The sequence below is a fragment of the Aotus nancymaae genome, unplaced genomic scaffold (genome assembly GCF_030222135.1).
Source record: "Aotus nancymaae isolate 86718 unplaced genomic scaffold, 86718_ANA_hifiasm-v0.15.2.pri h1tg000020l, whole genome shotgun sequence".
Lineage (NCBI taxonomy): Eukaryota > Metazoa > Chordata > Mammalia > Primates > Aotidae > Aotus > Aotus nancymaae.
This window is the reverse complement of record NW_026988432.1, coordinates 56397619-56519514: the sequence shown is the minus strand read 5'-3', so window position 1 is coordinate 56519514 and position 121896 is coordinate 56397619. Positions and strand designations below refer to the sequence as shown.

The window sequence follows — 121896 nt, the reverse complement described above, 5'->3', positions numbered from 1 at the left end:
TTTAGATCTTTTTTTCCCTCAGCAATGTTTCATAGTTTTCAGTGTGCAAATCTTGCATATTTTTGTTAAACTTGTGTTATATTTTTAATGCAATTGTTTTAAGAAGTCTTATTTTCTAATTTCAGTTTCCAATTTTTATATTACTAGCACATCAACTATAATTGATTTTAAATTGACCTTGTATCCTGCATACTTGCTAAGCTCAGTATTAGTTCTAGGAGCTTTCTTCATAAGTTGCATAAAGACAGTTTTCAACAAAGATGAATAAGCATGTCACCCAAGAATAAACAGGTTTACTTCCTTTTCAATCTGCCTTTTATTTCTTTTCTTGTTATATTACCCTAGCTAGAACCTGCAGTGCTAGTTAAATAGAAGTGGTGGAAGCAGACATCCTTTCCTTGTTCCAAATCTTAAGGAGAAAGCATTAATCATTCACCATAAAGTCAGCTTGTGGCTGTTTCTAGCTTCAGAGAATTGTTGTAATTTCTTCCTTAAATGTTTGGTGTAGAATTCACCAGTGAAGCCATGGGGCTGGTGCTTTCAGTTTTTGGAAGGCTATTATTTATTCAAATTCTTTAATAGATATAGGCCTATTCTGATTGTCTGTTTCTTCTTGTGTGAGTTTTAGCAGATTGTGTCATTCAGTGAACTGGCTTATTTCATCCAGGGTATCAAATTTGTGGACATAGAGTTCATAGTATTCCTGTATTATTTTAATGTCCATCGGATCTATAGTAATGTTCCTTCTTTCATTTTTGATATTAATAATTTGCGTTCTCTTTTCTTGCCTGGTTAGAGGCTTATTGATTTTATCCATGTTTTCAAAGAACCAGTTTTGAGACAGAGTCTTGCTCTGTTGCCAGGCTGAAGTGCAGTGACGAGATGTCGGCTCCCTGCAACATCCACCTCCCGGGTTCAAGCAATTCTCCTGCCTCAGCCTCCCAAGTAGCTGGGATTACAGGTGCACACCACCATGCCAAGCTCATTTTTGTATTTTTAGTAGAGACAGGGTTTTACCATGTTGGCCAGGGTGGTCTCGATCTCTTGACCTTGTGATCTGCCTGCCTCAGCCTCCCCAAGTGCTCTGGAGCCACTGAGCCCAGCCAGAACCAGCTTTTATTTTCATTGATTTTTCTCTGTTGTTTTCCTGTTTTCAGTTTCACAGATTTCTGCTTTAATTTTTGTTATTTCTTTTCTTCTGCTTTTTTGTTTTTAATTTTGTTTTTTCTGAGTTGGAGTCTCCCTCTGTCGCCCAGGCTGGAGTGCAGTGGTGTGATCTCGGCTCCCTGCAACCTCCACCTTCTGCATTCAAGTAATTCTCCTTCTTCAGCTTCCCTAGTAGCTGAGATTACAGGCACACACCACCATGCCCAACTAATTTTTGTATTTTTAGTAGAGATGGGGTTTCGCCGTGTTGGCCAGGCTGGTCTCGAACTCCTGACCTCAGAAGACCTGTCCGTGTTGCCCTTCCAAAGTGATGGGATTACAGGCATGAGCCAGGGCTCCCGGCCTCATTTACTCTTCAAAGCATTTCCCAAAGGCAGGAACTGTACCGCACACCGCTTTTCATAAAATGATATGAAAAAGCGTGTGTGTGTGTGTGCGCGCGCTCGTGTGTGCATGTGCGCTCGCGCGCAAACTTTTTTTTTGGCGGTGCAGGGTGTGGAGGAAGGGAGTGTCCATAGTTTTCACCATGTTCTCACAGGCATCCTATAGTCCTGAAAATTAAAGAATCCCTGCAACCCAGATGATGGAGCCCAGGTATTGCAGCCAAGACACTGACACCTAACTAGCTGTGTGGCCTTGGGTAAGTCACTTACCTCTTTGAATTCCCATTTTTTTCACCAATTGAATTTAAATGGCATCTACCTTGCAGGGTTGGGCCATAAGAGGTAAGATAGGTATGTTATTTCTTTATTTTGCTCTGTCGCCCTCTTATTGCCCAGGCTGGAGTGCAGTGGCCCCATCTCGGCTCACTGCAACCTCTGCCTCCCGGGTTCAAGCTATTCTCCTGCCTCAGCCTGCCGAGTCGCTGGGATTACAGGCTCGTGCCACCAAGCCTGGCTAATTTTTGTATTTTTAGTAGAGACAGGGTTTCACCATATTGGCCAGGCTGGTCTGGAACTGACCTCAGGTGATCTTCCCGCCTCGACCTCCCAAAGTGCTGGGATTACAGGCATGAGCCACCGCGCCCGGTTGAGGTAAAGTACTTAAAGCACTCTGCATCAGTATGGGTGTAATAAATGATGACCTGCCTCTTAATTTATCAGGTGGCAAACTGAGGCTGTGGGCACTTAAAGACACCTAGCATTTCCTAACGCACTGCTCTCCTGGGTGCGCCGGCGGCAACCTGCGGCCTCCGATCGTGACCTGAGCCACTGGCCGGAATCTGCTGTTGGGCAAATGCACTCGCTCAGACTCGACTTCTCCCTCTAGGGCGCCGCTACGGGGCAGGTCCCTTCCCGACCTCCGATCCAGTCCGAGCAGGGTCCCGCGGAGGCGCCGACGTGGCGCAAGGCCTCCTGCCTGCCCAGGGTCCGAAGCTGCCCTTCGCGAACGCTTGCGGGGGCAGTTTTGTCCAGTGCTGGGCGGGAAACGGCGGAAGGCGGGGCGCACCCCCGGGAGCCCAGAGCGGGGCCTGGAACTCCCGTGGGGCCAAGTTCACCGGTGTGGCCGCGCGGCCAATGAGAACGCTCTGTGCCCGACGGTGCTCCGCCTCGCGGCCCTCCCGCTCTCTCGCCGCGCACTCTGGATCCCGACGCGTCCTGACCGCACGGGTGGCGCGGCTACTGGGCGCAGGGGCCATGGTGCGCGGCAGGATCTCCCGGCTCTCGGTCCGGGATGTGCGCTTCCCCACGTCGCTCGGGGGCCACGGCTCGGACGCCATGGTAAGCGCGGGCTGCGGCCCGAGTCCCTCCCGCTCCGCCGACTGCAGACCCACGGGTCCGAGGAGCTTCCAGACTTTGGACCCATTGCTTCTGTAAAGTGGGAGGCGCGCCTGGGGGAGACACTCGCTTTTCATGTCTTGGAGCAATAGTCTAAGTATCCAGAAACTTTCCACTCTCCAGGGTTTTCTCTTTGCTAGAGTTTAGAATATCCTAGTTTTACGTTTACGACTCACATTTTGCTGGAAATGCAATATTAGAATGCAATAGCAGCAAAATGATTTTGTTGGGTTCCCTTCAATGAAACCTTAGATCACAGCGCTCGCTGGCTTCTTCTGTACCCTGAACGCGAGGTGGTTCACGGTGAGGGAGAATGGAAAGCCCGGGGCTGGGAGTTTTGAGTGGTGACCCGTCTATGAAATGAAAGTGTCATGGTCGGGTTGAGAAACCAAGCGCGTGATAACTGGGTCACATGAGAGGGCGCTCTCATGAAATTACCCGCAAACATGGTTAGAAAGGATTAATGCGAATGTCGGTTAGTCTTAAGAGATGCAATAAAGTAAGGGCAGGGACTTTGACTCCTACCTAAATACCGAAGGTCTTTTTTGCTTACCGAGGATGTTAGAATGTCAGGCTTTCCCTCTCCTCCCCGGTCTAGAGCGGTGTTTCCCAAATTCGGTGGAGGAGTTCTGTGCAGGGTCTTCAGGGCGCCTGTTCCCCACTGGGTCCTCACTGCCCATCTTGGTCCACTGATGAGATTGGCCACGCTAGAAGAGCAGAATTGTATGGGTATGTAGAGAATGTATGAAAATATGCCGGGAAGTGAGGAACAGCAATGTTAGGAAAATGGTTACCAGTAGGGAGGAAAGGAAATGGGGTCATGGAGGGGACCAAGAGGTCTCTAATTCCCACTGGAATGTTTTACTTACTAAATTGTGTTGATGGCAAGCTAGTGTTCATTACATTATCTGTACTCTTTTTGTACCTGAAATGTTTTATGACAATAGACCTCTCATTAAATAAATCTATTATATGCAAAAGAATGCCCTTTTTGAGATTAAGTTCATCCTGCATTTTAAAACTTTTTTTTTCAATAAAAGAACTTAAATTTTGCCCAGATGATTTATTTATTTATTTAATTTTTTTTTTTTTTTTTTTTTTTTTTTGAGACGGAGTTTCGCTCTTGTTACCCAGGCTGGAGTGCAATGGCGCGATCTCGGCTCACCGCAACCTCCGCCTCCTGGGTCCAGGCAATTCTCCTGCCTCAGCCTCCTGAGTAGCTGGGATTACAGGCACGCGCCACCATGCCCAGCTAATTTTTTGTATTAGTAGAGACGGGGTTTCACCATGTTGACCAGGATGGTCTCGATCTCTTGACCTCGTGATCCACCCGCCTCGGCCTCCCAAAGTGCTGGGATTACAGGCGTGAGCCACCACGCCCGGCCTATTTATTTAATTTTTAAGAGACAGGGTTTCACCATGTTGGTCAGGTTGCTCTCGAACTCCCGACCTCAGGTGGTCTGCCTGCCTCAGCCTCCCAAAGTGCTGAGATTACAGGCATGAGCCACCGCTCCCGGCAAAACTTTTTGTTTTATTTTATTTATTTATTTATTTTGAGTCAGGTTGTCTTATCTGTCGCCCAGGCTGGAGTGCAGTAGTGCTATCACGGCTCACAGCAGCCTTGACCTCCCTGGCTCAAGTAGTCCTCCCACCTTAGCCTCCCAAGTAGCTGGGACTACAGGTGTGTGCCATGACACCCAGCTACTTTTTGTATTTTTTGTAGAGAGAGTTTCAGCATATAGCCCAGGCTGTCATCCTCCTTTTAAAAGTCTTCATGTGTCCTTTCTTATATGATGTGGTACATTACTTAAACACCCAGTAGGCAATACTTTATGGAACTCATAATAAATGTTTGAAATTTTACTGGCTTGTGGAATCGAAACATTCGGTCTCATGCAACTGCCTTTGCCTCTCTGAGGCTGTAGCAGCTGTGGGTAAGTCACACAATCTTTCTAAGCCTAGGTTTTCTCATCTGTAAAATGTATATAATAATATTCACTTTAAACATGTAAATAACATACCTATAAAGAGCCTGGCTCATAGAAGGCCCTCAATAAAGTTAGTTATAGGCCAGGCATGTGGGCTCGCACCTGTAATCCTAAGTGGAGGCCTAGGCAGGAGGATCACTTGAGCCCAGGAGTTCGAGGTTACAGTGAGCTATGATTGTGCCACTGCACTCCAGCCTGGGCACTGGATGGCAGAGTGAGATCCTGTTTCTAAAGAAAAAAAAAGGAGGGGTTGGCTGTAATTACTATTCACTATGAGGAAACCGAAGCAGAAGGAACCCCTAATCTAGACTTGACTTTGAATTTGTGAAGTGTTAAGACAGCCTGGTTTGGCTGAATGTGGTGGTTCAAGCCTATAATCCCAGCACTTTGGAAGGCCAAGGCAGGTGGATCGCTTGAGCCCAGGAGTTCAAGACTAGCCTGAGCAACATGAGACCTTATCTCCACAAAAAAATAAAAAAATTATCTGGGTATAGTTGCACGCACCTGTGGTCCCAGACACTCAGGAGGCTGAGGTGGGAGGATCTTTTGGGCCTGGGAGGTCGAGGCTTCAGTGAGCTATGATTGTGCCACTGTACTCCAGCCTGGACGACAGAGCAAGACCCTGTTTCAAAAGCAAGCCTGGTTTGCTGTAGAATAATTTGAGAAATGGAATTTGCCTCTGGGCCTGAGTGGTATCTAACACAGGGTGAGGAGACATTATTTAACACCTATATTGCAAGCTCATAAATACTTAAGCATTTGTCTTGGGGAGAAAGGGCATATGTCATGTGCCAACTCTCAAGTCCCTTCTTACTAGGATGAGCTGCTTTGCAGTTCACCATGGGGATGGCTTCATGTGTTCTGGAGGCATGCTGGACCATCAGCACTTAGCAGCAAAGTGAGCCTCCTTGATCACAAGAAGGATATTTTCAAGATAGAACAATGAAACTGTCCTCAAAATCTGCTAAAGATTCCTCCATTTTTTTTTTTTTTGAGACAGAGTCTCTCTTGTCACTCAGGCTGGAGTGCAGTGGTGCGATCTCAGCTCCCTGCAACCTCTGCCTCTTGGGTGTAAATCTCGTCCCTCAGCCCCTGGAGTAGCTGTGATTACAGGTGCACACCACCATGCTTGGCTAATTTTTGTATTTTTGGTAGTGATGGGATTTCACCATGTTGTCCAGGCTGTTCTTGAATTCCTAAGCTCAGGTGCCTCGACCTCCCAAAGTGCTGGATTACAGGCATAAGCCACCATGCCGGGCTTACTTCCTTCTTAATCTGAAATCTACTTCTGTTCTTTTCTTCTCTGTGAACTGCCCTTGTTATTTCTGTTTCTGCTGTGTTTTCCTCTGTCACCTGCCTCCACTTTTTGCGCTCTCTCCCCGCGTGGCCTCCTGCTTTTCTGACCCCTCCTTCTTCCTCCACCGGCCCCTTCTTCCCTCTCTGAGGCTCAGGCCTCAGTGTCTTCCCCATCTCCCTGCACACTCCCACAAAGACCCTCTCAGTGTTCTGGTTTCCGTGCAGCCCTTTATGCCAGAGTCTCCCAGATCTCATTTCCGGATCTGCCTCCTTAACTCAGGTCTGGATACTTCCTGTTGGGTTTTTCACCTTCATGCTAAATATGGTTTGTCAAAATCATATTAGTCATTGTCCATACCCTGCTGCGCCTCCCTCCTGACCCATCTTGGCTCATTCTGCTGGACACAGGGACTCAAAAGCTTCAAGTCACTTTTGGCTCATCTCGTCCTGTTGACCCTCATCTGAGGCTTCAGTGAAAGGTTTCCTTTTCCAATTGCTTCCTCTTCTTGGAACCCAGAAACTGCCAATGGGTCTTTAATTCTTGGAGTCTCCTCCTCAGACTCATCACTCATCCTTCAGGAACCCAGTGGCTCGGCCAACCCAGGATGGGCACCAACCCTTGAATACACTCTGGTCTCTCCCTCTTCTGACCCCTTTACTTTCTGCATTGCTGCTACCTCACCTTAGATATTCCTCCCTCCCAGACCCTTCACTCCCCTTCCCACTGCTGAGAAGCTCCCCTTCCTTGACTGGCCAGCTCAGATTCTGTCTTTATCATAAAGCCTTCTCCTGCTTCAAGAAGCACCTTCAGGCAGGGCGCAGTGGCTCACGCCTGTAATCCCAGCACTTTGGGAGGCCAAGGTGGGTGGATCACCTGAGGTTGGGAGTTCAAGACCAACCTGACCTACATGGAGAAACCCCATCTCTACTAAAAATACAAAATTAGCTGGGCATGGTGGTGGGTGCCTGTAATTCCAGCTACCCGGGAGGTTGAGGCAGGAGAATCGCTTGAACCTGGAAGGTGGAGGTTTCGGTGAGCCGAGATCACACCATTGCACTCCAGCCTAGGCAACAAGAGCAAAACTCCATCTCAAAAAAAAAAAGAAGCACATTCAGCTGACAGTGCTCTCTTTCCATTGCTCATAGTTTGCATCTCTTCCAGGTCTTAGCATCTTCTCCCTTATATTATTAGAGTTTTTGTAACCATGTCTTTTATTTATTTATTTTAGAGATGGGGTCTTGCTTTGTTGCCTAGGCTAGTCTCGAGCTCCTGGGCTCAAGCAATCCTCCTGTCTTGGCCTCCCAAAGTGTTGGGATTACAGGCATGAGGCCACCATGCCCATCCTATAATCAGGTCTTCTCAAATGTAACCTTCTCAAAGCCATTCATATCTGTAACCCTCCAGGAAGCTGCAGCAGCTCTGAGATATAGTTGGTACTCAGCGATGCATCACACTGATTTCCTGCTACTGGGCTGTGACACCAGACTCAGGGCTCCCATCCATCACTTAGAGCTTCCTCAGCCACAACACCCCCAATACAGGGATTTAAAATCTGCCTTCATAATTTACTTGTTGCCAGGTGCAGTGGCTCTTGCCTGTAATACCAGCACATTGGGAGGCCAAGGCAGGTGGATCACCTGAGGTCAGGAGTTCAAGACCAGCCTGGCCAACATAGCAAAACCCCGTCTCTACTAAAAATACAAAAAAAAAAAAAAAAAAAAAATAGCCAGGCATGGTGGCAGGTGCCTGGAATCCCAGCTACTTGGGAGGCTGAGGCAGCAGAATCGCTTGAATCCAGGAGGAGAAGGTTGCAGTGAGCCGAGATCATGCCACTGCACTCCAGCCTGGAGGACAGAGTGAGATTCAGTCTCAAAAATAATAATAATCATAATAAAACATAATTTTACTTGTGGTGTGACCGTCTGCAAATTACTAAACCTCTTTAAAACTTCTCTAATAGGGTTAAGAGCACCTAGTTTATAATACTGTTATAGGATTAAATTAATCATGTAGAACTCTTAAAATAGTGTGTCTGGCACAATAAATATTATAGAATAATAACAACAGTAATAAATCATCTTAGCCTTACACAAAATTCTTCAACGTTACATCCTACATTCTTTATGAATCCATCCAGATCTTCTCCCTGGCTTTTTGGGGTCTCCATTATCTGCCTCCACAGCACCGATTTGACCTTGTCTTTGTTCACTTCCCAACCAGTGCCCTTCTGGGCCTTCCCTTTCTCTGTCCCACAAAAGCCTCTGGGTTTCATGTTGCTCTCCCTTGCCTGGATGTTTCGGTCTACCTCTTTGCCCCCTCAGAAATTTCTTCAAGTTCTACTTCCTCTTTGCTCTTCCCTGCCTTGAACTTCTGTGCTACTTATAACATACTTCAGCACGCAACCTTGTGCTCTCATATTAGTCCATTCTTGCATTGCTATGAAGAAGTACCTGAAGCTGTGTAATTTATAAAGAAAAGATGTTTAATTGACTCACAGTTTCGCAGGCTGTACAGGAAGCGTGATGCTGGCATCTGCTTAGCTTCTGGGATCCTTCAGGAAGCTTACAATCATGGTGGGAGGCAAAGTGGTAGTGGGCACATCACATGGTGACAGCAGAAGTGGGGGGAGGTGCCACACACTTTTAAACAACCAGAACTCACTATCACCAGGATAATACCAAGGAGATAGTGCTAAACCATTCATGAGAAATCCACCCTCATGATCCAGTCATCTCCCACCAAGCCCTACCTCCAACACTGGGGATTACATTTCAACATGAAATTTGTGCTGAGACACAGATCCAAACTCTGTCAACTCTTAGCTTGTTCTCACCTTGTTCTATGTTGCCTTTTTCTGCCTACTTATACGATAGATCTCTACAGATAGATTTGTTTTTTGGTTTTTAGGTTTTTTTTGTTTTTTGTTTTGAGACGGAGTCTTGCTCTGTCACCCAGGCTAGAGTGCCGTAGTGTGATCTCGCCTCACTGCAGCCACCACCTCCCAGGTTCATGTGATTCTCCTGCTTCAGCCTCCTGAGTAGCTGTGATTACAGGCACCCACCACCACGCCCAGCTAATTTTTGTATTTTTAGTAGAGACAGGGTTTCGCCATGTTGGCCAGGCTGGTCTCAAACTCCTGACCTCAAGTGATGTGCCTGCCTCGGCCTCCCAAAGTGCTGGGATTACAGGCATGAGCCACCGCACCTGGCCAGATTTGTTTTTTTAAAACAAGTTTTGCATGTCCTGTACCAATAAGTGGTGCTGAGTTTCATAACAGTTAATATATACTTGTCAATATATACTTTCTATCAAAATACCATTTGACAGTAGAAAGTTAGAATGACATAGAACAAAACAAAAAATGAGTGAATTCATCTCGAAGCTTTACTTCTTCATTTTCCCCCTTGGTGTCTGAACTTGTGCCAGTATATTTTCAACCCTGCTATAAACTGCTGTAAGCGAGATCAGCCCAATTTTATGCAAGAGCTTTCTGAACCTTTGACTTATTCAATTTGAAGCTGCTTATGAATGTAACTTTGTTCAGAGAGCTGACAGATAACTTCGAGTGAAAGCTCCTTGACTTAAAATTGAGCCCCTGCAAAGCGTGATGGCTCCGGCCTGTAATCCCAGCACTTTTAAGAGGCCTAGGCGGGTGGATCACTAGAGCTCTGGAGTTTGAGACCAGCCTGGGCAACATGGCAAAACTCCACCTCCATTTTTTAATTAAAAAATAAAAATAAATACGTAAAATTAGTCCCAATTTTTGACCTAATTGAAAACGGGTGATTAAAAATGTATGCATTGTGGCCAGGTGTAATGGCTCACACTTGTAATCCCAACACTTTGGAAGGCTGAGGCAGGTGGATCACAAGGTCAGGAGTTCGAGACCAGCCTGGCCAACATGGTGAAACCTCGTCTCTACTAAAAATATAAAAATCAGCTGGCTGTGGTGACACGTGCCTGTAATCCCAACTACCCCGGAGGCTGAGGCAGAAGAATCACTTGAACCCAGGAGGCAGAGGTTGCAGTAAACCAAGATTGCACCACTGCATTCCTGCCTGGGTGACAGAGCAAGACTCCATCTCATGAAAAGAAAAAGTATAAATTGTGCTTGTTGAAACACTTTGGATCTTTCGGGAGGACATTCCTTTTCTCCATTCAGAGCCCTTTGTTTTTTGGGGGGGGTATAGCAACAGGTCCTTCCGTGGGAGCTCTGCATTGTCTGTCCTCATGTGATGTCATTCTCAATGGTTCTTTTTGGTTTCTCACGCTGGCATTGTTTCTGTCGGGAACTTCTCTCCTGCAGCACACGGACCCTGACTACTCAGCTGCCTATGTCGTCATAGAAACTGATGCAGAAGATGGACTCAAGGGGTGTGGAATCACCTTCACTCTGGGAAAAGGCACTGAAGTTGGTGAGTTGAAGATTCTCTCAAGGTTCCAGATGCTTAATTTTCAGATGAGATTCTAAGTTAGATTTTTAGATTCATTAGAATCTTCATTGAGATTCAGTTCTTGACCTTGTTTTTCTCTGTATTTATACTGCTCAAAGTGAGTAAAAACAGTGTTTCATGGTTTGTTATTTATTTCACTGGGAGAAATTTAAAAATGGCAGGATTTGACCTGTCTCCTTGCAATCATCTCTAGCCTGCTAGAAAATACTTGGTTTTTAGTCTGTTTCTCTGTGTCAAATGACAGCTACAAGGATGTTTTTTACCTGCCTTTCACCCAGGGCCACTGTCCAACTTTGGCAACCTGAAGTGGACGAGTAACCAAGGGCAATGAGAGGGAGGAGACGTGAGTTCCCATAGCAAGGCTCATTGTGATGTGCACAGCAAGTCTATTCACTTTTCAAAATATATATAGATATATCTATATATATAGTTTTTTTTTTTCTTTTTCTGAGACGGAGTCTTGCTCTGTCACCCAAGCTGGAGTGCAGTGGCGTGATCTCAGCTCACTGCAACTTCTGCCTCCCGGGTTTGATTCTCCTGCCTCAGCCTCCAAGTAGCTGGGATTACAGGCACATACCACCATACCTGGCTAATTTTTGTATTTTTAGTAGAGACAGGGTTTCACCATGTTGACCAGGCTGATCTCGAACTCCTGACCTCAGGTGATCCACCTGCCTCAGCCTCCCAAAGTGCTGGGATTACAGGTGTGAGCCACTGTGCTTGGCCTTTTCAAAATATTTCACACCAAATTGGTTTTAAGTTCACTATTTTCATGGCAGAAAAGAGCTTTGGCCCCGCCCAATTTTGAGGTCTCCTTTGGGGAAGAACAAATTCTTAAGATGCATACTGAGCCATGTATATGTCATTCTTTTATTTTTATTTTTATTTTCTATTTTCTTAAACAGGAGACACAGAATATAACTTTTCTCAGAGCTGATGTGATCTCAGTGGTGCTCTTGAGTCACCTCATTTTTTGCAGAGAAGAAAACTGGGGCCCAGGCAGCTCCCCAGCAAGTCATGGCAGAACCACCTGACTGCCCAAAGCACTTTCTCTACAGAACTTTAAAATGCAACTCTTTTTGAATACATAATACCTGCACATGGTACAAAATCAAGAAGCACAAAACAGTGACCTCCGCCAGATCAATTTCAATGGATTATTAGGGGCTGAAGCCAAATTATGATAGATTGAAGAGTAAGGGTCTGGAGGGAGGAAGGAAAGAGTTTCTCTAACTTTGGTGGTAGTCTGCTACCTCTCCCATGGATATTTGCACTATCAGTGCTCTCAGTAGTTGTAGAAAAAAAAATCTTCGCCTGTTGAGAGATTTTAAATTGTTAAGCATGTAAAAGAAGTGTGTGAGTTTGTGTGTGTATGTGCGAATGGCAAGGGACTCTTCCTTGAACTTTCAGTGGACGTTGCCCTTGTGGCTGCCGTTTCTGCTCTTCACAGGGCTGGCAGCCAGTCATCCAGCAAGTCAGTCCTTCTGCAGACTTACACGGTGCTGCCATGCATTAGGCATGCCGCCAGGCACTGAAGTAATTTTTAAAAGAGATAGGCTTGGTCCAGTGGTTCACGCCTGTAATCCCAGTACTTTGGGAGGCTGAGGCCGGTAGATCGCTTGAGTCCAGGAGTTTGAGACCAACCTGGTCAACATAGTGAAACCCTGTCTCTACTAAAAATACAGAAATTAACTGGGTGTGGTGATGTGTGCCTGTAATCCCAGCTACTCAGGAGGCTGAGGCATGAGAATTGCTTGAACCTGGGAGGTAGAGTTTGCAGTGAGCCAAGATTGCATGACTGCACTCCAGCCCTGGGCGACAGAGTAAGACTCTGTCTCAAAAAAAAAAAAAAAAAAAAGATAACATAGAATCCCACATACAAGGAGCACACAAACTTATTTGGGAAGTAGACATAAAAGTAACAATCATAGCATAGTCTGAGAATTGCTGTTTTTAAAAAGTACATGCAAGTTACACAGAGAGAAGATATATTAGGTTGTTCTTTTTTTTTTTTTTTTTTCCTTTTTGGAGACAAGAATCCCATTCTGTTGCCCAGCCTGGAGTGCAGTGGTGCAATCTTGGCTCACTGCAACCTCCACCTCCCAGGTTCAAGAGATTCTTGTGCCGCAGCCTCCTAAGTAGCTGGGATTACAGGTGCGCACCACCACGCCCAGCTAATTTTTGTATTTTTAGTAGAGACGAGGTTTCACCATGTTTGGCCAGGCTGGTCTTCAACTCCTGACTTCAGATGATCTGCCCACCTTGGCCTTCCAAAGTGCTAGGATTACAGGTGCAAACCACCATGCCAACCCAGGCTGTTCTTGTGTTGCTATAAAGGAGTACCTGAGACTGGGTGATTTATAAAGAAAAAGAGATTTAATTGGCTCACGGTTCTGCAGGTTTTACAGAAAGCATGGTGCCAGCTACTTAGGTTCTAGGGAGGCTTCAGGACACTTACAATCGTGGTGGAAGGCGAAGGAGGAGCAGGCACATCCTAAGTTGAAAGCAGGAACAAGAGAAAGAGAGTGGGGAGGAGCTATACACTGAAGCCCCAGATCTCACAAGAACTCACTCACTATCTCAAGGACAGTACCAATGGGATGGTGCTAAACCATTCATGAAAAATCCATCCCCATGGTCTAATCACGCCCCCCAGGCCCCACCTCCAATATTGGGATTATATTTCAACATGAGATTTGGGCAGAACATCTAAACCATATCAGTAGGTAACTTCACTCTGTCCAAAAGGCTCAGGGAAGGTTTCAGAGCAGAAGTAATGCTTTGAGGTGAGTCTCTAAGAATAAACAGGAATTGGCCAGGCAGAGAGAGGAGAGTCAGTGCCCCTTTTCCCCACTCAGGAAATGATTTACTGTTAAAGTTTTCCCCAAAGTAGTAACCACTTACTAAGATAGAGCTGTGAGCTGCATTTCTGCTTATTCTGCAATGTTGATTATCCCTTGTTTGTAAGTTGAGTACTTTATGAAGCTGCTGTCTTTCTCTATACTGCAAACCCTACAGCACAGCCCCCAAAGGTTACATAAAACTCAGCGAGCTTATAAGATATGTTAGACAGGCCATTGGACCCACTCTCTGTTAACAGCCAAGACTTTAAACTTTGCTGACTTGCCCAAGTCAGCACACGTGGAGGGGCCCTGAGCACCAAGACAGATAAGAAGCTCTTCTGACTGGGCGCAGTGGCTCACCCTTGTAATTCCAGAACTTTGGGAGGCATAGGCAGGTGGATCACCTGAGGTCAGGAGTTCAAGACCAGCCTGGCCAACATGGTAAAGAAACCTCTTCTCTACTAAAAATACAAAAATTAGCTGGAGATGGTGGTGGGTGCCTATGATCCCAGCTGCTCAGGAGGCTGAGGCAGAATAGTTTGAACCCGAGAGGTGGAAGTTTCAGTGAGCCGAGATCACGCCATTGCACTCCAGCCTGGCGACAGAGTGAGACTCCATTTCAAAAAAAAAAAAAAAAAAGAAGAATCTCTTCTTCTGAGATGGGTGCTGAGCTCACTGTAGGGCCTTCACTCACCCTCCCCACCTCCATTCCTAGCCCGGGCTGTCTTAGTTAATATCTCAGGCAGGGATAAATCAATTTCCATCTCTCCCTTTAAGTAATGGCTGTTTTGTGCTAAGGTTTTTGGCTTCCGCCTTTTTCAGACCACAACATGACAGAACCCATTTTAACTTTAACCTTGCTACATATTTCCAGTGACTCATTGCAGTCTCACAAAATGTGTTACCCGGCACTCATATTAGCTCATCCTGGTTCTTCTGCAGCCTTTATCAGCTTACTTACCTAATCATATATTTATGATTTTAAAAAAAATAGGGTTTCTTTTATTACTGTGAAGAGAGTGCTTGTGTGTGAGAGAGATAGAGAAGGAGGGTTGTTTTTCAAATGTATAGGATACACCAATGTAGTTTTTGGTTCAGTATTTTTTTTAAAGTCATGTCTTTATTAAATTTGCTTAATTAATATTCATTTTTATCCTTCTTTCTGTTTTTAAAGTTTTTATTATTTATTAATTTATTTGAGACATGGTCTTGCTCTGTCGCCCAGACTGAAGTGCAGTGGTGCAATCGCAGCTCATGCAGCCTCGACCTTCCAGGCTCAAATAATTGTCCCACCTCAGCCTGCTGAGTAGCTGGGACCACAGGCACAAGCCACCTTGTCTAGCTAATGTTTTGTTTTCTTTCTTTTCTTTTTTTTTTTTTTTTTTTTTTAAGAAACGGAGCCTTGCTCTGTTGCTGCCCAGGCTGGAGTGCAGTGGTGCAATCTTGGCTCACTGCAACCTCTGCCTCCAGGGTTCAAATGATTCTCCTGCCTCAGCTTCCAAGTAGCTGAGGCTATAGGCATGTGCTACCATGCCTAGCTAATTTTTATATTTTTAGTAGAGACAGGATTTCACTATATGTTGGCTAGGCTGGTCTCGAACTCCTAACCTCAGGTGATTCACCCACCTTGGCCTCCCAAAGTTCTGGGATTACAGGCGTGAGCCACCACACCTGACCTAGGTGTTTTTTTTTTTCTTTAAAAATTTTTTTTTTTTTGAGATGGAGTTTTACTCTTGTTGCCCAGGCTGGAGTACATGGCATGATCTCTGCAACCTCCACCTCCCAGGTTCAAGGAATTCTCCTGCCTCAGCCTCCCAAGTAGCTGGGACTACAGGTGCCTGCCACCATGCTGGGCTAATTTTTGTATTTTTTGTAGAGACAGGGTTTTTTCATTTTGCCCAGATGGGTCTTGAACTCCTGAGCTCAAGCAATCTGCCCACCTTGGCCTCCCAAAGTGATGGTATTACAGCAGGCATGAGCCATGACTATACCTGTCCTTTTTTTTTTCTTTTTTCTGAAACAGAGTCTCACTCTGTCACCCAGGCCAAAGTGCAGTGGTGCGATCTGGACTCACTGCACTCTCTGCCTCCTGGGTTCAAGTGATTCTCCTGCCTCGGCCTCCCGAGTAGCTGGGATTACAGGCACATGCTATCACGCCCGGCTAATTTTTGTATTTTTAGAGACGGGGTTTCATCATGTTGGCCAGGTTGGTCTCAAACTCCTGACCTCAGGTGATCTGCCTGCCTCAGCCTCCCAAAGAGCTGGGATTACAGGCGTGAGCCATCATGCCCAGCCTTTTTTTAAAAAACTTAATTTTTTTAGAGTAGTTTCAGGTTCACAGCAAAACTGAATGGAAGTTTCAAAGATTTCCCACATACCCCTGTCCCCACACAGGCACAGCCTCCCTCATTATTAAATATAAAATTCCGCCCAGAGTGGCCCATTTGTTTCAACTGATGAACCTGCATTGGCACATCATCACCCAAAGTCTGTAGTTTACAGTAGGAGTCACTCACTGTTGTATATTCAGTGGGTTTGGACACATGTATAATAATATGTACAATGTAGACTAAGTTCTTTTTTAATATAGAAAAATAAAAGGACATACAAAGAAAGAATTTTTAAATAGACAAAATTTTAAAAACCCAGCCTTAAGAGTTTGTGACACCATTCCTGCTCAGACACCCACAAGTCACCCACAGACTTTACTCACTGTCCTTCCAGTGCTGGAGACTCCAGAGAATTGAAGTCCCTGGGCAGATAGAGTCACAGGAGAAAACCCCATGGGTTTAGTTGGCAAGAAGCTGCCTTCAAGGGCCCTTTTTTTCTTTTCTAACTGAATTTCCTGCCACAACCCAAATTTCTTTTTTTTTATTTTGAGACGGAGTTTTGCTCTTGTCACCCAGACTGACGTGCCATGGCGTGATCTTGGCATGCTCACTGCAACCTCTGCCTCCTGGGTTCAAGTGATTCTCCTGCCTCAGCCTCCCAAGTAGCTGGGATTACAGGCATGTGCCACCACACCTGCAAATTTTTGTATTTCTAGTAGAGATGGGATTTCACCATGTTGACAAGGCTGGTCTCAAACTCCTGACCTCAGGTGATCTGCCCTCCTCAGCCTTCCGAAGTACTGGGATTACAGGTGTGAGCCACCACACCTGGCCTCACAACCCAAATTTCTATTGAATGCAGCAAATTCTAGTCTCCTGTTGAGCAAGAAAAATCCACACACTGTAGATGAATACATAAGTGATGCTTGTGCATCTCTGAGAGTCATAAAAATGAGATCATCCTTAGCTTTTGTTAATGCATTTGCTATTGTGCCACGAACCAGAGGTGGGCTTCAGCCAGTGATTTATAGCAACAATCAAATCCCTGAGACAGTGGTTTGGTGTCAATAATAACATACCTCACTGTGAGTCACTGACTTACTTCAGATTTTCTTTAATTCAAGAGCATCAACCTTCTAGGGAATGAACATCTGAACCGGAATGATTGTGTACACCATTAACAAAAGCCCTAGAGAGCCTGGCATGGCTGGTTCAGCCCCAAATGCTACATCTGACCGCAAGTATGCAATCATCTGAGAGCTGTTTCACCCTTAGTTAGTAACGTGCTGAAAGCTTGGGGCACCACTTTCTTTCCTTTTTGAGATGGAGTTTTGCTCTTGTTGTCCAGGCTGGAGTGCAATGGCACAGTCTCAGCTCACTGGAACCTCCGCCTCTTGTTTTCAAGCAATTCTTCTTCCTCAGCCTCTCAAGTAGCTGGAATTACAGGCACCCACCACCACGCTCAGCTAATTTTTGTATTTTTAGTAGAGACGGGGTTTTGTCCAGTTGTCCAGGCTGGTCTCGAAGTCCTCACCTCAGGTGATCCACCCGCCTCGGCCTCGCAAAGTGCTGGGATTACAGGCATGAGCCAGCGCACTTGGCCTGGGGCATCACTTTCAAAGTGTCCTTCTCAGGATCTTATTGACAGTAAAACTGTACCTCTGTAACTGTCCTATTAAATGACTGAAAAATTTTGACTATTGAATCCATGGCAGCACCAAACAAGTTTATCAAAACGTTTTGGAATACATTCCCTTCTTTGAAGCTAAATTGATGGCTTGATTCAATTACTGTGGCCATTTACACAACATAGGCTAAATGTTTCCTAGAACTGGCAAAAGATCAAAGGGTTACTTTACTTATTCATCATCTTAAATAACACAAGAAAGCCTTTTATTATTATTATTATTATTATTATTATCATTATTTGAGACAGGGTCCAGCTCTGTCACACAGGCTGGAGTGCCGTGACACAATCTCAGCTCACAGCAACCTCTGCCTCTAGAGCTCAAGTGATCCTCCCACCTCAGCCTCCCAAGTAGCTGGGACCACAGGCGTGCACTGTGCCTGGCTAATTTTTGTATTGTTTGTAGAGATGGTGTCTTGCCATGCTGCCCAGGCTGGTCTCAAACTCCTGAACTCAAGTAATCCGCCCACCTCGGCCTCCCAAAGTGCTGGCACTACAGGAGTGAGTGCCAGGTCCAAAAAAGCCTTTTAAAGTAAAACACCATGGGACATGGTGGCTTTTGCCTGTAATCCCAACACTTTGGGAGGCCAAGGTGAAAGGATCGCTTGAGCCCAGATTTCCAGAACCTCCCCACCCCCTGCCCTGTGCAACATAGCAAAACCTTGTCACTACAAAAAAATTAAAAATTATGGCTGGGCATGGTGATTCACGCCTGTAATCCCAGCACTGTGGGAGGCTAAAGCAGGCGGATCACCTGAGTTCAAGACCAGCCTGGCCAACATGGTAAAATCCTGTCTCTACTAAAAATACAAAAATTAGCCAGGTGTGGTGGCAGGCACCTGCAATCTCAGTTACTCTGGAGGGTGAGGCAGGAGAACTGCTGGAAACCAGGAGGCAGAGGTTGCAGTGAGCTCAGATTGTGCCATTGCACTCCAGCCTGGCAACAGAGCTAAATTCTGCCTCAAAAAAAAAAAAAAAAAAAAAATTTAAAATGAGCTGGATGTGGTGTAGGTCCTACCTACTCAGGAGGCTGAGACAAAAAGATTGCTTGAGGCTAGGCATTCAAGATTACAGTGAAGGACTGGGATCAGTGTCTCATGCCTATAATCCCAACACTTTGGGTGATCGAAGCAGGTGGATCACTTGAGCTCAGGAGTTCGAGACCAGCTTGGGAAGCATGGGGAAACCCCATCTCTACCAAAACTACAAGAAATTAGCCAGGCATGGTAATTAACCAGACATGGGGGCTCGAGCCTGTGGTCCCAGCTACTCGGGAGGCTGAGGTGAGAGGATCACTTGAGCCCAGGAGGCGAAGATTACAGTGAGCCAAGATCACACCACTGCACTCCAGGCTGGGTGACAGAGTGAGACCCTGTCTCAAAAAAATTATAATCATAATTAAAGGCACCAGAAATAAATAATTGATGGTAATACTGACCCAAATTGAAGTTAACCTTCAAATTACTTATAAAAAATGTAGTATATCATAAGAAAGTCAATAGTAAGAAGTTTAATGTTTGTAAAGACAGTGTTTTCAAGTGTTTTCATGTATTTTACATACAAATAGTATGCTAATTGCCAATTCATTTTATTTAATCTTTAATAGTTTAAGTTGTGAATTCAAGGCATTTTCTATACTTATCAATAATGAAAAGGCATTTCTCTTTTTAAAAATTGTATTAAGTCAGCCTTCTTATTCCTTAGGAACATGAACTAGCATGGTTTGCTTTTGAATCTGATTGTCCAAACACTTTACAAAGTGAATAGGAAAATAATTTGGGAACATTATTTAAACTTGTCAATGTATGATTCTGTTTTTCACTTGACAGCCAATCACAATGTACTCTCTACTCAGCAACTTTAGCTCAGTATGTGGATTAACAGCTGTTCTACTTGTGTGATATTTCTTATGACAAGCACAGAAAACATATGTGGGGCCAGGCACAGTTGCTCGTGCCTGTAATCCCAGAACTTTGGGAGGCCAAGGCGAGTGGATCACTTGATCCCAGGAATTTGAGACCAGCCTAGGCAGCATGTCAAAACTGTCTTTACAAAAAATACCGAAATTAACCAGGTGTGGTGGCGTGTGCCTGTGATCACAGGAAGCTGAGGTGGGAGGATCACCTGAGCCTGGGACAAGGTTGCGGTGAGCTGTGATTGTGCCACCGCACTCCAGCCTGGATGAGAGTGAGACCCTGTCAAAAAAGAAGAAAGAAGAGAAAAGAAAAGAAGAGAAACACACATATTCAATGCAGTTTTAAAAAGAATATGCCTTTGAGACTGAGAGTGAGACCCTGTCAAAAAAGAAGAAAGAAAAGAAAAAGAAAAAGGAAAGGAAAAGAAGGCACGTATTTGATGCAATTTTAAAAAGAATATGCCTTTGAGACTGAGTCTCACTCTTGTTGTCCAGGCTGGAGTGCAGTGGCACGATCTCAGCTCACTGCAACCTCCGCCTCCTGGGTTCAAGCGATTCAACTACCTCAGCCTCCTGAGTAGCTAGGATTATAGGCGCACACCACTGCGCCCTGGTACTTTTTATATTTTCAGTAGAGATGAGGTTTTGCCATGTTGACCAAGCTGATCTGGAACTCCCAACCTCAGGCGATTCACCTGCCTCGGCCTCCCAGAGTGCTGGGATTACAGGCATGAGCCACCACACCTGGCCTAGATTTAATTTTTTCATAAAATGTTCACATTTGTGATGTTTACATGCCTTAATTTCTTGACCTAATATAAAAGCATAAACAAGAGTTCAATCCTTTTTAAATAGTTGTCTGTGCTGTGAATGCCCTCGCCCACCATGTGCTCAACAAGGACCTCAAGGACATTGTTGGTGACTTCAGAGGCTTCTATAGGCAGCTCACGAGTGACGGGCAGCTCAGATGGGTAAGGGACCTATTTTGTAAAATGCTCATATAAGTAATATTACCAAGGTCTGAGATGTCCTTTGAGTATAACAAATGTGAAAATAGAGATGGGTTGGTTTATTTATTTGAGATGGAGTCTTACTCTATTGCCCAGTTGGAGTACAGTGGCACAATCTCGGCTCACTGCAACCTCCACCTCCTGGGTTCAAGCGATTCTCCTGCTTCAGCCTCCCAAGTAGCCGAGACTACATGTGTGCACTACCACACCTGGCTAATTTTTGTAATTTTAGTAGAGATGGGGTTTTGCCATGTTGGCCAGGCTGGTCTCGAACTCCTAACCTCAAGCGATCCACCCCCATTGGCTTCCCAAAGTGCTGGGATTACAAGCATGAGCTACCACGTCCAGCCTAGAGATGAGTTTATAATTTTAAAGTAGAACATTTTATTCAGCTAAATTTGGGCTTGAGTCATTTAGATTATCAGTATTTTTGAGGTAAACAACTTGTTTATGTAAGACTGATGATCTAAATGACTCAAACCCGAATTTAGCTGAATAAAATGTTCTACTACGGAGATGAGGTGCTGAGAGTTGGGTCCTGAGAGCTCTCTCTTCTCTAAAGACCTCATCTCCTCCCCACTGATTGGAAAGTGGTCTAGAGGATAAAGTACTGAATAGGCAATCTTTCTATGGAGAAATAACGTGAGTAGTATTAGAGATATAAGAGAAGGTCATTAAAGAGAAAACAGTGAGAAGAGCAAAGTTAAAAAGATGGAGGACTGGCTGGGCGCAGTGGCTCACGCCTGTAATCCCAGCACTTTGGGAGGCCGAGGTGGCTGGATCACCTCAAGAGCAGCCTGACTAACATGGAGAAACCCCATCTGTACTAAAGATACAAAATTAGCTGGGCGTGGTGGTGCATGCCTGTAATCCCAGCTACTTGGGAGGCTGAGGCAGAATAATTGCTTGAACCTGGGAGACAGAGGTTGTGGTGAGCCGAGATTGCGCCATTGTACCTGGGCAACAAGAGTGAAACTCTGTCTCAAAAAAAAAAAAAAGAGAAGGCCATCATACCTTTTATGTGCATAGTTTGGTATTTGAACTAATGAACTATAAATTCAAGGCTTGAAAGAGTGAGGCTCTGGAGAAAGGATTCCAACACAGTAAGATGAATTCAGTTCCCTGACTTTACCTTTGTCCCGTGATACTGGGTTTTGTCTTTTCCTAACTTGGCTCAGTCTCCCATCCATGCACAGAGAAGGGCACAAGAGAATGTACTTTCCATAGTGCCTAGGATTTTGTCTTTTACTTTATACAGAGAATATTAAACTTACCTTGAAAGATGTCACCTTGAGGCCGGGCGCAGTGGCTCACACCTGTAATCCCAGCACTTTGGGAGGCTGAGGCAGGCGGATCACCTGAAGTTGGGAGTTCGAGAGCAGCCTGATCAACATGGTGAAACCCTGTCTCTAAAAAAAAAAAAGAGAAAGAAAGGAAGATGTCACCTTGAAGAAGTTCCCACTGGCTGAATTTGAGCATCAAAATAAATATAATAGCAATGGCTTATAACCCATTGAATAAAATCCATGAGTCCATTCAGATAATGAACAATCAGCTGGGCACAGTAGCTCATTCCTATAATCCCAGCACCTTGGGGCTGAAGCAGGAGGATCATATAAGGTCAGGAGTTCAAGACCAGCCTGGGCAGCATAGTGAGACCCCCATCTGTACTTTTTACAAATAAAAATAATAAAATAAACTTTTTAAAAGAGATAACAACAAGGTCAAGCCCACCATTACAGCTGATTAAAATCTAATAAATATGAAAGGAATGATAACATCAGAAAATAACCCTAACTGTCATAGCTACAGTTAATCGAGGCAAGAATCGTCAATAGATGCTCAAATTTTGGGACAATAATAAACTCCTTACTTGGAAAATGAAATGGTAACTTCCCAGTGGAGACACCAAATGGACACTAAGTTACCCAAGTGGTAAAAGTTAACAACCCTAATAACCCTAATAATAAAACAAAATGACATCATCACTTGTGTAGTGTTTGTGCCAAAAAATGTATAACCTGAATCTAATCATGATGGAGCGCCAAATTGAGGGATGCTGTATGAATCAATTGGTCTATACTGTTTAAAATGCTGATAACATTTACAAAAGAAGAAGGAAAATTGCTCCAGGTAAGAAGAGACTACAGAGACATGACAACTAAATGCAGTATGTGATCCCAGATGGGATACGGATTAGGCTAAAATAAAATACATTATTGGAAAAAAAATGGTGATATTTAATTATGGACTAGCCTTTAGATAACAGTATTCTCTCAGTGTTGTATTCCCTAAGTGTGATCATTGTAATACCGTTATATTTTAGAAGTCCTTGTTTTCAGGAACTATATACTGATGTATTTAGGGTTAAAAGAGCTTTATTATATTTTATAGGCCGGGCACGGTGGCTCATGTCTGTAATCCCAGCACTTTGGGAAGCCAAGGCAGGTGGATCACCTGAGGTCACGAGTTCGAGACCAGCCTGATCAACATGGAGAAACCCTGTCTCTACTAAAAATACAGAATTAACTGGGCATGGTGGTGCATGCCTATAATCCTAGCTACTTGGGAGGCTGATGCAGGAGAATCACATGAACCCCGGAGGCAGAGGTTGCAGTGAGCCGAGATCCCACCATTGCACTCCAACCTGGGCAACAATATTTGCAACTTTATTCAAATGGTTCAGAAAAAAGAAGTACATATATATGTGTGTGAGTGTCTGTGCATATGTGTGTGTGTGTGTGTGTGTGTGTGTAGAGAGAGAGAGAGAGAAGAGAGGAAAAGACAGGTGTTTTTCGTACTGTTCTTACAGCTCTTCAGTAGGTTAGCAACTGTTTTTTTTAAAAAAAAAAACCTTAACATTTAGGTGGGTTTCTATTGCTGCCTTTTAATTCTTGAAATGTGTCCCTGGATGGAAGACCTAAATATCTTTTTCTTTTGTTTTTTTGAGACAGAGTATCGCTCTGTTGCCCAGGCTGGAGTGCACTGGTGCAATCTAGGCTTACTTCAACCTCTGCCTTCTGGGTTCGAGTGATCCTCTCACTTCAGCCTCCTGAGTAGGGACTACAGGCATGCACCACCAAACTAATTTTTCTGTTTTCAGTAGAGATGGGGTTTCACTGTGTTGGCCAGGCTTGCTTCAGTCCCAAAATCGTGGGATTACAGGCGTGAGCCATCACACCCAGACCTCTTTTTCATTTCTAAGAAGTGCTGTTGTGCTTTCTTCCTAACCAGATTGGTCCAGAGAAGGGAGTGGTGCACCTGGCGACAGCAGCCATCCTAAATGCAGTGTGGGATTTGTGGGCCAAGCAGGAGGGAAAGGTAACTCCCCTCACAAATGCTTCAGAGGCTCCCAGGAACCCTAAGACACTGACTTTCCCTAAGCACAAGGGAAAGACAGACACATTGCAGGCCCCCAGAAGGAAATACAGAGAATTGCTTTGGTGTTTTTTCTCCCCTGAGAGGTTTTGGCAGTAGGTAGGGAATGGCAGATGGATGGGATGGTGGAAGGCACAGGCAGCAGTAGAGGGGGGTTGGGGGAACCTGATGGCTGAGAGCCAGTGTTTGCTGCCAATGCATTTACTGTCAGGAAAAAAATGGGGGCACTTTACACATATGTCTTACAAATCCTTTCTTTTTTACTTCAAGCCTGTCTGGAAGTTACTCGTGGACATGGTAAGTAGAATCTTTAATGTTACAATTGTTTCTGAAAATGAAATGAATTTCATGGATGACTTGCCTTTTGATGATCAGGAAATATATTCAGGACTGTCTGTTGATCACTATAGTGATGATAAAGCCAGTAAAATATGACATTTGTTTTCTGATACCTGACGTAACAGATGACTGTGCTTGTGCAGGCAGGGTGGCACGAGGGGCAGCAGAAGGGGTCCTGCTCCCCGACCGTGTACCTGTAACGTGCAGTCCCAGTTCTCTGAGCCTCCATTGCCTGTGACAAGAGGATCATCCTAACTTCTCTAGGAACCTCACAGAATTAAAGATCAGTGAGAAAAGCACCTCATAAACTCTGAAAAGCAAGATGTTATAATGTTATGATGATATCCAGGCTGGGCGTGGTGGCTCACGCCTATGATCCCAGCACTTTGGAAGGCTGGAGGATGGCTCGAGCCCAGGAGTTTCAGGCTGCAGTGAGCTATAATGGCACCACTGCACTCAGGTGACAGAGCAAGACCCTGTCTCAAAAAAAGAAAAGATACTCTCCAGTCACTTTGACACCAGGAATAAGATCAGGCCATTGCAGCCTCTGCTGTACAGTTCCAGCAGGGAAGGAGCTGAACACTGAATTCTAAAGATATGCACTTGGCTGTTTTCTTTCTTCCTGACCTTTTCATAGCAAGGGTGAGCAACTGGATGCTGAGGAGGAAAAAACTGGGCAAGTTAAAGGGGAATGAGCTTCAGACCCATGCAGAGCTGGCTGTGAGTCCGGGTTTCACTGCTCACTAGCTGCATGACCTTGAGCATGTGACTCCCCAACTCTTAGCTGCAGTGACACCTGGGTGGTGGTTAAAAACCTCTGGGTCCGCAAATGAAGCCCCTTGTTATTAGTTGGCAGCAAAATTAAGGAAGAACAAAGAACACCATGGCCTTGAAGAGTGTTGGGCAGGAGACTGCGCCTCCTCTGGAGGAAAGCGAAGACAGGAGGCTGTCACATCATCTCTGACATGGAGCGTGGCCTCGGGGCCATCCACAGGGGAAGGAGGCAGAGCTCTTGAGCCCCTTCTGGACTCACGGTTGGCCTTTTACAGGGGTAGAAGAGATAGCCACCAAAAGGGAATGATTTGCAGGCCACCAGAAATGTGCCTGAGGTCCCACCTGTGGACTGTCCATTTTTGGATCCTGTTCCCTTTCAGTGCCGGTACTCTTTTTTTTTTTCTTGTAGTTTAATTTTCAGTGTCTGGTGATCAGTGTTTTTTGAGATGGAGTTTTCTTCTTCTTGTCCAGGCAGGAGTACAGTGGTGCAATCTCGGCTCACTGCAACCTCCTCCTCCTGGGTTCAAACGATTCTCTTGCCTCAGCCTCCCAAGTAGCTGGGACTGCAAAGCCCCTGCCACCATGCTCAGCTACTTTTTTGTATTGTTAGTAGAGACGAGGTTTCACCATGTTGGTCAGGCTGGTCTCTCTCGAACTCCTTACCTCAGGTGATCCACCCACCTCGGCCTCCCAAAGTGCTGGGATGACAGGCATGAGTCACCCACTCGGCCCAGAACTCTTAAAAGAAGTGGAATCTCAGGGTTGAAAGAGCTTTTAGGATTTTCGACAGTTATGGTAGAGTATTATGGGTCACTATAAGACCTTAGTGGGAATGGAGCTACTGGCTGTTTTCCAACTGACTGTTCCGTCAGGGTGGGGAGAGGCCTCAGCACCAGGCCCTGCCGAGATGTTGGTGGGTGGTCAGCCAGGTGGGCCATTCGCTCCGATTCACACACTCAGTTCCTGTCCGTGAAGCAAACATCCCATTTGGCAGAAGAAACTCCTGAAGGTCACGCTGCTGGTGAGCAGTGGCCCAGTGCGGGGCAGCCTTCTTTCCTCCGCAGTTCACTGCTCCAGGACCATCCTCCGGCCTCGCAGCTCACCATGGACAGCCCTGTGGTGTGGCGCTCATGTGCACAGTGTTGCCAGGCGTTCATCTCTTTGCTGAGCTCCTGCTGAGTGTTTGCCTGGGGCCAGGCCCTCCTTCCAGGAAGCCATGTCAGCTGGAAAGAACAGGGTGGCGGGGGGTGGCGAGGGGTCAGAGCATGAGCGTCTGAGGGCTTCGTCAGGGGACAGCGAGGAGCCTCTAAAGGACTCTACACTTATGAATGACAGAGTCAAACAATTTAACAAAGCCCCAAAGGTCCCTGCCAGGAAAGAATGAGCCCCATGTATCACCATAAGCAACTTCTTAGAAGCTTAACTCGTCCCTGCCATCCCAGCACTTTGGGAGGCCGAGGAGGGAGGATCACTTGAAGCCAGAAGCTCAAGATCAGCCTGGTTAACACAGTGAGACTCCATCTCTACAAAAATAAAAGTAAATTAGCTGGGCATGGTGGCACACACCTGGAGTCCCAGCTACTCAGGAGGCTGAGGCAGGAGGATCACATAAACCCAGGAGACTGAGGCTGCAATGAGCTATGATGGCACCACTGCACTCCAGCCTGGGCAACAGAGTGAGACCTTGTCTCTAAAAAAAGAATAATACATAATTTTTAAAAACGAAATATAACTCAACTTAGAATTGATTCGGGCCTCTTGCCTTCCTGTCACATTGCCAGGATCCCAGGACGCTGGTGTCCTGCATAGATTTCAGGTACATCACCGATGTCCTGACTGAGGAGGATGCCCTAGGTGAGTTCAGAAGCTTTCTGGGATACACCGATGTGCACGCACAGGAGTGGGATGCTTTGTTGCCTAAAAGGGTGAGTGATGCTTTTTGTTTCTTCCAGAAATATTGCAGAAAGGTCAAGTTGGTAAAAAAGAAAGAGGTGGGTTGTAAGAACATTTTCTTCATTGTTTTTGCTAACATTGCCCACTTTTGAGTGCCCCTGTCCTTTTGGGATTCACCCTGTCCTCCCAAATGCCACATGCTGAGCAGCTAGGCCTTCAGATCAACGTTCAAGTCTGCATGGTGAAGTCTCCTGGGTATGACCTCTGACTGCAGGGTTTGCTTCAGCCACTGCTGAAAGGAAGTCTGGCTTAGGGAGGGTCCTTGGGGAGCAGGGCAGTCTGTGAGGGTATCCTGATCACCTGGGTTTGACATCCTAGTAATTTGTGGCTGGGTGTGCGTGAAAGGCAGGGTCAGGAGAACAGCAGGACTCTCCACGGGAAACAGCTTAGCTACAGGCACTTCCAATTCCGAAAGGCCCTGGAAAGTGCAAAATGTTGATGATGCTGTTTTCACAGAGGAGCAAATGCTGGCACAAGGCTACCCTGCTTACACGACATCGTGCGCCTGGCTGGGGTACTCAGATGACACGTTGAAGCAGGTGGGCATTTTAACTTGGCTTTGTAGATGGGCTGAAGGGGGAGAAACCAACCTGTTTTTTCGTCTGTACTCACACCACTACTCTCAATACCTCACTTCTGACACCAGATGTCTATGGTTTTCTCTCTCATGCCAACCAGTTTTCCACTTCTCTGTGGACACAAGCTGGGTGTCCTGCTATTTTACTCAATTCTGACACCACCTACCTGGAGCTAGCCTCAGACCCCACGGGTTAAGTGCTCAGTCTTCCAGAACTGCCCCACGGCAGATGCCAATTGCAAGTCCACGTTGTCACCTGTGCTTCTGACTGGCTTTGCCTCTGATGGGAGGTTCCCACAAACCCCCCTTTGAGTTCAATCATTTGGTGGATTGGCTCACAGAATTCAGGGAAACGCTATGTTTACTCATTTATTATAAAGGATACAACTTAAGAACAGCCAAACTGAAGAGACGCATAGGGCAAAGTGTGAGGAGGGGTACAGAGCTGCTGTGTCCTCTCCAGGTGAGCCACGCTCCCAGCACCGCCATGTGTTCACCAACCTAGAAGCTCTCTGAACCCTGTTTGGGGGTTTTATGGAGGCTTCAGTATTTAGGTATGATTAAGTATTTGGCCATTGGCCATCAATTCAACGTTCAGCCCCCTCCCCTCCCCAGAGATCTAGGATAGGCTAAAGTTTCCAACCCCACAACTATGCCTCTCTGGTTTTTCTGTCCCCAGCCCCATCATGAAGCTACATAGGGGACCTCAGCAGGGCTATCTCCTTCACATACAGAAGACACTCCTATCACTCAGGAGATGCCAAGGGTTTTAGGGGCTGTGTGCTAGGAAATAGGGGGGCAGAAACGGGGACAGAGACCAAATATATATTCCTTCTTATATCACATGGGCTTTATATTCCAGCCTCTCTGGGAGAAATTTAATACTTCCTTGTTCACTTTTCTAAATCATTTGACCGGGTGTGGTGGCTCATGCCTGTAATCCCAGCACTTTGGGAGGCTGAGGCGAGTGGATCATCTGAGGTCAAAAGTTCAAAACCAGCCAAGCCAACATGGTGAAACCCTATCTCTACTAAAAATATGAAACAAAAAAATTAACTGGGCATGGTGACGTGAACCTGTAGTCCCGCTACTCAGGAGGCTGAAGCAGGAGAATTGCTTGAACCCATTGCCACTATACTCCAGCCTGGATGACAAAGTGAGACTCCATTTCAAAAAAAAAAAAAATCATTTTGGATACAAGGCCTCATTCTGAAAGTACACAAGCAAATGCAAAGCCATTCACCTTGTGGACCCAGGGACTCTGTGACTTACGGAGTCACCTTGGGCTCTGGAAGGTGACAGTCTAGGGTGTGCTTCCCAGGCAGCTCAGCAGCAGACCCACTGTGAGATGGAGAAATAATGCCTGTTTCCTGGGGTGGTTTTGAGGATTCACATACATGCTGTAAGTTGTGTCACGCTCAAGGCACCATGCTGGCACACGGCATGCAGTCGGCACATGGTGGATTTATTACTGTTTCTCTTTACACTGTGCCCACTTTGAGAGAGGAGAGAGGGAGGCTGGCTTCTGCATGTTACTCTTAAATCCACTCATTTTATGGATGCCACAGAATATCCTAGCTTTTTTTTTTTGAGACTGAGTTTCGCTCTTGTTACCCAGGCTAGAGTGCAATGGCGCAATCTTGGCTCACCACAACCTCCTTCTCCTGGATTCAAGCAATTCTCCTGCCTCAGCCTCCTGAGTAGCTGGGACTACAGTCATGCACCCCCATGACCAGCTAATTTTTGTATTTTTAGTAGAGATGGGGTTTCACCATATTGACCGGGATTGTCTCGATCTCTTGACCTTGTGATCCACCCACCTTGGCCTCCCAAAGTGCTGGGATTATAAGCATGAGCCACCGTACCCGGCCTATCCTAGCTTTAAAAAGAGAGATCAATGCTATATTCCCCTTCCAGGAAGGTTGTGACCATTGAAAAAATGGTTTCCATAGAGATGAGGAAAGAAAGTCACCCTACAAGTAAAAAGTGATCTCTGTCAGCTAAGCTGTTTCTGCTGTTAATTTCAACAACACATGAGTGTTGCTCTGGTCTATGCTATGACCATAATGCTTGTGAAGCGGATCAGTAATGACTGATGTCTGGTCAGATTGAGGGACCCTCTCCAGTGTGTGACCCTGTACTCCTTTCCCACAGCTCTGCACCCAGGCACTGAAGGATGGCTGGACCCGGTAAGTATTTGTGATGATGGACCCGACTTTCCCAGTTGGCGGCAGGAGGGACCCAGGCAGTGGAGAGGAGCCAAGGAGTAAAAGGCACCCACAGGCTCATAGGGATGTGTAAGAGAAGTTTCCCCTTAGGCCAGGCTCTTTCTCTAAAGGCAGGATGTGAGTCCTCATTTGAATTCTAGGACATCAGAGTTGAAAGAGGCCTGGGAGATTGTTGATTTCAGGCCCTAACCCAGAAAAGAAATCCATTCTTTACCATCAGTAGCAGCGTTGATTCAGCTTTTGCATGAACATCTCCAGAGGCAGCGAGCTTAACTTGGTGAGGCGCTTTTCATTCTTTGAGGGCTTTAAGTATTAGGTGGGGTTATTTTGTTTGTTTGTTTTGAGATGAGTTTCACTTTGGTCACCCAGGCTGGAGTGCAATGGCACAATCTCACTGCAACCTCCACCTCTTGGGTTCAAGCCATTCTCCTGCCTCAGCCTCCTGAGTCACTGGGATTACAGGCACCCTCCACCATGCTTGGCTAATTTTTGTATTTTTAGTAGAGACAGGGTTTTGTCATATTGATCAGGCTGGTCTCAAACTCCTAACCTCAGGTGATCTGCCCACCTCAGCCTCCCAAAGTGCTGGGATTTCAGGTTTGAGCCACCGCACCCAGCCAGGTGGGTCTTTAATGTCAGGAACCCGGCCGGGCATGGTGGCTCACACGTGTAATCCCAGCACTTTAGGAGGCCGAGGCGGGTGGATCACCTGAGGTCAGGAGTTCAAGATCAGCCTGACATCAATATGGTGAAACCCCGTCTCTAAAAAAAAAAAAAAAAATGTCAGGAACTCTTTGCTTCCATGTAATTTCCAGCCACAGGTCCCAGTTCCCAAGAGCCAGGCTGTTCTTCCATTTGAGTGACAGCCCTCCTCTACCTCCAGGCCACCTCCTTTCCACACTGCTCATCTGCACTTCTCCCTTCTGACTCTCGCATGTGCAGGTGAAGACCTCTGGCCATCCTAAGACCTTCTCTGGATGAGCCTTGATGGTCGACGATCCCACGTCCTGACACAGGGCAAGATGCAGAGGGACCATCATCTCTCTTGACCTGGTCTCCGTGCATCCTTCAGTGCAGCTCACCATGGCACCTTTTGCCTGTGACATGTCACCAGGCTTCCTATCTGACCTGCAGCCACTCTGGTCTCTGAGCCTTCTGCTACGCAGTGTGTTCTGTGGAGCAGGAGCTCCAGCGTCACCTGGGAGCTTGTCAGAAATGCAGCCTGGGCCTCTCCCCAGACCTGCTGCGTGGGAATCTGCACTGGAACAAGATCCCCGAGTGATTCCTGTGCACACTCAAGTTGGAGAGGCACTGGATTCTTGTTAATGCCTCAGCTAAATAAAGGGTTGAGGATTAAGAACTTGAAGGAGGCAGCATGAGGCCTTGGCATCTCATGGAACTGAAATCAGATTTTGCCTTTCCCCTCATCTCCTGCAAATACTCACTATGTGATCAAGGGTAAATTGCTCAACCTCCCTGAACTTCATTTTCTTCCTATCAGTACAAGTAATATGAGCTTATGGTTCTCCTCAAAGTTGCCATATCTCAGAAGGACTGGCACAGGGCAGGATTCAGAGCAGCTGCTGTAAGTGCTGGCTGTTTGCCCTCCCTCTACATACCTGGGGGAGGCTGCAGCAATGTATCTGGTGACTCAGAGAAGGCTGTGAGGAGTAAAGGGCCTCTTCCCAGCATGGGAAGCCTGGCATCCAAAGCCTGTGGCCAGCCACCCTCTCTGGAGCATCACAGATCATGTAGTTGAAGTCCCCAGATGGTACAGAAGAGCACGGCAGGTGCCTGAGAGCATGTGGCACTCTGCAAGCTGGGGCTCTTTGCACAGCAGCAGGAGGACCTCAGCCAAGGAGGTACACAAGGAGGATAGGCTAGTGTTCAAGAGGGCAGATGCTGGCATCCCTGCGGTGGTGTCCCCTCCTCCACCTGCCAGTGCCCACACTGAGGCCAGCAACACCTCTTCTGACAGCAGAGTCGCAGAGTGCGACGTAGAGGCCCATGTTTCAAGAGAATAGTTGGACATCCAAACAGATTAAGGAACTCCCTACAAGTGTCTAGATGTGATGTAAAGGAGACCTCTACACGAAAGCTCCAGCCCCACTCTGCTGTTCCCCAGTTACGTGACCTCGTCACTTTCCCTCCCAGAACCTCAGGCCCCTGCACTGCAGGGGACAGACCATCCCTGTGGCCTTCCTCTTACTGAGTTAATTCAAGACAGAGCTCTCCTTTGTAAGCCAGACCCTTTCCATTCAGGCTATCACAGGGTGGCTCACTCGGCACCCCTTGTCAGCCCCACTCTCCTCTTCAATTCTCACTGTGGCTTTTTTGTTCTTAATTCCTTTTCATGGCACAGCAAAAACTCAGTTAATTGTTTTAAAGACCTGACTTCTCTGGTCTAGCTCCTTAACTCCAGGTAAGCAGATAATGGAAAGTCATTGCCCTGAAACTGAATGAAGAGATAAAGTTCACAGGTTTATTTCAAGTGACTTATCTGAAGATGGGGACAGAGCAAGAAGTTACTAGAAAACATGGTCTGTGAATTGTCGATAGAGGCAGTTGCTTCTGCAGAAAATCCAGGTGCCCTTGCCAAGTCCAGGTACAGGTCTAAACTAGCAAACCAAATGCATTTTCTAGGTTTAAAGTAAAGGTGGGTGCTGATCTCCAGGATGATGAGCGAAGATGCCGACTCATCCGAGATGTGATTGGACCGGAGAAGACTTTGGTAAATAACCTCTCACTCCACTGAGAAGCAGCAGCCTTTGTCCAGGGCTAAATACAACTTGTTTCAAGCACAGATTAAAGAATATTGGGAATTAAAAAACTTATTGTCAGAGGAAGTACAGTTCTATAGTCTTGCAGTAGGTGAACTCAAAAAAAAGTGAAGGGACTGATAGTTTACATTTTTTAATTCTGCAGAACTAGTTAAGTAAGTCTGCGGTTAAGGATCCTTTCTTGCTAACACAGCTGCACCTGAGCAAACAGGTTTCCCATTGGTGCTCTGGTGTGTCAATCATTTAATCTCCCCTCCTAGCTCCTCAGGCAAGTGGGCGTCACGAAGCCATTATTGAAGAAATGTTGTAACTTCATCTGAGATAAATGTACGGATCAGTCATTTCTGATTGGTATTTTTATAAACCAGTTCTTATGTGTAAAATATTTTCATGAAAGAAAGTCACAGTAAGATGTTTTTATGAGGCTTTAGAGGCTTTTTGCATAAGTTAAATAGAAATTTTGAGTTCTTGACCCAGGATCACTATTTATGCATGAATTAATGCTGTTTTTGTTTTATGAGATCATCCTTATCCAAATAACTTAAGATAAAAATTGATTCTGGGCTGGCCAGGCGCGGTGGCTCATGCCTGTAATCCTAGCACTTTGGGAGGCCAAGGTGAGTGGATTGCCTGAGCTCAGGAGTACAACGAGAGCAGCCTGGGTAACATGGTGAAACCCATCTCTACAAAAAAAATACAAAAAAAAAAAAAAGCTGATTCTGGGCCGAACACAGTGGCTCCTGCCTATAATCCTAATGCTTTGGGAGGCTGAGGCAGGTGGATCACTTGAGGCCAGGAGTTTGAGACCAGCCTGGGGTACCTACCAAGACTCCATCGCTAAATGAAAGAAGGAAAAATATTTAACCAGGTATGGTGGCGCATGTCTATAGTCCCACCTACTGTGGAAGATGAGGCAAAAAGATCACTGAGCCCAGGAGTTGGAGGCTGCAGTGAGCTACAGTAACACCACTGCACTCCCATGTGGGCAACAGAGTGAGACCTGGTCTCTTAAAAAAAATTTGTATTCTGAGCATACTGTCCTCTGGTTCTCATAGTGTCCTGGGAGGGAGCTCTTATTACTTAGCACGTTCTATAGAGATGTCTGTTTCTGTGTTCTACTCCAAGCACGGGAAGATCAGGGATGAGGGGCTGTCCCTTAAGCAGGGCACAGCCAGTACCTGGCTTCCAAAAAGGATAGTGGCACACAGACAGCCAGGGCCTAGGAGGGAGAGGACTGGACTTGACCTCACCATTGACTTGACTTACTGTTCTTAAGCAAGTTACTTAATTTCTCTGCATGACAGTTTTCTTATTTGTAAAATGGGTTAATATGAACTGCCTCATGGGTTTTTTTTTTTTTTTTTTTGAGATAGGGTCTCACTCAGTGACCCAGGCTAGAGTACAGCGGCATGATCACAGCTCACTGCAGCCTTGACCTCCCCTGGCTCAGGGGATCCTCTCAACTCAGGCTCCTGAGTAGCTGGGACTACAGGTTAGAGCCACCACACCCAGCTAATTTTTGTATTTTTTGTAGAGACAGGGTTTTGCTATGTTGCCCAGGCTGGTTGTGAACTCCTGGGCTCAGAAATCCACTGGATTCGGCCTCCCCAAGTGTTGAGATTACAGGCATGAGCCACCATGCCTGGCTGGTTATTATAAATATTAAATGGAACAAAATCTGTAAAGTGCCTAGTGGAGTAGGTGCAGCATTATGGAAGAGTTTATGCTATTTATTACTGTGTCAGACACATAGTGGGCCGTAGTCAATAAATGACTATTGAACAAACTTACTGTTGATTGTGCATGATTCAGAATGTGACAAAATGGTTCCTACAAATACAACCAACACTGCAAGACACATGTATTTGTGTGGCATCTAAATGGCAGTTGGACCAGAGCCCAGGGCCAGTGGGCACTTCTCATGGCCCAGTCCAAGGCACTGCCAGACATCCCAGCGGCTCCTCAGACAATTCACAGCTCCTCCAAAAGACTGTATCTGGAGCCAGAGTCCCCATCTCGGTGACTGCTCTTTGGCTCTTTTTGTTATGGCCTTGCGCTGGGCCTCAGCAGAGGTGTTAGGGGGTCTCACTCAGCTATTGGTGGCACTGAGTGACAGCATTTCCTCCCTAGGAGCCACAGCCCTGCAGCAAGGTTGGCTCAGGGCAGACCTCCTTGTGAAGAATCTCTTTTTGCAGATGATGGATGCCAATCAGCGCTGGGATGTGCCTGAGGCAGTAGAGTGGATGTCCAAGCTGGCCAAGTTCAAGCCATTGTGGATTGAGGAGCCAACCTCCCCTGATGACATTCTGGGGCATGCAACCATTTCCAAGGTAGGAAAATGGCGGCTGCTGCTGCCATGGCAATTTATTTTTTTTGTTTAGTTTTCCAGAGTGCTGGGAACAGATCCTGAAATTTCTTCACTTGCTCCCTCTTGCATTTCCTGATAAAGTAGCTGAAAGAATTGTAATGTGTGACAAACACTGGAGTTACAGGCCTGATGTTCCCTTGTCTTCTTCAGCTTATACTTTGCCCTGATTTCTGTTTGCTTTAGAAAAGTAAGCTGCTGAAAGTTGAAGGGCTACCAGCAATTTGAAGGTTAATAGACATGGTTCCTATACTTTGTAAATATAGAAATGTGATAGATGTGTGTGGTGGTGGTGGTGTTGTTGTTGTTGTTGTTGTTGTTGTTTTGTTTTGTTTTGTTGAGATAGAGTCTCACTCTATTGCCCAGGCTGGAGTGCAATGGTGCCATCTCGGCTCACTGCAACCTTCGCCTCCCAGGTTCAAGCAATTCTCGTGCCTCCGCCTCCCAAGCAGCTGGAACTACAGGTGCACGGCACCATGCCAGACTAATTTTTCATATTTTCAGTAGAGATGGAGTTTCACCATGCTGGCCAGGCTGGTTTCAAACTCCTGACCTCAGGTGATCTGCCTCCCTTGGCTTCCCAAAGTGCTGGGATTACAGGTGTGAGCTACCACACCCTGCCAGAAATGTGATAGATATTATAAGACTCTTCACCCAGAATGAAACAAAAAGTGAAGATTCCTTCGGATGACTCAAAAGGAAAGGTTTGCTTAGCTAATGTCTAGGTCAAAGGCCTCCCCAAGAGAAGGCAGCCTGTCTGTTTCCCAAGAGCACTCGTGATAAATTCACCCTAATTGGAGCCAGTCTTTCTCTCTTTCAAGTTTAGAAAGAACATGAAACATGGGAACATCTGTGTAACATTCTGTGACCCGGGCAGTCTCCCATTACTCAGGTTTGCAGCACTGCTCTACACAGCCAGAGTGCCAGCCGGTTAATTTATGAAGAGAACTTTAACTTTTAGCAATCTCCATAAGGAGCTGTATTAAGCCAAAGGCTGCCAGATGAGTGAGGAATCAGGGCAGGGACTGGCTATGGGATTTGAGTATGTGATGGTGTCAGATTGCAGTGGCCCAGTCCATCCATCTCTGAGCTTGTACACACTGTCCCTCCCCATTGGCCACAGGCCTAGCTAACATTTGCCTTTGATGCCTCTTTTGTGGTTTTTACTTTCTTTCTTTTCTTTCTTTCTCTTTCATTCTTTCTTTTCTTTTTTACTTTCTTCTTTCTTTTCTTTCTCTTTCTTTCTTTCTCTCTCCCTTCCTTCCTTTCTTTTCTTTCTCTTTCTTTCTTCCTCCCTCCTTCCCTCTCTCTCTCTTTCTTTCTTTTTTTGATAGAGTCTTGCTCTGTCACCTAGGCTACAGTAAAGTGGCACAATCTCGACTTACTACAACCTCTGCCTCCCAGGTTTAAGCGATTCTTCTGCTTCAGCCTCCCAGGTAGCTGGGACTACAGGTATGTGCCACCACACCTGGATAATTTTTTTTTTTTTTTGTATTTTTAGTAGAGATGGAGTTTCACCACATTGGCCAGGCCGGTCTTGAACTCCTGACCTCAGACGATCCACCCACCTTGGCCTCTCAAAGTGCTGGGATTACAGGCGTGAGCCACCATGTCCAGCCTTGTGTTTCCATCTGAGAATTTTTTTCTCCTACATGCTAACTGGTTTGGCACAGTCATGCCACATAGCAATGTTTCAGTCGCGGAAGACTGTGTGAATGATGGTGCAGCATAAATAATCCCATAAAGTTATAATGGAGCTGAAAAGCTCATCACCTAGTGACGTTGTAGAGATTGACTAGAGATGTCCTAGTGCAATGCGTTACCTTCCCTGTGTTTAAGTATGTTTAGATACTGGCCATTGTGTTGCAGTTGCCTGCAGCATTCGATACAGTGGCATGCTGTACAGTTTTGTAGCCTGGAAGCAGTAGGCCATGCCATATAGTCTATGTATGGAGTAGTCACTACCATTTAGGGTCATGTAAATACACTCTGTGATGTTCACACAATGATGAAATCGCCTAAGGGCACATTTCTCAGAGGGTTTTCTTGTCATTAAGTGACACGACTGTATATTCATGTGGCTTATAGCCATGTCCTGCCTACCTAGAAACATTTTTCCTGAGGTGACTTTGCACAGCTGCACACTCCCCATTCTGTGTTGATCTTACACCTTTAACTCTGATGGAGCAGTCTTGGTTCCAGTTCTAGGAGGGACACCTTGATCATCCCATATAAACTCATGGGGTCGTACTGGAGGTACGGAGTTGGGGGCTCAGGGACCAGTTCTCCGTTTCTCTCAGCAAATCAGCATATGATCTACGTTATGTGGGATGCTTTGCCAAAGCCTGGGTTTCAGAAATAACCTCCTCTTTCACTTTGCAGCCTCGTCAGAGAGAAAAGCTGAGATACGTGAAACAAAGACTGGAGGATACTGGGCCAGGGCACTGAATGCCGAGCACAGTAGAAAAGTTAATTGAGGAGAACGTTGGGTGTGGGCTGGAACGAGGGGGACGGCCAGAGCTGACTCCGTAAGGAAAGCTAAGCCGCAGGTGAGGGAAGGGTGATCAGGAGCCACAGAGCAACCACAGCCTTCCTTATTTAAACAGAACCCAGACTTTCCAAGGAATCATTCCACAATAGGAATCTCAGGTGAGGAGCCACATGGAAACAAGACTTTTCACCTTGGGTCCCACTTGCTTTCTCTTCTTAGGGCTCTTGCAGGGTGGCTATGCCCTGCTGAATGCCAGCTGGCCTAGCACCAACCTGATCTCTGCCCACCTGAGCATCTCCTAGGAAGCTCCTCAGGGCTTTAACCCTCTGAGATTTTGCTTACATAGGGGAGGCCCCTTAGGAGTATCTGAGGGAGGAGCAGCTGCAGAGCCTGCAGGTCCACACAGGGACAGTGGAGATGCCTAAGGGAACACAGGGCACACACCAGGGAGCTGTTAGACAGGCTGGCACGTGGGGCTGGATTATGGGGTCTGTCCACTCACAGGATGCAGCCAGTCAGTGAGCCGCTGCAGCTTCTCCAGTGAAAGGACAGCATGGTGACAGCTGGAGCACAGATGATGTGATTGGTGGCTACATGTAGAGTGCACTGAGACAGAGGGTGTGTGGGAGGTGAGGAACGGGCAGGGAGAAATCCAGGCGGGGATGGGAGTGAGGAGGCTTGTCCAGGCATCTGGGAGAGATAAAGGGAGAGGGCAGCTCAAATAGAGCAGATTCAGGAAATATTAAAAACAAAGAAAAACATTTGGCCCCTAGTCAGTGCCAGAAGTATATATGCTTAAAATGCTAGAATGAATAAGTCAAATGGCCTTTCCTCCTCCCCCTTCCTCCATTTCTCCCTTTCTCTTCTCTTTTGAGATAAAGAACCAAGAGTACTCAAATTAGAAATTTTAAGAAGCACCGGGCGTGGTGGCTCATACCTGTAATTCCAGCACTTTGGGAGGCTGAGGTGGGCGGATCACCTAAGGTCAGGAGTTCAAGACCAGCCTGGCCAATATGGTGAAACCCTCGTCTCTAATAAATACATAAATTTTAAGAAGCGTAAAATGTTAGCTTGAAAAGGTGCCTTACAGACCATCTGCTCAAACTAAGACCTTCTGCAGGTGAGGAGGCCGAGGCTTTCGGTGGCACAGGAGGGGCTTGCCCAAGGCCACACATCCTGTGAGAGGCAGGGCCAGCATTGGAATCTGGGACACTTGGCTCGTGAATGCAGGGATTTTTCTGCTGAGAAGTTGGCTTAGTTTAATGATTCAGATGCCACCTCTGGCTCTGGAATCACTGGAGTTCCAGCCCAGGCTCTACTACTTTCTAGCTTTGTGATCCAGGAATAGTTCAAACCCGGCACACCTGTTTTCTTATTTTCTATAAAATGGGGATAATGATGGCTCCTCTCCCACTAATTGAGACCAGGAATCTTTAAGTCAGTGTTTTGCACAGCACCTGACAGGTACTTAGCGCTCCAAAAGTGTTAGCTATTAGTGTGATTGGTATGCTCCTAAACAAAGGAAAGGGAAACCAGGGAGAAACCAAGGATGCCTGCAGAGAGGAGCTGTGGGGTCGCAGTCCCAGTAGAGGATGGAGGGGAGCGCCCAGAGCCCAGGTGGCAGGTGAGTGAGGTAGTGTTCAGGGGCCAGGTGAGAGGACAGAGAGCAGCAGGGCTGTGTTCAGGTACAGAGTTCAGTACCTCACCAGGTGAGGAGTCTACCAGGTGAGCAACGGGCTCAGCCTAACCTGCAGATTGAGGTCTAAGGCCACCCACTGAGCTGGAAGGAAAATGATTTTTTTTTTTTTTTTTTTTAGTTTTCTTCATGGCTTTTTCCTGCCTTAAGGAAGATTTTGGAATCAACAAAGACATGAGGCCAGGCACAGTGGCTCACACCTGTAATCCCAACACTTTGGGAGGCCGAGGCGGGCTGATCATCTGAGGTCAGGAGATCAGCCTGGCCAAAATGGCAAAATCTTGACTTTATTAAAAATACAGAAATTAGCCAGGTGTGGTGGTGTGCAACTGTAATCCCAGCTACTCAGGAGGCTGATGCACGAGAGTCACTTCAACCCGGGAGGCAGGGGTTGCAGTGAGCTGAGATCATGCCACTGCACTGCAGCCTGGGTCACAGAGCAAGACTCGGTCTCAAAAAAACAAAAAAAAATATGCTGGGTGCAGTGGCTCATGCCTGTAATCCCAGCACTTTGAGAGGCTGAGGTAGGTGGATCATGAGGTCAGGAGTTCAAGACCAGGCTGGCCAAGATGGTGAAACCCCATCTCTACTAAAAATAAAAAAAATTAGCCAGGTGTGGTGATGGGCTCCTGTAATCCCAGCTACTCAAGAGGCTGAGGCAGAGAATTGCTTGAACCCAAGAGACAGAGGTTGCAGTGAGCTGAGATCACCCCACTGCACTCCAGCCTGGGCAACAGAGCAAGACTGTATCTCAAAAAAATATGTGTGTGTGTGTGTGTGTGTGTGTGTGTGTGTATGAGAGGGTTCTAGGAGGTTTCTCAGTGAGGCAACACAAAGGGAATCAAGGGAGTGGTGACCCACAGGAAGGAGTGGGCCAAAGGTTGGACCCTGTGAGTCCACAATGAGCCACTCTGAGGGACCCTGTCCTTACGCCACTGCACAGGCTGGAGAGGGAGGACACTGCAGGAGACCTGCAAAGCCCTGGCCAGGAACGGGGCTGGTGGCGGCAGCTCAGCAGTGCTCCCCTTCTCCTCTGCAGATACATGGAGCCCTTCCGCATGTATGTGTTCCCCTGGACATCCTTCTGCTAGTCTTGAATCTTCACATGGCTCAACAGCAGGGCCATTTCCTCCTTCAGCTATAAATGTTTTTAAATATTAGGAGTTGCAGTTCAAAACTTAGGAAAATAACACCAGGCTGCCTTCTATTTCATAGGCACTAGTCCCGTTAGGAATTGGCGTTGCCACAGGAGAACAGGTGAGTGATGTCCCTTTGGGGTCAGTACACGCTGACCAGTGACTGGGGGACACTGTTGTGTATTAGGCTCCATTACCTGCTGTACTTTGAGTTGGGAAATTTTCATCATCTTAGAAATTGAGTCATTTAATCAGAGTCTGGAGTCAGATATAGAAAACGTTTGTGGCCATTTCTCCAATTCATATGGCTAAGGTCAGGTATCTTTTTCAAAGTGTCTAATTGAAATTGACAAGGCAGCAATTTCAAGTTGCTATTGCAAGTGCAGAAAATGGTTTTAAGAAAGCCAGCTTTCAAATTGAATAAGCATGACTGTGTTCACTTTTTGAGCTTATAAATGAAGCCCAAGTGTCTGCCAAAACCTGCGGCAGTCAGCCCACGAGAGCAGCGTGAGGAGCAGATTCTCAGTTTTCCCGGCAAAAGGAGCAATACTGTTCTGCCATAGTACCGTGTTGTCGTCTGTGCCACCTGCTCATCGTCACTGTATTTCATCCTGATGCTTCAGTTCATCTCCCACTTGTCACTCACTGTGACAGTCATTCCCTCATAAATGGCGAGCCAGTGTGATTTTGACCTGACTCACACTGTTGCATTAGCAGATTTGTAAAGTGAGCACAAGGTCCCTGCCCACACTATAAAAGCTTGCCTCATGCCCAGTGAGAACAAAGAAGAAATACAATTTGGGCTTCCTGAAGGCCACTGATGAATAGTGACTGGCATAGAGTAGCTACATTGCCAGGTTTAGACATCCTGAAGGCCAAGGCTGACTCTTCTGTTGGTGTTATTTTCAATTCTATTTCCAGTGCCACAATAGAGTGATATTTAAGCAACTCCTACAGGCGAAGGCCCTGCAGTTCCTCCAGATTGACAGTTGCAGACTGGGCAGTATCAATGAGAACCTCTCAGTATTGCTGATGGCCAAAAAGTTTGAAAGTAAGGGCGCTGCAGCAGCTGCAGACCAGACCTTCATTTCCCCACTAATCAGACACCTCCCTTGATGGCTTGGAATTCACATGCACAGGAGTCTGTAGTTTGCCATTTCAATTTTTTTTCCTAACTTTCATGTAGCCTTAATCCAGGAATTGTTGATTTTCATTTTGGAATTTCATTCCTAAATATTAATGAATGATTTAATCACCTGTGGGCAATAAGAAAAACCAGAAAGTTCCCTTCGTCCCTTCCTCTCTCTGCCCTACTCTTGGCATTAAATAGAAACGATTTCCTTTTAGTTCCTGTTTGCCCCCATGCTGGTGGAGTTGGCCTCTGTGAACTGGTGCAGCACCTGATTATATTTGACTACATATCAGTCTCTGCAAGCCTTAAAAACAGGTCAGTAATGTGGCATTAATACTTTCTGCTTCAGTAGGGTTCCTCAATCTAGGCCAGAGCTTGTAAATTCTGCCTTCATGACCAAAATTACCAAGACCTTGTCCACGGGCCCGTCCTATAACTCTCAGGCAGAGTTGGTTTTGCTTCCACTTCTCCACACGGGGAAGTAAAAGCTCAGACCCACCAGTCAACAGTCATTTTGCCTGCTAGGATGGGGTCTGGTAGCTGACTCACTTTACTTTTTAAGTACGTCGAAGGTGAGGCTTGCAGCCACACTACTCCCTCAACCAGATCCTGTTTTCATCACGTGTATTCTGTACTTCCATCCAATCTCCTTTTCCCAACGCTGGAGTCTTCCATCGGGACGCACATTTATTTCATCTTATTTTCAGAATGCCCAGGTGGCCTTTAAATTAGGACAATCTCCCCCAGTCATCTGCACACATATGGCTTTGCTTTGCTTGTTATGCTTTTCTTATCTCCTGGAATTAAATGTCTCACAGAAATATCACTACAAGTATATAGCAAAGGCACAAAAGCATGCATTGAGAAAGGAAAACACCAAATTTAGCACTGTGAGAGGTAAATGAGACCCTTGAGGGTACACAGGAGGCTTCAGTAATAATGGTAACAGTTTCTCTCTTCAGGGGGTGAGTAGACAGGTGCTGTCTTTTAATATAGCCGAACTATTTTATACTGTATTAGTCTATTCTTGCTCTGCAATAAATAAATACCTGAGACTGGGTAATTTATAAAGAAAAGAGGTAGGCTGGGTGTAGTGGCTTATACCTGTAATCCCAGCACTTTGGGAGGCCGAGGCAGGCAGATCATGAGGTCAGGAGATCGAGACCATCCTGCCTAGCATGGTGAAACCCCCATCTCTACTAAAAATACAAAAATTAGCCGGGTATGGTGGCGCATGCCTGTAGTCCCAGCTACTGGGGAGGCTGGGGCCAGAGAATCGCTTAAAGCCGGGAAGTAGAGGTTGCAGTTAGCCAAGATCGTGCCACTGCACTCCAGCCTGAGCGACAAGAGCGAAACTCCATCTCAAAAAAAAAAAAAAAGGTTTAATTGGCTGACAGTTCTGCAGGCTGTACAGGAAGCATAGCAGCTTCTGCTCAGCTTCTGGGAACTTAAAATCATGGTGGAAGGTGAAGGGGAAACAAGCATGTCTCATGGCCAAGAGCAGGAGGAAGAGAGTGGGGTGGGGAAGATACTACACACTTTTAAACACCAGATCTTGTGATAACTATCTTGAGAACAGCACCAGAGAAAGTGTGCTAAACCATTCATGAAGGACCACTTCCCATCATCCAATCACCTCCCAGCAGGCCCTGCTGCCAACATTGGGGATGACAGTTCAACATGATTTGGGCAGGGACACAAATCCAAACCATATCAGCCTGCCTATCACAGCTGTTCAGTAACAGGTGATGGACGTCAGGCAGCAGAGCTCGGGCATTTGCCCCAAGCCTCAAAAATCCAAAGCAGCTGACACAGAACCTGAACACAGATTGATCTGATTCTAAATCCTCCGCTCTTCATGTAAATCATTTGTATAGCTGAAAGGAACCTCATTTGGTGATTTCATTTTTTGGGTGGGGAGTATGGAATGTATTTTACCTGGGTTCGGTTCCTTAGACGTCTGGGTTCTGGGATCGAGGTGGGTGTGTCCCACCTCCCTAAGTTGTGGTCCCACGGGCCTGTTTGGATTGTTTTCCAGGTGCAAACTGCACTGAGAAAGCTTCACAGTGCTAATGCTTCCTAGATGCTCAAATGAAGCAGTGTCAAAATGGCCTAACACTGCCTGCCAAAAAACCCCCAAGCCCCTGGTAACTGCTGCAGCCATATGAAGAAATACAAATGCTTCTTGAAAAATAGATCACAGCATTTGGTGATTTTAATCTATTCATCTAACTTTTGACCAGAGGAACCCAAATAATTCCAGATATTTACAGAGTATGAATTGGTGCTTTTTAAAAGGCATCGCAAAACCTCTCAAGTGACTTTGTGGTTCATCTCATCGAAGTCCCCACCCCACATTGCTGCATTTTAGATGAAAAGCACCTGAGACACAGAGGTGTAGGGGCTTGCCTAGAAACTTGTGGTAACACAGCTAAGCCTTGGCCGACTCTTGTCATTTCAGTGGTACTTGCCGCTTCTGCTTTAAGTTAGCACCATGTGAATGATCTGACTTCAGACATCATTGCCCCAATCTGATTCCCTTCTCCTAGGATGTGTGAGTATGTTGACCACCTGCACGAGCATTTCAAGTATCCTGTGATGATCCAGCGGGCTTCCTACATGCCTCCCAAGGTGAGCTGTGGCCTGGGGAACCCTGCAGAGGAGATGCTGCTAGCCACTACCACACCTGTCTCATGAACTAGACAATAGAGCACCAAACTTTGACTCCGATTTATTTGCAATATCCAGAAACAAACGGTTCTTCAGTTTGTCAGTATCAAAATCCTCAGGCCTGAAGGCCAGGGCTTCGAGGTTAAACTGCCTCTGACAAGGCTTCTCTAACATTAGTCTTTCCTCACTAGTGGAGACCTTAACATTTGCACTCCTTGTGCAAAAAGACTGGCACCATCTAGCAAGTTAGTGACCTAAACGGTTAAGACTACAATAGTGTGGTTGGGGCCATTTATTCTGATCATGTTCAAAGATCATGGCTCATTTTCACCAAGAGAGGTCAAGCTATTATCAGTTTGATGAGTTTGTTAACTAACCCTGGCAAGTAGCCAGTAAAATGTGTTCCTCTGCCCTATTTCCAACAATGTCAAAACTTAAAAAAATATTAATTCAGGGCTGGGTGTGGTGGCTCACACCTGTAATTCCAACACTTTGGGAGGCCAAGGCTGGTGGATCATTTGAGGTCAGTAGTTCAAACGAGCCTGGCCAACATGGTGAAACCCCATCTCTGCTAAAAAATACAAAAAATTAGCCAGGCATGGTGGTGGATACCTGTGATCCCAGCTACACAGGAGGCTGAGGCAGGAGAATTGCTTGAATCTGGGAGGCAGAGGTTGCAGTAAGCTGAGATTGCACCACTGCACTGCAGCCTGAATGAGAGATGGAGTGATTACATCTAAAAAGAAAAAACAAAAAAACTAATCACCTCTGGCTTAGACGTAAAAACATTTCTTGGAGCAGCAGAAATACATAAACTCTGTTTTTGTTCCAGGTGGTTGTTAACGTGACTTAATTTTTTTGTCTTTGATAGGATGCTGGCTACTCAACAGAAATGAAGGAGGAATCTGTAAGGAAACACCAGTATCCAGATGGTGAAGTTTGGAATAAACTCCTTGCTGCTCAAGAAAATTAACTGTCCAGCCCCAACATCTTTTTAATTTTTGAAGTGAAAAGGCTTATAATTTCTTAGAAATAGTTTTACAAAAATAGATTTTTAAAAAATCCAAGATCGCACCTACAAAGATGAACTTTTAGTTCAGCTAAAAGTCATACACCCTCAGGAGTCAGCTCAGTAATTATTACTTGATTCTTTCTTTTAACAAATCAATACACATTATCCTACTTAATCCTTGAATAAGTTTAGATTTAACTAACCCAAAGTCCAGGAAGATGTTGTTAAAAAATTTCTAACAGCTCGCACCTAGACATTAAATGGTACTTTGAAAATAAGCAACGCGTTGTATAACTTGTTGGAATAATTCCTTGTTCTATTTAACACTTGTCATAAATTAGCAGAATAAAAATAGTTGTGCAACACCAGGGGGTATCTGGTATGCAACAAAGGGAAAAATATTTCACTGATTAGCCCCGAAGTGGTTTTGGATCTTTTTCTTGCTTGATCTAAACATACTATTATAGAGTTCACACCATGCTGAAGCTAATTAGGGCAAAATGGTATTCTATAGACTATTTTTAAATAACCCTTTAAGGTTATAAGTTTAAAAAAACAAACAACAAAAAAACCTCTTTCCTAAATGGCCATTATAGTTTGAGGATAAGATGCAGTTAAAATTAGATGGCTCACGGATAAACAGGGCAAAATATAGTCACTATTTCTAAACTATATTCTTTTAAGTAGCACCCAAACCAGAATACAGCACATGTTTATTGAGGAGAGTTCTGTTAAATCTATTTTAAGCAGGAACTGAGCGGATAAGTGGCAATACAGAATGAACAAAGTGTGGACAAATGCAGAATACTTCTTTATTATAGCAACTTATAAAACAACTATAACATTAAATGTACAATAACCACACCCTACATTATGATTGATGGTGTTACTCAGCACCCTTAGATTTGATAGAAAAGCTTGTGAAATTCTCAAAATTCACCAACCTTCTTTATGAAGACAAGGGATTGAAATGTACCTACATATTTTTGCTAAAAGCCTACACATTTCATTCTCACTTTGTTCATAATCTCAGCATTTTCAGATACCCTCAGTGAGTTAACTCAAAGCCTTTTATGCCAGGCGCTGTGGCTCACGCCTGTAATCCCAGCTCTTAGGGAGGCAGAGGCGGGAGGATAGCTTGAGCCCAGGAGTTCGAGACCTGCCTGGGCAATATAGTGAGACCCCGTTCTCCACAAAAAGGAAAAAAACAAAAAGACAAAAAAAAAATAAGCGTAACTTCCCTCAAAGCAACAACCCCCACCCCCCCTTTAAAAAAAAAAAAAAAAAGAAAAAGCCTTTTATTATGGAAAGAACTGGCACACCTACATTTGCTAGTGGCAACACCCTTAAACACTAATAACTAATAGGTCATGGACAGACTTTTGACCTAGTTCCTTTTTCTTTTAGAGCAAAAAGAACTTTTACCTTGGCATCCAGTCCAGCCCCTAAAGACTGACAATATCCTTCACGCTCCTTTGCAAGCACCCTAAACAGCCATTTCCATTTTAATAGTTGGATGCGGATTGTACCCTTCAACCTTAAAGTCTTCAGCTTTGAAGTCATCAATTTTCTCAACTTTTCGAAGAACCTTGAGCTTTGGGAAAGGTCTGGGTTCTCGCTGAAGCTAAAAACAAAATAAGACCATTATTTTACCATAACTGTACAACCTGCTGTAATTGCTCCTCATGTCCATGAACCAAGTACACCGGATGTGATCAACAAAGTTTTATTTAACAGGAGTATGATGCTCTAGATTCCTTGCCATAGGTTATGTAACACGATTGGAGCGTAACCAGCTGTTCTCTTGCACAGATCGAGAGTGACATTACACAGTGACAGAAGCCTGGTGCCTCATCAAGTGTAAGTTCTTATAATTACTCTTGGCAAATTTATTAAAGACAGGAACACAGTCAATCTGTAACTCACAGTAGCTCTAAGTTTGCTTGAATTCCACAATCCCTAACCCAACTGTCCCTGGCAGAAAGAAGGGAAAATGAATGCATGGACAGTGAACAGAAAGGGATGAAAGCCAGGATTCCTGGGATGAACAGACAGTGGCAATTAGGATGTGAAGACAGGTCATGACCTGTTGCTATGTCTAAAAACGACTGGAGCAGAAAGCCAGAGAGAATAAGCCTGAAGTCACCCTCCACTCAAGAGTAGCCAAGCTCCCACAAAAGATTTTTTTTTTTTTTTTTTTTTTTTTGAGACAGATTCTCACTCTGTTGCCCAGGCTGGAGTGCAGTGGTGCGATCTCTGCTCACTGCAACCTCCACCTCCCGGGTTCAAGTAATTCTCTGCCTCAGCCTCCTGACTAGTTGGGATTAGTGGCCTGCCACCATGTCCAGCTAATTTTTTGTATCTTTAGTAGAGATGGGGTTCCACCATCTTAGTTAGGCTGGTCTTGAACTTCCGACCTCACGATCCACCTGCCACAGCCTCCTAAAGTCCTGGGATTACAGGCATGAGACACCACACCCAGGAGTAACTTTTAAAATCTGTATCCAACCTGGAAGGGGCTAAAAGGTTTCTGGTTCTGAGTCTTTTTTTCCTTAGGGCTCATGAAACAGATGAACTTTTATTGCCATTTCAAATCATTTGTTGGCTGCTATGACTTAGGGATTTGGACAGACTTTTGAAGTTCAGCTCTAAATAGTGCACTTAATGTAAAATTAATGAAAAACATTTGTGCTCAGGGCAGTGGCTCACGCCTGTAATCCCAGCACTTTGGGAGGCCAAGGCGAGCAGATCACCTGAGGTCAGGAGTTTGAGACCAGCCTGGCCAACATGGTAAAACCCTATCTCTACGAATAATACAAAAATTAGTTGGGCATGATGGCATGTGCTTATAGTCCCAGCTACTTGGGAGACTGAGGCAGAAGAATCACTTGAACCCAGGAGGCGGAGGTTGCAGTGAGCCAAAATTGAGCTACTGCACTCCAGCCTGGCAGACAGAGCAAGACTCCATCTCAAAAAAAAAAAAAGAAAAAAAGAAAGAAAAACATTTGCACTTCAATTCTCCTTCAGGTTAAAATATGAGTTAAAATGCCCCCTTTTGGATAATTTCCTGGCTTGAATGTGGCTCTTCCCTCTCTGGTACAGGTGCTTAGTACCTTACAGCACCTGGCATGTTAAGTGCCCATGGTTGCTGAGGCAGATGCCTGCCTTGTCCTACCCACCTATCCACCACTTCTCCCTAAACTGAAGCCTCACATTCGGAGCAGTCATCTTTATCTTGGACACAGTATTGAGCAGACACCTGTTCCATAATCAACCTTTTATTAAGAGAAGATACCAAACCCAAAAGTATAACATCTAATTCTTACCTGAATTTTCAGTGGCTCAATGTGATTCAGGTAAATATGTGCATCTCCCAAAGTATGTACAAAGTCACCTGGCTATAAACCCCAGGGGAGAAAGCGGAACAGCATGTTAGTTTCAATTCCTTTAAAATATCATTTAAAATCATTAGAGTATGCAGACACCTCAAGGCTTTTTTAAAAAATAATTTAACCAGTGTAGCTTTTTAATTTTTTTGTAGTGACAGGTCTTGTTATGATGCTCAGTCTGGTCTTAAACTCCAGACCTCAAGCGCTTGCTCCTGCCTCAGTATCCCAAAGTGCTGGGGTTAGAGGCATGAGCTACCATGCCCAACCTCAGCAAAGCTTTTGAGAAAATTCACAGAAGCTGTACCACAAACAATCTCTATAGACCTGTTAGTATATATGGACCACAAGGCCAGAAAAGCTCCATGGAAGGTTTCAAAGTAAAAGCCGGTTCATGTCTTACTTATCATAGCAAATTTAAAAACTAATCAGAGACTAAACTCTCTGCTACTTGTTTTTCCATATTAAAGAACTATAGAGCTCAGTGTGTTAGGCTGACAACAATCACCTTTCCAAAGATAGCCCACCTTCAGGCCCGTGATGTGCGCGATCATGTACGTGAGCAGGGCGTAGCTGGCAATGTTGAAAGGCACACCTAGGCCCATGTCTCCCGATCTCTGGTACAGCTGGCAAGACAGCTCACCGTTCACCACATAGAACTGGCAGAGGGCATGGCATGGAGGCAGCGCCATCAGAGGAAGATCTGAGGAACCAGCACAGAGGAAGATAAGGAGGGGTGGTGGTTTGAAAGACCACAGCTAAAGGTAAAATAAAACAGGAGAGAAACAGAACTTATACAGTGGAGACCAGGAAAGCAAGCCACCGGGCTGCAGGGATGTCCATAACCCACAGCCCCTGCAGTGACAGCACAGAGCTGAGAGATACTGTCTGTCCATCAGCACAAGGTTTCTGCAGATGTACATTTACGGCTGAAGCAATGCTCTTCCATCAGAGCTGAAGGGATCTGGACTACCTTCGTGGCACTCAGTTACAAATGCAGCAGGAATAATTCCATTTGCCACAGGAAACTGGTACTTCAGGCACAGCCTCCTGTATTAAAAGTCTCTATTACATGGCCGGGCGCAGAGGCTCATGCCTGTAATCCCAACACTTTGGGAGGCCAGGGTGGGCAGATCATTTGAGGCCAACCTGAGTTGAAAACCAGCCCAGCCAACATAGCAAAACCCTGTCTCTACTAAAATTACAAAAATTTGCGCACCTGTGGTTCCAGCTACTTGGGGCCTGAGACATGGGAATCACTTGAACCCGGGAGGTGGAGGTTGCCATGAGCCAGGATCATACCACCACACTCCAGCCTGGGCAACAGAGTGAGACTGTCTCAAAGAAAAAAAATAACTCTCTATTACAGATGCAAATATTCCACCTCAAGTACTTATGACATCCTGATAGAGTTTTTTTTGTTGTTTTTGTTAATACTCAGGGTCTCGCTGTTGCCCACGCTGGAGTGCAGTGGCATGATCATGACTCACTATAGCCTCGAACTCCTGGGCTGAACTGATCCTTTCACCTTGACCTCTGGAGTTGCTGGAATTACAGCTGTGAACCACCACTCCTGGCTCTACACCCTGGCAGAGTTGAATTTTACAATAAAATTGTTTAAAATGTTAATCATAGTGAGGTGGCAGCGACCTGGAACTTCATCTGCTTCAATTTAAAATGTTAAGATCTTACATGTAGTTTCTAGGCAATTTAAAGCCCTTTTTGGAGTAAGAATGAGTATAAATGCACAAATTAAGATCATCTGGGCCCAACCTCATGATCTGAAGGTGAAAGTGGAGCAAAATGAGACTTGCCCAAGGTCACAAAATCAGCCATGTGGCTGCGGGAAGTTCCCAGGGTCCTGCCTCCCTCCAGTGGCTCTGCACAAAACCACATCACTTCCCACTAAGAGTATGGTTAGTATAAATGAAGATGATGGGGTTCTTTCAACCTCTTGGATTCCAAGCGCACATGATGATTCTTCTGTCATCAGGGTTGGTTTTGATGGTGTCAATCACTCTTTGCAGTTGGTCAACTCCTTGTCCTGAATAATCTATAGAAGTGTCAAAAAGGACAGGTACACACATTAATCACAAAGGTCATGAGATGGCCTTAGAGGTCATCTCTTACAGCCTCTCACCCAGGGTCCCCTTTGACCCATGGCTTCAAGATATCTAGTGCATTCCGAAGTTTGTAGATCTCAATGGGTTGAGTTCAAGGCCCTGTCTGACTGCTGGCTCTGTCCTCTGGAGCCCTAACAAAGTCTATTTCCTCTTCTACACAGTCCTTTAAATATGTGGTTGTCATGGAGTCACCTCCTCCTGTTCCCCCAGAGCTAACCCTTTCCAATCTCAACAATCTTAATTTCTTCCAGTGCTCCCACGAACTTAGGCTCTAAACCCATCAACGATTCTTGTCACAATTTCACTGGCAAAATTAAGTTTATCCTCGTCTCACAGAAAGTATTATAATCTTACGTAGAATACAGCATTCTATACACTTTCCAACTAACAGAGGACCATGGATTCCTTTCTATCACCTCAGCAGCATGCTTCTAACACTTCCACCTAAAATTAGAGTTCAGCAGCTCAACACACAACTGACTTGTAAACATCAGGAAACCTCTATAATGATTATACCACCTTCTACTTTGCTCCCATTTCTGGTCTCTGGATTTTAATCCCTTTCCTTCCTTCTAAGATGGAACTGGAAGCTGAGAAGTGATTTGTTAACTGAAGTATAGAGCTTCATCATCTCCTCTGGTTAAATTTCTACCTATTAGTTTCAGACTATATTCTGGTTCAGTAGTTCTCAAAATTTTGGGAGAAAGTACTCTCATGGCCACAGTTCCAAAAAAGGTAACATCAAAGATTTTTAAGATGAACTGTGGTGGTGTAGTTCTGTAACTTGACTATGGTGGTTACATCCATCTACCTGCACTAAAATTGCAAATACACACATACACAAATGCATGTAAAACTAGCAAAATCTGACAGCTCTGAGGAATGCACCAATGTCAATGTATGCAGGATGTTACCCAAGATATTATTACTGAGGGAAACTGGGTAGAGAGTCCAGGGAAACTTTCTGTGCATTAAAAAAAAAAGTTCCTGTGAAATCTGTAAAACAAAATTAAAAACAAAAAGGGACAAACTTCCCTACTAAAATCCAACAGCTAAGCAGTCATACAACTGTAAATTAAGACCATAATTTTATTAGGCCTCTTAAGCGACAAGAAATAACTGAACACTAGGCAGAATTGAAAGCATCATTAAGCCAGAGGAGCAGCCTCACATCCTAGGAAGGACACCCTACACTGAGGTGCAGGCAACGACCTACAGAACACTTACCTGTACAAACAACTTGACCCACACAGCATCTTTCTTCATTGTGATAAAATATACGTAACATTAAATTTACCATTTTTATGTGTGCAATTCAGAGCCATTAAGTACATTCCCGACATTGTGCAACCATCACCACTATCCATCTCCCAAACTTCCTCGTCATCCCTAACAAAACCTCTGTGTCCATTAAACAAGAACTCCCCATCCCTCTCTTCTCCCCAGTCCCTGACAACCACCATTCTACTTTCTGTCTTTAGGATCTTGCTTATTCTAGGTCCACACAGCATTTTTAAACTTCGTGACGTTGCTAACATTTAAAAGATCTCATGGGGCCAGGAGTAGTGGCTCACTCTTGTAATTCTAGCACTTTGGGAGGCCAAGCTGGGCGGATCATGGACGTCAGATCACGACCATCCTGGCCAACATGGTGAAACCCCTGTCTCTACTAAAATATAAAAAATTAGCTGGGCATGGTGGCACACTCTGGTAGTCCTAGCTACTCGGGAGGCTGAGGCAGGGGAATCGCTGAACCCAGGAGGCAGAGATTGCAGTGAGTCAAGATCGCGCCACTGCACTCCAGCCCAGTGACAGAGCAAGACTATCTCAAAAAAAAAAAAAAAAAAAAAAAAATCATGATTGCACATAAAATGTAGATTTTAGATTTTTACTGAAAAATTCTGACACCACCAGGCCCAAATTCCCTAGGTGGCTGGGGATGAGATGTGACTGTCCCCTTAGATGAGACACACTCTCCAGGTTGCTGGTCTCTGCCCAGCTAGTAAGTTGCACATAATACCCCACATCCAAGGTAGGCATCTGATTTTCCTAGGGACAGGTGGGATGGGCTGGGCTCTGTGACATTCTGCAAGAGGTGACACCAACAGTAACAGGAAAGTGGAAGTCCAGGAGTGAGATGTTGCATTCTTTCTCCACCTCTGCAGAACTGGGAGCGGAGGGTGACCCTGGCACTATGCTTCACAGCAACACCACCTACAGAATGCTGTGGCTCAGCCTCAAAGGGGAGATTAAAGATACCACAAAGCAATGGGGGTGTTTTGTCCCTTGTTCCACGGATGAACTTCCCATTCCCCAACACAAACATCATATCTGCCAATGACACGAGCACGGAAAGTACCAAGTACCCAATAATTGCTAATCATCAAGAGTGTGAAATGGCCTTCATGAGGTTTAATTGTGGCTTAAACTGGCACCATCCCTCACAAGGTCAAAGCTATACATCAGTTCCTGTGACACTGACTCATCACCTGGACCTTATCTAAAACAATAGAGCAAACACATACTAGCAAGGGTACTCAGGAAATGGAAGGCATTGTTCTGTCTCCTCACCTGAATCCATATCTCTGTATTCTGCCCCAAAGTGCCTCCACTGGAAGCCATAAACTGGGCCCAAGTCCCCTTCTTCTCTGGCGGAGAATCCCAAGCTATCCAGAAAATTTCGGGATCCATTGGCATCCCAGATTTTCACTCCCTTGGAAGACAGCTCTTTAGCATTTGTGGATCCCTGAAAGAGATGGGGAGAGCAGAGCAGGCATCCAAGTGAATTCTGAGCCATCTCAGTTGATCCCTGCGAGACACCCCCTACAAGACACCCTCTGATCCCTGCTGACTTGCTGGGAGGTGGGCACTTGACACCACTCATGTGGAGCCCATCCTATCTTTAAGCAGGCTGGTCCCAGCCCAGATTTCTGAGGGCTTTAGGACAGACTGATCCCTTCTTTGGAATCATCCTCTCGGATGTTTTCTTCCATTCCCCTCAACTAAGCTTTCTAGACTAAACACCTCCAAGTGCTTTAAGTATTCCGCCAACCTGAGTTTTATGTTTCTTAATCAAATATGTTATCTACATATGATCCCCCAAAATGAATTTAATGCCTACGTGCGATCTGTCCAGTGTATCTCCTACCTGGCATACATGATATTCCTAATAATCAGACTAATCAGTATTTTACTTTACTGGCAAATATATGTCACACTGGACTAAATTTGGACCCTAATTTACTCACATATGTGCCACTATAAAGTTGTGTTTCCCTCCAATCTGTAAGTACACAAGCTGCTCTTTTTTATTTTTTGCCAAGTACAAAGCCTTATGTTTATTTCTCTTACATTTCATCCCATTAGATTTGGCCTATGACACCTTAACCTGTATCCTCGCCATGCTTCAAGGTCAAGGAAAGACTCCATCTGCCTCCAGTGCCTCTGGGTATGACGTGCCCTAACAAGCAAGGCTGATGCTATGTAGAGCTGGGCTCGATGCCTGGCCCTTCCACCTACCTTCTCCTCTTACCCCTGCCTATTCCCTCTCCCCAACCTCACTGTCCTCATCTATAAAATGAATACTATATTCACCATATTACTGCGAGGATTAGATGATGCAAGCAAAATGCTTGGCACCGAATAGATCCTAGCTATTGCGTAGCCCTACCACCTGTCTGCCCACAGATCCCTAGCAGCAGTGCAGGTGCATCGACTCCTGTATTTGATCGAGTCGCCAATGGAGCAACTCTGACTATCAGAGGTGAGTCTGACGTTCCTGGCAAGGACTTCTTAGAATTCTGAATTCAAGCATTAAGTTAAAAACGGGGGCTGGGCGCAGTGGCTCACTCTGGTAATCTCAGCACTTTGGGAGGCCAAGGCGGGCGGATCACCTGAGGTCAGGAGTTCGCGATCAGCCTGGCCAACATGGAGAAACCCTGTCTCTACTAAAAATACAAAACAATTAGTTGGCCATTGTAGAGGTCACCGGTAATCCCAGCTACTCAGGAGGCTGAGGCAAGAGAATTGCTTAAACCCAGGAGTTGGAGGTTGCAATGAGCCAAGATTACACCATCATACTCCAGCCTAGGCGACACAGCAGGACTCTGTCTCAAAAAAAAAGAAAACAGAGGAATGCATTTTATTTCTGAGCATCTTGCTTCTTCCCTTTCTATTGTTGAGTCTGTTCTGATTTTATTTCCAACAAATTGTTTCTCAATCTTTTACATATTGCTTCAAAAATCTCTCCTTTTCATCCATTCAGATCTGGCTCTAGCCAATTTAAGAATGCCATTGCTGGGCATGGTGGCTCACACCTGTAATCCCAGCCCTTTGGGAGGCCAAGGTGGGTGGATCACGAGGTCAGGAGTTCAAGACCAGCCTGGCCAAGATGGTGAAACCCCATCTCTACTAAAAATACAAAAATTAGCCGGGGGTGGTGGTGGGCACCTGTAATTCCAGTTACTTAGGAGGCTGAGGCAGAGAATTGCTTGAACCTGGAGGTGGAGGTTGCAGTGAGCCAAGATCGTGCCACTGCACTCCAGCCTGGGCGACACAGTGAGACTCCATCTCAAAAAAAGAAAAAAAAAAAAAGAATGTCGTCTTCTGAGGTTTTCCATGTTTCAAATCCAAGGCTCACTGTCGGTTGAGACAGGCCAATACAGAACAAAATACCCCAAGAACACAGAGCTAAGGCAGACTGGGCTAGATCCAAATTTAAACCCTTCCTAAAATGGGATAAGAGGGCTTGGGTCCGGCTTGACCCAAAACCGTACAAGCCACACCAAGTGCTCTATAGAAAGGATCCAGCCCAGACCTGAGCCCAGACTTGAGCTCACCCCTCAGCTACCTTCCAAGCACTGGTCAGAACATCACTGGTTCTAGACCAGGACGCGGAACACAGGAGCTGGGCTGGGCTGCTGCCTGTCTTCATGGCACTCTGGCCCTGACCAGAGGTACCAACTCAGCCCTCTGGAAGGGGTTCACCTTGTTACTCAAGAGACTCTCCTAGTTTATATGAACATGGGAACACAGGTGGTATCTATACTTAGTAATCAATATATGTTGAGTCCTACTATGTGACCGGCTGTGTTCAAGGCCCTGGGGATACAATAGTGAACATGAGAAACAAATCTTCTGCCCTCAAAAAGCTTATAGCACATTTCACTTATTTATTTACTGTCTGCTGTCCCCCTTCTAACAGGGGAGGGGAAAGGCTGACATACATCAGATGGTGACGTTCATCTATGCAGATAAACCAAGGAAGTTGGTGGAAAGTCAGTCTTAAATCAGGAGGTCTAGGAAGGCTTGTCCGAGTAGAGACTCAAAGGAAGTAAAGGAGCAGCCAAGTGTGAGGGGAGAAGGTTCCAGGGAGTAGGGACGTCCCAGTGTGCTCAAAAACTCACAAGGAGAACAGCAGGGCTAGGGCAGAGAGCAGCAGCTAAGGCCCGAGCCAAAAAAGGGACCCCATAAGGACCATGGCTCTTACTGAGTGAAATGGAGCCACTAAAGGCTTGAAGGTAAGGAATGATATGCTTTGACCTTTTGTGGTTTTTTTTTTTTTTGAGATGGGTTCTCCCTCTGTTGCCCAGGCTGGAATGCAGTGGCATAATCTCAGCTCACTGCAACCTCCACCTCCCAGGTTCAAGCAATTCTCATGCCTCAGCCTTCCAAGTAGCTGGGATTACAGGTATGCACCATCACACCTGTATAATTTTTGTGTTATTAGTAGAGACAGGGGCGTCCCCATGTTGGCCAGGCTGGTCTCAAACTTGAGACCTCAGGTGATCTGCCTTGGCCTCCCAAAGTGCTGGGATTACAGGCACGAGCCACCATACCCCATCGCTTTGACTTTCGAAAGGATCGCACTGGCGGCTGTGCTGAGAACAGACTAATGACTTCTAATAGCAGCAACTTCTTTACCTTGATAAACCACAGCAACTCCTCCAAAACACCCTTCCAGAACACACGTTTGGTTGTCAGCAGAGGAAATTCATCTGAAAAACAATTTGTCATACAGTTTCAAGACAGTAAGACAGATCATGCCATCCAACTTTCCTCAGGAAAGAAAACTGCCCTGGGACATGAAGTCCCGGAGCATCCAGAAAGCCTAGATTCCTGCAAAGTGGGCGCCATAGATCAGGGTGGAGCTCCCAGGCTGCAAGTCACATCAGTGACCCAATTCAGGCTAAGACAGCACTCCTGTGCCCTGGTGACTAATGGACACAGGAATTCCACACAGTGAGACGGTGGGGAGGGCAGGGATGACCATGTGGAAAAAGGGAAGAGCTACCATTCATTGCCCACTAGTGCTAATCCTGTCGCAACGGTGTGAAGAAAACATCCAGCATGTGTCCCAGGATCAAAAAGGGAGGCATCTGAATTGTCCAGCCGCAGACAAATAAAGTGTAAAAGCTTATCTTTAAATGCAGTACTCGTTCATCCCACACTCTCTGAGGTATTCAGACAACAGAGAGAGATTTCACAAGCACCTGTTTTTATCAGAATTGCGTACTGAGCATTATTTCCTCCATTTTTAAATATGTGGAAGCTATATGAGAAGTAACTTGCTCAATGTATAAGCAGCAAGGTGGGTTCAAAATGAGGTCCATGGCTCATCAAAGGCCCTGGGCTTGGAGCTGCAGAAAAGTGGATCCCGCTGCTCAGACAAAACTCCCCAAGCTGTCCTAGGCAGATCAGCCACAGCAGCTGGTGTGTATTCCAGTCTCTAGATAGGTGTGGGCCGGAGGGCTTTTCCCCTAACAACAGTGAATCCGCCTCACCAAAAATGGGTTCCCCCACTCAAAACCACCTCCACCCGTGTCAAGGCAGCGCTCCATTTCTTCGAGAGGTCCAGGTCAGCCTCCGGCTTACACACCTTGGAGGAGTCCCCTTCCCCACGCAGCAGGCGCAGGATCCCGGATGACAGAACACCCCACGGGCTGCCTAACGTCCTGTGCCCACCCCGCCCCGCCCCACTGTCCCCTGAAAGCCTGACGCCAACAACCCGAGAGGCGTTTTTTCTCTGGGGTGATCCTATTTGAGAGGAAAAGAGGAAAGGACAAATAAGAACTTATACTCGGACTCCCGAATTTCTCTTTTCAAGGTGTAAGAGGAAAGCTGGTTCATGGGGATTGGATGGGAGGCCGCCAGGAAGCCAAGTTCCCGCGCCAGCCTCATTTTCTCTCCTCTTCCCGCCGCCGCTGCCCCGCCCACATCATTTTCGCTCCAGTTTTTGAAAACTCTGCAAAGCGGAATGGTTAACAGGGGAGGAAAGAGGAGGGGCAAAAGCCAGGACTTCTAGAACAGCGCGCGGTCAAGCCCAGGCAGCTCTCCCTCACTCTCCAGAGTCGGACAAACGCTGCCCGGTCATGCCCGCCTCAGGGGTCTCACTCACCCCGGCATCACCAGGGTGACTGAGAGCCCAGGCCGCGGAGCCGCTGGGACCCGGCTCACCTCCCAGCGGTCGCTCCAGCATGTGTGACCCAGCGCCAATCACGTCCCTAATGGGAGCCTTAGTTTCGGCGTCTGTAAAGCGGGGAGGACGATGCGTCCCCTCCCTCGCAAGACTGAAACTAGAACTAAACCGGGTCCGCAGCGTCCGGCAGCTCCCGAGCGCTCTCCCCAGCCGCGCCTCCCTCCTTCCCGCCTGTTACCTCTCAGGCTGTAGCGCGCCTGCATGCCGAACACCGACAGGGTCCCGGTGCCGGTGCGGTCGTCCTTCCTGACACCGCAGCGAAGGATGTGCTCGATCTGCCCCAGGTACTGCAGCTCCCCGTGAGGCGGCCGCGGCTGGGCGTCCAGCTCCTGGGCGGCGGGCTGCGAGGGCTGGCGTGGCAGCTCGGAGCCGGCGACGGGCATGGCGCTGCAGGCGGCGGGACGGAGGCAGAAGTGGCGCGGCTAACGGTGGGACGGAACCAGGCGAGGTGGAGCAGTGGCAGGAGCCCTTCCGCACGCTCTTTTCCCGCCGCCGTCCAGCGCTCCGCCTCTTCCTGCTCGGCCGGGTCGCTGCAGCCCCCAGCTGTGGAGAGCAGGCGCCGGGGAGAAACGCCGGAGGCCCAGGTGTGGCACGGAACGGAGCCCAAGGCAACAGCTGAGAGTCTTCGGAAACCCGGGAGGCTGGATCCGGGTGCGGTGGCCCGGAAGGACTGCTCCAGTTGGAAACCTTCGACTGCGCCTTCTCTAGGCTAGCAGCACAGTCCCCACGTTTACCTGAGGTCTTAGCAACAAAACTGCTACTCGAGATCTGTTTCCTACAACTAACAAAGGATTTGCATTTCCATTTCTTCTTTCTCACTGAAGGCCTGCAACCGGAGCAAGTAGTAAAATGCAGATTTTTTTACTTGATTAAAGGCTGCCAAGGCTTTTTCAAGGTTTTTTGTTTGAGATGGAATCTTGCTCTCTCGCCCAGGCAGGAGTGCAGTGGCACGATCTCAACTCACTGCAACCTCCGCCTCCTGGGTTCAAGCAATTCTCCTGCCTCAGCCTCCAGCGTAGGTGGGACTACAGGCGCGCGCCACCACGCCGACCTAGTTTCTTTTCTTTTCTTTCTTTCTTTCTTTTTTTTCTTTTTTGTAGAGATTGGGTTTTGCCATGTTGGCCAAACTGGTCTGGAACTCCTCACCTCACCTCAGGTGATCCACCCGCATTGGCCTCCCAAAGCGCTGGGATTACTAAAGGCGTGAGCTACCGCGCTTGGACCCAAGTTTTTCAAAGACCACATTGTCCAATTTTACTGTATTGTTTATAACATTAACACTGGGGAGTGGGAACTGTTGACGGAAATATTTAAACTTAATATTTGAAGAGATTTATTCTGAGCCAAATATGAGTGGCCAATGGCCGGTGACCGAGCCCCTCAGGAGATCTTGAGAACATGTGCCCAAGGCTACGACTTGGTTTTTTATACATTTGGTTGAAAGAATTATCTATAAGACTTGGAATCAATAGAAAGGAATATCTGGGATTGTGGGCCCTGGCGGTGGCTCATGCCTGTAATCCCAACAGTTTGGGAGGCCAAAGCCGGTGAATCACTTGAGGTCAGGAGTTCAAGACCAGCTTGGCCAACATGGTAAAACCCCGTCTCTACAAAAATACAAAAAAAATTAGCCAGGTGTGGTGGCGCATGCCTGTAATCCCAGGTACCTGGGAGGCTGAAACAGGAGAGTCGTTTGAACCCAGGAGGTGGAGGTTGCAATGAGCCGAGATCATGCATTGCACTCCAGCCTGGGCAACAGAGTGATACTTCATCTCAAAAAATAAAGAAAGATAGCCGGGCCTGGTGGCTCACACCTGTAATCCAAGCACTTTGGAGGCCAAGGCGGGCGGATCACCTGAGGTCAGGAGTTCAAAACCAGCCTGACCAACATGGTGAAACCCTGTCTTAAAAAAAAAACAGAGAAAGAAAGAAAGATAAGGGGTTGTGGAGACCAAGGTTTTATCATGCAGATTAAGCCTCCAGGTAGCAGGCATTAGAGAGATAGATTGTAAATGTTTCTTATCAGACTTAAAGAGTGTGTTCTACCTGTCTTAAGGTCTGTGTTGATGTCAATGCTAGTCAGCTGTGCCTAAATTCCAAACCGAACAGGGAATCATGAGGCACGTCTGGCTCCCCTTCTGATCATGTCCTGAACTGTTTTTTTTTTTTTTAAGAGACAGGGTCTCACTATGTTGCCCAGGCTGGAGTGCAGTGGCTATTCACATGTGCAATCCCACTACTGATCAGCACGGGAGTTTTGACCTGCTCCGTTTCCAACCTGGGCCGGTTCACCCCTTAGACAACCTGGTGGTCCCCCCACACCTGGGAGGTCACCATATTGATGCCAAACTTAGTGCAGACACCATATGGGCATAGCTCACTACAGTCCAGCACTCCTGGGCTCAAGCCAACCTCCCACCTCAGCCTCCTGAGTAGCTAGGACCACAGGCACACGCAACCTCGCCTGGCCTGAACTAGTGTTTCAGGTTAAATTTGGAATGCCTTTGGCTCAGAGGAGGGGTCTTTTCAGATGGTTCTGGGGCTTAGAATTTTATTTTTGGTTTATAGAATGAGTTCATAATGAGTTTAAAATGCACTGATACATGTGCTGTACTTGCAAGCATCCTTTTGCCTCTACTGTTGATTGAGCACAGAGGTGCTCTCAGAGTTTTGGGTGGGACTTTTCTTAGCTGGACAGGTTTGTTCTGCATGTTGCAAGGCTTTAGCAGGACTGTGGAAAGCCAACCAACCATATGTGGGCATTCTCCCACCCCACACCAGCTGAAAAGTGTCCCTACACATTTCCAAGCACCAGCAAGATCCCAGACTAAAAATATTCCAGATTATCCAGATGGACATTATCTGTGCTTATTTTCCTTGTGTTTTTTTTTTTTGAGATGGAGTCTTGCTCTATCCCCCAGCTGGAGTGCAGTAGTGCTTGACTTACTGCAAACTCTGCCACCCTGGTTCAAGCAATTCTGCCTCAGCCTCTCAAGTAGCTGGAACTACAGGTGCCTGCCTCCATGCCCAACTAGTGTTTTCTTTTGCATTTTTAGGAGAGATGGGGTTTCACTGTGTTGGTCTGGCTAATCTTGAACTCCTGACCTGAAGTGAACTGCCCACTTCAGCCTCCCAAAGTGCTAGGATTAAGGTGTGAGCCACTATGCTCAGCCTTCCTTGTGTTATTTTTTAAAAACCTGATACATAATAATTGTGAGGTAGGTGGGGCTTGACTCTGGAGGTGGGGCTCTGACATGGGACCAAATTGAGGAGTAGTCAAAACAAGGACAGGGCAGAAGTAGCTTTCTATAAGACACGCCACCAGTGTGCCATGTCCGTTTAAACATTGTCATGGCAACACTGAGCTTACTACGCCTTTCCATGGCAATGACTCGACAACCTAGAAGTTACCACCCTTTTTCTAGACATTTCTGCATAATCTGCCCCTTAATTTGTATGTAATTAAAAGTAGATTATAAATATGACTGCAGACCTGTCTTTGAACACTGCTCTCAGCACACTGCCTATGGGGTGGCTCTACTCTGCGGGAGCAGTCAGGGAGCTGTAACAACACTGCCACCTTAATAGAGCTTTTCTTCCACCAGGTAGCCCTTAAATTCTTTCCTGAGCAAAACCAAGAACGCTCCTGGGCTAAGCCCAATTCGGGGCTCGCCTGCCCTGCATCAATTGCACATCCTTGTGTTATTTTTTTTTCTTTCTTTTTTCTTTTCTGTTTTTCTTTTTGATGGAGTCTTGCTCTGTGACCCAAGCTGGAGTGCAGTGGCACATTCTTGGTTCACTGCAACCTCTGCCTCCAGGGCCCAAGCAATTCTGCCTCAGCCTCCTGAGTAATTGGAATTACAGGCACCCACCACCATGCCCTGCTTATTTTTGTATTTTTAGTAGAGACAGAGTTTTACCATGTTGACCAGGCCGGTCTGGAACTCCTGACCTGAGGTTAACAGCCTGCCTCAGCCTCCCAAAGTGCTGGGATTATAGGTGTGAGCCACCATGCCAGGCCTCTTGTGTTATTTTGAGCCTGGTTTATTTATTCCACCCAAATAGCAGCTAAATCATATCTCAAGACTAGGCTCCTCTGCCCACATGAAGCTTTCTCTTCCGCTGCCTTCCTTGAATATCTTGACTTGATAATAAAGAGAATAATGGCCAGTGTGGTGGCTCACACCTGTAATCCCAGCACTTTGGGAGGCCAAGGTGGGTGGATCACCTGAGGTCAGGAGTTCCAGACCAGCCTGACCAACATGGTGAAACCCCATCTCTACTAAAAATACAAAATTAGCCAGGCATGGTGGCACATGCCTGTAATCCCAGCTCCTTGGGAGGCTGAGGCAGGAGAATTGCTTGAACCCAGGAGGTGGAGGTTGCAGCAAGCTGAGGTCATGCCACTGGACTCCAGCCTGAGCAAGAAGAGCATAACTACGTCTCAAAAAATAGTAATAATAAAATACATATATAGAGAGAATGGTTCTTTTCAAAGTGGGTGCTCCATAAATGTTGGTTAGAATGAATGGTTCTCTCAGACAAATATTATTCATTCATTCATTAACACACATTTATATCATGGTGCCTTCCTCATGTCTACAAATAGCAAGACAGACAAGGTCCTTTTCTTCAAAGAACTGATATTCTGGCAGAGACAAACAATACAAAAGTAAAAGTAACCAAACAAAGTATCTGTGGACAGAGACAAGTGTGATGACAGTAAATTAATGGGTGTAGCACTAAAGAGTGATTGTGTAGAGGATGCTTTAGATCTGATCACCGGGACACCTCATTGAGGAGGTCACATTTGAGCTGAGACCTGAAAACTGGGAAGAAACTAACAGGGGAAGATCTGGGGAAAGAATATAACAATCAGCAGGTGCATTTATGCTAGTGGGTGTCACAGTGCCAGTGCCTGCGTCTATAAAAACATCCCTCAAGAGGTATGGTCATGATGCTTAATCCTGTCTTGTTCTAGGAAGAAATACTATTTATTATTATTAGTGGATACATGAACTTATTGGAGTATAAAAAGCTCTTCCTTCTCATTAAGAGAAATATTTTTGTTTAAAATTTTACTTTTCTATGTTTAATAGTCAGAAATTTGTAGTATATTTATGTTATTTTAATTATGTGCAAATAATAATTACAATGATCACCCAATCCAGAATAAATACTTTATACCTAGAATTTGGTGTCACAGGATATTCTTAATTTCTAAAATTTCAAAATGATCAAAATTTTATTGATCAACAAAAGATATTTAAGCATAAAAATATATTACATTCAGATAAAATTCTCTGAGGAATGTAGATTGAAATAAGAGTTTAAGGAGAAAATGGAATGAGATAAGATTTTCACTGTTGAAGAAAAACTTGTAATTAGCCGGGCATGGTGGAGCTCGCCTGTAATCCCAGCTACTCAGAGGCTGAGGCAGGAGAATCGCTTGAACCTGGAAGGTGGAGGTTGCAGTGAGCCGAGATTGTGCCACTGCACTCCAGCCTGGGCGACAGAGCAAGACTTTGTCTCAAAAAAAAAAAACAAAAAGAAAAGAAAAACTTGTATATTTGTTTAAACGGATGATGCTGGGTCAAATTGCGATGATATTTAGATTCCATTAGGTACATTTTAAAGAGGGATGGCATGCTCATATTTACAATGCATGGGAAAATAACAATTTGCTATTCTTTCAACTTATATCAAAAAATCACATGAAGTGTGTTGCAACTTTTTCAGTTTCCTTTGAGGGAGTATGAGAAAGCAAAAATCATTTGAAAATTATTGGTCTAGAAAAACCTCCTCTTTACAATCTCAAACATGTCAGTAAACTTAGGTAAAGGAAAGCAGGAAATTAATGTTTTTGAGAGTCAATTATGAATCAGTTACTTGATATATAATTTTTTACTGTTGCAACTACCATCTATCAATGAGTATCACAAACCACACATTATGGATTAATTGTACTTCTCACAACCACCCTATAAAACACAAACTTTTACAGTAGTTCCCCCTTATCCACGGGAGTATGTTCCAAGACCCCTAGGGGATGCCTGAAATCACAGATAGTACTGAACCTTATACATATCACATTTTTTTCCTATATATACATACATACCTATGATAAAGTTGAATTCATAAATTAGTCACAGGTAGAGATTAACAACAATCACTAATGATAAAATAGAACAATTATAACAGTATGCCAGCATCCCTACTCTTATGCTTTGGGGTCATAATTAAGAAAAGTAAGGGTTTCTTGAACATAGAGAGGGTTCCTAAGAGACCAACTTGGGAATGTAGTCATTGTGGAGCCGCTGGACAAAGGGAGCATTCGCCTCTGGAAAGGACGGGGGCAGGGACGGCATGAGATTAATGGCATGCAATTGAAAATTTATTACTTATGTATTTCTGGAATTTTCCGCTTAATATTTTTAAATTGTGCTTGACTTCAGGTAACTGAAAGTTTGGAAAGCAAAACCACAGTTTAGCGGGTGCACTAGTGCACTTTAATTACCTAATAGATGACACTGAGGTTAAGGATCTTGCCCAAAGTCTAGAAAATAGAGTAGCCAGGATGAAAATCCAGGTCAGCCTGCATGCAAAATCTTCTTTCCACTTAGCTGCTTTGAGCCTGACTTCCCCCACTCCCTTTCCACTCTGTAAGCTTTTGATAGCTCATTGGATAGAAAATAGGTTCTCTTAATCACTTATTTTTTGTCACCTTCACTAACAAATACATAAAATCTATGGTTGAATAGACTCTTTGAGATTTACTGCACACTGAGGAATCCAGGATTCTATCAATAATTCCCTGCCAGAAGCAGTGGCTCATTCCAGTAATCGCAGCACTTTTGGAGACTGAGGCAGACAGATTGCTTGAGCCCAGGAGTTTGAGACCAGCCTGGGCAACATGGAGAAACTCCATCTCTACTAAAAAATAATAATAATACAAAAATAGTCAAGCATGGTGGTACCTGTAGTCCCAGCACCTCAGGAGGCTGAATTGAGAAGATCACCTGAGCCCAGGAGGTCGAGGCTTCAGTGAGCCCAGATCATCCCACTGCACTCCAGTCTGGGCAAGAGAGTAAGACCCTGTCTCAAAATATATATATATATATAATTATCATTTTTATAGCCTTTAGTTATGATTTATAAAAGGTTTATCTTCATTTGGAGTTTATTATAATCAGTTGGCTACCTCTGAACTCTAACTGTCTCTGACAAGCCTTTCTATCAGATAGGTCAAGACTGGGTGAAAAGTTCTTTAAAAGTTCAGAATTCTCTCTCTTTCATTATGTTTCTTTTTTTTTTTATTTATTATTATTATTTAAAAAAAAAAAAAAGAGTCTTGTCCAGGCTTGGTGGCTCACGTCTGTAATCCCAGTACTTTGAAAGGCTGAGGCAGGTGGATCACAAGGTCAGGAGTTCAAGACCAGCCTGGCCAACATGATGAAACCCCTTCTCTACTAAAAATACAAAAATTAGTTTCAAAAGACAGCACTGTTGTGTCAGTTTTAAAAAGTAACTATGTAGTACACCCATGTTCAAACCAGCATTATTCACAATAGCCAAAAGGTGGAAGCAACCCAAGTACCCATCAATGGCTGCATGAATAAGCAAAATTGGGTATACATATGCAATGGAATAATAGCCTAAAAAAGGAAGGAGATTCTGACACATGCGACAACATGGATGAAACTTGAAAACATTACTCTAAGTGAAATAAACCAGTCACAAAAGGACACTATGACTGCACCACTGCACTCCAGCCTGGGCGACAGAGTGAGACCCTATCTGAAAAAAGAGAGGAAAAAAAAAGACAAATACTGTATGATTCCATCTATATGCAGTACCTAGAGTAGTCAAATTCATAGAAAGTACAGTCGTGGTTGCTAGGGGCTCGGGAGCAGGGGAAATGGGAAGTTAGTGCTTAACGAGTACAGAGTTTCAGTTTGAGAAGGTATAATGGTTCTGTAGATGGACAGTGGTGATGGTTTCACAACAATGTGACTGTACTTAATGCCATGTGTACACTACATGCATGTAGCGTTTGCTCAATAAACTGTTATTCATGACTCATTACAATGCCACAAATTGTGCACTTTAAGATGGTTAAAATGGTAGATTCACGCCATGTGTATTTTACTGCAATTTTTAAAAAGCTATACAGAAGCTATTGGTCTTTACTAAATAAAGGAATGAATCAGCCGGGCGCGGTGGCTCACGCCTGTAATCCCAGCACTTTGGGAGGCCGAGGCGGGTGGATCACGAGGTCAAGAGATCGAGACCATCCTGGTCAACATGGTGAAACCCCGTCTCTACTAAAAATACAAAAAAAATTAGCTGGGCATGGTGGTGCCTGCCTGTAATCCCAGCTACTCAGGAGGCTGAGGCAGGAGAATTGCCTGAACCTAGGAGGCGGAGGTTGCGGTGAGCCGAGATCGCGCCATTGCACTCCAGCCTGGGTAACAAGAGCAAAAAAAAAAAAAAAAAAAAAAGGAATGAATCAAAAAAGTTAACTACATATATATAGTTATATATATGTAATTTATAATTTTTTATATATATATATATACAATTTTTCTTTTGAGATGGAGTTTTGCTCTTGTTGCCCAGGCTGGAGTGCAATGGTACGAGCTCGGCTCACCACAACCACCTCTGCTTCCCAGGTTCAAGCTATCTCCTGCCTCAGCCTCCCAAGTAGCTGAGATTACAGGCATGCACCACCACACCCGGCTATTTTTTTTTTGTATTTTTAGTGGAGACGGGTTTTCTCCACGTTGGTCAGGCTGCTCTCGAACTGCTGCCCTGAGGTGATCCACCCGCCTCAGCTTCCCAAAGTGCTGGGATTACAGGCTTGAGCCACCGTACCTGGCCAATTATATATATTTTAAATGCAAAAGCAAACTAAAGGAAGAACACTTTGTTAATTAGAAAGTGACATGTTTGTAGAAGTGATAGAACATAGACACCTAGGTGATTTAGTATTTATTCATTATACAAAGAACTACTAAAGTATCATAAAATGTAACACAGATTATATTTGATTTTTTTAAGAAGGAATTTTTATTATAACTCAATTTGAGTATTAATAGCTAAGCTGTTCAACATAAGTAACTAAGAGTACTTCATATTATATAGCTAACATGCTTTCCTGCAACTATGTTTATTGCATTATCCTTTTTTATTTCAGGATTTCCTGGTCCCAGATGAAGAGATAATTCTACTTCCTGGATATAAGATGCATTAGATCTTCTTACCTTAAAAAAAAATGCAGCAATGATCAAAATACTAATAAATTACTTACAGACTGTATTTTTTCTTGGAGTAAAAGTCCAGGATGAGTAATAAAATTAATGTTCGTGGCTTTTGGAAAAATTGATACTGTATATAGCAAAATAATATGAAACCCAGATGCATGGATATTCTTAACAATTTGAAGAAATCTTCACAGTTTTCTTGGGTTGTTGAGCCTGTAAGATGGCCTCTTCCTGTTTTTTACTTCCGTATCTTGTGTATATATATATCCAGAACAATAAGATGTTAATAACCTCTAAACAAGTAATTCTATTTTTTGGAATCTAAGAAAATAAGTAGAAAATGTGAAAAAGGAAAATAGTAAAATGATAATAGTGGTTGTGTTAAGATGGTGGGATTATGGATAATTTTTGTCATCTAAATATTTGGTAATTGTGATTTTGTTATTTTTAGAATTTTAAAACTATACATAAAAAAGAAAAACATTAGCATTGCCTTTGTGAAAAATCACTTTGTGTGCCTGTGAGTAAATTGCTTGATCTCTCAATTACTCAATGTCTCACTTCCCACTGTCATTGGAAGTCCCCACATCTGGAAAGAGGTAGATGACTTTATGGAAAATACTTTGATTTGGCTATAAATGTGTAGTCAGTACCTGCTGGGGACCAGCATGAGGTTTCCTTTCTCAAAAACCTATCGTGTCTCACCAGCGCTGTAGAATGAAGCTCAAACTCCATAGTCGGGCACTCAGAGCCCCGACCTCTTCCCACCTTTGCTTACCACCTTCACCTACTGTTACTCTTGTTGTATTCTACTAATATTCATTTACACGTGTTTATTAATTAATTTATTCAACAAATATTGAGGGTCTGCCCTGTGCCAGGCATAGTCCTAGGTCCCCACTGACAAGGAGAAGAGCAAAAACCCTAGAACAGTGGCACCCTCATATGGACTGTAGGTCTAGGGATGGAGATGAACGTTCGTCAAAGAGCCACATGGGTAAATGTCAAATTACAAAAGTTGAGTGGTACATGATGTTATGGTCATGTATGAAAGGGCAGAGAAGGTATGTTGGCCCTAGTTTATGGGTAGGAGAGGGTATATTGCCCCTGAAGAAGTGACTATTTGAACTGAGATCTGTTGATAACTCAGTAACCTACACGGGGACTGTCAACCAGCACTCCCCTCTCTCCTGGTTTAGAGGTAGACACACATGCCCCAGCTGGGCCAGCCAGATTCCTCCTGGCAAATCACGTTTTGAGCAGAGTGACCTAGGACTAAAATCATCTATAGCTGCTTCACCCTGCCTGCTGGGCCCTGAAGCAGCTGTCCATAGGTTTCCTCCTCTCGGACTCTAGACCGACTCATTTCTGCCCAGCTCTGGGGATAGTTGTCCAGCTTCCACTCTGATTCAGGAGTCAGCATCCTTCCATTTCTTTTAGCTGAGTTGGTCTTGGTTGCTTGCAATCAAAGAAAGAATCCAAACTCACAGAGGGGAGGTGCCCTGACACAGGGAATCTCAAAAGCCCCACAGTGGGAGGGGACCAGCTTAGCAGGACTTCCTACCATCCCCAGTACCTAGATGTTATACTCTTCCTTGCCATATTTGCCTATGCCATGCCCCTTTTTGGAATTGTCTCCTCTCTAACCTGTACACTTTAATTCTCTGTGTTCGTATCCACATTTATATATTTAATTAATTGATGTATTTTTAAGAAAGGGAGAGGAGGCCAGACATGGTGTGGCTCATGCCTGTAATCCCATCACTTTGGGAGGCCAAGGGGGTACTTTCAGAGTACCTGAGGTCAGGAGTTCGAGACCAGCCCGCCAACATGGCAAAATCCTGTCTCTACTAAAAAATACAAAAATTAGCCAGGCGTAGTAGTGCATGCCTTTAATCCCAGCTACTCAGGAGGCTGAGGCACGAGAATTGTTTGAACCCAGAAAGCCAAGTTTGCAATCAGCCAAGATCCAGTCTGGGGGACAGAACAAGACTCTGTCTCAAAAAAATATAATAAATAAAAGAAAGAAAGACAATAAAAAAAGGAAAGAAAGGGAAAGGAGAGAGTGGGAGGAGGGAGAGGAAAGGGGAAAAGAGAGGGGACAGAAGGACAGTGAGAAAGGAAGAGAGAAAAGGGAATATATCCAACTCAGAAATTTCTTCCCTCCCCTGAACTCCCAGAGCCTGCTCTTGTGCACTCTCTAAATCCTGCCTTGCTTTACAGTTGTGTGTGTGTGTGTGTGTGTGTGTGTGTCTGTCTGTCTGTCTGTCTGTCTTGTGCCCCATTAGATAGGAAGCTCCTTGGGGACAAGATCTTGTCAATTTTCTCATTTTCTCTTGCAGAGTACCTAGTTCCTGTATCTAAACTTAGTAGATGCTAAAAATATTGGTCGTTTGATATAACTAGAAAAAAAAAAAAGTCCTCCAAAGTTCAAAAGTAAAGGGAGACGCAGCAAATCCTGTCACATCTAGCTTAATTACACATTGTGGGTGACCTACTAACAAGGTCCCTTATGAATGATAACTTAAAATGTAATTATTTTTTAAGGTTGATCGTATTACCCAAATTTTTATATTTTGCATTTTTTGAGCAAATAGCTTAACAAGAAGCAGTACAGTGTGATGATCAAATCAGAGAGAGAACTGGTTCCACTTTCTGCTCTCCCACCCCTGACCCAAGTTGTTCTTTGGACCTTGGACATTGAGCCTCAGGATCTTTTTCTGTAAAATGATGATAATATTACCTCCAAGACTGGCTTATAATAAAGGTCTTGTTAAAGTAGTTAGCAAGTCCTTATTTAAAATTTTTAAATATTTTTAATGTTTCATAAAACACATTGAGCGTATTTAGCCATAATTTACTTAACCACACTCTTGTTTTAAGATATGAAGATTACATTTAACATTGTAATATTTTAAATAATTTTGCAAATGTAGATCTTGGAGGAAGAACTTTTCATCAAGTTTAGATTTATTCCTTAGGATTGATTTCAGAAGTGGAATTATTATATTTAAAAAATGTATGGCTCTTCATATGCATAATCAAATAGCTTTCAAAAAGAAAAAAAGCCAATGTACCTTCCTCCCAATACATGACATATGAGAATTCCCATTTCATCACATTCCTATCAAGATTTCGTGGTTTTTTTTTTAATTTGCAAATTTGATAGGCAGAAAATGCCATCTTGTTTGTTTTCGTGTCTTTATGAGTGAGGTTAAACACATTTTCCAGGTATTTTGAAACAGGTTTTGTTCTTTCCTTTTGGGAATTAACTATGCCTGTCCACAGGCATTCCTAACCAGGCACTCTGCTTACCAGGTTTTAAGATGCTCCTTAAAATGCTGTAGAGCTTTTGCCACTACGTAGCCAATGAAGGTAGAACTCTCAGCACTTTCTTCAAGAGGGATCTTGAGTGTGAAATTTGAGGAAGGAAGAATGCTTACGTCTGTCACCATTGTTTCATCTTGTTTGGAAATACTTCCTTCATGAATCCTTGGAACTACCTATGGAAGAAGGATTGTAGAGTAAAAGATGACTAAATCCCAATACATGTTCAATAGTAATTTAATGCCACATTAGTCAGGATAGGCTAAGTTGTGCTTAGGTAACAGACTAGTCCTAGCATTCCTAGGGCTTCATGCAACAAAGATTTATTTCTTGTTCGTGTTATGTGTCTGTTACAAGGGCTCCATACTGGTAAAAACTGACCAGCCTGGTAGGCAGAAGCACATTTACTCATAGCTGTAGCAGACGAATCCATGGCTTTCTTTGTGCCCTCAGCAGAAAAAGAGAATAGTTGAGCACTCATAGGCTCTTCACTGTCTCAGTCTACAAAGAACTTTTTCAGTTTTACTTATGCTTCATTGGCCAGAACCTGCCACATGGCAACATTTAACCACAAGCGGAGCTGGAAAATTTGAGCGAGGAGGTGGGATGTTTGCTGAGTATTACTGTCTGTGCCACAAACTTCATTGCATTGCACCAAGTTTTGTACTGAGTTTTCCTAGAAATTTATAGTTTATGGTTGTATGTGTGATTTTGGCAAGAATCAATGCAAAATTTATGTTACTCTTAATGAATAACACGTATGTTACTCTCGGAAGCCACAGTAGCTCAGGCCAGTTGTCCAGGCACTTGAGGAGGTGAGGCTATGCATTCGAGGCGAGCCTGGGCAACATAAGAACCTCTTTCATTTGAAAAAAATTATGCTACTCTCTGAATGAATTCTCAAGTGCATAGACTTTTATTTGAATCATTCAAATGGAACTGAACTGATGCAACTTGATGTAACCTTAAGAGAATGATTTTAAAATCTTTCCCTTCTCTTTCAGCGAGTATAACATACATAAAAACTGCATAAAGTATTTATGTTTGGTATAAATAATTCTAAAGCAAACACTCATGTAACTGTTATATAACCAGGGGCCATACCATTTTCACTTGCTGGAATTTGTATATTTCTTTGATAAAGCTTCTCTTCAGCACTTGCTATTTTATGAGTTTGTACTTGGCACGGTGAAATAAGAGCTGTTTTGAGAAAAGTAACTTCACGGGCAGTTTAGCAAAGTGGTTACGTTTACTCATTCTAGAGAAACACTGCTTGAATTTGAATTATAATTCTACCACTTACTAGCTGTGTGAGCTCAGACAAGTTGCTTAACCTCCTTTGTGCCTCATTTGAAAAACTGGGGAAGGAGTACTACTTCCCTTATATAGTTAATGAGGGTATTAAATGATCTGACATATGGAAAAAGTTCTTAGAACATTGCCTGACACCTAATAAGTGCTTTAGTGGTAATAATTGTTATAAAAATTTATAATTGAAAACCATAATTTTATATGGAGGTTTTCATATAGAAGTGCCTTTGTTATCAGCATAAAGAATTTTAGATAAATCTGTTAGTGTTACTCAGAGACACTAGAATGGAGGTAAATTGAAGCACAGAATAGACAGTACTGACAATGGTAAAAATTAAATTATTGGCTGTAGCTTTCTAAAGGTTGAAAGCACTGCTAACATTTTTCTTCAAGCTTTATTCTTCAAGACAAGACTTTTTCATCATTAAACTAAAAGTCTACATATGTGAGGATGAGCAAATATATTGAATTATTTTACCTTCCTATAGTATGATCTGATGGAGTTATAGAATAAGAGAGCTGGCAGGGATTGGAACAGTGGCTTTCAAAACTCTTTGACTGTGGTCTGTAGTAACGAATACACTTGATATCATGACTCAAAACACACACGTATGTCTACATGTTTATGTGTTTACACACATATACACATACAAAATGGAAATGAAAGTTCCATCATGCGCATATGACTTATGAAATGCAACGCTTGCTAATATTTTCTACTTTTTCCTATTCTACTTTTTGTATGGTTTTTAAATTTGGTTTTCTAATGAGCTTGCTGTGACTTTCTAAACTTATTTCTCAAATCGTACATGATCCACAACTTTGTTCTTTGAAAAAAGAGAGAAATGCTGGATTATAGAATACCGTAAGTCAAATTTCCTGGAAGCAGTGCCTGAGATTCTGATGGAAGTGGCTTATAAAGGAATGCTCTCAGGTGCAACTTTTAAGGGGATGAGGAAAGCAAACTAGAGAAGTGAAAGAAGCTAAGCAAGGATATGGCTTCAGACGACCTTAGCCTAAGCTTGATCATGCAGGAAGCTCTGGGGTGTAAGTGCACCAAGAGCAATCCTTTGCAGAAAGTTTCAAGGATAAGCAGTTAGCAGCAGCACCAGCACAAGCGGGAGCTGGTAAAAGGGATCCCCAGGGATCTGGGTAGGGCACCAGCATAACATACTACACAGAATATTGCATCTTCAATTGCTCTGCCTAGCAATTTTTGTATCCAGGTCTTTTGGGGAACCCCTCAATACCACCCTCATCAGGAATCACTAGCCTGGTGCATTTGTAGATTAATGTAATGTGTGTGTATTGGAGTGGGGATGCCTTAGGAAGAAAAGTCAGTCACTTTCATGTTATGCAGAAAGTTATTGACTGAATCTGGGAGTCATGGTATCGGTGCAATTTAAGATGGCAATATGTTTTTGTTTTCATTTTTTTTTTCTGAGACGGAGTTTCACTCTGTCACCCAGGCTGGAGTGCAGTAGCATGATCTCAGCTCACTACAACCTCTGCCTCCTGGGTTCAAGCGATTCTCTTACCTCAGCCTCCTGAGCGGCTAGGATTACAGGCGTGCATCACCACACCTGGCTAATGTTTTTATATTTTTGGTAGAGACAGGGTTTCACCATGTTGGCTAGGCTGGTCTTGCACTCCTGACCTGAAGTGATCCACCCACCTCAGCCTCCCAAAATGCTGGGATTACAGGCATGAGCCACTGTGCCCAGCTGGCAATATGTTTTTATGTGAAGAGTAACACATAAATGCTTAATTCTCAAGATAACTCAGTGGCTTTATTGTGTCAGCAACTAATAAGAGCTATAATTTACAAAGCTCTTGTTTTGTGGAAGAAGTCTATACTAGTCACTTTGTAGGTGTACATGTTAAGATAGCTATTATTAATCTCACTTTACAGGTGACAACTGAGGCCTAGAATGGTTCAGGTACTTTCCCAAGCTTACTAAGCTGGTAAGTCTCAGAGTCAAATTTTGAACTCAAATTGCTTTATTTGTAGGTCTTCTCTCTTAAAAACTACATTGGCCAGATTTCTTCAAGGTTACCTCTATTAGTTATAGCCCTATAACTCTAAGCAGAATTAGCCATTTCTGGATTAGAAAGTATTTTGTGTTTTAAATTGATTTTCTTTATAGAGTTTCTTGTTTTCTAAAGACCATGAACTACGTTACATCAAGTCGGCCTGTATGCAGTCACAGTGGAAATATGAATACCCTCTACAGCTTGTTTTCAAATTCAGATACAATTCATAAGTATATTAACAGTGAAATCAAGGTGTGCACATGTCATCTCCGTATCTGCTCTTGGGTCTCGCCTTTACCTGTATTGAATTAAGGATGATCTCCGTTTCTGGAGTCTGGTCTGCCAGTTCGGACACCCAGCCAAATTGCCCTCTCATCTTCTCCACCAGATAGGCAGTGTCCTCCAAGTGGTTCCGGGTCACCTGGAGAATCTGGCCATACTGCTGATTGGATATGTTGACCAGCCTGATGGCCTCATCTAATTCCGTATGCAGAGCAGGTATGTGAGGACAGTCTAGCAAAGAAGAAAGTAACGCAGAGAAGGAAAAGGTCCATGAAACTTGGAGGTGGGTGACATGGGCTTACGTCCCAGCCCTACACTCTCTATTTTCCCCTTTTGCCTGTGGGAGTTGCTAGTTTATGCCTGTTGTTCTGGAGTAATTATTAATGTCACCTACATTGTGTCAAACCAGATCCAGTTTAACTTAATTATATGGTTTTACGTAACAGAAACTAAGCTGGAGACAGAACTTTTTGTTATAAATTCCACATGCCTACTATCTATATTAAGAAAAAATTTGCCAAAACAGGTGACGTCCCTACTATGCCCCTTCTACATCACATCCCATTTATACCTTAAAAAGAACACTACTATTTGATTTGGGATATATATGTCCAGTACCAGTAATTAGTATGGGAAAAAAGGAAAAGAACCATATATAGTAAAGCCACTTAAAATTAAGACCAAACAAGAGATTGAGACCATACTGGCCAACACGGCGAAACCCCCGTCTCTACTGAAAATACAAAAATTAGATGGGTATGGTGGCATGCACCTGTAGTCCCAGCTACTTAGGAAGCTGAGGCAGGGGAATTGCTTGAACCCGGGAGGCAGAGGTTGAAGTGAGCCGAGATTGTGCCACTGCACTCCACACTCCAGCCTGGCAACAGAGCGAGATTCCATCTCAAAAAGAAAAATTTAAGACCAAAAATGTGTAGTTAAAAAAAAAGATTTGTGATGTTTTGGAAAATATTTTATATTTAACCATTATGACATTATAATTATAGCTGTGTGCTTAGTATTAGAACAAAGGAACAAAGTAAATCAAATGCTGATTGAAGAGACAAAATTATTGTTTGATAAAATGTATGAGATTTGTTTATAATAGCAAAACCTTGAAAGCAAATGTACTTCATCTAGGGAACGAATAAACAAATTGTGATAACGCCTACATAGACCAACATACAACAGTGAATTAATGAACGAGAGAAGAATTTTCACTCATTACACTGAGTAAAAAGTCATATTGCAGAAGAATACATAAGAGATAATATTTATATTGTTAAGAAAGAGAAATTGGCCAGGAGTGGTGGCTTACAGTAGTCCCAGCACTTTGGGAGGCTGAGGTGGGCGGATCACCTGAGGTCAGAAGTTGGAGACCAGCCTGACCATGGTGAAACTTCATCACTACTAAAAATACAAAATTAGCCGGGCATGGTGGCATATGCCTGTAACCCCAGCTACTTGAAAGGCTGAGGCAGGAGAATCGCTTGAACCTGGGAGGCTGAGGTTACAGTGAGCTGAGATCGTGCCACTGCACTCCAGCCTAGGTGACAGAGTGAGACTTTGTCTTGAAAAAAAAAAAAAAAATTATCCAGAACTTGGAAATGAGGCAAAAGAATGGCTATTTTTCCTTTCATTTCTTTTTCTTTCTTTCTTTTTTTTTTGAAACAGGTTCTTGCTCTATTACCCCAGTTGGAGTGCAGTGGCGTGATCATAGCTCACTATAGCCTCAAACTCCTGAGCTCAAGTGCTATTCCCACCTTAGCCTCCTGAGTAGCTGGGACTATAGGCTCACACCTCCATGCCCAGCTAATTTTACATTTTTTTGTAAAGTCAGTGTCTCACTATGCTGCCCAGGCTTGCATGTCCTTTCAATGACATACTAAATTATTGTCTAAGAGGCCCACCCAAAGATTACTTCATGATCTAGGGAAGTGATCCTTTGTTGGCTTTACAATTTACTGTTGATTAGGGCCAGACTCCATGAAATTGACTGTAAATTATGGATTGAAAAGTGGCAAATGTTTGTCCAGTAGAGATGTAAATTATCTTGGTCTGATAGAAAAGATAATGGCAACATTTACAGTTTAGTTGCCCTTTAGAATTTTTTCAATTTTTTTAAATTCTTTCTCTTTTTAACTGTCTTGATTGAGTTGTAACCCTTTAGAATATTAACTAATTTATATCTAATTTCATAATCTGTCTCTCCTTGACTGTAAGCATTCCAGTCTCAATTATACTCCTTTGATCCAGCTCTAACACTCTGCTGCTTCCTTCATTAATAAGTGAAATAGTCGGCCGGGCGCGGTGGCTCAAGCCTGTAATCCCAGCACTTTGGGAGGCCGAGGCGGGTGGATCACGAGGTCAAGAGATCGAGACCATCTTGGTCAACATGGTGAAACCCCGTCTCTACTAATACAAAAAAAAATTAGCTGGGCACGGTGGCGCGTGCCTGTAATCCCAGCTACTCAGGAGGCTGAGGCAGGAGAATTGCCTGAACCCAGGAGGCGGAGATTGCGGTGAGCCGAGATCGCGCCATTGCGCTCCAGCCTGGGTATCAAGAGCGAAACTCCGTCTCAAAAAAAAAAAAAAAAAAAAAAATAAGTGAAATAGTCAAATTAACATTTGACATGTGCCCATTTCTTTTCTTCTTTTCTTTCTTATTTATTTATTTATTTATTTATTTATTTATGAGACAGAGTCTCACTCTGTCGCCCAGGCTGGAGTGCAGTGGCACAATTTTGGCTCACTGCAACCTCTGCTTCCTAGGATCAAGTGATTCTTGTGCCTCAGCCTCTTGAGTAGCTGGGACTACAGGTGCGTACCACCATGTCTGGCTAATTTTTGTATTTTTAGTAGAGACAGGGTTTCACCATGTTGACCAGGCTGGTCTCGAACTCCTGGCCTTAAGTGATCTCCTGCCTTGGCCTCCCAAAGTGCTGGGATTACTGGCATGAGCCACCACACCCAGCCAGTCATGTGCCCATTTCATGTTTGTATGAAGCTTATTTTTAAGTTTAAAAATTCTATATTGACAATACAAAAATTAAAATGTTAAACATTGCTATGTATGATGTATTCATGTTTATATATTATATATATATAAGCATATAATATGAGTAAGAAGAAATGCAAGGAAATAATTAATACCAAATTCAAAATAGCAGTTTCCTTTTGAGGAGATGAAGTGAATGTGATGTGGAGGGAGACACAGTGGGGCTTTGTCTATTTTGGTAATGTTCTGTTTCTCAATCTAATTTTTTTTTTTTTTTTTTAAATAAAGACAGAATCTTGCTCTGTCACTTAGGCTGGAGTGCAGGGGCTTGATCTCGACTCACTGCAACCTCTGCCTCCTGGATTCAATCAATTCTCCTGTCTCACCCTCCAGAGTAGCTGGGATTACAGGTGTGCACCACCACATCTGGCTAATTTTTATATTTTTAGTAGAGATGGGGTTTCACCATGTTGGCCAGGCTGGTCTCAAACTCCTAACCTCAAGTGATTCTCCTGCCCTGGCCTCCCAAAGACCCGGAATTACAGGCGTGAGCCACCATGCTTGGCCTATTATATCATTCTTTATATATTTACAATAAAATGCATTTTATAATAATAGTTTTAAGCAGCATGGGAGCACATTAGGATATTCTTTACATTTTACCTTTGCAACACTAAACTTTCATTGCATTTGTACTGTATTATCTGGTGTATACTGTATCCACTGTCTGGTGTATATTGATTATCAGGTGTATTTTAATATATTATCTGATTTACTATGTATTATCTTGTGACATTCAGGGATTATTAATCAAATCTTTTAGCTAGATAGACAGAAATAGATGTTAATGATACATATATAGATGCTTGAGAGGAACTATTTTCTAACAGTTCAGTATATCAAGTGTATATTTTTCTGTTATAAAACCTCTGTTTCTGTATATAACCTTGTAACTGTGGCTTAAAAAATGAATACTTGAATAATGAGGATCATTGATACTTCAGACGTTTTATTTAATCTTCAAAAGATGTGTATGAAGCAGATATATTATTCCCACCTTCCAAATGATGAAACAGGCTGAGAGAGTCCTTGAGTCAGCAATTCAGGATAAAGAGCATTCTTTTTTAATTTTTAATTTTTTTTTATTTTATTTATGTATTTATTATTATTATTTTTGAAAGAGAGTCTAGCTCTGTGGCCCAGGCTGGAGTGCCGTGGCTTGATCTTGGCTCACTGCAACCTCCGCCTCCCAGGTGCAAGCAATTCTTTTGCCTCAGCCTCCTGAGTAGCTGGGATTACAGGTTCATGCCATCACGCTTAGCTACTTTTTGTATTTTTAGTAGAACGGGGTTTCACCATGTTGGCCAGGCTGGTCTTGAACTCTTGACCTCAGGCGATCCACCTGCCTTGGCCTTCCAAAGTGCTGGGATTACAGGTGGGAGCCACCACACCTGGCCAGCAGAGAGGGCACTCTCAACTGCTCTAGGTAACTCAGCAAAAAGGTCCAGTTTATAATCAAAGCTACTTGGAGCAATGCTTTCCAAACCCTTTACTGTCATAAGAGATTCTAGATGTCAAAATTTTCTAATATACATTCTAAGGTGGAGTAGATGTGTCCATTGCAGAAAATTTGGCCCAAGAGGGATGTGGAGAAGTAGATAGGTCCATTGGTATTACCCTGCTTTCAAAAGAAGGGGGAGAAAAGACCAACTATTGAGGTGAGGAGAGGCTGAGAGAGAATGAAGTGGAAGAGAAAGAACAATCCTTGTTCTTGTTCTGTGACTCACGTAAACTGACTCCCTCACTAGCCCAACTAACCTGAAAATTCAGTGGAAATAAGAACCCAGGCTGGTGACATGTAAAAAGGAGAAAGGGGCTGGGCATGGTGGCTCACGCCTGTAATCCCAACACTTTGGGAGGCCAAGGCAGGTAGATCACTTGAGGTCAGGAGTTTGCCACCAGCCTGACCAACATGGTGAAACCCCGTCTCTACTAAAACTACAACAAATTAGCTGGGCATGGTGGCAGGTTCCTGCAATCCCAGCTACTTGGGAGGCTGAGGCAGGAGAATCACTTGAACCTGGGAAATGGAGGTTGAAGTGAGCCGAGATCCCACCATTGCAGTCCAGCCTGGGTGACAGAGCGAGACTCCTACTCAAAAAAAAAAAAAAAAAGAGCAAGGGAGTATTGTTGACTCTAAAAAGATTTAATAATCACTCAAATAATGATCTAATTTAATAGACTATTAAATTCATGGTTTTTTTTGTTTAATTGAATAAAAAAATTAGAAAGGGAACCTTACTCCTTTTGAGTTGCAAAGCATGTAGATGTTTAGAACCTCTACAATGCATTAATTTGCACAATGGAAAGACCTGTTTCATAACAGAGAATATTAATATGCAATGCACAAGCTTCTTGAGCAAGATGATTAAATACAAGTAATATGTTAAAAAGTCAAATAAGTTTTAAGGGTGTCATAATTTTTAATATCATATATGCATACCTGTACATACGGTCCCCAACTTACAATGGTTCAACTTATGAATTTTTGAATTTATGATGGGTTGATTGTGACATAACCCTATCCTAAGTCAAGGAATATCTTATGTTTATGGTTAAAAGTTTGGAAAATATAGAAAGAAGTATTTTAAAACATCATCTTTAAGCTTAAAACCCAAAGGTAACCTTTATTAGTATTGTGGTGTGTCTAATGATACATTAAAAGCCAATATGTTTAAGATATTATGCTGTTTAAGATTGTAACAATTTGTTGGCCCCGCGGGATGGTACATGCCTGTAATCTCAGCTATTCAGGAGAATCCCAGCTACTCAGGTTGAGGCAGGAGAATCACTTGAACCCAGGAGGCGGAGGTTGCAGTGAGTAGAGATCACGCCACTGCACTCCAGCCTGGGCGACAGAGCGAGACTCCATCTCAAAAAAACCGAAAAACAGACAAACAAAAACACCATGGCACGTGTATACCTATGTAACACACTTGCACATTCTGCACGTGTACCTCCTGACTTAAAGTAGACACATAAAGATTGTAACAATTCTATTCTCCCTTTGCTCTGAACAGTGAAATCTGTTGCAAGTTGCTCATTGTTAGATCGAGGAGAGAACGCACAGGGAGGGACGGGAGTTTCCAATGACTATACTTTTTGTTCTTTCTGTTGATATAAATTATTACAGTGGTCTTCACTGCGGGAAGTTAAGGGCACAAGAGCTGTTACTTTGTAGCAAACGAACTATAACCTAATTTTTTCTGAACTTCCTTTATAGCAGGAGTCCCCAACCCCTGGGCCATGAGACCAGCTTGCGGCGGGATAGGAACTGGGCCGTGTAGCAGGAGGTGAGCGGCTGGCGAGCAAGCCTTACTGCCTGAGCCCCGCCTCCTGCCTGATCAGGCAATAGATCTCACCGGTGCACCAACCCTATTGTGAATTGTGCATGCGAGGGATCTAGGCTGAGCGCGCTCCTTAGGAGAATCTAATGGCTGATGATCCTCCACAAACCATGACCCCTGCCCCACCATCTTCGGAAAAATTGTCTTCACCGAAACTAGTCTGGTGCTAAAAGGTTGGGACCACTGCTTTATGGAAGAATTTTATTAGAACCCAAAGGTTATCTTGGGTCCTTTTACAAATTATTCAACTGAGGCCTAGACAGCATAAATGAGTTGCCCAAAATCTCAAGCTAGTGTGGTAGAATTTACCGACGTGTTGATTTCTGTCCTTCCTGTATCTTCCAATTTCTACTCTAAATTTCCTCTCCTAGGGCTTTAGTGAGATAAAATGCAGAAGCATAGGAATCAAAAACTCTTGTTTTATATAAGAAAATTTGTAATTTGGCCCTGGTGGGACGGGAGGAGTGACTTTAGTCAGAAGGAAAAGGGAATGAGGGGAGAGATGGAGGAAAGGGAGAATGATTTCCTTCCTGGGGAAGAAACTGGAAAGGCTACACTGGGAGGGAAAAGGCTTCCTGGGGCTTGGGAGGAGAAGTCACTTTCCCTATTTAAATGCTAATTAGTTAATTAACCCACCAATGGGAAAGAGCCAATGCCACTTTCAAAAAACATTTCACTTGTCTAAACGTTGATTTACAGAATGCGAAGGTTTCTTTCCTGGTGGGAGGAGTGGGAGGGGTGCGGGAGTGGGAGGGGTGGGGGGTGAGGGGTGGGGATGGGGAGGTTCTTTTTCTTTGCTGTAAGAAGGAGGGAGTTGCCCTAATTTGCTCAATGTTTTTCTTTTGCACACATTAGTGTTTGGTCTTTAATCGTTAAAAAAAAAAAAAAATCACAAGAACAATTAGGGAATTAAAGAAAGTGAAAGAATGACATTGAGCACTCCCAGAAGGAAAAGAGCCTGCAAAAAAGTGCTTGGATTGCTTAGAGGACAGCAAATGAATCCACAATGCTTGTGAGAGTGAGATTTTGTCCTCTGTCCAGAATACTAAAGAAACCCTTAAAAAATAGCAATTATTTACCTTCAGACAGATGAGCCTGACATTTTTGGCATTTTTCATGAAATTTGAAACATCCGGACAAATTCTGGCCAAGTTCCCCACACAGTCCTCTGTCCTGCCCAGGTACCATCTTTGAAATCAGGCCTCCGTTGTCAGGGGCTACAGGGAACACAACATTTACACATTAGTGTTGTAAGAGTTTGCACTTTAAAGAACTGGAGACAATGCCACTGATTTTTCTTACCATTGCTTTCAAATCTTATTTATTTCTTTATTTGTCTATTTTTTAGGTAGAGTCTTGCTCTGTTGCCCAGTCTGGAGTGCAGTGCTACCATCTTGGCTCACTGCAACCTCTGCTTCCAGGGTTCAAGTGATTCTCCTGTCTCAGCCTCCCAAGTAGCTGGGATTACAGGCACATACCACCACGCCCAGCTAATTTTTGTACTTTTAGTAGAGACTGGGTTGCACCATGTTGGTCAGGCTGGACTTGAACTCCTGACCTCAAATGACCTACCTGCCTCAGTCTCTCAAAATGCCAAGGTTACAGTTATGAGCCACTGCGTCCAACCCTTTTTTCTATATTTAGACACTGGAATGCATGTTGGTGCAGTCATTTCCTAGGACAACTGGACATCTATTAAAAATTGCACATACTCTTGAATCCAAGAATCTCATTACTAGAAATTTATTATTATTATTTACACGCATATATTAATGCATGTAATTCTATTTTCTAGGGGGAATCATGAAGAATTATGAATAACTATCTTTTAGGAGCAGGACTTGATAAGGTAGGAGAGGGCAGCTTTCATTTATTTTGTTCTTTTACATATTCGAATTATTTTAAAGATAGTGTGTCTTATTTGTATCATTAGTATTTCTGATATCAATAGGATTAAGTAAATAGGTGATTGTGAACCATTTTTTTCTTTGCACTTTTCTCTATTAAGAAAACCCTCTAATAATTATTTTATTTTTTTAAGCTCTAATTGGGAAGAAGTTTTAAAGACATTAGAAATGTCTGTTTCTTAAAGTGAATGTTAGGTATCTATTTTATTACTATTCTTTTTTGCATTTCTCAAATATACACGTGTGTGAGTGTGTGAGTATGCAGATGTATATACTGTTATGAACAGTGGGTCAAAGATTTAGGAAAATACTTAAAGCAGATCAAGTTTTGAGAAGTTGTTCCCCTAGGAGAATTAACAATCCATATAAAAATGTTAATGTAAAAGAGAAGTCTATCCAACAGAAAATTGGCAGTTCTCAATAGAGTGTTCACATTAGGAAACACGTATTACTAATTTACAACCTCATGATTTTCTGTTAGATTAAATCCTCAGCATTTAAAAATGAAACATTTTATTTTGAGATAAATTGCCAAGTCCCTAGTTTAAAAACAGCGAAGCGTCGTTTGACGGAATGGTGTGCCAGGCACCCATTCCCTTTGGTGACTAGAAAGTCAATTTCTCCCAGCTGCTTTCCGAGACCTTCTTCTTTGCCTCGCATAACGCCCTGTGAGGAGTTCCACTGTGAATTTATTTCTACTTTATGTAGTGTTTGCTTTCTTTTTTTTTTTTTGAGACAGAGTTTCACTCTTGTTACCCAGGCTGGAGTGCAATGGCGCGATCTCGGCTCACTGCAACCTTAGCCTCCTGGGTTCAGGCAATTCTCCTGCCTCAGTCTCCAGAGTAGCTGGGATTACAGGCACACGCCACGATGCCCAGCTAATTTTTTGTATTTTTAGTAGAAACGGGGTTTCACCATGTTGACCAGGATGGTCTCGATCTCTTGACCTCATGATCCACCCGCCTCAGCCTCCCAAAGTGCTGGGATTACAGGCGTGAGCCACCGCGCCCGGCCCGTGTTTGCTTTCTTATCTTTTCCGTTATACACTAAATCTCTTGAGGGAAGGGATTTGGTTTTGCCATTTTAATCTTGTCATTCTTCTGTACCTTCTTCTGCCTTTTCACCCAGATATGGTGATGTAATTCTCCACTAATCTGTTCTCCTTTCTCTGGACTGAGCTTCTGGAAGTCAGGGGCTGTGTCATAATCATCATTTTATCTCTAGCATCTATATTAATACCTGGAAGGTACACAAAGGATGACAAATTCCAGGCCCATGTGACACTAATTTTCAACCCTGCACCCACAGCATAATTCATCACCTTACTTAGTCAAGCCTTGACAGAACCTCGGAACCTTTCTAGGAAGCTACTTCCGATTGTTGCTAAGATAAATCATCTACTTTCCCTCCTGCCTGTTTGTTTCCTCCATGGGAAAATTAATGTCAACTGATACTCTCTAAGGAGGGATTAGAACCAGATCTCCTGGCCCCCAGCACTGGTCAAGCTTCAGTAAAACATGATCTCATCTGTTCTTTCCAGAGATTCATGAGACAAGTCAAGACAATTCCAAGAGCTACTTTATTCTCTTTCAACAGATTCAGGAACTGAGGTCCAGCAAGACCAAGGTAGGAAAGAAATATGAGACCAAAATGAAACTATACTAAAAAAAAATAATAATAACATTAATTATCAAGATATTTCTGATTTTCAAATTTCTGCTGTCCTTTGAATGGTGTTCAGAATTCAGTTTTAGCTATTTTTCTAATTTTGGCACCTTAAACAATCATGACCAGTAAGTCCCATCCATGAAGGTTGCCACACAGAACTCGCTTGGTAAATGTTGGTCAGTTACTATTATTATTAGCTCTGTTACAGACCACCACAGATTCAGTGGCTTGAAACAGCACAAACTCATTATTGGATGGTCTTTTAGGTCAGAAGTCTGAAGTGGGTCTTACTGGGCTAAAATCAAGATGTCAGCAGGGCTAGTTTTTTGTGGAGGCTCTAGAGGAGAATTCATTTCTCTACCATTTCCAGTTCCTCGAGGCCACTTACATTCCTCGGCTCAAGCCTGCCTTGCTCTGTCTTCAACGTCATCAAAGTAGGGCCAGATTCCTCTCTTGCAGCCATTGCTATTCATTCTTTTCTGCCACCTTCTTCCACTTTTAAGGACCCTGTGATTACATTGAATCCAGCTGGATAATCCAGAATACCTTCTCTATTTAAAGTCATTTGAGGCTGGGCACAATGGCTCACACCTGGAATCCCAGCACTTTGGGAGGCCAAGGTGAGCAGACCACCTGAGGTCAGGAGTTTGAGACCAGCCTGACCAACATGGTGAAACCCCATCTCTACTAAAAATACAAAAATTAGCCAGGCAATCCCAGCTACTTGGGAGACTGAGGCAGGAGAATTGATTGAACCCACGAGGCGGAGGTTGCAGTGAGCCAAGACCACGCCAGTGAACTCCAGCCTGGGCAATAGAGCAAGATTTCATCCTTACCACCCCCTAAAAAAAGAAAAAAAAAAAAAAAAGAAAAATAGTCAGATAGAAGGAGCCCACTTGAGTTTTCATCTCAGAGGGGAGCAGCCTTCAATTTGGCTTAGTGGTCAATACAATAACAAAGGAGATGCAGATCCTACACTTGACCCTTGTGGCAATTCTCATTTCTCAAACACGGTATCTAATTTCCTCCATAGAAGCCCACAGAAGATATCTCCTGGCTTAAAACATACAGCAGCATTGTGTCTCCAACATGGAGTGCCATGAGGCCTGATTAGTATTGGTGGAAAGCTATTCTTATCTAATAATTCTGTAGTTTGGGGTTTATGAGCATTTTCTGCGGTTTTATGCATACACTTTATGATTTAAGTAATGATTGTAGTGATTCAGAGGAGGGGACTAAATTGCTCTGGTTACATGTGAGAGTGAGCTTCTTCTCAAACTGGGAGTTGAGGATTTCAGATCAATTTTTTAAAAACTCCCTGATGCTTTAGCAGAATAGAGCTGAGCATCCACATGAGCTTTCATAAATGAGGGAAATGGCCAGGCATGGTGGTTCACACCTGCAATCCCAGCACTTTGGGAGGCCAAGGCGGGCAGATCACCTGAGGTCAGGAGTTCAAAACTGTAGTCCCAGCTATTCAGGAGGCTGAGGCAGGAAAATCACTTGAACCCAGGATGTGGAGGTTGCAGTGAGTCATGATCACCCCACTGTACTCCAGCCTGGTCGGCAGAGTGAGACTCTGTCTCAAAATAAATAAATAAATAAAAATAAATAAGTAATAAATGAAGGAACTTTTTTTTAAAGTTCTCAACCTATTAGCATTTTTTTCGTTCTGCTTCGAAAATTTGCTCTAGAAAGAGTTCAGTTCTCAATAATGATGGAAGAGGGATGGTGTGTAGCAGACTTCAAAGCTTCTTTTAAGAGGCTCTGAAACTTTTTCCATAAATTGTCACTTCAAGAAATGTTATACAATGTGACTCAGAAATGTCTATCGTTTCTGAAGCTAAACAAAACTTGACTTTAGTGTAGACATCTAAGTAAAAGTAATCTTTTAATACTTGCCTTTGTCTTGTTTTGGTAAATCTATTGCCTTCAGTGTCTCAGTAATTGTTTCACTGACACTTTCATAAATAGAAAGGCTGAAATTACAAAACAGCTGGAAGAAGTTGGGAATGTCCCAAGGTTGCTCAAGATCTGCTTTTGTCATTGTCTCTTTAGAGAAAGCTGGAAAAAAGTAAGGCTCGGTTAGCTCTGTATCTGATATGAAATGTGATTGAAAAGTCTGGTCAAATTCTTGCTGCATCTGTTTGAAGACGTTAAAACTCCTATTAAAGAGAGAATTCACATTCACAGTCAACTGGCTGAACACATCCTCCATTTGCATCAGTTGTGCATCCTCCTCAATGAGCTTTTCACTGATGGGAAGATCTGTTTCATTATCTTCATGGAAAGGAAATAGAAATTGATATATCTTCCTGAAAAACTGTTCAATCTGCAGAGTAGAGTAGGGGACAGAAATGGAAATAAAATATTAGTTTCTTTCTGGACCCTTCCTTCCTTCCTTCCTCCCTCCCTCCCTCCCTCCCTCCCTTCTTTCTTTCTTTTGAGATGGAGTCATGCTCTGTTGCTCAGGCTGGGTACAGTGGCACAATCTTGGCTCACTGCAACCTCTGCCTCCTGGGTTCAAGCAATTCTCCTGTTTCAGCCTCCTGAATAGCTGGGATTACAGTTGCATGCTGACACGCCCGGCTAATTTTTTGTGTGTATTTTAGTAGAGACAGAGTTTCACCATGTTACCCAGGCCGGTCTTGAACTCCTGAGCTCAGGCAATCCACACTCCTTGGCCTCCCAAAGTGCTAGGATTACAGGCGTGAACCATCGCACCTGGCCCTGGACCATTTTTTATTGTAAATTTTAAAGTCAACTTACAGTAGTCATTTCAAATCAAGAATAATTCTGGGCAAGCTAAGATGAGACAATTAACTTTAAGATAATTTCTTAACCCTCTTATACCTGGCTTTGCCTTTGCCTATGGAAACAGGATCTGAAATTTCTCCTGGCTTGCATTTGCCCACCGATGGCCTAAAAAGGTCAAGTTTTCACTTTGGGAGGCTGAGGCAGATGGATCACCTAAGGTTAGGAATTCAAGACCAGCCTGGCCAACATGGTAAAACCCTGTCTCTACTAAAAATACAAAAATAGCTGGGTGTAGTGGCAGGTGCCTGTAATCCCAGTTACTCAGGAGGCTGAGGCAGGAGAATCACTTGAACCCGGGAGGTGGAGGCTGCAGTGAGCAGAGATGGCACCACTGCCTTCTGGCCTGGGCGAAAGAGCCAGACCATGTCTCAAGAAAAAAATAAAAGAAAGTAATTTGGGTGGATTGTCTGCCTCTCCCTATACCAGCTTCTGTTTACTTGATTCTTCATCCACAAAAACAAATCTTTAAAGCCTCAAGAAGTTTTCATAAGATCACACAACTGAGATCCCCAAATCTCCTGACTTCCTGCTGGTGCTCATTACACCATATTCTGGTGTATTAGCAGGTGACAGTGGCTCTGAAAATAGAGCAGATGCAATTAGTAGTGGGGGCAAATTAACTTGGCGCATTCATCATCTTAGTAGTTGCTCCCTTTGTAATTGAGTATGGCATTGCCAAGCCAGGAGTATACTCTAATTAGTGTGTGCTCTAATATGGAGCATGAAATTCCACTCAATTTTGTATTCAGCTCACTTCTTGAAGGGGAAGGAAAATCTAGCCTAATTGGAGCCTTTAGTGGGGCAGAGCTCATCCTATTCAGGTCAGCACCCTCTTTGATCCTTCTACTCAGAAGACAACCAAAGGGGACAAAAAAGAAAACATGCCAGTCCTACAGAACATACATAGGTAGGGCAAAAGGGGACATGAAGGGGTGTGTGTATGTGTGCACATGTGTGCATGCTATACATAAGGAGGCAAGCATGTTGAAGGTGACATTTGGGAGGCAGAGAATATCTTTAAATGGCCTCCAGAAGGAAAAATTAATGTAGATTGAAATCAGAGACTGCAATACTATGATTCTGAATGCAATTTGGTAAACATTTATTGGATGCCTCTAATGCCCAAATGAAGATAAACAAGATATGATCCCTGCCCTCAAAGAGCTTACCATCTAGTGGGAACATGTTCACAAATAACAAATATAAAGCAGAAAGCCAGGATATTTTAAGAGATGCAGTGTCCACTGAATGGATGCCCTAACTTATAAATTGCGTATTACACAGGTGATGATACGTAGCATTAGTGTTAGATTCTAGAAAGCAAAAGGCCTATAACGGATCAGGCATCTCTGTTCTAAATATTAACATAAACTAATTTAAAAGTAAGCTGAAATAGGTGACTTAAGAACTGTGAAATCTTGAGCTCTCTTTTTATCTTACCTTATTTTTCACAGAGGACCAACTAGGTTGACAGGTTGTATAAATTCTCATGCAGTTATTTTCCAGGCAAGACTTGCATTCATCCCAGGAATCAGCCAAAGACACCTGGCATAGCTTTTCTTCTCCCTCCAGGTGTTCTTGAACTTCATTCAGAAGTTTCAGGGCCTCCTAATTAAAAGTAGAAACAAAAGTCCAATTTTCTTTTCATGGTTCTAAGTGCACCTTAGTTGATTTCACCCTTTGAAATGCGCACATTCTAAACTGCATTTTCACTCTTTCTCCTTCAGGTGCCTTGCAGCTGACAGATCTCTCCCAAAGCTTTCTGCCTAAGAAAAGAGCACTAATTGATCCCTATTGAAGACTGTAAATCTTATTCATCTGTTTGCTCATTTGTTCATAAGTATTTGTTGCATGTTTGCTATGTGACAGACGTTAGTTACTCTAGATGTGGGTGACCTGACAATGAAGACGCCATCCCAATCTGGAAACAACGTGATTTACCTACTTACTGGTAAGTCTGTCTTCAATTCTCATCCACTGAGGGAGGGGGAAAGTGGGCTTTATAGTTTATAAAGCTGGCACATTTTATTTCTTTCATTTATGCTGCCTTTAACTGTTGTACATCCTTAAACATTGCAAGAAAGTGCAATTCCTGTATGTCAAATTAAATGTTCCCATTAAGTTACATTCTAATTGCAGAGATGCCATCCTTTAGCCAGCTTTGTTCTTCTTGTCTGTATTCCCAGCGCTCCCCCTTGTGGTGCTTGCTGTACTTGGCCAAGTCGTGCTCCAGGTGGTGCGGAGCCTAGCAGTAGTGGCACCTGTCCCTGCAAGCCTCAGCCACGACCCTGGAGTGCCTTGTGGGTCAGCACAATAGTGCAACAGACCTTTCTTCCTGTGCCCCTGCCTAAACCCCTGGCTTCCCTGCAAGTGTGGACTTCTGAATCCCAGCTCACTCCATGCCGAGATATTGTGGAGGGGAATGAAGTGAGTATAGTGTACCTGTCCATAAGAAGACAGCCTCAGAGATAATGGAAATGACCCTTTCCTGGAGTACTAACCCCAGAGAATCACCTGGACACTGACAGTCTTCTACATTTTCTCTGCCTGGCTAGGATTTGTTAGCTGACCTCATTGTAAAGTTCTGCTGCTAAGCCAGGTAGCATTTGCTATGATCCACATAAGAAAACTACCAGGGCCCCAGCTTGCCAAATGCACATTTTGACTCAGACAGGAGAGAGAGAGAGTGTGTGTGTGTGTGTGTGTGTCCTTGGACTTTGCAGAAGAATTTTGGAATCTTACATCTTTTTTTTTTCTTTTTTGAGGCAGAGTCTGGCTGTGTCACCCAGGCTGGAGTGCAGTAGTGCAATATCAGCTCACTGCAACCTCCATCTCCCAGGTTCAAGCGATTCTCCTGCCTCAGCCTCCCAAGTAGCTGGAATTACAGGTGCACACCACCACACCTGGCTAATTTTTGCATTTTTAGTAGAGACGGGGTTTCACCATGTTGTCCAGGCTGGTCTTGAACTCCTGGCCTCAAGTGATCTGCCCACCTTGACCTCCCAAAGTGCTTGGATTACAGGAATGAGCCACTGCACTGGCTGAATCTTACATCTTAAAATGGTTGTTTCTTAGCTGGGTGTGGTGGCTCACGCCTGTAATATCAGCACTTTGGGAGGCTAAGGAGGCCAGATCACCTGATGGCAGGAGTTTGAGACCAGCCTGGCCAACATGGTGAAACCCTGTCTCTACTAAAAATACAAAAATTAGCTGATCATGGTGGTGGGTGCCTGTAAACCCAGCTGCCTGGGAGACTAAAGCAGGAGAATCACTTGAACACAGGAGGCGGAGGTTGCAGTGAGCCAAGATTGCACCATGGCACTCCAGCCTGGGCAATAAGCGTGAAACTCGGTCTTAAAAAAAAAACAACAGGGTTGTTTCTCCAAGGCATGTAACAATACCTACTGAATTTTCTCAGTCAGTCCCAATTTTACATATTCTGCTCATTGTCTCTATAAGCCAAAATCTTAATATTCCCAATTCCAAACTACAGTGACTGTGTACCTTTGGACAAATTAGTTATTAATATATGTAAGCCTTAGTCTCCTCACTTGCCAATAAGAATAATAGTATCTATTTCTCAAGGTCTTTGCATTAAATGAGCTAAACAAACAAGACATCTATTATTATAGTTAGTATCCATTATCATAGGCAAGGCATCTATTATCATAGGCAAGGAATCTATTATTATAACTAGTCCATTATAATAACTAGTATTTCTCAGGCTTCCTTCCACTGACTGCCCAGAAGCATAACAAGAAACAGTTGCCAAATCAGGGGTCCCAAGTTTTGGAAGTGAAACATTGCCATGGAAGAAGTAGACCTCTGTCTGGTAAATATTTCTGTAGGAATATCCTACCGATGCCTTCCATTTCCTGCTAGACATTGTACCAACTGGCAGATTCATGCTGGTAATTCTATTCCTATAGTTGACAGTTTATCAACAGTACTATATAAACCTGGTGTTGAGCCAGAAGTGGTGGCCCGTGCCTAGGATCCCAGCTACTTGGGAAGGTGAGGCAGGAGGATCCCTTGAGCTCAGGAGTTCAAGACCAACCTAGCAACACAAGAAGACCCCATTTCTTTTTCTTTATTTTTTGATATGGAGTCTCTCTCTGTTGCCCAGGCTGGAGTGCAGTGGCACGATCTTGGATCACTGCAACCTCCGCCTCCCAGGCTCAAGCAATTCTCCTGCCTCAGCCTCCTGAGTAGCTGGGATTACAGGCACCTGCCACCACGCCCGGCTAATATTTGTATTTTTATTAGAGACAGGGTTCCTCCATGTTGGCCAGGCTGGTCTCCAATTCCTGACCTCAGGTGATCTGGTCGCCTTAGCCTCCCAAAGTGCTGGGATTACAGGCGTGAGCCACTGCACCTGGCCAGCAAGACCCCATTTCATTAAAAACAAAAACAAATAAAACCTGGTTTGGGGTTCAAATTGCTCTAACCTTCTCTAGGATTTCCTACTTAATAAGTTTCACATGGTCTCACTAAATATTAATAAGGAGCGGTGGTGGAAGGGGTCAGTGATGATCCTGGGTCACCACCAAGCAGTACCCCCTAGAATGGGTAGGGCTCAATACTGGGAGACTAGGGTTGCTTGCACCATGTTTGTTAATTCATAAATTGTCTAAACTGACCTTTATTCTAGGCTTAAAGTAATTTTAAGGAGGGGTACTCAGGGTTAAAGAGATTTTTTTTTCCAATTTTCTAATTGAGTGCCTCAAACTTAAGAGTATAATTCAATGAATTTTTGTACGATAAAGTTTTTAAGAATAAACAAAAATTCTCCTAGTTGCTTGGATTCTTCAGGGCCAGAAGTGAAATCAACATTTGCTTCCCTGACTCACCCAAACTCGAATATTCTTATTACAGCTGTATACCCTATCTTCCTTGCCAGGAGGTTCAGGGAAGTGAGAAAAGCAGAAAGTCACTGGGTCCCACATGCATGCATCTGCTGACTTTATCTCAGTGCACTCATTACAGTGTTGGAGTAACATGTTAATTAACAAACATCTCAAATCCCAGTTTTCTTAGATGTAAATGAAAGTAGTGGTTTACCCAGATGTTCAAAGTAGTTCATGTGATAATGTGTTTTGTGAAGAGTGTATTAGTGCTATCTAGTGTCTCTATTCCCAGATGATCAAGCTCACAAGCCCACCAGGGAATATCCCAGCTGGAGGGGCTTCCACATTTTTCTGATAAGGAGCTATTTTGGATTTCCTCAAAATCTTTTGATTGCTGCCAAAAGGGAGAAGGGTTTTGCAGCTGCTGGTCAGGCATTCTCCTTTCCTTGCTGGAATCCTGACTGACTCAGGGCAGTAGGTGCGACTGCAAGATCAATCAGTCTGATGACAGGCTGACACACAGCTTTGGGGTCAGCCTGTCACACTACCTGGCTCCAGTTGCTTAATGGACTCCCAGAGGCCGTGATGCTCAGAAGTAAAAAGATGCCAGCAGCAATCTGGAATTCAGTGGTCCTCAACTTTATAGATAGAGGGATAGATAGAAAATGTTAGAACTTCCACTTATACTTTTTAATTAAAAGTCTGGCTGGGGTAGGGTGAATGGGGCATTGTTTAATATGTATTGACTTTCAGTTTTTGCAAGATGAAAAGAATTCTGGAGATTGGTTGCATGACAATGTGAATGTATTCAACACTACTGAACGGTACACTTACAAATGGTTAGGATGGTAAATTTTGTTATACGTATTTTAAAATTTAACATTTTTCAAAAAATAAAAATAAATTTAAAAAGTAATTTACTCTCAACATGAAAATTGAAAAGACTTTCCAAATTATTTTTGTTAAATTTTAATTTCCTGTTTGATTTAAGGGTAATGTTTGAAGATAACCTTTTTTTAAAAAAAAAAATCATTGTTTTTGAGTGTGATGTTAATTATTAATGTCATTAAACTGCAAGCTATTCAATGTCTATAGTTTAGAAATGTACTGAACTTTATACTGTAGCATATGAACAATTTTTTACATCTTCCAAGGACATTTGAATATAATATATATTCTCCATTGATAAAATACATAGTTCGAGCTATAGCTATTAAGTAAAGCTATTTGAATTTTTCTTTTTCTTTTTTTTTTGAGACACAGTCTCTGTCGCCTAAGGCTGCAGTGCAGTGGCCCGATCTTGGCTTACTGCAACCTTTGTCCCCACCAAGTGTTCAAGTGATTCTCCTGCCTTAGCCTTCCAAGTAGCTGGGATTACAGGCACCTGCCATCCCCTTCCCTCCCCCTAGCTAATTTTTCGTATTTTTAGTAACGTCGGGGTTTCACCATCTTGGCCAGACTGGTCTTGAACTACCGCCTCAGTCTCCCAAAGTGCTGGGATTACAGGCGTGAGCCACCATGCCCAGCAGCTATTTGAATTTTAAAAAGTGAATTAGGTTAATGCATTATTGGATATACATGGTACTCTCTCTTTTTTTTTTTTTTTGAGACCGAGTTTTGATCCTGTTGCCCAGGCTGGAGTGCAATGGTGTGATCTCGGCTCACTGAAACCTCCGCCTCCTGGGTTCAAGCGATTCTCATGCCTCAGCCTCCTGAGTAGCTGGAGGCAGGCACCACCATGCCTGGCTAGTTTTTTGTATTTTTAGTAGAGACGGGGTTTCTCCATGTTGGTCAGGCTGGTCTAGCACTCGAGACCTCAGATGATCCACCTGCCTTGGCCTCCCAAAATGCTGGGATTACAGGCGTGAGCCACCACTCCTGGCTACATGGTGCTCTCTTGAGATGCATATGTCAGACATCGTATGTGCCCAACTGTGTGAGAACCTTGGGAAAGAAGGGATCGATCCTCTACATCCCAGAAGCATCGACCGTAGCTCCCTTGCTCTGCTCACATGCAGTCAATTGCCATGTGAATTGCCATGTACAGGAACTCAGGTAGGCCGGGCGTGGTGGCTCACACCTGTAATCCCAGCACTTTGGGAGGCCAAGACGGGTGGATCACGAGGTCAAGAGATCGAGACTATCCTGGTCAACATGGTGAAACCCCGTCTCTACTAAAAATACAAAAGATTAGCTGGGCATGGTGGCGTGTGCCTGTAATCCCAGCTACTCAGGAGGCTGAGGCAGGAGAATTGCCTGAACCCAGGAGGTGGAGGTTGCGGTGAGCTGAGATCGCACCATTGCACTCCAGCCTGGGTAACAAGAGCGAAACTCTGTCTCAAAAAAAAAAAACTCAGGTAGACTAATGGATTTTATTATCCAGTTTTAACTAAACTAACCTTCAGTAAACGGACAGGAGGCTTAACAAGATTCTTGGAAAAAAAACTTGGCAGATTAAAAACAAATGAATAATTTAAGCTCAGTGGACAAAAAGCAAATGGCAGAGCTGACAGTTCATCATCGTGAGCTCTTTATTGGCCATGTGACAAAGGAAAACTATGGCGATCTAATCAGATCTGGCAAGTTGGCTAAAAGTTTCAAAGTATCTAGAAGATTATTTGAAATGTGGACTTAACATCCACACTCACTAATGATGAATCTCACCTTAAATACATATTGTGCCTTGAGATATTAATGGCAGCAATTCAGGTATCTAACTTATAAGTAAATTAATATGCATTTATTTAGGAATGAGTGCTAACAAATTTTTTAGTCATTGAAATGAGAGACCAAAAAACTTTGGGCGGGGCATGGTGGCTCATGCTTGTAAATCCAGCACTTTGGGAGGCTGAGGTGGGAGGATCGCTTGAGCCCAGGAGTTCAGGACCAGCCTGGCCAACATGGTGAAACCGCTACTAAAAAAATAAATAAATAAATAAAAATTAGCCAGGCGTGGTGGTGGGCACCTGTAATTCCAGCTACTGGGGAGGCTGAGACAGGAGAATTGCCTGAACCCAGGAGGCAGAGGTTGCAGTTCGCCAGGATCAGGTGACAGAGGGAGACTTTGTCTCCAAAAAAAAAAAAAACTCTGGAGACCACTGATCTAGTTAAAAAACTCTCCAGATACTTTTGACTCAATATCCTAACTCAGAATAGACCAAGAATTATTTATTTTTGAGAAAGCAGCACTTACACAGAGATGAATCCCCCAGATTCCAGGGTTTGGAGTCCTGCAGAAGCCTATTCTATAGGAAATATGCTCTTCAAGGAAATCTGAATTTTCCCTCAAACTTGTCCTCTAATTAAAGCAACTACCCGTAAAATTTATTATTAGGGAAAATAAGTAATTCATCAATGGCACTAACAAATGCAATATTTCTAGTCCAGATCTGTGTAAGAACAGACATTATTTTCAATGACTGTACCTGCTTTTCTTCTCTGCATTTCTTCAGGGTACTCATTAGATTGCTGTGTTCCTTCTCTTTTCTTTCCATCATGATTTTCATCTGCTTAATACCAATCAAAGCCTTCTTCACCTCTTCATCTGCCTCTATCTCCCCCACTTCAGAAAAACCTAAAAGACACGTGGCAATTTTTTCTTTGAGATCTGATCAGGTTACAGAACACCAAGTTCACCAATCTTTCATGTTTCCTAAAGAGAAGCTTAATTGTTCTTTTATAGGCTCATACTCTGAAAGCAGATGATAATGAATTAGCTGTCAGCTGCCACATGGACCCAGCTGCCACATGGACCATACCTTCTGTTCCTCACTTGTGAGCCCCTAAACAAATCAGAGGTCACTGAACCTCCTTCTTGTCATTTTGCTCAGGCCCTGTTTTCATTTATCCATTTTTTTCTTTCATTTAAGACTCAAGTGTGTTTATATTAGAGAAAATTTTGCATTTTCTTCACAAACAATTTACATTAAGTGCCCAGCTGGGGATCTCAGACACAATCAACAATTTCTCTTTCTTTCAGCTTCAATTACATTCCAAAGAGGCATGAAACCTAGAAAATATCCCACGTAATACAAGCTTCCTTTATAACCTAATGGACGTGTCTTATACCTTTAATAAGCCCTTAGTAGGTTTAAAATAAACTGTCATTCCCTGTTCAAAATAGCTGAGGTGGCCTCCTAAGGAGCTTATTCTTGACTCTGAATTTAATTACAGACCCCAAATCAGCTACGTTTTAGCTAATTGATTCTTCTAAATATTAACTACCCAAAGCATTTATCACCAAGCAAAGGTTGCAAGTTAATGGCCATAGAACAACCAGATTCAATGTAATTATAACCCATTCTTTCACTAGTTTAAGAATAATTGCACAGATTACTCTAATGGTTTAAATTTTTCAAATGCTAGAAAAATATTTTACTGTTCATTAGAGCTGTGCTGAGATGACACCAACCATCTGGATGATACAAAAAAAAGCAGTGAAAAAATTGGCAAGTTTTATTTACATGATACAAACATCTGGAAATGTGAACGTTTGCAGAGACGTGATTGGAATTTTCTATTTTTATCCAGATGTTTGGAGTCATGATGACTTGGTTTAAGTACCTGGAGAACGTTTCACCGTGCAGACAGTGAATATGGTTATCTCTCAACTGCGACTCACTATAAATGCCAGCAGGACAGCCAACATGCAAACAGGACACAGCATGGATAAGAAACCAAACATACTCTTCAGGTTTTCACTGATCACAGCTTTGTCCTTCCAAGTAGGTGCACAGTGACAATCTTTCAGCCATAGCAGATACACGGTAAACACCAAGAGTGGCGGCTTCATGATCCCGCTGTTACTGCAAAGGAAAAATAAACCCGCATCAAATGCCTTCCATTAGGTTAGTTTCTGTTGGCATCAATTGAAAACACATGGGATTCCAAAGCATTTTTCCTTCAATTTTTCTTTATAACTTTAGACAACTTATGCTAATGTGCCTGAGACATAAGGAAGCTTGAAATGTAAGTCAAAAAAAACAAAAAAAAAAATCAAGTCCCTATTTGGTTTAAATTCTTCATGACAGTTAAATAAGGTCGCCATCTGAAGTACTTGAAACTCAACGCAATGGGCAGGATAGATCACGTCCTCTCAGAGTCCAAGCTTCATTTTATTTCCTTGTCAACAGCAAACATCTCTAAATACAGAATTGATTAGAATCTGTTAGAGGGATTTTTTTCCCTCCAAAATTCTATGTTCTCAAGTGAGTTTTTTACCTAGGTGGTTTGCTATTTTTTTTTTTAAGAAAGCAAAACCAACCACACATATTTTTCTCATGCTCCTTATAAAACCCATTATGCTATATGAATAATGCACAGTTAAAATTTTTTCTTCTCATTTAAGGAATTTCCCTTTGAGTTTAATTTGATATACATTAATAATAAATATTCCAAATTCAAAGGTTAAAACCTTACTAAGAAAAGTTAAATAAATTAGAATAGCCATATGCTTTAATAAAGTTAAAACTATAAAATAAGCTTGATTATTTTAACTCCCACAAAGGGGATAGTTAACTGCTTTACGTATATCTACTATTTAAAAAGAAAACAACCACAGAAAACTCCATTATTTGATCAACATTTGGAATGCCTTTTCAATAAAATCATAAACTAGCAACTGTACTAGTAATTATATAGTTATCACATTTTACATACATCATTTCAACTAACTCTTCTCCTTCTGTCAATATCCAGTTTACAAAACAAAACTTTTTAATACAGTCTAGTTACCACTAACTTTGCAATATCTCCCCAGTGAAGTTGCCACCAGTTCCTGGAAGGACCTTTGTTTTTCTCTGCTTTAATTTTCATCTGTGTCAGGGATTTAGCTTTGTCCTGTCAATTTGATGACTCAGTGTTTAATCCTATTAACCCAACATTTTGAGATTATGACTATGATTTAAAATTTGGTACAGCTTAGAAGAAAACACTAGAGGGCAGGCTGTGTACACAATTGGGAACAGTGACCTTGGGCTACCTTCCTTACAAATCTGTTTTGATAGGACTCATTAAAGCCTTAAAAATATTCTTAAAATTTTCAATTTAAAATACGTAGATTCCTATGCAGGCAAAATAAATCTCTTAGATTGGAAATACTATAAGCCGCAACGTGAAAGTGAGTAAACTCTTAGATAAAACAGTTTGAAAAGTGTATTTACAGTCATTTGGCATTTTTGTTTTGTTTGTTTGGCATTTTTTGACTATTAATATATGAAGTGATATAACCAGATAAAGTGAGAAAGCCTAGCACATACATAATGCAATAGATGAGTATTTTAGGCCCACTGCAATTTGCTACTTGATTAACTGAACTGAAGAATGTAGCACTTAAGGATTCATTTAAAAACAACTTAGACAGCTGTTAGTCACAACAGCCAGCTCTAGAATCTACATGATGGGTCTCTCCGGCTACTGAAATCTCAAGATCACCCTGGGCCCTGTTTGCAAGTTTTGAGAGACTAGCCAGTCAATCCTTATTATGTGCTCAGTACTTGTCTAAGCAGGTCAAACCTTGATAATTCTGAACTGGTCTACCTGCCTTTTAGGGGCCCTTCGAAGTTGTTCCTGGTCTCTGAGCAACATGCAGTCTGGAGTTTATCTTTGCTCTGCTTGGGCACAGAGAGTGACACACATTCAAGGCCACCCACACCCCATGTCAGCTGCCTTGATTACCCACTAATTCTGTTTTATTTGGAAACCTCTTAGCTCTGTTGGAAAACAGATCAGCTCATAGCAAAACTCGAACTATTATTTTAAACAACCTAATGTCACTTATGAGTAACTACAATCCACACTTATAAACAGATGTGTTGCTGGGTGCAGTGGCTGACGCTTGTAATCCTAGCACTTTGGGAGGCCAAGGTGGGTGGATCATGAGGTCAGGAGTTTGAGACCAGCCTGACCAACATGATGAAACCCTGTCTCTACTAAAAATACAAAAAATTAGCTGGGCATGGTGGTTCGTGCCTGTAATCTCAGCTACTTGGGAGGCTGAGGCAGGAGAATTGCTTGAACCTGGGAGACGGAGGTTGCGGTGAGCCGAGATTGCGGCATTGCACTCCAGCCTGGACAACAAGAGTGAAATTCCATCTCAAAAACAAAACAAAACAAAACAAAACAAAACAAAACGAAAAACCAGAAGTGTCCTCTCATTCTGGAAAAGTTGGTCGTAGGAAATTGTTCAGCTCTACCCTGACTCTGTGCACCCCTGCTTATCAGTTTACTACTGTCCAAGTTTGGGCCCCTTTGAAGTCATGGATGGCATCTGCATGTTCTTTTTCAAGAGACCCAAATTTTGTTGAAAATAGAACCAGTTTTTAAAAGTCTAGTGGCTTACTTCCTAGTAGTCGACTTTTTTCTTTAATCCATGTTCCTTCTTTAAGTGCAATTTCTGAGAACAGAACTTTATTGCTAACTAGTACTAATTACTTTGAAAATATCTTGAAGCTTCCAAAAAGGCTCTTCCTCTAATTACTTCATCTGTTTTCACAGCTGCCATTTTGTTCTTAAGATTAAGCAATACTTCATGTGAATCCGGTCACTTTCATAATTATGACATCATTATGCTCAAGATTTAAGTGGATTATAAAATATTATAGATAGCTGCTTGGTAATTAAGGAGATCTAGAAGCAAAGCCATCTTAATTAAGAAAGATGGCAAGAGAATGCATGTGGCATCAACTGAAAAATAGAAGAATCAGGTGGATTTCAAAATGTCAGGTTTATTGTTGATAAGTTCGGGCATGGACAGAGCATCTTAGATGCCTGGCCATAATGGTCTTGCTAATATATCACCCTTGAATTAGACTTGCCCATCCTGCCACTGGCATAGGCAGACAATCTCTGGGTTTCTAACTGGGACATTTGGCCAGGAGCAGACTAGGAAGCCTGTATACCCCTCATGCTGTGTCTTATGTAGAACCAACTCCAGGATACAATGACAGTGGCCCTGCAGCCATGTAATACAGGAGTGCACGTGTCCTGTAGACACCAGTTGGATTTGCTGTCTTGCATCAGTAAGGTCCAAAAGAGATGGAAAGAGGGCAAATCCCTAATGAGTTCTCCTCAACTGAGATCCACAGACCAAGAACATGAATCAAATAACACCCTGCTTTGCAGGGTGAGAAATGGGAAAGTGAGAGGCCAGGGGTGTCAGCCTGGTAGCAGCCTTTCCACAGTCACAAGAGGCAGGCCTTCTCCTCTGACCTACTGAAAAAAAAGTTGAGGAGAATATGCATAAGAGAAGTAAAACAAAAGATAAAGTGTAAGGCTGGTTGCCTCGCCGGGAGCTCGGATGCACATTCCCCCCTCCTTTTTTCCCCCAAAGCTCGGACATGCTTGGGTTGTTCCCTTCTCCTCTTCTTGTACAGCCTGGCTTTCCCTTAAAGAACCCAGTATGCAAGCAGGGTCTTGTGATTCTAGCCAATAGCAGCCGAGTCTTTCTAGCCAATAGCAGCCGAGTCTTTCTAGCCAATAGCAGCCGAGTAATTCTAACCAATAGCAGCCAAGTCCTGTATGCAAACAAAGGCTTGTAACCTTACCCAATAGTAGTCCTGCTCTCCCACAATCAGTCGAGCTCCTTCACTCCCTATAAAACCCCACGTCTGAGAGGAGTCCGTGTGACTTCTCCGGCCCCTCCTGTCGGACCACAGAACCTCACCAGGGAGCCTGAATAAACCTTTCATATTGGATCTTCTTGTGTTGGCCTCAGTTTCTTCCTTTTAAACGCGGCAAGAACCCAAGAACAAACCTCACATAAAGATAAAGCATATAGATCTAAATAAATTATCCACGTAGAGTATAATAGCAGCTAATGTCATCAGACTTATCCTTCCCTTCCCTTCCCTTCCCTCCCCTCCACTCCCCTCCCCCTCCTTTTCTCCCTCCCCCTCTCCATTCCTGCCTCCCTCTCATCCTTCCTTTTCCCTTCCTTATTTCCTTATGTTCATTTATTCAGCCATTCATTTCATAAGCTTAAAGAAGATGATTCACAATCAAGCAAAATTTTAGAAGTGGAGTGTAAATACTTATTTAAAAATTTCCCCCTTTGCAGGCAAAGGTTGGATAACTCACTTGCTCAAAAGGACCAATGGTGTCCTTAAGTCAGTGATGAAGATCACTGTATACCACTCATGACAAAGAGGTCAAGTTACATCAACTTCCTTGCCTCAGGCTGTCTCATGGTCCTGTCCACTTGGACCTCATTGTCCTCTCATTACAAATGAGATTATTGGAAGAAATATTTCCAACTGTTACTCCCAGCTCTGAAGTTCTGTGATTATTATTCACATATTCTTGCCAAGCTTCTACATAACTGGAATGTATGAAATGATTTGACGTGACCTTTAAAATGAAGAATTACAGCTACTTTATCTCTCTTAGAGATTGCTGAGCAGGTCAAATTAGTTATCACAAATGAAAATGTTTTATTGAGCCACATAGAGTGCAATGTCATTGGAAGGTAGACCAATAAATTTTTAAAAAATTCACTAGACCATGCACAGTGGCTCAGTCCTGTAATCCCAGCATTTTGGGAGGCCGCGGTGGGTGGATCACTTGGGTCAGGAGTTTGAGACCAGCCTAGTCAACATGGTGAAACCCCATCTCTACTAATAATACAAAAATTAGCTGGGTTTGGTGGCAGGTGCCTGTACTCCCTGCTACTCGGGAGGCTGAGGCAGGAGGATCACTTGAACCCAGGAGGCAGAGGTTGCAGTGAGCTGAAATTGCATCACTGCACTCCAACCTAGGCAACAGAGCGAGACTCTAAAAAATACAAATAAATAAATAAATTCAGACTAAACTAAAATTATTGTTTTAGTTTCATATAACAGAGTAGCAAAAGTAGGCATTGAATCTAGACTTCAAAATCTTTCATGAAAAAGATCATGTTTGAATATAAAATGAGAAAATTATATTCCACTTAACCATCAACATGAAGCCAGAATTTATCTGTTTAGATCAGCACTGCACAATTTTAATTATTGATGAGAGTGTATATAAATATCAAATACAGTCTGAAATTTCTATTATATACCTAGCAGAGTGCTTCTCTTGCTTCCAGCAAGTTCAGCCCTTAGAATAGTTTATTCAGCAAATGTATCGGGCACTCATTACGTTCCACACTGGGGATACAGTGGCCTCTGCATTGTAGGTGCTCATGCTGCGTTCCAAAAGGAGAAACTGGACAATATACAAATAAATACAGAAGCCAGAACATATGACAGCATGACAACTGTTATAAAGATAATTAAATGGAAGTAATAGGATAGCGAGTAACTTAGAAGGGGAGGGGCTACTTGAGGATAGGTGGCCAAGGAAGGCCTCTTTGAGGAGTTTTTTTTTTTTTTTTTTTTTTTTTTTTCGGAGACAGAGTCTCGAACTGTTAACTGGGCTGGAGTGCAGTGGCTCCATCTTGGCTCACTGCAACCTCCACCTCCCAGGTTCAAGCGATTCTCCTGCCTCAGCCTCCCAAGTAGCTGGAATTACTGGCGCCCGCCACCACACCCAACTAATTTTTTGTATTTTTAGTAGAGATGGGGTTTCACTATGTTGGCCAGGCTGGTCTCAAACTCCTGACCTTGTGATCCAAGCGCCTCAGCCTCCCAAAGTGCTGCGATTACAGGCGTGAGCCACCGTGCTCGGCCTGAGGAGGAGACTTCTAATACAATCCCTGAAAGCAGAACCAGCTACACAATTTTCAGGGCCAGTGCAAAATAAAAACGCAGACTCCATGTTCAAGGAGTATTAAGAATTTTGGCCGGGCGTGGTGGCTCACGCCTGTAATCCGAGCACTTTGGGAGGCCAAGGTGGGTGGATCACCTGAGGTCAGGAGTTCAAGACCAGCCTGGCCATCATGGTGAAACCACATCTTTATATATATATATTAAATATATATATATAATTATTATATATATTATATATAATATATATATATAATTATAATATATTTATATATATAAATAAATTTATTTATATATATAAATATATATATATAAAGGAATTTCAAGATGGTAACAACAGATATAGATCTCTTCTGAGCAAGAGGTGCACGTGGCACATGCGTGAAGCTAGCTGGCCTGAGAGACAAGGAGCTCGCCTCTTCTGAGATCTGAAGAAGAGCAAGTGCAAAAGAAGTGGGAACAAACGTGGCTGAGTATGGCAGAGTGCAGTGAGAGAAGAAGCGTGATGTGAGAGCAGAAAGGTGCATAGCCTGTAAGTAGGGCAGGGTAAGAAGTCAGAAATATCTTTCTTGAAGCAAGACTGGATCATTGTGGAGGATTTCCCAAAGGGTAATGATAAAGTGCTGGTTTTAAAAGACCACTGTTGCTGTCTTGAGAACAGACTATGGGAAAGCAAGGTAGAAGGGAAGCCAGTTAGGAAGCTGTTGGATCACTAGGAAAGAGATAATGGCGGCTCTTTGGAGAGTGAGAAGTGGTGAGATTTGGGATGTATTTTGGAGACAGGACTGGACTGTGAGGTGAGGGGAAGAGCAGAATCAAGGGTGGCTGCTGGATTCTTGACTTGAGCTTTGGTTGTGGGATGCCATTTTCCGAGATGAGAAAGCCTGGGGCAGAGTGCAGTGGGGACCGTTGGCTGGCACGGGCCTTTGCTCATGCTCTAGGAACGCCCTACTCGGTGCACCAGGGTCTCACTCTCACTACCAACAAGAATTTGTGTTGCTAAAGTCATCAAGAAGCCACTGATGACCAAATCCACTGGTCACTCTCTCTCCTCTTTCTTCTTGTCCTCGTGGAGTTGGATGAGCAACTGATTTTAAAGCATCACTTTTAGTGTAAATGATGCCATTAGCTCTTGGTCCTCCTCTTACCTCTCCATCTTCTTTTATTTATAGCAAGATGTGATTACCTTTCCCCTAAATTTTAAATTTATTCAAAAAAATTTTATTGCCCTAGAAACAGGGTCTCAATATGTTGCCAGGCTAGAGTGCAGTGGCTATTCACAGGTGTAATCGTAGCACTGTATAGTCTCAAACTCCTGGGCTCAAGCAATCCTCCTGCCTCAGCTTCCTGAGTAACGGAGATGACACGCTGCAGCCACCATCCTCAGCCCCTCTAATCCTTTTAATTCTACCCCTTCTCACTGGCAAAACAGGATGGGTTCTTCATCCTCTCAATCGTCTTTATCTTATCCATCCCAATCCACCACAGAAAGAGGGCCTTTAAGGAGGATAATGAAGCCCAATTATGCTACGAGAGGCAATCCGTACTGGTTAAAAAAAAAAAAAAAAGAGGGGGTATTATCTTGTAGGTGCTCCATTCTGAAAGACGCGAAGGTACAGGCGAGCTGTAATAGGTGGCACTGGGCTCTCCCTGTGGCGGGCTGAAGCTGGGATGGGGTTGGGGGAAGGGGAGTAGGAAAAGAAAGCATGAGGGAGACCAGGAGGAAGGAAACTAGGAGCATGGGAAGCGACTGTTAGGGTATTTGCTGAGTGTCTACTATGTACTATGTCAGGCTCTTGTGTCAGACACATGACGCCTGCTCAGTCTCATTCCTGACCCTTCTTCCTCTGTCCTCCTTCAGCTGTTCCTCTTCCCTGGGATTTTGTCCTGGGTACTCTTATTTCTACTGCCTGGAACTCTCTTTCCATGAAGTTACCCAGAACCACAGACAGGTAAAGGCAACCTTCTACTGGCTGTCTCTCTGTCGGCACAGTCCTCAGGGATTTCAGGTTCAACAGTTCCTAACCCAGCTTTTTCCCCTCAAGCTCACCCTGCCATATCTCCCTGTCACCAGATCCAGACATTTGGGAATCATCCCAGACTTCTCTCTCTCCTTCAATCTAGTGGCCAACCCAAGCAGACAGCCAGATGTATTGCATCTGGGTCCATGCAATATAAAGGCCCACGTGAGTCAATAGCCTTAGAAGTGCTGCGCTTTATTATTGAGTAAGCTAAAGCAAATAGAAATCTGTAGACTAAACAAGCAAACTGATACATAATTAAAAATCAACTTTTTCTTTAAATTCTGGCCACATTATTATGACCCTGGGCAAATGTGTTTTAATTTGGTTCTTAATCTCCATGGTAACAGGACCGGTAAAATACCATAAGTATTTGATGATAACATAGAGGAATGAATTGTTCTATCCATTGCACAGTAACATTTAAGTCTCATCCTCTAATCCATAATTGGCTAAGTAGTTCCAAGTCCATTAATTAAGGAAATATAAACAGTAGAATATATACAGTATCAGAATATCTCATTTGTTTTGTTAAGTTTGTCTTGAGCAAATCAGATTTTCTTTTCAGCTTGAACATACCTAATGCAAAATCCAAAATCCAAAATGCTCCAAAATCTAACCTTTTTCTTTTTTTTGAGAAAGTCTTGCTCTGTCACCCAGGCTGGAGTGCAATGGAGTGATCTCTGCTCACTGCAACCTCTGCCTCCCAGATTCAAGCGATTCTCTTGTCTCAGCCTCCTGAGTACCTGGGATTACAGGTGTGCACCACCACGCCCAACAAATTTTTGTATATTTAGTAAAGACAGGGTTTCACCAGGTTGGCCAGGCTGGTTTTGAACTCCTGACCTCAAATGATCCACCAGCCTTGGCCTCCTAAACTACTGGGATTACAGGCATGAGCCACTGTGCCCGGCCAATCTAAATTTTTTGAGCACAGAGAGACAAGTGGAAAATTCCATACTTAACCTCATATGATGGGGTCACAGTCAAAATGCAGGCACATAATACACAATTTATTCAGTGTCCCCAAGGGAAAAAAGGACCCTCCAGCCCCCTTCTGCTGCAATATAACTCTTCTGAGCATGCCAGATATATATGTCATATTTTTTACTAAGTGCTTATGTGTGAATAAGTGTAAGAAAATGATTGCTTATCAGTAGCATGTAAATTTGGCATCAAGAATAATGGTGACGACAGACAACAACAGACTGTCCTTGTGGGTGGCACAAGGGACACCTTGCTTTCTGATGGTTCAGTGTATACAAACTTTGTTTTATATCCAAAATTATTAAAAATATTGTATAATTTACCTTCAGTCTTTGTGTATAAGGTGTATATAAAACATAAATGAATTTTGTGTTTAGACTTAGGTTCTACCCCCAAGCTATCTCGTTGTGTATATGCAGATATTTCAAAATCTGAAAACATCCGGAACCTGGAACGCTTTGGCGTCAGCATATTAGATAAGGCATACTCAGCCTATAAATGGAAAAAAGAATTCTTGTGTACTGAATCTGTGGATTATTGGAAGATAATGGCAATAGATTTAGATTATTATAATGGTGAAATAAATTATATGCATATCTTATAAATAGATCAACAGGCCTTATGAAAACGCTTGGTCATTGCCAGATTTTTATATAAAAGGCAGTGAGAGACTCAGGTCAAAGGAGACAAATTACTTGTCATGCTTGAAAAAACTTTATTTATTTATTTGTTTGTTTGTTTGTTTAGAGACAGAGTCTTGCTCTGTTGCCCAGGCTGGAGTGTAAGATGATGGTTTACTGCAGCCTCCACCTCCTGGCCTTAAGTGAGCCTCCTACCTCAGCCTCCCAAAGCACTGGGAATACAGGCATGAGCCACTGCATCTGGTTGACAAAGCTTTAATATTGAACCGCTCGTTAGCCAAAACGTCACAGAAGTTGTTTGGTTTTTTAAAAATCAAAATTGTTACTTTATATGACTTTTTTTTGAGACAGAGTTTCACTCTTATTGCTCGGGCTGGAATGCAATGTTGCAATTTCGGCTCACTGCAACCAACGCCTCCCTGGTTCAAGCGATTCTCCTGCCTCAGCCTCCCAAGTAGCTGGGATTACAGGCATGCGCCACCATGTCCAGCTAATTTTGTATTTTTAGTACAGATGGGGTTTCTCCATGTTAGTCAGGCTGGTCTTGAACTCCCGACCTCAGGTAATCCTCCTGCCTCGGCCTCCCAAAGTGCTGGGATTTCAGGCATGAGCCACCGTGCCGAGCTGACTTTTCTTATAGTAAGTGAAAGTGAATAATGTTTAAAATTATGTGTCTGCATTAAAAAGCAAAACAAACACCTCCCTGATCACCAAGATCAGAGGTTACTTGGGGGATTTTTGCATAATCTACTTTGCCCTGTCCATTTTTCTGGGTCCTAGAATAAAACAGAATTAATCTCACATGGGTAAGAGGAGGAAACAATGATCCTGGAGCTCAGGAAGAGCTAGAGCTGGGACAGTGGTTGCCTCATGGGGACAGTAGTCCTTGAGAGGAACCCAAGAAACCAGCAGACAGAGGCCTGGTGATGCCAACTCAGGGTCATGTCATCCTCCCAAGGGCACAGAGCAAGGCAGAGAAGTGAGAGCACAGGCAGCCACAAACAGAGCACCCAGCACAGCCTTACTCTGCTTTGGTCTGGCATGCATCTGAGAGTTCCCTGATGGTTACTAACGTTTTTTTAGGTGGAGGGACGCTTTTTAGGTGCTTCTGCACTGTGCAGTTGATGACTACTCAGATACATACAAAACTTTGAGGACTAGGTATAGCTGTTGACTTGTTTTTTCACCCTAGATCCTAATTAATTACTATAAAGAGGCAATTGGGTGAAGTGCACAAATGGCACAGAAGTTTTAGAGCCAGGAGTGGTGGTGTGTGCCTGTACTGTCATCCTAAGTACTCAAGGAGGTTGAGTGGGAGGATTGCTTAACTCCAGGAGTGGAGACCAGCCTGGGCAATATAGCAAGACCTCCCCTTCCAGGTTCAAGCAATTCTTCAGCCTCAGCCTCCTGAGTAGCTGGGACTACAGGTGCCCACCACCACACAGGCTAATTTTTGTATTTTTAGTAAAGACATAGTTTCACCATGTTGGCCAGGCTGGTTTCGAACTCCTGACCTCAGGTAATCCTCCCACGTTGGCCTCCCTGTGTTAGGAATACAGGCGTGAGCCACTGTGACCAGCATTCTATTACTTATTGTTCATGTTTTCTAAGAATAGGGATGTTTGTTTTGTTGTCTTGCGAATTGCAAGTGCCTAGACAGTGTCTGGTACATCATGGGTGAGTGTGAATGATGAACAAAACTGCTCTCCATACTTACGTGGCCAGATCCTGGCCCATCTCTCCACACTATCTCCCACTGCTTTCTCCCATATTCTTTGTGTTCCAGATGTCCTAAATGCTAACATTTGTATGAATGCACCATAGTTTATTTTCCCTCCTTGCTGTCTATTGTCCCTTTTAGGTCTTTCTTCCATTTGTTTCTTATCCTTCAGTGTTCAGCTCAAGATGTATTTACTTATCTCTGTTATATGGGCATTCTCTTTTTTTAAATTGTACCTTGAGTTCTGGGGTACATGTGCAGATGTGCAGGTTTGTTACATAGTTATATACATGCCATGGTGGTTTGCTGCACCCATCATCACCCGGTCATGTACATTGGGTATTTCTCCTAATGCTATCCCTCCCCTAGCCCCCAACCCCCCAACAGCCCCCAGTGTGTGATATTACCCTCCCTGTGTTCACGTGTTCTCATTGTTTAACTCCTACTTATGAGTGAGAATATGCGGTGTTTGGTTTTCTGTTCTTGTGTTAGTTTGCTGAGAATGATGGTTTCCAGCTTCATCCGTGTCCCTGCAAAGGACATAAACTCATCCTTTTTTATGGCTGCATAGTATTCCGTAGTGTATATGTGCCACATTTTCTTTATCCAGTCTATCATTGATGGGCATTTGGGTTGGTTCCAAGTCTGTGCTATTGTGAATAGTGCCACAATAAACATACGTGTGCATATGTCTTTGTAACAGAATGATTTCTAATCCTTTGGGTATATACCCAGTAATGGGATTGCTGGGTCAAATGGTATTTCTAGTTCTAGATCCTTGAGGAATCACCACACTGTCTTCCACAATGGTTGAACTAATTTACATTCCTACCGACAGTGTAGAAGTGTTCCTATTTCTCCAAATCTTCTCCAGCATCTGTTGTCTCCTTACTTTTTAATGATTGAATTCTAACTGGCGTGAGATAATATCTCACCTCTCTAATGACTAGTGATGATGAGCTTTTTTTCATGTTTGTTGGTTGCATAAACGTCTCTTTTTACGAAGTGTTGGTTCATATCTTTGCCCACTTTTTGATGGGATTGTTTTTTTCTTGTAAATTTGTTTAAGTTCTTTGTAGATTCTGGATATTAGCCCTTTGTCAGATGGGTAGATTGCAAAAATTTTCCTGATTCTGTAGGTTATCTGTTCATTCTGATAAACTTCTTTTGCTGTGCAGAAGCTCTTTAGTTTAATTAGATCCCATTTGTGTATTTTGGCTTTTGTTGCCATTGCTTTTGGTGTTTTGGTCATGAAGTCCTTGCCCATGCCTATGTCCTGAATGGTATTGCCTAGATTTTCTTCTAGGGTTTTTATGGTTTTAGGTCTTATATTTAAATCTTTAATCCATCTAGAGTTAATTTTTGTTTAAGGTGTAAGGAAGGGATCCAGTTACAGCTTTCTGCACATGGCTACCCAGTTTTCACACCACCATTTATTAAATAGGGAGTCCTTTCCCTATTGCTTGTTTTTGTCAGGTTTGTCAAAGATCAGATGGCTGTAGATGTGTGGTATTATTTCCAAGGTCTCTGTTCTGTTCCATTGGTCTATATCTCTGTTTTGGTACCAGTACCATGCTGTTTTGATTACTGTAGCCTTATAGTATATGGGCATTCTTGATGGTGCGAAAATGTACCATTTATTGCCTCATTCTACTTATGTATACCTCTATTATTACACTTATCTTCCTTTATTTCAATATTTATTTTCCTATTGAATCAGGGTCTGTACGGGAAACAGAAGGCACACTCAGAGGAAATTATGAAAGTTTTTTTTTTTTTTCCTCATTCCAAGAAAGTTGCTTTACAAAGAAACTATTTTCAGGAGTGGGCAATTAAGGAAAACTGTTATTGGATACAGGAGCCCAGTGAGTGCCAGCACCTTGGAGGAGGGAACTGCAATTGTAGAGGAACCGCCAGAACTGCCATGCCAAAATGATGCCTCCCATTGGCTGAACTCAATCAGAAGCCACAGAGCAAGGAGTCTCGGTGTTGCAGCTCACAGAGGTCAAATCCTGGAGGCAGGGAGAAGGGAAGAAAAGATGGAGAATGGATCTGGAGGAGAGGGGGAGAACAGAGAACAACCAGCATACACTAAATCTCCATATTAAATGAAAGGTTCCTGAGGGCAGGACCTATTCTCATTCATCCCTGTAGCCCCAGCACCTAGCACAAGGTTTAGCCTAGAGTAAGTATTCAGTAAGACTTGGTGAAAGCAAACTACAATGTCAGGGCATGTATTGCATGTAACTTAGTATTTTAGGAAGGCAGGCAGGCAGGAAGGCAAGCAAGTTGTTTATTACCTCTTAAACATTTTTTTTCTTAAACATTTTTTTTTTCTTTCATAGAGATGAGGTCTTGCTTTGTTGCCCAAGCTGGTCTTGAGCTCCTGACCTCAAGTGATCCTCCCACCTCAGCCTCCCAAAGTATAGGGATTCCAGGCATGAGCCACCACACCTACCCTGTTTGTTTCCTATTTTGGCCCATTTTCATTCATGTTCACATGAGATTTTTTTAATACTTTTCTTGGTATATCTAATTATATATTCATCTATTTATGTATGTATTTATTTTTTAGTATTTTTATTTTTTGAGATGGAGTCTTGCTGTGTCACCCGGGCTGGAATTCAGTGGCATGACCCTGGCTCACTGCAAACTCCACCTCCCGCGTTCAAGCCATTCTCCTGCCTCAGCCTTCTGAGTAGTTGGGATTACAGGTATGCACCATCATATTCAGCTAATTTTTGTATTTTTAGTAGAGATGGGGCTTCACCATGTTGGCCAGGCTGATCTCAAACTCCCGACCTCAAATGATCCACCCATCTCGACCTCCCAAAGTGCTGGGATTACAGGTGTGAGCCACAGTGCCCGGAAAGTATATCTAATTTAGATAACAACAGCAGCACAAGGACAGAATTCACTGGAAAGGTTCATTTTGATCATGCTATTTTGCTGAGGTCAGGCTAATATCTCCAGAAGTGACACAAACCTGAAAACATAAATATCTATGTTGAGCTATCAGCACAAGATACAAAGCATGAAAACCACAAAATATTTCAGTCCGTGATGCTTGTTGATCATTTGAACAGTACCACCTCCAGAAATTGGCACACAGTAGGCAATTAATAAAAGCTTCTTGACTTTCTAGAGTCAGGTAAGCCAAGGATATTTCTGAGGCACGAAGTAATCCAGATATTCTAATGAGACAGATGAGGCCATGGGGTAGGGTTATCAACCTCCCAGTTTGCCTGGGACTGTCCTGGTTTTAGTACCCATTGTCCCTCAGCCTGGAAACCCTGAGTCCTGGGTAAACAGGGACAGTTAGTCACCCTATGATTACAACCAATTAAAAAAAATGTAGATTTATATCCTTATGATATAGCTTCATTGAGAGGTATTATTCAAAGATGATTAAACCATTACAGCTCTTTGACAGTTATCTTGAGTTTTGTGAAACTTGGAACTGTCTCTAAGGGATCTGGTGACTTCACTGATTATCCAATTAAGAAATCCTAAAACGGCAGGGCACGGTGGTTCACACCTGTAATCCCAGCACTTTGGGAGGCCGAGGTGGGTGGATCACAAGGTCAGGAGTTTGAGACCAGCCTGACCAACATGGTGAAACCCGCCTGACCAACATGGTGAAACCCTGTCTCTACTAAAAATACAAAAATTAGCCAGGGATGGTGGCCGGCGCCTGTAATCCCAGCTACTAAGGAGGCTGAGGCAGAAGAATAGCTTGAACCCAGGAGGCAGAGGTTGCAGTGAGCCAAGTCTGCTCCATTGCACTTCATCCTGGGTAACAAGAGCGAAACTCCGTCTCAAAAAAAAAAAAAAAAAAAAAAGAGAGAGAAAAAGAAAAAAAAAAGAAGTTCTTACAAAAACTACTTAATCTCAATTCTTCAGGTGTACAATCAAAACGTAGCATATTTCTAGAAATAATAAGCCTCTCTTTCCACTAATTTCCTCAGGTTTCTGAGTGTATTTCCAAACACCTTGCCAACCTTCCCCTCTGTAAACTGCAAAAATCCCTTGTTCTAATATTCTACAAGAGAAATACACAGACACAACTATTGTACCACTGACCATTTCAAATCTCCACACATGCTAAATGAGAAAATGGTTGAGAACAATAGAAGACTTTTTGCAGTAAGTCCTTATCGTTAAACTTTTGGCTGAACTGTAGAAACCTGATATGCAATAAATGCCCGGGGCTTGAACCAGATAAACTCCTTTACAGTGAGAAACATCATACAGAGACTGATTTATGTATCCTTTATGTCTGTCCAGGAAATATTTAGCCAGTATGTAGTATTCATAATGTATGAGAGATTTTAGGGGGGAAAAAGGGCAAATGGATTGTTTGAATCTTGGTAGAAAAGACTAATGCTACTGAAGCAAATAAAAAAATAAAATCCAACTGTTGAGTTCAGTCACAACACACAAGTGATCATCCAACCAACAGCAATTAGCTTTTAGGAAGAATAGATAAACCAGTTGCCAAAATTATCACCAGCCTATGTGATGTGCTATTTAATTCAGTTAATATTTATGGTTTAAATTATTATTCATTTTTATGTTTATGGCAGTCATTGACATTTTTGGTAATAAAAATAAATCTGGTGATAAAAATAAATGATTAAAATAAGCAATCTTAATCATTGGAAAATCAACTGTTTTTGAAGTTTAAAAAATTATCTAAACATTTAAAATCACCATCACCTGAAAACAAACTAATAATAATGAGAGACATCTTTATTAAGCATCTTCCACTGTACCAGGCACCATGTTAGAAATTTTACATGGAACCTCATTTAATCCTTTCCACCCTCTGATACGAGTATTACCAACCCTATTTCGTAGATAAATAAAATAAAGATCAGAGAAGTTAAATAATTTGCTCACCAGCACAAACTGTTAAGGTAGACAACCAGAATTCTATCTAACCCAGGTCTCTGTTCTTTCTACAACATCATTTAATTACCTTAAAAACAAAAAAACACTTAAAGACGTGTAAAAAATACTATTCTGGTAACGATATTACTTTGCTTCTATGTAATTTCATTGTATTTTGAGAATTAAGAATGAAGTTAAATAAGAAACCTTCTATGGCGTTATAAAATCTACAATAATGATGCCTTTTGTGTATTATAGAGGTATTTGTATCTTTTGTACTTGTTGAATGGTATTAGATAATAATTGTACTCATTTTACTAATTTGCTCATATATTTCAATCTCTGAGAAAGTTGCCAAAAGCTGTTAACAGGGAACAATAGATATATTTTTAAAGTTTAGTAAATCAGAACAACATGGGCACATGCTAAAGATTAATTTGGAACCATTTACATATATGGCCTTCTGAAAAAAAAAAGAGGAGGTGCTTTCTTTTTTTAAGTGCAGAAAAAGGAATGCAACCTATTTCTTGCAAGGGCATATGAGTGGATCTCATATTCGCACACATGGCTTTGTTCTCAAATTCTTGAAAGTGCAGAAATTCTTTTAATTTAAAGGTGAGCCCATGGAAAATCTGGACCAGCTGTAGAAAACCATCCAAGAACTCAGTGCCACAGAGCCACTTTTGCAGTTGTGACACCAACCCCAGGGTGATCTGACCCCGTGCTCACTAGTGTTCTAAATTATCTAAGAGAGGTACTTCTGTTCCCACTGCTGCAAACGAGATGCCTCCATGAAATTCATCTCATTAGCTGATACTGCCTAGAGGATGTTAGAGAGGAAGTCGGGCAGCCTTTAGACTCGAGAGAGGCTCCAGGCTGTCCAAAGAAGGAAGACTCACAAAGGGTCTAAATTCAAAACATTGGAGAGGAAGACTTGGAAACAGCCGTATCTCACTGCGCTATTTGAGGGACCTGGAAAAACAGATCATCGTGACTTTCTTCAAGGTCACGCAAAGTTTAAGTGATTTTTACTGTCCCGCATTCCAGCATGTCCTCTTCTATGGATTCATTTCCCGTGGTAGTTCATCATTCTCTATTTATGGCACTTTTATTAGGTAACAATATCTCATCTCTTTCTGATAATTGTGCTGCCACATATTTTTAGAAACTTTCCCACCCATCACTGTTAGGGACTGAGGGGTTGCATTAATGTTGAGTTTGAAAATTCTGTTCTTGCACCAAACAGGTAAAAGTGGCCTTATTAGTATTTCTGTTTTCAATGTCCAGAGAAAAGTCCCAGGGAGAGAAAAACAAGATAAAGCATCATATTGTCTACTGGTAAAATCTGTACGTGGAAAGTAGGCTAAGCTAGAGTGATCAGCTTAAGGTGGCAGTTAATAGTGTCTACAGCTCTTCACTTCGTTAACCTCAGTTAACCAGGACCTGGCAGGGCGGGGATTGAAATGAGTGGGCTCATCCACGGTTTCCTCAAATACTGATTTTATCAAGTTGGGCTGACAATTCCATAAACTGAGCATCGATCCTTGGATATGATCATTTTCAGAGTGATTTTTTTTCTGCTTGGGTTTATTTATTTATTTATTTACTTTGAGACAGAATCTTGCTGTGTTGTCCAGGCGAAGTGCAGTAGTGCAATCTCAGTTTACTGCAACCTCTGCCTCCCAGGTTCACGTGATTGTCCTGTGTCTGCCTCCCGAATAGCTGGGATTACAAGCGTGCACCACCACACTTGGCTAACTTTTGTATTTCACCATGCTGGCCAGGCTGGTCTCCAACTCCTGACCACTAGCCGACCGCCTCTGCCTCCCAAACTGCTGGGATTACAGGCGTGAGCCACTGCACCAGGCTCCGCTTGGCTTTTGCCAGTGATTCTGCAGGGATGGTGTGTCTCCCCACCTCTACCTCCTCCTCCTCCTCCTGACTGTTTTGAAAAAGAGAAGAAATGGATTGCAACAGCCCAGGAGATTGTCTGAGTTTTGCTGGCAGCCTCTGAAGCAGCCAACGATATTTCTACCTTCTCTGGCAAGGACAGGGAGTGGCTTTGTTCTACCCAGGCTGGAGGGGCCGGGCATCTGAGGACCCTGACCCCTGGACTTGGGAGCGGCTTTCTCTGACTCTCCGGAGAAAGGGCAAGAGAGCGAGGAGAGAAATTTGTGTTCTGAAGGATGTTGTCCCTCACCTGTCACTCATCACTCATAAGATGCGCTGGAGTGCTGCCCGCTGGAGGCCTGTGCCACTGGCTGGAAGTCAGAGCCGAGGGCACAGGGTGTCAGCAACCTCCAGGGTGGAAGCCAACCCCGGCCCTGGCCTGCAGGTGACGCCAGGTGGGTGGGGACTGTAGATGACCTGCGAGTCCGGGCCTGAAGCTAGCAGAGGCCTCTCTGCTCCAGCTTAAAGGCGATGGTTGTCAGGAAGGAATGTGGGCTCACCGTGGAAAGAACATTCAGTTTTTCAAAAGAAGCCAGAAATACGGATGCTTATGTAAAATTCCTGATTTTTCAAACTTGGCAAACTAACTCCGTTGAAAAACGAAAACATGCAAAAAAAAAATTGCTATGGCAGGACCACGAATTATAGATGCAACGCCTTGTACACATTAGAAAGAGGGCATCCCTCTGGGCAGATAAAGCAGGAGGGGAAAAATGCAGTGGGTGCTGATGTGCCAAGTCAAAGGTGCCTCTGAGCAGTTGTTCCCCTGCCCGGTGCTGGGCTTAATGTGAGGGTCACAGCTGGATGTCAGCCTCCTTGTGGGGACACCGACACAGCTGCAGCAGCCCTGATAGAACTGTCAAGTGTACCTGGCTATGCCAGATTCTGTCCCTCGGCCCCAGGTTCACAAACTCTGGATGCTGGAACAGGTAGCCAGAGAGCAGGGAAGCCTGCAACTTGCAAGTCTATGGCCTGCAAGGCCATACAATTGTAAAATATCATGCCCCCCATATCCCAAACATCCTCTCCATATTCCTGGATGATGAACATTGGCTCAGCAGGCATGTTTACTTTAGGCAATGTTTTTCTGAGGTTATTGCATTCTATGTGTGAGAAGGATGCATTTATTTATCCACTTTATCTCGGGGGGGTACATTTCACCTGTTGTTATTTTTAGTATCGTCCCTTGATTGACCTACTTGTGTTGGACCTCTACATTATTTCTAATTCTGACAACAACCTGACCAGGTAATATAATTCCCCTTATTTTACAGATAAAGACACTGAGGCTCGAAGTAATTTGCCCAGACCAGCTAGGAAATGGCTGTGCAGAGCTTCAAACCCAGGTCTGTCTTACTAGGAGGCTGATGACTTTGTTACTTCTACCTGAGATGGCTAAGTCTGTGTCTTTTCTTTCTGATGTCACCTAATGAAGGTTTATGCTGTCTGAGCACTTAATGCATAAGAATCTTCCATTTGGTGCCTTCTCCTGTCCCCTTTTTATGTCTTTATAAATGCAATGACAGTTCTTTTATATAGCAAGGGATGCATCTTTGTGGCACACAACTTTGAAAATAACGACATCACCAGATGCACACATCCAAATGAGTGTGGGTTGCCTTGGTGATTAGAGACTTATTCCAATGATACTGTTGTCTGTCACCACCTTTCTTGTGCTTCTTTTTTAGAAGTACCTTCAAAGCCAGTTTACAAACCATTCAAAGAAAGTAGCCTCCTCATTTAGGAGGCATTTACTGTTTTAAACCACAAATGAAAATATCCAGCTTTGCCAGCCGCTCTTTTCATCAGATTTGACTACAAACAACTTCAGGCTAATTCAAACAATGAAATCCAGTCTCCATGGAGAAAGATATGCCTCTGGAGAATATTCAGAGGAATGCGCTGGAGGTTTTTTTGGTTGTCATCAAAATCGTAGTTAGTTCCAAAAACGTTCTGAGTCCAGTAGCACCATTGGTTAAGTATATGACCTTTGAAGGGGACACATTTATTGAACTGGGCAATTATCCCCTTAATTTACAGATAAATAAGGGTAAAATAATTTTTGAATCATTCATGACAAGTTGGTTAAACTAAATAAAGAGTGAGGGTGGCGGATAGTATATTGGCTTTGAGCCTGGATTATGGAGCCAGAATGGGTTCCAATCTTTCCTTGTACGTAACATTGCACAGATTACTTAATCTCTCTGTGCCTGAGTTCCTTGTCTTGTAAAATAGAGATAATAATGGAATATGTAGAAGCTCTTAGATAGTGCATGGTACAGAGTAAATGCTATTTTAAGTACTAATGTTAAAATCACGTTACTTTATAATACCATATTGAATTATAGATATATTAGGCAAGATTCCTAACAAAGCAGACACATTTCCTGTAAGTAGTCATCATCAAGTAGAGCAATAAAATGTTCGTATGTAGGAAAAGTAATTTTGTGTGGTTGCTAACATCAAAGTGAAATCTGCAACTCTTTATCAAAATACATCCCATTTCATTTTACATTACAGAGATCCATGTTGAAATGGAGTTGCCTGGTATGACATTGCAACATCAATAGTCTGAAATACCTGTGGCATTTTGGTAAAATATTCATCTAACTCATGCCTCCATAATCTTAATATCAGGACATAATCATTAGGCAGGGCAGTCCATCTTTGGACAGGTTTGGTTGTTGAAAAGTCTTCCTGAGATTAAGCTGAAATCTTTTTCCCTTATCATTCTCTCATAGAAACCTCTTGGAGCCCCATACAAAAGCTCTGTTTCTTTGGAAGTCATACGTCTTCAACTATTTTCTTTTCAGGAGAAACAACCTTAGTTCTTTTAAACCATTTCCCTTTGGGCATGGTTTTGTATCCTTTTGCCCTATTTATCTTGCTGATCTCAACAGACTTTGATTTCTCCAATTTCTCTGTAGATTTAATATCCAGAGGTGAACATGGGCCTCCAGATTATAGAGATGGGTCTCCCTCTTCATTCAGTGAATTGCATTTTTATGAATACAGCCAAGGAGCACATTCATTTTTATTTAATTTTAATTTTTATTTTGACAACATGCTGTAGATTTACAAAGGTGCCAAAAGAAAAGAACTGGTATCCCAGAATCTCATATCCTGTGAAAATGTCCTCCGGGAACAAAGGGAGGAATAAAGACATTTACAGAGGAAAGAAAGCTAAGAGAATTTGTTACTAGGAGATATACCCTAATAGAATGCCTACAGAAGTTCTCTAAAAGAAAAGAAAATGATAGAAGAAGGAACTATGGGACATAAAGAGGGAAGAGACAACATGGTCAATAAAAATATGGGTCAATACAGTAAGTTTTCCTTTTCTTCTTTAGTTTTTGGAATTATTTGATAGATAAAGCATTTTAAACTCATCTGGTTTAAAATGTATGTACAAGAACTATTTAAGACAATTATAAATGAGGTAAAGAAATGTAAAGGAAGGAAACATTTCTATACTTGACCTGGTAAAATAATGATACCTGTATAATGCGATAAGTTATGTATATATAATGAAAAGCTTAAAGTAACCCCTGAAAAGGCTATGCAAAGAGATACACTAAAAAACACTATAGGTTAATCAAAATAGAATGATAAAAAGTGTTCATTAGCTAATATGAAGCAGAAAAAACAGAAATTAAAAATTGATAACAAAGATAACAAAGAGAAAGCATAAAAATAACAGATTTAAGTTTTTACATATCAATATTTACATTAAATGCAAATATTCACATACACCAGTAGAAGACAAAGATTGAGTGGATTAAAAAATATTAGGCTGGGTGTGGTGGCTCACCTCTGAAATCTAAGCACTTTGGGAGGCCGAGGTGGGCAGATCACTTGAGGTCATGAGTTCAAGACCAGCCTGGCCAACATGGTTAAACCCTGTTTCTACTAAAAATACAAAAATTAGCAGGGCTTGGTGGTGGGAACCTGTAATACCAGCTACTAGGGAGGCTGAGGCATGAGAATCACTTGAACCCTGGCGGCAGAAGTTGCAGTGAGCTGAGATCATGCTACTGCACTCCAGCCTGGGCAAGAGAGTGAAACTCTATCTCAAAAATATATATATATAGGCTGGGTGCAGTGGTTCACGCCTATAATCCCAGCACTTTGGGAGGCCAAGGCGGGTGGATCATGAGGTGAAGAGATCGAGACCATCTTGGTCAACATGGTGAAACCCTGTCTCTACTAAAAATACAAAAATTAGCTGGGCATGGTGGCGCGCGCCTGTAGTCCCAGCTACTCGGGAGGCTGAGGCAGGAGAATTGCCTGAACCCAGGAGGCAGAGGTTGCGGTGAGCCGAGATTGCACCATTGCACTCCAGCCTAGGTAACAAGAGCAAAACTCCGTCTCAAAAAATATATATAAATATATATATATGTGAGACCTACCACATGCTATCAACAAGAAGCTCACTCCAAATATAACAATACAAGTAAGTTGAAAGTAAAAGAATAGAAAAAGATGTATCATTTAAACACTAATCAAAAGAAAGTGGAGTTGTCTATTTATATTGAGATAACAAAGACTTCAGAGCAACTAAAATTACCAGGGACAGAAAAAGACATCATATAATGTAAAAGGGTCATTCCACCAAGAAGTTATAGCAATCCTAAATGTGTATTCACCAAACAACAGAGCTGTAGAATATGTGAAGAAAAACTAATAGAACTGAAAGAAGAAATCGACAAATCCACAATGCTAATTGGAGAGTTCAACACCTCTCTCTCTGAATAATTGATAGACTAAATAGACTTAAATCAGTAGCGTTATATCATCAACCAACAGTATCTAATCATCACTTGTAGAATACACAGACAGCCCACCAAACAGCAGATACACTTTCTCTTCAAGTGCCCACATATATACAGATATATATATATATATACACACACACACCAAGATAAGTTGTGTCCAGATTCATTAAACTAAGCTCAATAAATTTGAAAGAACTGAAACCGTACAGAGCATGCACTTTAACTACAATGGAGTCAATGCAGAAAGATAAGAGGAAAATGTAAACACTTGGAAACTAAGTGTTTTACAAGCTCTTACATATCAGTATTTACGTAAAATATGAATGTCTATGTACACCAGTAGAAGACAAAGATTGAATGGATTAAAACTATTAGGCCAAGCGCAGTGGCTCACATCTGTAATCCCAGCACTTTGGGAGGCCAAGGTGGGTGGATCACTTGAGGTCATGAGTTCAAGACCAGCCTGGCCAACATGACTAAACCCAGATATAGAGACATAGAAGGAAATTGTAAATTTGCAACACAATTCTAAATAACAAGTCAAAGAAGAGACATAAAAGGAAATTTTTAAAATACACTGAACTGAATAAAAATTTAAAAACAATATATTAATATTTTTTGGCATAATGCAAGCAGTACATAGTACTAAGAAGTAAATTTAGAATACTAAAGGCATACATTAAAAGAGAAGAAAAGTCCCAAATGAATAATATAAGATTTTACATCAAGTACATAGAAAAAGAAAAGCAAAATAAACCCACAACCAACAGAAGGAGAAAAATAATAAACAGCAGAAATCAATGAAGTTGAAAACAGAAAATCCATGAAACAAAGAACTGATTCTTTGGGGGAAAAAAGTCAACAAAATTGGCAAACCTCTAGAAAGACTGATGAGAGAGAGAGAGTTACTAAAAATAGGAATTAAACCAGGACTGTCACCATATACCATGTGAGCATAAAAAAGATAACAAGGGAATACTACCAACAATACTACACAAATATGTTTTATACCTCAGATGAAATGGACCATATAAACTCATAAACCACAAATGATTGCAACTCACCCAGTATAAAATAGATAACTTGAATAGCTTATACCTATTAAGCAAATTGATTGTATAATTTAAAACTCCCCAAAAAGAAATCTTCAAGCTCATACAGTTTCACTGAAGAATTCTAACAAAGCTTTAAGGAAGAGTTAACACCAATAATTCTTCCATAAAATACAAAAAGAGGGGCTGAGGTAGGAGGTTTGCTTAAGGTCCTCTGGGCAACATAGTAAGGCCCCTCTCTACAAAAGAAAAATTTAAAAATTGGCCAGATGTGGTGGCCTGCACCTGTACTGGGAAGGCTGAGGCAGGAGGATTGCTTGAGTCCAGGAGTTTGAGGTTGCAGTGAGCCATGATTGCACCACTGTACTCCAGCTTGGGCAACAGCAAGACTGTCTAAATAATAATAATAATAATAAAACAAAATACAAGAAGAGGGCACACTTCCCAGTTCATTTTTTGATGATAATATTACTTCAATACCAAAACCAGACAAAGACATTGCAGGAGTGGGGAGGTGGAAACTACCAGCCCAGATTCTTCATGAACATAGATGGAAAAATCCTTAACAAAATATTAGCAAACAGGATTCGGCAATATAAGAAAAGAGTTACATACCATGACCAAATGGGGTTTATTCCAGAAATGTGGGCTGGTTCAATAATAGAAATCAATCAATGTAACTCACTATAGTAACTAAAGAAGAAAAATCACATAATCATATCAATCCATGCAAAAAAATTTGACAAAATTTAACACATTTATGATATAAACTCTCAGAAAAATTGGAATAAAGGATAACTTCCTCAACTGGATAAAGATTTAAAATACCTACATCTAACATTATGCTCTATGGTGAAAGACTGAATGCTTTCCCCCTAAGATGAGTGACAAAGAATGTTCACTTTTATGTCTCTTATTTAATATAGTGCTGGAAGTTCTAGCCAGTGCAGTAAGGCAAGAAAAGGAAATAAGAAATACAGACTAGAAAAAGAAACAAAACTGTCCCTATGTGCAGATGACATGATTATGTATATAGAATATCCTAAGGGATGTATTTTTAAAAAAACTCCTATAACTAAGAAGTGAATTCAGTAAGGTAGTAGGAAAAAAGATACAAGTGCAAAAATCAATTATATTTCTATAAATGCAATATACAGTTGCTACAAGCAATTGTTAATTAAAAATAATATAGGTTTGGGTTCAACATATAGAGAGCTTGGAAGTCATCACTTCTGTCTTCAAAACAAGAATTAAGTTGGACAAACTGAAATTCAACAACTCTTCTTAGATCCATTAGAGAACTGAGGCCATGGGACAAACTCCAGTGG

The 121896-nt window shown here is 43.2% G+C and overlaps 3 protein-coding genes across 7 annotated transcripts; 1 reads left to right on the top strand and 2 right to left on the bottom strand.

Annotated features, from left to right (window-relative positions):
- The first annotated feature begins 2801 nt into the window (after positions 1-2801).
- Positions 2802-45368, top strand: ENOSF1 (enolase superfamily member 1). Of its 3 annotated transcripts, XM_064379357.1 has the most exons (16): positions 2803-2888; positions 10537-10645; positions 20315-20430; positions 23704-23790; positions 24118-24144; positions 26742-26814; positions 26913-26951; positions 27370-27452; positions 29645-29679; positions 32362-32449; positions 34694-34828; positions 40266-40307; positions 41108-41237; positions 41534-41633; positions 43868-43949; positions 44860-45368. In XM_064379357.1, the coding sequence occupies exons 1-16, from the start codon at positions 2805-2807 to the stop codon at positions 44959-44961; spliced, it is 1332 nt and encodes a 443-aa protein (XP_064235427.1). In that variant the 5' UTR covers positions 2803-2804; the 3' UTR covers positions 44962-45368. The 3 variants fall into 3 exon arrangements, with proteins under 3 accessions (XP_064235429.1, XP_064235427.1, XP_064235428.1); XM_064379359.1 differs by lacking the exon at positions 20315-20430 and having other exon boundaries at positions 2802-2888; XM_064379358.1 differs by lacking the exons at positions 43868-43949; positions 44860-45368 and adding an exon at positions 43780-43861.
- A 914-nt stretch (positions 45369-46282) lies between these two features.
- TYMS (thymidylate synthetase) lies at positions 46283-58369 on the bottom strand. The gene is made up of 7 exons (XM_012445035.3): positions 58165-58369; positions 56432-56505; positions 53081-53255; positions 50338-50439; positions 48914-49089; positions 48327-48398; positions 46283-46624 (listed from the first exon to the last, which is right to left on the bottom strand). The coding sequence occupies exons 1-7, from the start codon at positions 58367-58369 to the stop codon at positions 46487-46489; spliced, it is 942 nt and encodes a 313-aa protein (XP_012300458.2). The 3' UTR covers positions 46283-46486.
- Positions 58370-66964: 8595 nt separating this feature from the next.
- On the bottom strand, positions 66965-97677 carry CLUL1 (clusterin like 1). Of its 3 annotated transcripts, XM_012445033.2 has the most exons (9): positions 97585-97677; positions 96531-96649; positions 95270-95418; positions 88438-88605; positions 86083-86512; positions 81685-81822; positions 74220-74434; positions 70565-70752; positions 66965-67249 (listed from the first exon to the last, which is right to left on the bottom strand). In XM_012445033.2, the coding sequence occupies exons 1-9, from the start codon at positions 97656-97658 to the stop codon at positions 67246-67248; spliced, it is 1485 nt and encodes a 494-aa protein (XP_012300456.2). In that variant the 5' UTR covers positions 97659-97677; the 3' UTR covers positions 66965-67245. The 3 variants fall into 3 exon arrangements, with proteins under 3 accessions (XP_012300456.2, XP_021529561.2, XP_021529560.2); XM_021673886.2 differs by having other exon boundaries at positions 66965-70752; positions 97581-97647; XM_021673885.2 differs by having other exon boundaries at positions 66965-70752; positions 97503-97593.
- Positions 97678-121896: the final 24219 nt, after the last annotated feature.

What these genes read in the sequence shown, in the direction of transcription:
- CLUL1 (XM_012445033.2), bottom strand. Translation starts at nt 97,658, where the DNA reads ATGAAAATTAAAGCAGAGAAAAACAAAGGTCCTTCCAGGAACTGGTGG. An exon ending in TTTACCAAAACAAGACAAAG is followed by an intron (nt 81,823 to 86,082) that starts GCAAGTATTAAA and finishes TGTTCCCTGTAG; the next exon opens with CCCCTGACAACGGAGGCCTG. An exon ending in TCAGGCTCATCTGTCTGAAG is followed by an intron (nt 74,435 to 81,684) that starts GTAAATAATTGC and finishes CTTCTTTGCTAG; the next exon opens with ACTGTCCTCACATACCTGCT.
- ENOSF1 (XM_064379357.1), top strand. Translation starts at nt 2,805, where the DNA reads ATGGTGCGCGGCAGGATCTCCCGGCTCTCGGTCCGGGATGTGCGCTTC. An exon ending in GCCACGGCTCGGACGCCATG is followed by an intron (nt 2,889 to 10,536) that starts GTAAGCGCGGGC and finishes TCTCTCCTGCAG; the next exon opens with CACACGGACCCTGACTACTC. An exon ending in CAGATGACACGTTGAAGCAG is followed by an intron (nt 27,453 to 29,644) that starts GTGGGCATTTTA and finishes CCTTTCCCACAG; the next exon opens with CTCTGCACCCAGGCACTGAA.
- TYMS (XM_012445035.3), bottom strand. Translation starts at nt 58,369, where the DNA reads ATGCCCGTCGCCGGCTCCGAGCTGCCACGCCAGCCCTCGCAGCCCGCC. An exon ending in AGTTGCTGTGGTTTATCAAG is followed by an intron (nt 53,256 to 56,431) that starts GTAAAGAAGTTG and finishes CATCTCTTTCAG; the next exon opens with GGATCCACAAATGCTAAAGA. An exon ending in GTGCGCTTGGAATCCAAGAG is followed by an intron (nt 49,090 to 50,337) that starts GTTGAAAGAACC and finishes CTGGTTCCTCAG; the next exon opens with ATCTTCCTCTGATGGCGCTG.